Source organism: Echeneis naucrates, chromosome 1 (assembly GCF_900963305.1).
Source record: "Echeneis naucrates chromosome 1, fEcheNa1.1, whole genome shotgun sequence".
Taxonomy (NCBI): Eukaryota; Metazoa; Chordata; class Actinopteri; order Carangiformes; family Echeneidae; genus Echeneis; species Echeneis naucrates.
The window spans coordinates 9056664-9200842 of NC_042511.1; the positions used below are offsets into that span (position 1 = coordinate 9056664).

A 144179-nucleotide genomic window follows, 5' to 3' on the forward strand; every position below is an offset into this window, starting at 1 on the left:
AGGAGGAGGAGGTGGATGAAGCGTCTGGCTTCAATGGCAGTAGAATGTGTGGAGTTGGTTAATTTGGACATGGCAGCGGTACAGCAGAGAACAGTATGCCGAGGCTCTGCCAGATGATATTGGTGCCAGATGTTGCGAAGAGAGAAAAATCCTGCCACATAAAACATGTTCCAATGGAAAGACTCCCTCGGCCTCTCTGTCTCACTCTCTGAAACAAAGTGATGACTTTGAACTATTTGTGAGTGAAAATGTAGCATTTTGGGGAGAGAAAAAAAAATCCAACCAGTCAAATTGAGAAGGTTAATGGATTTATGCAACTTTTTTTGCAGAAGATAAAAAGGTTAAATCTTCAACAATAAAGCATAGATAACAGTTTACTGAAGTTTACTGAAACACCACATCACTGAGCAAAGTCAACACTCCTGTGTCACATCCCTGCACACTTGAGTGGAGTCTCGCAGTTATGGTAGCATAGCCTCCTCCATCTTTTGTGTGTAATTATAATCAACAAGGAAAATAAAACAGTGTGTGTACATTTTTGTTTGCCCTGCCTTTGTTTGAATGGCTCTAAGACGAGCAATAAAACAGAGCTTTTTTTCTCCTCTTTTGTATTCTGAAAGCAGGCACACATGGGCAAAATGAGGCATTTTTCCATTACAAAGCTTATCATTAAATCCCCTCCCGCTGATCTTTTGCTGGGTTTAAAGTAGAGAAGAGAAATCATTAGGAGCTCCGGGAGATTTCATAGTCACTGGGTCCAAGCTAGCCCTGGCAGTTGTCTCTGCTTGAGAAAAGAAGAAGAGTGGACTAGCTTGGTGACCTGTGACCTCCAGGAGACTGTCTTTGCGGTCTCAACCCCCCACGCCTCGCTAGGTAAAGCCCCTCAGGCTCGGCCTGCGTCCCACCTATCATACCCAATCACTGAGCCAGAGAAGGCCTCCACTTTGCATCCGCTTTCTTCTCTTCCTGCTCTTTCTCCCCCATCTCTGTTCTCAGCTGGTGACTGGAAAGCTGCCCAAAGTGTGTGTGTGTGTGTGTGTCTGAGTGATGCAATGAGTGTGTGTATGCAAGAAATGCATGTTGTGTGTGTGTTTGTGCACGGGAAGCGGAGTGTGGTCTTGCAGTCACAGGCAGACTCTCAGGCACCTGAAATGTCAACCTTTGTGACAGAAAGGCCCTTCATTTGACAGCCAGCCCAATTAGAAGCCATGGAGGCACAGGAGCAGGCAGGGGGGGGGCACTATTCAAAAGAGAGAGAGAGAGAGAGAGAGAGAGAGAGCATGGGGCGGGGGCTTAAGACAGCCTCTAATTAACCCCTTCAACTTTAATAAGACCTTGCAGGACAGATAGGCATCTGTAGAATGGCCAGCAGTCAAGATGAACAAGTGGATGAGGAGACAAGCATACATGGATGAACACACATGCACACTCACACACACACACAGCCTGTTTCTAGCAGCTTGAATTATCACAGGGAGTGTTTAAACGGAGGGTTCAGCTCTGTTTGTGCAGCGGTGTGATGTGGAGTCAGGCTCTGCCTTTGAAGTGTGCAGGGATGGCATTGAAGGCTATGACTAAGTTGTTTTGAGCAGGATCCATTTCTGGCTCTCAGAGTGTGTGTGTTTGTGTTTGATTTGGACTAAAGGGAGTTGTGCACAAGCATGTATATGGAAGTAGTTGTGTAGGTGCCTCAAAGCGGTATAAAACACGATGAAATATATCAGATGTGCTCCTGCTGCCACTCTGTCAGATTTCGTTTGAGGTCTTTTTTGTTGTTGTTATTTTATTTCTTTCCCACACACACCTACGCTGAACATTTTCTAATCACAGACATTTCTCTTTGTTTTTCCTCCTCAGGTACTACTTCAAGAAAGCAAGTGATGAGTTTGAGTGTGGTGCTGTGTTCGAGGAGGTGTGGGAGGATGCCACCATCTTGCCCATGTATGAGGGCAAGGTCCTGGGCAAGGTGGAAAGGATGGACTAAAAGCTACTTTGTTGCCAGGCAATCAATGCCCTTCCCTGCCCAACCAAAAGCTAAACCCCCCTTAAAAACTTGAGCAAGTGACTCTCTGTAATTAACAAAAAACACTCTGGACTCCTTTGTTGTTGTTGTTTGTTTTGTTTTTGTTTTTTATAATAATATTAAGCTAAACAGAGTTAATATATCCAGCACAAGAGGAGTGATTGAAGGAAGACGAGCCAATGAAGTATACCGAACCCAGAGGAGGTGCCGCCCTCCCTGACATTCTCAACCAATCAGCCTTAGAAACACAAGGGAATGACACGACAGACTTTTTGAGGCCAATGCAAGGCTTGATGAGGATCATGATGACGAAGAGGACCGCGCCTCTGCGTGAATATAACCACTGAAAATGACTGTTTTGTAGTGATGTGATGAGAGACTGATGGTGGACTAGCAGGCGCTGAAGATCCAGCGCCACCAAACTGCTCTTAATGTTACACTCCGACTTGTTACAAAAACGTCTGTACGTGTGCATATACATACATGCATATATGTATATATACATGAATTATATATATAGATGCATTTTGTCACGAGTTGAAAGTTTTTATTAAGTATTTATTGAAAAGAACACAACCCACTCCTTTCCCTGATACCCCTTCCCAAGTCTTCTTAAACCTGTGTTCCTCCCTCTCCCTATTTCCAGCCAATGGGCAAGCTGCTTTGAATGTTGGGAGAATACTGTGGTGATTTTGTTTAATGTTTGCTCTTTTTTTTTTTTTTTTTTTTTTTTTTTTACATATAAGGATGTGATTCTAGCCTAGCACCTCCCATAGCCTTGTAGCCCCGTCTGACCCAGAACAACAACCTCAGCAGTGGTCTTGTCCGAGGCACAATCCCTCCACTATCCTTATGGGCAATCCCAGTCTTAAATGCTGCTGATAGATTGTAACGTTAAGTTTGTCACACTCGCGTTTCCACTTCCCGGCCCCCTCGCTCACCCCCATTCACATCTCCCTTTTTCTCTTCCTCTCAGTCCAGCGACAGAGCTCAATCTTTTTGTTGTGCCTTTGTTTGTAAACCAGGCATTGCACAGGGGGGTGGGGGTGGGGTGGGAGGGGGTGAAAATTGTTGCAAATACACACAAGAGGAGACCTAGAGCACAAGTTGTACGATCTAATAATGGCATTGTTTACAGCCTGCACACCAAAATAACTTGTGCTAACAAGAACCTGTTTGGGTCGCTGAGACGACTTCTCAAAGAGTCGGCTCGTGTGACAAAAAAACATTAAAAAGGAAAAAAAAAAAGTGAAGAATTATGGCTCCGATATCCTTTTGAATGTTGTTACAGTAACATCGTATATAGCAGAGTTCCTGTATACATTGTAATTATGCATTCTGAAGTATGGATACTGAAACATGTGACGCACACACACACACACACACACACACACATCTAACTATCGCTGGTGTTTTAAGAGTACAGCACCTGTGCCTACATGGACGCCATACCATGTGCTACCCTGTTTCAGGGTTTTAATATATATCCCTTGATTCTCAGAAGGGTTTTATGTTGAACAGATATTTTTATGCTTTTAATAATATCCTGTAATCATGTTTTTGTTTGTTTGTTTTTACCCCACAGCCTTTTTTGTTTTGTTTCATCCTATCTAAACTGTAAATTATACATTATATAAAGAGTTTCATTTAAAGATTTACATGGACCTATAATTATTGTAATTATTGAGAGATGTAGCCTTTATTAAAGTTTTATATTTTTCAAATGAAAACTCTTGTGTCTGTCGTGATAAATATTCAAATATTTTTTTCTGATGATTTTCCCGTCATAAAGTTGGACTGGCATGTGAGTTGTCTAAATACATGATGCGGGAGACGGACTGTATGACTGTCAGTGAGAATTGTACAAATATAGAAATGCAAAGCCAGTCAAGTATGTAACATCAAGCCTCACAGAATCCTGGTGACATTTAAAGATATTTGCTCAAAGTCCTCCTGTAATACAAGACAAACAACAGGGCCGTATAAAAGCCTATTAATTTGGTCACAAGACATCATTGGATTAGCTGCTGGGCACTTAAATAAATCATGAGAAATAGAGAAAACTATATCACACTATATCAAACCACAATCAGATGATTTGTAGTGAAAATGACAGAGCATGTGTATGGACCTGTTGTTAAATACTCACTGGAATGAATCTTGACAGTTGCCTGCCTTCTCTGTGACCTTCATGTCTTCATCAGTAATGAAGAGTGTAAAATGTTCTTGTCACTGAAGTACAGTAGTGTCACACTGTGATCGCACCACGATACAGACTGATGACAGAGAGGTGACCAAAAACATTAATACCATTAATGCAATAATCCTTCATTGCCGGGAGTTTGAGAAACAGCTGGAATAAAATAAAATAGAAAAAAAGAGGAAGAAACAAATCCCTGTTTAAATTCAATGCAGGCTGTTAATTCGCAGTGTAAACAGAAATCACTTAAAGCTATCAACCTTTCATGCATTACAGCTCCTCAGTGGTTAAACGTGCAGGTTCAGTTAAATGGGAGACATTAAGCATGGAAATGGGGGCATGGGCTAATTGGTCCTATTAAAGAGCAATGAGGACCAGCGCTCTACTCTGACTGTCGACACAAACATTAATGAAGCAGCCTGTATTCCCCATCAGAGGGCCCTGCCATGTTTGCCTCAATTATCTGGCTTTATTTCAGCAGTAGGGGGAGAGAATTTCTTTTAGTACCAGGAAATCATTTGGTGGTGTAGCTGGTCATGATGTGTGAGGGAGGGGGGGCTTGGAAGAGGGTGGTTCTGTCTGCTGTATGCGGGTGCACTCACTTATACAGCTCAGTTCAAACTGTTGACATAAAAAAAAAGACTTGCAATTGGCAAAAAGTGGAGGTAGCCACGTAACAAAGATAACAACAGTCATTACTGACAAGCTTTCACTTCCCACAAAATGACTTTCTCATTTCTTTCTCCCCTGATAGCTGTTCCTTGCAATATGGCAGAAAAAGGGAAGCAAAGCAGACAGCTTGCCAATGCTTGTCACATCTATGAGATACAGTAGATTTTTCTATTTCTTGAAGCACACAGACACACAGACACTATATATATACATATATACATACATATATTTGTATATACATTCAGGCAAATATTTATCTCCAATTAGCAGATGATTTTCTGCTACATTCTTTTTTCATCAAAGGCACAAAGCAGTGAAACTTCAACATGTAATCAAAGTACTCTGTGCTCCAAAAACCCTACAAACAACTCCTTCATGGTCTTAACTTTACAATGAGGAGGCATTAATCAGGCTGAACTAGGTAGTTTTCTGCAGACCTCTTTTGCAATGGGGCAGGTGTAACCCTCCACCTTTCTACTGCTCCCCCCCCAACTCTATTTTTACAGCCTCTTGGGGCTCTGGCTTTGAAGGGAAACCTATCCAGGAAAATTGCTTGCATTTTTCCCCAGCAAAGTGTTGATAGATGGACATTGACTGTCGCATTCCCTCTCCTGCACATCAGGAGCCCCCCCCCTCCTCCCCCTTTACTTTCCTTCAGCCTTTCTGTGGCATTCCAGTCCTAGTAGGTGCTTTGTTGAAGCACATTGCAGGTTACATGATGTAGGTTGTGAAGTTCCTGTATTCAGGGAAACTTAACTTCCCATTTGATGCTTTTGGCTCCCTAAATTTCGATTTTAATTTAAAGCACATAATTCTTTCACAGCGCCTTTTCATCAATGGAGAACATTTCTTTGGTGGAACTTTGATTTTGTCGGCAGCTTACGCCTTTCTTTCTCACCAATGCACATCCCTTATATGTCCTATATCCCACTACCTTCATCCCTGTTTTTCCTCCAAACGGTGGAATTCATTTCTCCTTGCATTGTGGTAATTGGTATAGCATGGTTGAGGCTATTGTAAACATGGCTGTGTGAGACTGGTATAAAGAGGCACCAGTCACTCCCCAGGCTAAGCTAGTGTGCGAGGCAGGCAGGGGCTGCTGCCTATTGTGCTGGTGAAGCCTTTGTAGATTTGCAGCGGGCCCCTTTTAATCGCCTTCTGATACACTGCCTGCCGACTCGCTTTGCATATTTAATTGCCAGGTAAAATCATTTTGTCGACAATCCGTTTAATTATTTGATTGTACAGTAACCGTAAAGAGTGAGCGAAGGGAAGAGGAAGGGATAAAGGGGAATAGAGAGAAGGAGGGAGACAGAGAGAGAGAGCAGCAGGCAGCAGAGAAAGAAAGAGGTCTGCTGCCAGAATAGACATCAAAGCTGTGCCTTGATGTTGATGTTGAATGGGCATTAATGGTTTCTGAAGGCAAGAGATTGCACAGGAAAAAAAGAAAAAGAGAAAGGAAAAAAAAAAATAAACCCTCATTTTTCTCTGACAATCCCGCCAGCAATCTCAGTAAATGCATAAACATTGGAACCCAGTGCCAGATAGAGGGGTTGAGCAGAAACAAGGAAAGTGAGAATGAAAAAAGCTGGTTGGACTGTTCACTTTCATTTCCTGTAATGACCGAGGGGTGAGTAATGGGGAAGATGGGTCAAACAGACTGACTGGAAGTCGGCAGTCATCAGGAGGCCACTGCCATGTTAATCCTTAAGGGTAAAAGACCAGAAGATTTAGATCAGCATCATTCTGAGTCACAATCATTTCAAAGTAAAACACATTTGAACCGTGTCTCATCCTCACATGTAAGACTGTTGGCTTTCTGGGAAGGTGCTGTTGTGCAGAAATGGGACTTTTTTTTTTATCCAAATGTTGGATGGATGCTAGTTGAGGTTTCAATAAATCCTAAACACAGTAATTCAAAGCATGCTGCGAACCCCGTGCTTGATTTCGTATCGCATCCCATAAAGCTAGTGAAACGATACAAACCAGAGGCAGCACTAGACTTATTGCATTGATCCAGGTCACATTCAAAAAAGTTGTAAACACAACAGTGACACATCATCACTTTCTAATGCTAATATGCCACACCTTAATGTCTATTACTAACTGCAGATTCAAGTGGGTAGAGGAAGGTGCCGCAGAGCCCTCATCCTTCTTTCTGTGGTTTTGGCCTATATAACAATTTCAAGTGCATGTTGTCCCTGCTTAGCCATATACCTCCTCCAAGACACACTTTCATCCTCAGCCACTTCTGTCCCTCCCTCGGTTACACTTGAGGATAGCAGGCATCATCACATCGCACACATGACATTAACAGGCCACAGTGGCTCAAGACTTCATGAAGAAAACAGGTGTGGGCGTTCTGACACACATCATGCACTGTTGGCTGCACTGGATTAAGAAGAAAGCTGCTCATTTCCCTGAGAAAATGGTTAGCAAATCGACCACAGATCACTTTTAATTGTTCTCTGCTGTTGCTGGGGCAGACAAAGTTGCTGCTGTAGTTTAAAACATGTTATGTTTTATAAATTCCAATCCCCACCTGGATATTTCTTCAATTCTTCCGTTCTTATTTGCTATTTTTGACATGCACACAAATCAGTAGATTTTAATATTAAGGAGATGGTAAACACGCAAAGTGCAACATAAGAATGTTTTCTCCACACGCTGGTGGAATACTGGATATGATACTGCATTTTCATTCTTGAAGCAAACCCCAAACAGTGGATGCTGTCCTCTTTCCTGTCACCAAACACCTGAATGTTGTCTCAGTTTTCATGATGTGTGCGGTGGGGCTTGGCATTTGCGTGTGAACAGTCCAAGCTTTGGGTTTTAACTACAGCTTACCTCTGAAACTCATCCAAAACCACCTTGATCCTCTTTTCGGCTGGCACTGCTGGAGATCCCTCCTTCTCTCTCTCTCTCTCTCTCTCTCTCCTCCAGTCTGGCTGTCTGTCTCCCTCACCCACTCTCCCCTTTTCTTGTGTTGTCAAGTTTACTTATCTTCCCAGCTTCCCTGAACTATCTTGTTTCTCTGCCATTCTACTGTGAGGGTGATGTGTATGTGGGTGTGAGGGTGTTGGGGGGTATCTGCTATCGAGAGGGAATATCTAGATTCAACATAACCTTGACTAGCATGATGTTTGTTTGTACATAACTCTGCACTTTCTATTCACTTTACCTTTTTAGATTTAGATAAATAGATACGTATCTATATAGATATAGTGCTTAGCGATGTAGCCTCTCAACAAGAAGGTTGCAGGTTTGGTTCTTGGCCTGGGGCCTTTCTGTGCGGAGTTTGCGTGAGCTTACTCCAGGTACTCCGGTTTCCTCCCACCATCCAAAGACATGTTCGGGTTAATTAGTGACTCTAAACTGTCCATAGGTCTGAGTGTGAGTGGTTGTTGGTCTCTGTCTGTCTCCACGTGTTGGCCCTGTGATGGACTGGTGACCTGTCCAGAGTGACCCCACCCTCGCCCACTGTGAGCACTGATTGGCTCCAGCAGCCTCCGTGACCCAGAAATTGCTAAGCGGTAGAAGATGAATGCATGAAAGATAGATAGACAGATAGATCTATATTGAAGCACGCTGTTAATATTCATTGTTGCTGTGGTTGTGATGATGTAGATTAAATAGAAAGCTTTCAGGTTTACGTAGGGGGTTGGTTCTCCAGACCAGAGCGTTTCCACAGACAGATTGGTTGCCACTGAACTGCTTCAGATCTAATTTCCATAAACACACACACACAGATCGAAGCTGACCTCAGACATTATTGTCACTCACAGTCCGAACGTACAGAGAATGATAATCTATTACGGATGTTCAGTTGTCATCACGTCCTCTAAACCTGGAACTTCAGGGACGGCTCGAGTCCCCTGTCTCTATTTAAAGATGGTCTTTAGTACCTTGAGGAAGCCCTGAAAAGAGTGAGCCAGTACATTTTGATTTGATTTGATTTTTAGTCCAGCTTTTAGGCTCAAATTATGAGCAGATTTCTTTAGATATGGCAGGTAACACTGATTATCACACAACTAACAGTCCTGTGCTACAGTGATCAGATGCTGCCCAGAAGAACTCTGGGAAAAAAATCCTATCGTAGCTTTCTGGGCCTCATTGCTCTGATTTAAGAGCACTCTTTCTGGACAACTTTTGTTCATTTATTTTGGGCGCATCCATCCGTCTCTTTTCCTTTCTCTCTTCCTGTGCCAACTCTGTGTCAGCGGTGGATAAGCATTGTCTATTTTGTCTAACTACCCCCTGTCGGGTCTCAAACCACCCCCAAGGGAAGCCTGTGTTCTTTGGGCAAGATAGAGCTCTGGGCCCAAACCACTGTCAACAAGGGGAACAATTTGGCTGGCAAAGGCCATATTTACGGATCGGTGAACCACAGCTCCATTTAGCAGCCTTCTTTCGTCAGTAAACACCACATGACGGTATCTGTCTCAGATCTCCAGAGGAGAAACAGAGATAGAATTATGCCATGCAGCCCAAAGTTGGTCTACGCTGACCACCACTCGGACCGCCATTGTTTAGAACCCCAGAAAGGCCAAATGATCCGATAACACAAGTTTATCATGGCACGCAATTTTGTCCACATTCCTTAGTGACCCATTGGAATGCAGACCCTCGAAAGCCTTCGCCTGTGGCCTCAGTTTGGAGGGTGTGTGGTGTATTTTGAATCCATCAGACTCCTGTCTTTTCTTGTACCATCCTGAATATTGGGAGCGGCATATCTAAAAATACAGCGATTAAGGCGTTGTCTTATTGTCACATGGTGCTCCAACCAAAGTCCCTTGGGGCCATTATGCATACACAAAGTATGTTAATATGTCAAGATATGGCAACCTTGAATCTTGTTAACAAGTCAGCCCACATTACATTGCGGGCAGCCTGGTATGCAAACACAGAGTTGGTTTGGAGTTTGGGGTCAGAATAGGCTTTGAAGCTAAACATACTCCTGCCATAAAGTTATATCTGGGACAGATAAGCCCATTAAACCAGCACCACACTGAAGCCCTGCAAGTCCAGTCATGAGTGGGTGGCATGGACAGGAGGGAAAACTTAAACCTGTTACAAATAACGACTGCTTCTGTGATTCTGGTTGTCTTTTTGGTTGCAAGTTGGTCAATCAACCCCTTTACTTTCCCACAGCAAAGTGTACAGGTAATTCATTTAGTTAATCATAATAAGCCAATGTTGTTTTTTTTTTTTCTTGTTCATTTCAGTGTAACTTGACTCAGCTTGTGGTGCTCAATGAAACTGTTTCAGTTTTTCTTTTGTGGTGCACATGTAAGTGCACATACAAGTCCTGATGCTGCTGTATTTGATACTATGTTGTTGTGTTAAAATGCAAGATATGTCAAAGTCATGCTCAATGAGAGACCCAAACATGAACTACAGAGAACCTGCAGGAGCGAGCAGACATTGTCATCCACACATGTCTTGCTTGGGTGTGGCTGCGCTGACAATATTGAACTGAGCTCCTATTTAGAAACTGGGGAATTTCTCCGTGCTTTTATCCTAAGACAGCCATAGTGCTTCAGTATTGTGCCTCACACATACCTTCAGGTCCGCAGTCCATTCCCCAGACGGCTGTGGGAACAGTGGTGAGGCCACTCTGGGTTTGGAGGCCTCCCAGGAACCACGGGGGATAAAAACTGGCTTCTGTCATGTGATGTGGTCACGTGATTCTTGCAGAACTGGAGCTGTACAAAGAGGAGAGGCAAATAGGGAGCTGGGGATTTTCATCCCCGATATAATGATGTATGGCCAGTATACACATATACGCTATATCTTATTTCATAGCATTCTCTTCTTTTACCTCTGTGGCTAAGATAGAAACCAGATCACTATTTATCCTCTAAAATGATCTAAACCTTCCTTTTATATTTATTCTCAGAGATTTTCACCCTCCAAAGCAAAGCAAAGCAAACCACACCAAAAGTTTACACATGTGTAAATGAACCTCTGAAAACCACCTGGATTGTGGGCGCATGAGCCGTCAAGCACGACTGTTTCCCATCGCAGCAGCTCTGCCTGGCAAAGCTCAGGTCTTACCCGTCATTGTTTACTCTTAACCCACAGAGCCCAGCACCTGTTAGAGATTGAGCTGTACACAACCCAGCTGGAAACCATTTTCATCCAACACCCAAGAAGATAACCATCCTACAGCACAAGCGATTAGGCTAATCGGCCATGAGGGTGGGAAGGGACTAAGTTGGATGAGAAGTTAGAAAGTTGCGGGTTCAAAATGGCAGCCTCCGAGGGACCGTACTTGCCTCCAACAAGCGAATGTGACTCAGTCATCTCTTAATGAGGACTGTAATGGCACTGTCTTTCCTTGTTTGTGTTCATCTCACATGCCATTTACTGACGGGCTGACACAGGACCCCTGGCACGACAAGAGGCCACCATTGTGAGGAAATGGCTTTGCAGTCTGCAGGAGCCCACAGCAGTTCTGGCTGGGGTTTTTTCTGCTGCCTCCCTGTCGCCAGCTTGTCCATCTTCTCCTTTACTTTTCACACAGGCAATTAAGTCTGTTTCCCAACATTGTGATCCTCTCTAACATTCTTTGTTCTTGTTTTTTGTTGTTTTCCTCTTCCTTAGGTTTTTCTCCCTCTGTCTTGCGGGTTTGTATCTTGGGTGAGGAGGTTGAGGCTGGGGGCGGAACAGAGAGAAGAAGAAAAATGAGGGCGTGGGGGGGGGGGTTACATTTGCAGCTTTATGACTAACCACATGTGTTTCTGGGTCTTTGTATTTACATGTTTCTCATGGAAAAGAGGGTGGTGGAAGAGGATGACGGGAGAAGAAAGACAAGCATATGGTTCTTGTTTGTTGAGTTAAATTCAGAGCTGGACTGTTTGTTTCCTGTGACGAGCAGAGGGAAATACGTTCTTGTAATCATCTTCAAATTTGACTCCTCCCCAGGCGAGGGTGAGGCTTCTCCTCGAAATCAGATATTCACATTAATAACTTCTCTCCACATACTATACGTAAGAGTACGGGCTCTGTTTTCTCATGTTTAATACAGAGAGGCTGTAGCTTTTTTTTTCTCGGGGGAACATTTACTTTATGTGATTAAGTTTGATTGTAAAGTGAATATTGCCCTCTCCCAGTATCTCTCTGTGGTCGAGGCTTAAAGGTGCACACTCCCCTGCTGTAACTGTTTCACTCTGTTCGCCTTAGGCGCCTCAACTTCTGGCACTGGTTTCTCCATTATAAATCTCCATGGGAAGCAAAAACCAGGTACTTTGCTCCCCCTTTGCCATCTTCTGTCCCTGAGGGTGTGCCAGCACCTACCCACATCAGTGGGTGGCTGTCCAATTGCCTTGTAGGGGTGGCAGTTGGAGTTGGGGAAAAGGGGATTTCATTTTGCTTTGCACACATTTGGCTTGTAATCTGCTCGAAACCAGACTTCACATACACTAAGGGAAGCATTATCTCCAGAGATCCTAGTAATTTCAACAGATTGTGGGAGGTAAAAGTCGTCTGTGAATTTCTTAAACCTGTAGGTCTATTTTCATCATGGAGGAAAACAGGAGTCTAAGATACTCTTACACTGTAGAATGTCATCACTCAGCATTTCCAGGTGTTATTATTCACAATAGCATTGGTATTATTAAGTTGTTTTATTTATTTAATTACTTATTTTTGTGTGGTGCAATCTTTATTTACTGTTTTTATTTTCTTTTCTTCTCCTGCGGTACTTTGATTAATGCTTTAAGCTTCAATAATATAAACTCTTGAATTGTTGTTTCAATTTTTTTCCCATGTCTGTCAATTTCTCTCTGCATGATTAATAAACATCAAAATGCATATCACCAGGTCAAAAAGCTTTTTAGGGCCTTCAATCATCATCCGCTTACTTCAGATGATTTTGATGCCTGAAAAACTTTACGTTATGCCAGCTTGCAAATGAAATACAAAAGTGTACAAAAGTGTGTTTTCATGGATTAGGACCATGAAAAAAAAAAGTCCATCAGTATGGTGGAGGATTTAAAAAGATAATGTGGTGGTTCATTCACTTTATTTGGACGCTCCCAGTTGTTCTTACGATAATTACTGACGGTCTTGTCCTGACATGCCAGGCTGCACCTGTCCTTGTTGACAGTGTCACTAAAGACTTATCAAAAGAGACAGAGTACCGATGTGAACTGAAACATGAGCCCAAACTTTACTTCCTGCTAGAAGTTTTGCATTGCACTGAAATCAGTATCAACTGTCCTCACACTTGCAGTGCTTCTGTCACCATGACTCACTCAGTCTTCTTGTCTTTACTGTCGCTTGGCTCCTTTGTTCAGCCACATTACATTTTTGCTATTAGGTCTGTCAGGAATGATGGTTCCTTCGTCCTTTCCAGGGTCCTGTGTTAAACTTACACTGGCCATGAGTGTCTGTATCTGGGTCCTCCATCCTGTGCTCTTTATTTCAATGGGAAAATGATTCAGGGAAATTCAGGGAAAATGAACAGTGATCATTAGGCCCTTTCTACAATCATTCGTTTTATACAACAACTTTAACAAACTCTGAATTGCAAATAGTTTACTTCTCTATAGAATTCCAGTGAAATACAGAAGATGTGGAATGAATGTTGTTCACCGAGCTGTGGACATGAGATTATTTCCTCTTTCTTATTTTCACTCCGCACACTTCAGAATAAACACCATACCATGCCTGTAATCCTGAGTTCATGCATGGATCTGCAAATTGCATTCAGCAGCCAGTTCTGAAACATGATGCCGCCAAAGATTTGGAGAATTTATATCATTATTTGCTTACAGGCATGTAGCCAGGCTAAATACATAGTCTGCAGACTAAGGCAAAGGCAAAGAAGCACAAAAAAACAATGATAGTCTGGTGGTAAAGAAATGCAGAGCTTGCTCCCAATGGTAACATACGGCCTCACCAGCACAACTCTAATACATCATTTTTTCCTTAGAGTATTACAATTGTTCAAATTTAGGCCAAACTGCAATTTCGAAGCTGACATTTTGTGGCTAATTAACTGATGTACAAAACATTTATTACAAATAAACGCAACCAGTGCAGTTACATTAACTTGGTATTTTTGGTCATTTTCAGGCAGCTGCTCCTAAAAGATCCAGGTCTCATGAATGTGTTGTGCAGAGTTGAGGTGTAAACTAAGTATTTTTTTACAATACACACTGTGTGGGTGGGTTGTGTTTAATACTATAATCTGTGTTATTACTCTTTGGTTCTCTTGAAGTTGTGCTGTGCGTTATTTTGGCACACAATGGCCTTCCAAATCATTGTGCAATTGCATTTTCCATTCCACCTCTGCCAACTTCACTGTGGACTGTACCACTGTTGATGACAATTATGTGAAAAAAGGTCCATATTTCATCTACGACACACAAAGTAATTATTGTAATATGTAATAGGCAGTATGTTTGTTTAAAATGTCTGCTCAAATGGTGTTTGGTATTCATTGTTTAAGGCACTCAAATTAGGGGGAAATTATGAAACAACAGAACTATAACGACATGTCGAAACTCAGCCAAACATCAAAGAGACATGTTCCATCAAAACAGTTCAGAACTAAATGAGTCACAGACGTCTTGCAAGAAGGATGGCCCGTGGTTTGTCAAAATGGGACACTCAAAAGGCAAACAGATTATTTATTCATGTGTTGATATGGTGGTTGTTTTTGTCCCTCTTGTCACACTTTCATTTTGAATATCAAAGGACCTCATTTAGGTTGTGTCAAACCACAGCAAGTGGAGACAGAAGAAGCTGTCACTGTCTTCTGGAGAGAGACGACACTTTCAGAGGATCCAACTAGGTTCGACTTGGTTGGTGAACTCTCTGGAACCACTTCATCATGAACGCGGACCGAGCTGAGGAAAGAAAAGTGATCATCTTCCTGATCCTGCTCTCCATCTGGGAGTGTTGGAAGTGAATCAGAGCTTGTACCGTGTACAGTGAGCGGAGGTGGCAGGTCATATGTGATGCCGGACGAGTGTGAGCTGAAGAAGAGAAAGATTGTCAATATTACTTTATTTTCCTGGGTGTAGGCTGATGTAAACAAACGCAGAGCTTATGCAAGCTTTTGATCTTGTGAACCGTGAAATCTTCTTGGTAAAAACAGGAAAATTAGGCCTCACTGCAGGGAGGGAGGAGGGGCAGAGCAGGCAAGGGCTCATGGGGAAAGATATTTAGTCTGAGATCGGGAGTTCCAAGCTATTAAATGAACTTCCCCTTTCTGACTTAATTTGATACAGCTTAACACTGTTTCCCCCAAATGTTTAACCCTGAGGAACTCATAAGGGTTGGTATTGGTGGAATTATTGTTCCCTCATCAAAGTGGCAGAGTTGTAATCGAGCCCTTTGTAGTTTAATTGTCTTTATTCTTTAGCAGGTCCTTGTGGCAAAACACCATTCATCTTCGGCCTAACTGTGGATAAGAAGGCACCAATAACTCCACGATTAGTTCATTTTGACTATAAATGGATCTCACAGTGATAGATACAGAAAGCTGTGCTGAGGCGCTGCTCTTTTTGTGCGATGATCCAATTGAGCAAGCCGATTCTCACCAGACGACCACATTCCCAGCCCCAATTTTGTTGACATTGCAATAGCAGCTTGCAGGGATTGGGGGCAGCACGGCACAGGACGGCTGGGTGATAAGGAGATGGGGGTCTACTTCAGAGGAAGAAAAGAAGGAGTCAGTTGGTTTGCCCATGAGCTTCACTTTTAATTTTTTTCCCGTCACGTAGCTGCCTGGTAGGATGTGTGAGTTTGGTACAGAGGTGAGCAAGCTTCCCTCCCTCCCCCCTGGAAAGCTTGTGCCCAAGAGCTATCCATTTGAACTTCAATGAGAGGCAGCCTTCTTGTGAGGACTTGAAACAGGCATCTTTGGGAGGCTGTTAGAAGTGCCCGGGCATGCCTTCTTTACCTGATGTGATGTGAAGCTCACTTTTGTTTGATGATTCCATACATAGATACAAACTGGTATCCTTGGCTGAAAAAAGGAGAAAAGAGAAAGAGAAGATGGAAAAGGAGCATGACTAACATTATAGCTGCACTACACCTGTTACAGAGGGTATTGTCGAGGTTGGAGCCAAGGGAAGAAGACAAATAGGGGTCAGGGTTGAAAAATATCACAGACAACACAGTGGTATGTTTGTATGGGGGTTGTTGGTGGTAATTAGTGATTAGTCCTTCTTCCCATATTACCCCTAGTGATTCTCTTCTAAAGTGGCAGTCAACAGAATTATGAAGTTCAGTCGAAGTTGCCATGTGGCTTCTGGAGTGTGACTCATGACCTTTCTCCTTTTACCAAAACAGCCTGAAAAATGCCAGCTGATCCATTTCCACTGCCAGTCCAGGTGGCCTTTCTGTGCCAACTGCGAAAACTAGCATGTTGAACCTGGTGATGTGATGCGTTAATAATGTTGATTGAAGCCAGAACCAAGACATACCAATGCCAAGATCATCATGCATTCACCTGGTCAACTGGTGTATTACTCCATTACAGACATCCCTTGACTTACTGATGTATGTAGCTGGACAATCGTAACACACCACACCTTTAAAGGCCCATAATTCCTGGTGGGCTGCTCTACAATTAGGCCAATAAGTAACACTGCACAAAAAAACTTCAAATAATTTGTGGGTGGGGGCTGCTTCAATACGATTGGCCATGGTTGGCCAAATAGTTTCCCACAGCCATATCCAGTAGCCTGCTAACTCAACAACATGGGTTTGTTCCGTCTCCTTTCCCATCCTGTTATCAATCAAGCAGAAGCACAGCACGCAGACCTAACCTCTCGCCCTTACATCAGCGTGCAAAAATATAACACAAACACAGGGATGGTGCATAAAAGTTGATAGAAAATCCGTTTGATGCTGCTGCTAGCTCCACCACCAGCGGTGACATGGGTGAAAATGAGGCCAATGAGACAGACAGCAGAGAACAGCGAAGCGGCACAATTCGAGTCACATGGCCCTCAGAGTGAGATTCAGCCTCAGTGGAGGTGTATCATGGTTTTAAGCCAGATCAATCTTTATATAATGTCTTCTGATTAAATAAAGCAGAACCAATAAAAAGATTTTGGCTCTGTATTTCTCAACCTGTTGTAGTTATTAACTGGTTTAAACTGTTATTAGAGTGACTGGTGATAAAAACAAGTACAGAGTGGAGAGTTAGTGATCTGGTGGTCTAAAGCAAATCCTGTCTTGGTCTGAAGGGAAAAAAATCCTCCCCTTTAAGCATATACTCTTCATATTATAATTGGATTGAATGATTTTGCGATGAATGCTAATGTTATTTTCTTTCTTTCAACATTCACTCCTCTCTCCTGCTCCCTTGTCAATAATCATTTGTAAATCCAAATGTCTTCAGTTTGACCCAGCAGATACTAACATGATTTCACAACCAGATGTTTGGCAGATGCCTTAACACTCAACACTGAAAACCCAAATTTCACAACACATTTCAGTTTTTTTGGCCTCAGCCTGCTTTGGTTGCTGTACAACTAATATATCAAAGGTTTCCCAATCTGAGTTGTTTGCCTTGAAACACAGTCTTTGTCTGAGAGCTTTGTAAAAAAAAAAAAAAAAAAAAAAAAAACTTTTTTGAGAGCAGGAGAAGTAGCCCCAGGATGACAGGCACCGTGTTAAAATGGCCAAGTAGCAAAAATGTCACCAAAAAGCACATTCTGCATTACTTTTGATGGAGATCTGCCTTTTAACAAGTTCTCCTTTTAGGATTTTTTCATATAAAGAGAGAGAAAAGGCAGACGACAACAGACAAAAGAGCCCAAATGCAGAGGCTTCACTTCTCCCTTGAAGATGTTAAAATTAGTGTCTTAAAAAAAATCAAATACTCAACATTAAACACTGAAAGATGCTTGAAATGTCGACACTGCAGTGTTTTAGAAAAAAGGCCATAAGATGAGAGATACTTGCAACAGACTTTGGTGTCACTTCAAAGCCTTGACTTTAAGAAAGTGGGCTAATATAATACTGATAGGAGAATCTTTACCTGGCTCTGTTGACCCCATCTGAGATTTCTGACAGTCTGAGCACAGATCTTGGGACCAGGTCTTCACATCATGCGGTAAGGGGGCTGTGAGGGTCTGCAGGTCGAGGGGGTTAGGTTTGACGTGTAACCCTGGAGGTCGTCTTTGGTCTCCTGCTCTGTGATGGCCTCTTTCTTCCTTTGTTATGCTCGGAAAAGGATGGCTGCCTTTGAACTCCACAGCTATAGGAACGCCTGGAGTTCCTCCACTTCAGCGCTCGGCTGTCGGTGTCTGACTGGGCCATCATGATGGGCCAACATCATTAGAAGACTGTGCAAACAGGGCACACATTGACACATTTGCTGACACAGGGTGTATAAACAAGGCCCGGTGGAAGTGTGTATGTGTGAAGGTGTTTGTTTATAGGGAGGTACGGGGGTCATTTTAATTGGCTTGGCCTACGAACTTATGAGCCACGGAGAACCTGCGAGCACCAGAGGCCTGATGTGTTCAGACCACTGAGATCTCGCTTTTTCATGTCACAAATTTAAGACTGTGCTAACAAAACAAAACTTTCACATCTCTTGTTAGATTCACATATTGAATCAGGGACAAAAGTCATGGTAGTCAAGTTAGGTTCCTCCTGGTTCACCAGGGGGTCACTGGCATGATAGGCCTGATATGACAGGTTACCATCTGCGGTTTGGCTCGATTTGACAAACAAAATTAATAAATGCATTAAACATAACTGCAAGAGCTTGACAACTTCGGCCTTGTGTTCCCTCACGACCCCACTGAATCATAAAACCTTTCTTCTTCTCTAATTTTTTGTAAAGAGTTTAATTTTCCAGTCTCTGGAACTTCAAAGAACTGACGATTTGCAAGTCCACATTCCTCCGAGCACTCCATTCTTTCATTTCGACGGCCCCTTCAGTAAATATGTGCATTCGCCCCGCTTTTCAAACAGATTCGTTTCCCATGTATTTATTTTAAATGAATATTATTAGCTGGCCTGGCAAGAAAAGGTTCTTATGCTAATCCACAGAAATCGCAGGCATTTCCATTTAATGCCTACTTATAGGCCATTCTTTAACGACTATTTGCCTCACAGTCTTAGCAAATGAGCTCTGCACCCCAGACTCCTCTGCACTCATAATTTCATTGGAAAGAAGAAGGAACACCCCCCCAACCCAATTTTTTTTTTTTTTTTACTTTGATCCCAGAATTTGTTTTTGAATCTGCTGGTTGTGTATTCGAACATCAATGGAGACGCGCTTGCAAGTGCTTGCTTTCATTATTTTTCACAGAGATAAAACGAAAGAACAGAGGGATGGGAGGGGACAGGAGGGGGGAGTGGGAGGGGAGGAGAAAAGGGAGAAGGCATGATGAGAGGAAATGAGGGAGGGTAGGTGACTGTCCGGGACAAACCTCACATTGCCGGAGAAACAATGTGTGTCAAAGTGGAGTCGCATCCTTATCAGATTGTGTGTCCTCCTTATTAAAACCGCTGACCTCACTGCCAACCCTGCCATAACTCCCACTCTCCTCACTGTAGCTCTCTGTCTTCCCATACAGCCTTATCTTTGGGCCTTCTGAGTGAAGAGACAGAGATATCCGTGTCTGAATTCTTTCGTACGAAGCCTCACTGCAGCTTGCAGTCTTAGCTGTGTTGTCTATTGACCAATTTTTATAATCCTACTTTTGCCATTTCCTTTGCAGTGCGGCTTGAATTCTTGCCATTTTTAACCCGGAAACACAAACTATTTGAGATGCCTTCACTTTGTGTTTGACCACTGTCAGTCTAAAAAAGGACGGTGAAAAGTTTTGACCTTCACCTGGAATCCTTTTTCTCTCATGTGGCATCCTGCACCATGACTATGGGGAATGGGGATTGAGGCATCCCACCAAGGTATAATGAGTGATGGGGCTTCTTTGATTCCTAGTAAGCTTTCATCTTCAGTCAAGACCTTCTCTAGTAGACTGCACTTTCTCCCTTTCTGTTCTTCTTTGTCTTTTGCCTTGATGTTTGATGGTGAAGACAGAAGCAAAGATCTTAATATGGTCTCCGTTCGATTACCACTCTCCTCACTGTGATGCTCATATCATGCATCCCTTCTCTGTGTGTTCATGGTTTCGTAATTGGGATACCATCACTGAACCACAGGAACCAATTTTGCCTGTCGTCAGTGCGTGCTAGAAAGTCAGCGAGGCAACCTTTTGCATATACAACAGCTCAAAATCATTATTGCTCGAGCTCATAACAACCCTCAGAGAGAGGCTTTTTGGGGGGCTTTAAGAGCACAGCAAGAAACTCGGAGGCGAAAAAAAGACTGCAAGATTTGTGGCGAGAAAGAACAAAACTTGAAAGGGAAACAACAAAGAAAGCATTTGTTCTTTTTCTGCGCTTGCGCCCTCAGTCTAGGGTTCTAATCTCTTATTGTTTCAGACCCAAACAGAGACAAAGGAGTCGCAGATCAAAACAAATGACTATCAAGCTATCAAACAAGCACCACCCTGCTATGATTCCAAACGCTGACTGCGGGAGAGCGAGAAGAGAGTCAGAGTCAGGCGGGTCGCGTATTGTTTCCAGTCACTTTGATGCAGAACTTTAAACGCTGGCAAAAATAAAAAATAAAAAGAAATCAAACGTCTACTATGAAAGAAGGAGAGAGGAAAAGGAGAAGAGAGGGAAAGGAGAACGAAGAGAAAGAGGGGGTGATGGGAAACATGTTAACACTGTTTGCATGCGTGCACTCGCTTTGTTTCATTAGTGGTCCAGCTGATAACCTTTATTAAGCCTGATCTGGAATTAAACTCATGGACCAGCAGCACTTTGAAGCTACAACTGGCTCTTTTCCTGTTTGTGCTGTAAATGCAGGTTGTGGTGCAAAGATAAAGCACTTCTGAAGGATATTAAGAGTTGAAAGTCCTTCGGCGATTCACTGGTACATATTTGATCTTGTTCTTTTGCTCCTTGGCTAAATTAGCATATCTTTTTCAAAGCCCCCCCCACCCCAACCTACTAACACCGCCACCACACACACACTGACAAATGTAAATATAATCCTCTGCCATCATGTGTTCACTAAAAGTGATAAATGATAGAAGTACATTGTGTACGCCACTGACACATCAAAGTGTGATAACACGATTAGCTGTGATGACTCGAATTTGTTTTCTCCCCTCCCATCATCCCTCTCTCTTCCTCATCATTGTAATCAGCACCCATTTGGTCCCTCCTGTATTTTTGTCTCTTTCATTTCCTCTGACACGATGAGCACAATTTCATAGCTGTCTTACCCGTTGCGGTGCAGTGAGACAACCTTTACCTCAGTTTGCTCACTTTCATTCAGTCTCTCTGCAGAAAATGTTATCACTGTCTAATTTTAGTAGCGATCATATCGTCTCTCAGTGTGACAGCTCTCTCTTATCCCACTCCTTTCTCTTCCCGAATCGAGTCATGTGCGGTGGGTGACAGGGCAAATGTGCCACACTACTGTAGATGAGCAGTGGTGTGTAAGTTAAACTGCAAGGCACATTCTCTGCCTCATCACAGTGCACACATCAAAACAAAAGGCAGTGACAGCCTCATTGTGATCTATTATTTAGCCCCCTCCGTATTTGATCACTAGCGTGTGCCATAGTGATGATCATGCAGATTAGGCCTGTTTCTTCCAGCAGCCCCTTTAAACTCCTTTGCTTTTATTGTTTTGGGATCTACTTTTTTGCCTCTCACACAAGTGCTGTTATGAGCCAAAGCGAAGATTTTTCAAGTGTGACATGTTTCCAAAAGAAAGTTGACACCTTCGGTCATTAGGTACTGATACATCAATAAATAAAGCAATATGTGCAGTCAAGTAACATATGAGTAATCATGCATCTGTGAGCATATGTGCTGATAGAAGTATTAGCTGGCTGGTTACCTTTTATGTTAGATACCCCCCCGACAGCAATTAGGTTTCTGTGACAGTACAACGCATTGACATTTGTGCCTTTATTGACAGAAGTAACCAATCACACTTCACCGATTATAATGATAATTTTTTTTCATTCAAGATTATCTAAACCAATATTCTTTGACATCCCATGGGTCTATTTAGAATTTATCACAGTCCCTTTTAATACGACACACCATGGGAATAGTCAGCAAGATAAACTTCATTTAGAATGCTGCCTTCGGATTACATTCAAAAAAATTTTCATGAATGAATATAATTGTTTCTCACAGCCATCTCTGTCAGGTCCTGTTTTATTGTACTAAATAGCCATACTTGAAATTTAAAGTATATGTCCCAGAGTTTATTATACAAAAGAGGTTCTGTATTCCCATCAAATGTCCTGTTAAGTAAATCTTTGTTAACATTTGTTCAGTTTTTTCTTTGTTTGTTTTTTCTTGTTTTATTTGCTCGCCGGTACTATGTTTTTATTTGAAAAATATTCCAGCTCCAATTTTGCCTCTTGTCACTCTTAGATGTCGCAGTTACCTTCAATGTAGCAACAAGAGTTTCAAAATAATGCATTTGCAGGCATGTTATAACCAAGCAGCAACCTATGAGACTGAAAATGAAGCCCACATGGACGTGCCAGCAACTGCAGTTTTTCACACGCATTAAACCCTCATAGACTCATGTTGATACATTAAACTTTACAGCAGAAATGGAGACATGCACAGCTTCTTTGTGACAACTGCACAGAGGATGAATTTTATTTGTTTACATTTGATTGTACCTTAAATTCTGCAGCCGTTGAGGGTGTACCACTTGAAGTGACAGGAACGTATGCCCACTGAAGTCTTTGCTCTACCGCCTCTCCCCGTCTTGTTGATGCCATATTGGCATCAGCAAGCCCCTCACTCTCAGCTCTTCAGAAGCCAATGGGTGACGCCGTTGAGGTTACATCCATCATTATATGCAAACAGTTGCACACGTCATATGACTTCTCTTAGATAATTTTTACATTTCTGCAAAATGAATTCATGGATGCTTTCTCATCAGTATGCTGTGAACTGAAGGGTGGTACCTTGTAACACAATACACAACATTTAGTGTGAATGGGTTGAACATATGAAAGCAAAGTTTAAAAAGAGAAAGGTTTGAAAATGCTGATCTCACCTGCTTCTCTGTCTCCACTCCCCCCCTGTGCTCTGTGTTCATCTTTGTTTATCTGTTAAGTCAAGCAATAGGGTTTAACAATTTTTGCGCTTTCAAAACCAAAGGGATAGTTCAGGTACTTAATGAGGTAAATTATTGAAGGGACACGCCAATCAGAGCTAATCTCGTTTGATTCCAAACATGAACACTGCTCCCTTTAACCTTAACCACTCAGCTGTGCAATTGTTCACTAAGTAGAGAGCAACTCTGTGTGTAATTAGCGGAAGGCCCCTTTAAGAATGGCATTAGCATCATCTTTGTCCTCTCACCAGGAGTATAGCCCTAATTATCCATCTGCATGTTCCAAGTGAGGCCATATACAAGGCAGAGGAGGACAATTGCATTCTGGCCCTTCTGATGGCCCTCGTTCACTGAGCTGAAAAAAAAAACAAAAAAACGATTTAGAAAAAGTCCAGCAAAATGAGGGCAAACTCTCAAGTGCTAATTGAAGTCTGACTGCAGATGGGTCTCGTTAATTTTCCACCACCGGGTCACACTGTAACCTCCGGCATGGTCCTTCACATGAGTGAATATGTGTGTTTGTCTAAATGTGTGTTGTTGTGGTCTATATGTGTGTGTGCACACAGGCTTTGGGTTGAGATCATTTTAGGGGCAGGAGTGGGGGCACACAGAGATTAAAGTGAAAATCCAGCACTGGGTGCATGCACAATGCCCAGCCTCGCCTCTGATTAAAAATGCTAATGTGCTTTCTATGTGCTTTGATGTCGGACGAACAATGGTGGCGGCGTTGGCAGGGGGGCGTTACTGTGAGAAGATGTAATCCTTTTTTTGTCCCCATGCAATGATGTCCAGCTGAGCACTGTGACAGTCCAAATCAATCATGTCACAGGGAGCCACCATGAGTCCGCCAGCTAACTATCCCCCCTACTCCTCAACTTCCAAGGCTGCGCAACTCTAATTAGCTTCCCCCTCACAACATGGTTCAGAAGGAAGGAACCGAGAAAGATATGAGGAGAAAAAAATGTCTTCAGCAACAGCATGAAGTGAAGACACTAAATACACTCTCAGCTGCCAGATACATGAAACGCACTAACAAGTAACACATCACACTTCCAGAGGAAAAAGGAGCCTCAAAATCAAACTCTTTTGTCCAGTGTGATTGACATGTCAGATTGGTAGAAACAACCAGCCTGTGTGAAGGCAGAAGTGATCCTATTGGCTAATTATCTTTTTCTACCTGTTGTGTCCTCTTAGGTTGTGATAAGACTACCTTCACAAATCATCTGGGTTTTTGTTCTGTGTGCGTGTGTGTGTGTGTGTGTGCAAGCTTCACAGCGCCACTGTGAGCAAGAAAATATCTCTGATCTGCAGTTTGGTTTACTTTATTTAGCAGGATATTCCACTTACTTTCATTGGAAGCACTCGGTACACACCGTACATTAATAAACAAACCATAAAGCTTATTAAGCAGTTAATAAGCTGCTGATCAAGCGCACAGTTCTTATCCATCTCCAAAATGTTTCAATGTGTTCCACCTAGACACACCTTGAGTTGGGTCATGTGGATGTGGCGGCTCCTCTGGTTAGTGAAAGTTTTGTGACTAAATACAAATTATCACAAAAATAAATTATTGAAGCAATATCTGTAGAATATGGGATGTGGCATTGCCATTTCAAGTATTTTGCTCAACACCGGTAAGAACTGTGCTGTACGTGAGGTGGGAAAGACTAAGTTATAATAAATCCAATGTAATGTCTTTACAGTACTGCAGATTCAAGGATAAACTGATACTAAATGAAATCTGGTTCTTTTCATGATGTCATTAAAAGTTCTCGCTCAAACTCAGTTCATTCATTTGGCTGTCGTAGAAATTTAAGGCAATCAACGGGATGCCAGTGAACAGTTGTGCTCTTGTCCTAAAAAGAATCCCAAAAACATACCAACAGTAAAAGAGGTGGGGAATTAAATCTAGTTACCACGGACACCTGTCATGGTCAGGAGGGACTCCAGAGTCCCACTCTTGTTTTCATCATGTGACCAACACATGGTGTACAATAGTAATTGTCTTGATTTTCTTTTTAAATTAACCCAGGTTGAAATTATAGACAATAAAAATTTTCATATTTGAGCAGAGAACAGTCAATTTTTAACCCTACAAGTGAGTTACGGAAGTTTCTTTTGTTTGCTTCACTGCACGTTACAAGAGGACCACACCTGTTTGCCGACTGCGCCTCCAAAGACGGCGCAGTCAGCGCCCACTGTCAGCCCAAGTGTCCTCCCATTGTATTGCTCACTTTCTGAGTTTTCACCAAAATTTCCTGGCATGTTTACCATGTTTACTCTTCTTTCATCACACCACGCTCAGGATGTGACACTGCCGTGACTCTGTTTCAAGGCGCTTCCTCAGCTTGAAACCATCACCGTTGTCACACCCTGGCGATCTGTCGCTCAGCTGCACGCGCACAAAGCTTGAAGATATTCTCTTCAGAGAGCTACTTGTATGTGTATGTGTGTTTGTGTGTGTGTGTGTGTGTGTGTGTGAGAGACAGAAGAGGGGGTGCTGGGATATGAAGTAGAAGAGCTTTTATCAGTCTCTGAGTTGGAAGTCTTTGAGAGCCTCCTCAGAAGCTCAGCATTTCTTCCATTGTTCTATTTCCATCCCTCGCTTCGCTCCTGTCACATGTAAAATTATAAAAGGCCTTCTATACCCCCTACCCCGCCACCTATACCCCTCCTCCTCACTCATATCCCATCCCTTTTCCCCATGTTCCAACGTCAGAGAGGCATATAACCCACTTAGATTATTCTCAAAATACCTCACAACTTTACAGTGCTCCCACTGCAAATTGGAGTTCAGGTAAACAACTGGCTATGGAAAGCTTTTAAAAGCAGTTTCTTCATAAACTAAAGGGTTAAAGAACACTCCTGCGTACTCTCGTTACACTCTGCATTGTACCGTGTACACACAGTAGCTTGTTATGCGATCTTTTGGTGCCCTGTCTTGAATTCCTCCTCTTCAAAGATGCTATGCCTAATATGTGAACATGGGTGCAGCTATAATTTGAGGAATACACTTCACACAGTCGCCCGCTAACCTAAGGGATGGGTGGAGAAATGCTGCTTGGTGACAGCGTATCGCCCACCGGCAAAATGGTGTGTTTACTGTACACGGTGACATGAAACTCTATCACAACGAGGACAGACTTCGCCTCACTCTCACACACATACACACAGTGATATCTGAGACCTTAAAAAGCCAGCCTGCAGGCCTGCACCCGCTAACAGGTGATGCCGTTGTGACATCTCAGAGATGAGACAGACAGAGCCCCTTCCTTTGCTCTCCTTTCTCTTCTTCTATTACCCCTTATCCTCCCCTTTATCCTGTCTTCTCCCCTTGTCCTTCTCTCTTTTTTGGCTCTTCCTCCCATTTCTGTTCCCTCTTTTCTTTCCCTTCTATCCCTCTGTCACTGGCAACATCCTCCCTTCCCCCACTTTCTACCCCAAGGCACAGAGGGACTTCAGGTTTCAGTGGCAGACACAGGAAAATGAAGATTAGTTGGCCATTTCCCTAAACATAAACTGCAGCAGGTGTATTGGAAATTCCCTAGTCTTGCTTTTGTGCAGCAAAGATCACCTTTGATTTTTGAGACGCATCGCCTGAGAGCAGGCAAAACCAAAACAGGAGCCAGGGAATGCAAATAGAGTGATGTGTTTGTTACAGATATGTGTGTAGTCAACATGAAATGCACATTGCCAGCGGTGTCACAGCTGGACCGCTGCCCCATCCTCACTCCTCCTTCACGCACCGGCTCAGCTGATCCTCTGTCCACTTTAATCAAATATGACACCAACTTGTTCAAACAACAACTTGGCCATGTTATCATGGCTGTTTTCCTTCCTTTCTCTTTCTCCCTCACCCGGCTACTTTTTCTTTCCATTCGTCCACCACAGATAATGAGAGGCGCTTACAAACTCTCTGTATTCAGTTGCGGAGTTCTTCTCTGCGTGTGTTGTGTTAGAGTTCAGTTGTGTGCATGTGTGTGTGCGTGTGTGTGTGTGTGTGTAAGGTGAATAAAGGTATCATTGTTGTTTGCAGGTGTGTGCTTGTGCCAGGCAGACTTCAGCGGAGGATCCGGAGAACAATGGCTCTCTGTTGGAGGACACACCTGAGTCAGAGAAGGGAGGTGAGAGGGCCTGATCGCAGGAAGATTACACAAGAGCAGACTTCATTAAACCTGAGGAGAGGAGGGGAGGCAAGGGGAGTGAGGGAGGGGGCAGGTAGGAGAAGGGGAGATAAAAAGGTGCAGGAAGATGGAGGGAGGGATATGAGCAGAGAACCTGGACCAGCAGGAGTGGGGGACTGCAGAAAGTGGAAAAGGAGGGTGGAGGGTTAGAGTCTCTTAGCTTTGTGAATGTTGAATGGATAAAGTAATGTACAGAGTCATGCACAGAGGACAGACTCAAGGTTACTGTGGACACACAGCAGGTGCCACTGAGCCAGGCATGTAGCTCTGTGTGCATGGCATGATGGGATAGGTGGCAATATAAGCTACAGTCTCAGCATGAAGTTTGGAGGTTCTTAAAATGACGCCCACTGTTTTTGTGAAACTGGATTAATAGCTTTATATTTTCACCTTTTGTACAAAACGTTTCGAAGTAATTGACGTATCTGCATTTTCTAAAGTTGAATCAAAAAAACATGTTAGCAACTGTGGTGTCTTCGGCATCCTAAGCTCCTGACGTTTAGACCACGTTCCAGTACGGTAACCGACCTTGTTGGTCTGCTCGTTGATCCTCAGCTATACCGTCTATAAAAGTGGATGAGATTCCAGGGCTGGAAAATGAAACCTGCGCTGAAGATCTTTCAATCTAATGACCTCAAGGGGGCGACTCCACTAGTTGTGAAAAGAAACCAGCTGTTTCAAGTCTTCTTCAACACGATGTTTATTTTTTTAAAATGATGGTCCCATCCAGAGGAAAATACAACGTACAGCAGGGGATGTACTAAATACAGAGCAGGTCAGATCCACCTTCTCTTCTAAACATGGGTTCTTCATGTTTCAAAACACCAACATGGTCGACTGCCAAATGACAAAGTGACGCTTCAAACCAATGGGTGGAGTCACAGCACGTTGTGTTTGGTAGGCTTTAGTGCAATTGTAATCACACATCATACGTTATTAGAGGTGTAACAGGTAAATACGTTTCTATTATCAAGGGATTTAATTACCGCTAAACCTTTTGGGTGTATCAGCTGTCAACGTGTTATAATCTGTGCAGAATTCCATTGAATGGAGGGAACAGTGCAGGCCATACGTGTGATACAGATCACAAGTCCAGATCCAGATCATGTACAGACATTAAACCAAAGTGTTATCATTCAGCCTCGATCACTGTCTGCATGACAGCCTTACATTCATCTGCGGCACATTCCCATGCATCAAATCTGTGGGCACCTGCTCAGCGTCCTCCTTTCTTCAAACTCACTAGTCAAATATGTTTGGTGGTAGAGATGTCGGGATCGGACGTGCACTGACTCAGGGTTCAGACAAAGAAGGCGGAAAAGTAATCGGACACAAGAAAAGCTCAGTTAATAAATTTGTTAAGTCAGTGGTGTACACCAATGCAGTGATGAGCGAGGTTCTGTGCAAATTTCAGTTAGACATTCATTTCAGATAGCTTATCCATACTAGTCTTTATTTCCTTATTTCTCAATGTGACTGCTGTCGAAGCATCAGATTGAGTTGGATCTTGAGGAATGCGAGACCTGAGAACAGCTGTTGAACACTGATCAGTCTGTGTATCACGCCTGTAATAAAATAACACTTGGCAAATGCTGAATGACTTGAGTCACATCTCACAATAAAATTATTAAGGAAATTACTTAGGTTTTCTTCCAGCTGGGGATTAGCTATTTCAAGTTTCCCATGCTTTGAGGAGTATCACCACGCAATAACATACCTTTGACTAAATTCAGCCGAGCATGCTGTAACATGTGATGGATTAGAATGGCAGCGCTACAAATGAAGCACACAAACAGTTTTCCTTTAGGCTTCATTGGTGTAGTTCATATGACTACAATCCTTAATTGTCTAATGAAAGCTGCAAGGCAATTGTTAGTATTCACTAGATTGTGATCTATGTAACATCTTTCTCTCTTTCTTGTATATATTTGTGTAGAGAACACAGCAGAGTGCATGAAAATCGGTGGCAATTATTTAACGCAGTTTGTCACGCCTGAGCACAAAAGATGGGTGGAGAATTACTTCTTTCAGATCACGCTACTGACTCAGGTTCAGAGACCCAAATGTTAGGATGAGCAACAAATCGTAATTCTAATCAAAAGCAGAAAGCAAGATATTGGAAATTGTCTTTTGAAAACTGAAAAGACATTTGAGTGAGCAAATATGTTCATCTCTGTTACTGAAGGGTAACTCATAAGAGTTACTGTGCTACTATGTCTTTGAAGTCGTCTGCTTCTCTGAAGATGCATTCCTGTCTGATCTCTCATTTAAATCATATGAAACACCGTCAAGTCATCTGTCAAATGTATCTAAGTTTAAAGGAAAGACATCTTGGCGCCACCTATTCAAACATGTCACCCTGTAAAGTAAATGCAGAACTGAAGGGTCGTCCATCCACAAACAGCTGAAGGGCTGTAAGTGTAACAGCGTGCTCCGTATGGCGTATGGAGAGCACCAACTCATACATGACAGCCTTTAAAATAACACTCAGGCCAGTGGGGAGCCACGTGGGGCGGGTCCTGATTGTATCACAGAAGATGAATGATGATGTGTGAGGAGATGTGGATGTCTTCTGCTGTATGAGGCAGAAACGTGTTTGATGATATGATGTCCTAGAAATTCCTTCATGAGCACTGACTCCCTGTAATGGGGTTAATGATAACTGCTAATGACAACCAACATGTCTTACACAGAGATAGATGTATAACAGTCACAGTTTACTCAAAGGCAGAAACTAAAAGTGATAAACTTGACATGTTGATGTTATTTTCTGCGATTTAAGATCATCTCATCCATTAGTCAGGCAAAGATAACTGCTAATGTGCGTTGACAAGTATACGATGAAACACTCCAGATATAAACAATGTTGCTGTGCTGCTGGATTACAGGCAATGATTACAGGGGGAAAAAAGAGGGAATCTCATTCAAAGGCTTTTGTCACTAATATATGACATGCTCAGTGTAAAGTTGGATGAGGAGGAGGAGAAGTGGTGACAAGACGACAAAGGAAAATTGCAATGAAAAACTTTCAGAGCAATATTCACTTCCTTTCTCTCCCTCCCTTCTGTCTTTGTGTAAAAGTTCAGAAAGTCAAAGCATCCCTACTTTTGCACCAGATGAACGTTGTTTCTGTCTCAACTCCTCAAACATGAAACACAAATGGTATGTAAATGTACTCTTTGATTCTGTTTAATGTATCCGGGGTACAAGGTGCGAAGAAGAAAAGAGTCTTCACTTCTCTGCCTGTAAAGCGTTACGTTACACCTTTGCAGGACATTGGACCCCCTGCTGTGAGGATAATAGGAAGAAATTGTTTTGCTGTGAGATGAAGTGATAAAGGGAAAAGCATGATTTTTCAAAGGCTTTACAGCATCTCAACACCCTCCATGAATTCCTTCTGGAATGCATGAGCAAAATTTTCAAGTGCTAATTGAGTCATAGCTGATTGTGGAAGCATCAATCTTGGATTTAGTTTTTCTTTTTTGCCCTTTTTTCTGTGCATGAAAACATCAAAAATGTACTGGATATTTAGCAAGGATGAGTTTGGAATTTGAAGAAGGCCCATGAGTTAAGTTTTCTCTGCCACTGTATGTTGTTTCCTGCCAAAAGTGGGTTTTTTTGATTGTCACCAAAATGCACCTATCTCATCATAGCAAGGGCTTCAACCATTAGTACAGTTCAAGGACAAAAAGTGATAATACGCAGCGCTACTCTATTAAAGGTTAAAGTTTTACATGCTGATCCTAATCTTATTTTGTTAGCTCTATTATACCTCTATTATAGTTCAAGCCATAACAATTGCTTATTGTTATGGCAATTTAAACAATTTTAACTTTATGATTTGATGAAGGTTGTTATTGTCAAAATGGAGCTGGACTCCCTGCAGTTTTATCAATCAGGATCCAGGAAGCAGCGTGTCTGCCGATACTGTAATACAGTTCAAGTCAAAGGTTAACAGTTGTTAGTGGGAAAGGGACACACGTAAACAGTAATTATGTTGGAATGATAAGCTTTAACACAAAGATTAGGACAATAATGTTGTTTTTGGGTGAACTTTTCTAACCATGTAATATCAAGGAATCGCTTCAGCCTGTCAGTCAAGACGTCCTCAGACATCGATGGACTCCATAAATTCACCTTCAGCACTCCTGTTGATCATCTTTTCTCCAGCTCAAAAGTCTTCCAAGACAGGTGTGATCTGAAAGCATCAGATGGGCCACGGCTAACTGGTTAGTGTGTTCACTTTTGTGCTTTCCACCACCAGAAAAGTTTGATGCTGAAACCAAAATATTTCTTCCGAACTCCTACGTGCAGCTGTTAATGCTAACGTTGGCTGCACAGCAATGGCAACACTTAAAGCTAAGTCCTTTAATTAGAGTAAAGTGTTATTTGTAGTTAAAATTATTGGTTAAATAACACTATAAATATAGCTCTAAGCAGCAGAATTCACAGAAAACCATTTGGCACGTCATAATCAGATAAGCTAAGACAGAACTCTGACAGATTCACATTAGGTTTTGCTTTTTATATTAGTAACATGCCTCTGGTAACTAAAGACATGAACACCAAATGTATAATCAACCTGTAATTTCCAGGGAGAGCAGCATTCAATAACAACACAGATCCCATGTATCATGACAGTTTAGGTGCACAAAAATATATCTGTACTGTAATGACAAAAAAATACAACCACCGATGTTAGTACGCACTTCGTTGTTTTTGTCTTCTATAGAATCTGTATGTCAGGCAGAAGACGCAAGTTTTGCAAGTTTACCATCAGTGGTTTATCACAGCCTGTTTCCACACCAACAAAGAATGCATGTGACGAGACTGGCAGGCCTGATCCAGCTGGGCTTGACAGCAGAGCACACATGAAAGAAAGGGATGGAGGGATGGAGTGGTGGGAGTAGGGAGAAAAGCGAGGGATGAACAGAAACACACACTGGGATCCTGCTGTTCACAGCAGCAGGTGCAGGGGAGTTGGTCGGGGCGGCAGAGGGTAATTGAAGGGGGGAGTTATGAGCGGTTTTGTGTACAGGAGAAAAAAAGACATGTGAAGGTGGTGTCGGTGATGGTGGGGGCAGGGGGTAGGGGCAACATATGGGTAGTATTCACTGAATCAAACTCAGGGCCGAGAAGCGAATGAGATGGAGTCCCTGCATGGGTTCCAATAAATGGAGACCCTGCTTGATTTTACTCTACCATGAGGCTTTTCATTACGACCCATTGAACTTAAGCACCGCGATGATGCTCTGGACTCCAAGAGGCAGTAAGCCAGCACTGACAACATCAGGAAAGCCCACACTTAACACTCTGCTGCCTGCTGAGTGAAGGTAAACAGCAGAAAAAGCAGCAAGCGGCTGCTGATTGCTGAGACACGTTCAGAAATACCTTTTGACTAGGTTGAAGATTTGGCAGAATTTTCAAATAGCACACTCCACCTCTCACTTCCAACTTTCTTACAGTCCCATTTTTGTCCGCTTTCACCTCTCTGCCATCAGAACTGGCTGTCACACCCATTTGCTGACAGCATAGAATTTGGACCCCTTTAAATTCTATGCATTTCACCTTTAAAAAGTGAAATGGTCTTGGTGTTCCACAAAATGGATGGAGTCAGTGTATTTTCATATGAATAGGCTGCAGCTTCAGTAACCAGGAGCAACCTTTTTCATTGGTTATTGTGTTTAATAGACAGGATAATTAACTGAACCAGTACAAACATCGTCCCCTGCACTCCTCTGAGTTAGTTTGAGCCCTAACAAAGATTAAAAAAAAAAAAAAGTGAGAGTGAGGGAGATGGAATGGGGGATATATCAAATTACAGTACATCAGGCTTGAGGAGAAGCATCTTTCTTGAAGACTGGGCGTTGACAGACAGCAAGAGAAGAGGCAAGGGAGGATAGCTGAAGATCTGTGCCTTTGATGAGACATAACAATATCCAAATCCCCGACCGCCTCTTATTTAAGTTACTGAGCACTCTAAAAAAGGGAAGTTCTTCCAAAGTCGCTCAGAAGCTTGTACGCTTTAGGTGAGGGGAGGGAATGTAGGGAGCAAGAAGTAGAAGGGTGGGGGAAAGAAGATAATGTTTATGCATTAGATTTTCAAAGCACTTTTTTCTGCAAGGAAATTCAGATTCAAAGGTGTACTTCTTGCAGGAAGATCTAAAGGATTCTTTCTCCCTCTCCCTGTTATTGCTTGAGTGACAAAGTCTCTCTGTAGCTTAGCCAGGACTTTGTATGCACATGGTAACTAGGTGTGAGTAGGCCCTGCATAGCTACAATATATCCACCGAGGGGACCGAGTGATGTATAACTGTATATTTTATATATAATATTTTCTACGCTCAAACTACATATTTGACATCAAAGAGAACAGTAACACTAAAGAAATACCTCGGCTAGGCAATCAAATGCTACTGTTAACTCCAGTCAAGCACCCTGCTGCTCACAAGCAAAGCCACTGTGCTCACAGTGGGGCGTGAACTGTGCGCCCGCCACTCATCACTCCACATTCAAACTCATTGGAGTAATATTAACTGAGACCTTTTTCTAAGTGGAAGTTTGAACTCCAAAACTTCAGAAGCCGAGCACTTTGAAAGAGCTGAAGGAGCGGAGATTAGAGGGTGTGTATGTGCACGCTCGCGTCTGATACTTGCTGAGCACAGCACTCGTACATACGTGTGATTAAAAATTCAAATGAGCGCCTTTAGAATCGATGGAAGGCTTTGAGGCTCCATAATGAGGCTGATATATGAAGTTTAAACATTCAGAGCTGCTGGAAGTGCCACCGTGGAAAAAGAGACAGAGAGAGGGGAGGGAGGCAAAGAAAAAGGGGCAGATTTGTGGCTTTGATGCAGGAATATCACCGTGGGGCACGGCTGGTTGGCTGGTGCCGGCTGGTACTGGGATCCGGAGCACTTTCCGAGTGTGTGCAACCACGTTCCCCAAGACACCATTTCGAGCAATCCCCCACCGAACAGTCCAGGACAAACCGGGAAGGAAGGAGGGAATGAAAGAGGCGAGAAACACGAGCAGAGACATCACAGAGAGAACTAAAGAGGGGACAGGATGGGAGAAAGCAGCACCTAGTGGAAAAGGAGGGGTTCAAAGAAGAGCTGCACAGTACAGAGGTAGAGAAAGGGAAAACTGAGGCTGACAAAGAAATGTCTGCTATCACCTTTACATATAAACCCTTCAAGTAGATACATTTACACACTCGCACACTTGCACAAACACACACAATAGGACAAGTGGCGAGAAAAGAGGAGGAGGGTGGCGTTGGTTTGGAGTAAGGACCTGGGACAAGAGGAAAGATGCATTAGTTCACATGCTAGAGTGTGTGACCACATGCGGGGACACACAAGTGCGCATGCACACACACACACGCACACACCATTGTACTTCTATCTGTGGAAGCAGTGGGAGTCTAGTGCCACTTTGAACTTGCCTACCATTAAAAGCCTGACAGAGTTTTGAAGAGGCCCATTGAAAGGGAACCTGTGCATTTATGATGTAAATGTATTTTTTCCAACCCTTTCTTCTTCCCCCTCCCCACCTCCCCTTTTTTTTTATATTATTTTGACAGCCTTTGAAATTTGTCATATGCACATCCAATTTAACAGCCAGAAAAGACTTCTTTGGCCCCCTTCTTTCTTTTTTGAAACAATCCATTTTCATATCAACTTGAAAGGAATTGGCTGAATATTTTGGCTTGATTCTCTTTAATGTGATCATCTCTGTTTCAAACGCTCAGTGCGGTGGAGTTACATTCTTTTAGTCAAGTAATTTTCTGTCAGGTTTAGTCTCATAACTGATTCTTCAAAGAGAAAAACAAGTGATTTTTCAAAAAGACAACAACAGCTTCAGTCCTTGTGCAACACTTTTTCTTTTCACTTTAATCTGGTTGGCATGACCTTTTCTGTATTTTGTGGCACATGTCCCCCTTAACAGCATCAAACTATCAGGTCAAACAGCACCTGAAAATTATTTCTGGTGTTTATTTAACACACTGGATAGATATTTTATTATGTCAGACAGCGTAGGGGGCGTCCATTAAACTGTCAGTCACTGACAAGGTATGTTAAAGTTGTGAAGATCACTTTAATATCAGTGTCAAGGTTATCCTGCATGCTATATTCAGCGCCAGTGGACAAAATTTGAACTCAAAATGTTTACCTGTATTTAATGAGCAGCAAAGAGGTGTCTCAAGAAATTATTGTATTCAACAGTGTATAAACACATCAGAGCACAGCACACGTTTTCCATCTTAATCCAATTTAATTCTGCAGAAAAATCCTTTTGCTTCCAGGACACACACAGACTGCCCTACTTGTGTTTTTGTGACGCTTAAACAATGTGTGCTTGAGAGGCAATATGGTAGAAAAACAAAGAATATCACATCAAACCAAAACTAAAAGTATTCTGTCTTTGATTGGTGACAATTTTTGTCCAAACTGTAATGTTTCTTGAATTTGAAATGAGCAATTTGTCACTTTTTGCTATTTCCACATAATATTAGCTAACAGGAGCATTACCAGCTGTCTCCTTTCCAAATTCAGTGAGACTTTGCATTTCAGCGTCTAACTTCACCTCTGTACTCGATGTAAGATGTCTCCAGTATGGAGTCTACTAAGGTTATTCATTTTATTAAATTCACATCAGTTAGGAAGAACAATCACTAAGGGACACATTGTGTTCACAAAAATCTGGTCGAAAAAAGTCAGAGTCTCTCTCGGTCTGTCCCTGCTGTCATCCCAGCACTGCTGAAGGTTTGGTGGATTTACATCGAACCTTTCACCACCTCACCTGTGGATGGCTGCCAATGTCCAGCAAGAGGAAACCCTCCATAAAGCCGGCGATTGTTTTGTAACCTGCCATCTTGGTTTTTTGAAACCAGAGGAAGCTATATTTGGAAAGGAAGGCGGAGTTGAAGTGGATCTCACCTGCTCTGTATTATGTCATGATTATTAGGAGGTATCCATTTTTTAATGCAGACTCTGCTTTAAGGTTTATTAACCCATATGGAGCCATCATTGAAAAAAATTGAACATCATGTTGTATTAAAGACGATTCAAAGCCAGACGGACAAAGAGCACATCATTAATATGCTTACTGACTTAATACCGAAGATTTTTGCAGCCAGTGCAGTCACCCCGAAATGGTCTTGGAATAGATTTCAGATTTAAAACATTTCAACCTTTGCTTCACTTTAAAACCCTGTAACAGTCTCTGAACTCCGGTCCATACCTCCAGTCAGAGGCTTCCCTTTGATAACGACGTTCCCATCCCTAAGCTCCTTTTCCTCATCACCACCCCCACCACCAGCCTCTTGTCTCCACTGGAAGCTTGCAGTTACTGGAAGTATCGTATACCTGTGGTGATCACCATCCTGTTGTTAGTCTCTCCTGACTGAAATCATTTTATCCGCCTGTTTTGATGTGAATGATATTTTGTGCCCTGAAGTTGTCTGTTTTATATCTCAGGAAAGAAAATCTGATCAAATCTTTTAATTCTCTTCTGTTGAAAGATTGGAAGAAATGTGGCTATTATTCCACCATGTCAGTTTGACTGACGCCACTCTGCCCAGCGTCCAGACATCACCAGCCCATAGCCTATTTGTGCAATCACCGCCATTGATATAATGGTACAGTGTGTTGTACCTGTTCGAGCTGATGTGTATCATACTTCACTGGGGGACCACCTGATGGTTGAGAAAGATACTTTGTGCCATATCCTTCACTTATTCACCCACACACACCCGCACGCTGTGTTGTTGTGCTCATCCATGGTTGCTGAGTCTTAATAAAGCGCAATCCCTGCCGTGCATACTCTCTCTGTTCTCCAACTCCTGCTGATCGTCTGTCTCAAGAGTGGCGTAATTTACTGTCACAGAACTTCTCAAACCGGCCACCACACAGTGCACTGAGGGGGGACGGGAAACTTGGTAACACAGATCGTCGTCAAAAAGAAGGGGAAAAAAAAAAAAAAAAAAAAAAAAATCCTACTTCTCAAAAAAAAAAAAAAAGAAAAACAAGAATAAACTCTTAAAAAAATAATGTAGGAGGGGGGCAGAAACAGTTTTTCACAGACTCAAACACACCCAGCAGTTCGTCCAGCTTTGTTTAGGTTTCTTTATTTTATTTTTTTTTTTAGGAGAGAAAGGGGGGTGGGGGGTGGGATTGCTAGGTGCTTGTCAACGGTTGAAGCTGCAGACGCACCTGGCATAGTGCAACTGGTCTTTGATCACTTGTCGAGTGAAATTCCGCCACTGGATTAAAGTGAAAGAGGGGGCAACCAAATGTGGGAGGACTGAAAGAGTGATAAAGAAGGAAACAGAGAGAGGACGACTTGTCTGAAATGCAGCCTGTGTGTTTTGTGCCTTTAATGCTGCATGCACTGCCCCGTTGGCTGTAAATTAAAATCAGCATGAATTGTTGAATTTGTCTAAAGCCAACCTACTCTATTCTGTCAGGTTTTGAGTTTTAGTGTTCTGTCCTGTTTTATTTTGTAGTCCTGGTTCCTTCGTGTTCCCCGTTACTTTACTTCCTGGTTGTGTCCCATGTTGATTGCCTTCCCTGCCCTAATGTGGATCACCTGTGTCTTGTCTAGCACTGTATATTTAAATCCTATTTTCAGTCTCGTCCTTGTTGCGTGTTCGTTTTCCACGTGCTGCCTTGTCGTTTTGTCCGTGCTCTGTCCATGTTTTCTTGGGTTAGGGTTCTTTTTTTTTTCGTCACCTACCTGGTTTCTGGCTCCTGCAATTGGGTCCTCACCCTGCAACGCACTTCACCACGTTTTTCGACGTGACATATTCAGACCCATCGTACCGCACAAGCTGCATGTTTGGACTCACGTGCAGAGAGTCACTTTTTGCGAAAACAGAACCGCACCATTTAAATAGCTTTACTTATGATTCTGAAAAATTATCTGCTCACTCCGAATCTGTTAGTTAGCTAGTAGCTGATGCACAAGTAAAGAAAAAAAAGTTTGTAAAGAGCAAGGGGATCAAATCCAGATGAGAACCTCCCCTGGAAAAGAATTTAAGAGGCCCAAGACGGTAACGCTTCATATTGTGTGCTCATGCATGTGGAAGTATGAATATGGGAGTGCATGTGAAGTTCCAGATTTTGTTCATTTAAATCTTAACCATATGACCCCATTCACTCTTCAGTAAAGTAAAAACTACAGAACTGCTTTCACTGCTGGATGTCTTACATATCATTTTACAGTCATTTGTTCCTGCTGAATATGTAATTCATTAGAGCACATATTTAGTTTTTTAAAAGGGGCAGAATAATTTCTGAAGCACTTCAAAGATCATTCAGCATTTGCTGTTTCTGTACCTGCTGCAGGATGGTGTATGCAGGAATCAATCACGAGGATGCTTTATTAACCTCATGTCATAAACTATCAGGAATCAGTTTATTGTATTGATTTAATGAAACCAGGAGGGTGGTGACACCCTGGACAGGTCACAAGTCCATCACAGAGCCAACACACAGAGACAGACAGGGACCAACAACCACTCACACTCACAATTTAGAGTCATCGGTTAACCTAAACATTATGTCTTTGGACTGTGGGAGGAAACCCACACAGGCACTGGGAGAACATGCAGACTGCACAGAAAGGCCCCAGGCTGGGAATCGAACCCCTGATCTTCTTATTGTGGGGCAACAGCACTAACCACCACTCCGCCGTGTACCTGGAAGACATCTGTTTTTAAAATTCTGTTCTGAGCCATGTTCATCTTAAACAGCAGTTTCTGAGAAATTATGTTATTCTTCTCTCCCAGTGGCTCCTTCACTGTGACCTCCTCATAAAACACAGCATTGTGCGGCAGGTGACGATCACGCACTGCTGTGTGAAAGTAAAGCACCAGTTAAGACCCTTTTTCAAACATGCCAGGGCATCCAAGCTAAACTATTAGCAATACCAAGTTAACACCTAGCGTGGGAGCCATGACAGAGCACCATTGCTTTGAATGGTGGGAGCGACCTTGAGTGAAGCACCAGGAATTCCCTCCTCTTGACAGCTGGCTCTGACGTATGCCCTTGACTTAGCATGCGTTAATGCTGTCAAAGATGTTTGGGGAGAGAACTGCTGGCATGATAATCTGCTCTATGTTTGCCACAAGGCTAAGCTGAGCCGTCCGTGGTATGCACAGGGAGGTGTTGACAGTAATGCTACCAGTTGTTCGATCCTCCACTGGGGTGGTACTGGAGGATAAAAGGGACCAGAAATTTCCCAGGTTGCAGTGGACAGCCACAGCAACTGGGTGAGCAGATTCACAGCAGCTGCTTCAATGGCAATATCACCAGGGGGGTCCACCAGTATAGGATATACATGTGTATAATGATATACCCACATAAACATGCACACAGAAGACCTCAGAAAATGAGGGATTGTGTAGCAGAAATCTCGTCTTTTTCTTCTCAGAAATTCTGAGAAGGCTTCCCTCACACTTTAGCTGCCACTATAAAGGCCTTAGTAAAGAATTGGCAGAATGCAGAATAAAGCCAAGCCTCATAAAACATGTCTGGTATGTCTGAAGATTTTTGGTCACACACATCAGCAGGTTTTTGGAGGCCAATAATAGTGTTCCTGATGAATTATTTCAGTTTGTTAACTGGTGTGTTAGATACTGTTTGATGCAAAAACACACATACACAATGATACAGAAATATACAAAATTAAAGTGCAACATTGTTCATTTTCTATATTACACAGAGTTTAGTTTTTGCTATTGACCAAATGGACATATGTTTTATCTTCAGGTCCCATTTGCACCATTTTTTTTTTTCTGAAACCTTCCACACTAATCAGCCACATCAGTGCATTTCATAACTTTGGATTACCTCACTGACAGTATCTCCACTGCCCCAAGTGGTGGCCGGTGAAAAAATGTTAAATATTTATCATGATCCAAAAAAGATCGACAATGCTACGGTTAAAAAGTTTCACTTTTTAACAAATATGCCCCAAAGCATTAAAAATCAGTAACTGTGACTGTTAAAGTCTGTGAAAACGGACTGTGTCAATCAAGTTGTAAAGAAGAAAAATAATACAGCATTATTTAGAAAACGTTTGTGTTATTTTTATGTTTAATTTTTTTTTTTTAGTTTTGTTTCAGCTTGTAGATTTTGTCTTTACAATTGGTGAATGGTAAAACGAGAGAAGTTTGTGCTGTATAAACTGATGCTGATCCTCAAACTCTCTCTAAAGCGCAGTATTAAGATCGGTCCAGCAGATGGAGACATCTATAGCTCAGAAATTATTAGCGTCCCCTCACCTCCTTTGACTGTTCAATCTGAGAGGATTTTAAACAGATATCAACAAAAATCTTTAATATCAAGATAGCTACTATGTCATATTGTACTCTGGAAATGTGTGATGATAATTGCAATAATTATGGTGTTACAGAGAGCAAGTTTGGTCCAAATCCAAAGCAGGAAACAAAGTTAACCAAACATGGAGGTGAAGATGACTGCGTCAAGCAAAGCCCCTGAACCTGAGGCTTTTATGAACTGTTTGTTTGTATGTGCACTGATATCAAAACACAATCTGTTAAAAAAGCTAATGTTACCGCTGAGATGTAAAACTGGAAGCAAAAAAAAAAACAAAACAATGTTATCCTCCCTGATCAAGATGAATCTCTAACCCTGATTAACAGTTTGTTTGTGGAGCCAGCAACAACAGTCCTCACAGGGTGGAAAAAAAAAAAAAAACGCCAAAACCTTTTTTTTAGCCCACCATTAGATGGAGAAGTTGGCAAATTTGTCATGATGACATGAAACACATTCTATCATCATCATTATAAAGTTTTTTGGGTGTTTTTTTTTCGCATCATAGCGGTTGCATATTGTTGCAGCAGAAGCATTTGTCAAGTAAAATACTTAATTAGCACATATGCTAGAGCATATGCTGCTAGAGCCAATATTGTCTTAGCATGTTTGCAGCCATGAGAATATACTGCATGCTCTTGTTTGTGCATGTTGATGTTTGTGGGTACAGTTTAGATATTTTTGTGTGTGTGTGTTTACATGCACGTACATGTAGTCGTGCTGGGGTGTGGAAACCTCTAAAAGCCCTCTTCACCTCGCCTCGGTTTCATGGGAACCTGTGTGCAGCTAATCCTCCTTTTGGCTTCTGCAAACAAATCATCCAGCTCTAAGACCCACAGCTCCTCAAGTGGGCTTCTAGCTCTCTTTGCCAAGCCTCACCAAAAAAAAAAAAAAAAAAAAAGAAACCCTCTCTCCTTTCTTCTCTCTTTTCTCATATGCTTCACATAAAACAGCTACCTACCGTGAGGCAAATCCCCTTGTCTCTGTCTCTTTTCTTCTAGGAGTATGGAAAGGAGAAAGGAATGGGGTGTGGATAAGCTGGACCAGCAGGAGATTGTCAAGTTGAAAAACTAAGATGACCTGTTTTGGAAAAGGGGGTGAGTCTGAATAACAGGTGCTGGTAAAGGGTCAATATTTGATAGTAGGCTAGAGGAAAGCGAAGATAAAGGGATGGATCTCAATACTTTGATGTAGCATACTGTACAGTATATGTGTGGGTATCTATCTATTGGGAACAGCATTTCTTTTGCTATGTCCATTATTTTTTTCACACCAGCACGCCAATGAGTGTATCAGTATTAACCTGTGAGCATAACACACATAATGAATAGCGATCACTCATCTCCATGATTTCTTGCCAGCTACATGGTTGAGTCAATTTACATATATATGAAGAATGTATACATGTAAACAAACAATAATCAATTTCAATACAGTACTATGCAAAAGCTGTATAAAGTAAGAATGCTTCCAAAAAAAAAAAAAAAGAATTGTTAATAGTTTATTTTTATCAATTAGCAGAACGTAAAGTGAATGAACAGAAGTGACATCTAAATCAAATGAATGTTTGGTTTCAATATATTCTCGTATTTTTGAAGACATTCTTACTTCACAGCATTTTTTTCCCTCTTTCCTAAAACGTTTGCGCTGTACAGTTTATACAAAGAATGTCAGGAACTTTCAGCATGGTTTTCTGTAGTTCACCGTGAACTATTCTCTCTTCGTGACATCACGTCATTTGTACCAATGATTTCATTGTTAAAACTGAGGTTGACACTCAGAGATCTTTAACCTCTGTAATGTGACTTTATTTTCCAATTATTATGGGATGAGTGAAGTGTATTCATGAACCTTTTTTCCCAGTGCTGCACCAAACAGGATACATCATTTTCACTTTACACACATTATTCATTTGGTAAGTGGTTATTTGCAGAGTTACTCACTTGGTAAAATTTATTTACATAGCACCTTTCATACAAAAATGTCTGTCACAGTTCCAAATGAGCACCCATCAATCCAATCACTGTTCCAGTAGGTGTCCTCGTTTTAAACAATGAATATCAGTTTGTTTTCTTCGTCAATTTTAATGTATCCAAATTCAAAGAGCACTGACCATTTAGGATTGTCATTTTCATAAATGATGGCAGTGCAGCTTCTCTGAGAACCATATTATCTGACCTCAACTGAACCATCTGTCTGAGTTCACCTGTCCACATACAGATCCTGTGTATAAAGACACAATCATCCCGTGCACTGGTAGCGCCTTCAGTCCAGCCTTGGCAGGATGACCAGCCGGCAGTATGGTGTGCAGGGGCATCGGGTTTGCTTTTCAGTGAGTTAAGCGGGTTATTATGAACCAAAGGGTCTGATTGCCCTTGAAAGAGGATATCAGCCCCGTTAATGCTTCCCCCAATGACTTCTGTGTTACGCTCCAGAAATGCAATACTTAAACTGAGGATAGAGAACTCCTTCTTCTTTGCTTCGCAGTGTTGCATCATCAATTTAATACTGGCAGGAGAAGCAAAGCCAGCTGAAGCCTCAAATGACAGTCATTGACTTCTGTTGCTGACAGGCCGTTCATGGTTGCCTTGCAGGTCTTGATTGCAGTGACTGCTTCCATTTCCCCTGCCAGAAACACTTGTGTGCTGTAATGAGTACAATAAGTATCTAGCAGATTTGTTATATAACGATTCGGTTTTATGTGAATAGGAAGGAAGAGAATTCACAACTGAATCAAATTAATGATTCATTCGGGGTGTTGTCACCAGTCTGTAGCTGTGAAAACAGGGACATATACTTAAATTAAGGTCCATTTCAATTCATTATCATTGATAGCAAAATTGCCATCCTCTTTATTTGTTCTATTAACAGATGATTAGTGGTGGGAGCTCAAACGTAAAGGACCAATTTAGTGGCATCTAGGGTAAGAGAGAGTTCCATCACCACTCCCATAGAAGAACCCACGGTGGACTACAGGGACGTAAAAACATTTGTCTGATTAGTCCATTTTGGGCACCTGTAGAAATGTAACACTGATGCATGGTGGGTTTCTGACGACTGACTATATTTTTACTTTCAGTTTCAGGTTACAGTGGACAGAATGGTGACAGAAGGTGTAGTGGTCTTGTTATGACTTTTGGATGGCAAAAATAGGAGAATCCATAAAATCCATAGGACAATCCATAAATTGGTACAAATACTGCTCTGGGGTCTGAAGTTAAATTGAGGCCAGTCTTCCAACCATTTGATACTGAGACTACACTGGATACCTTTAAACTGGACGTGGGGAGGGGTCTCCAGTCCACCACAGCAACTTGGACCTTCTACTTCTCTTTATTCATATAGCTGTTTGTGTAAAGCCTATCAGTCAAATTTTCCATTTTCCATCTTCCATGTTTTAGTGTCCATAATGTAGGCTTCTTTCCGCTCCATTGTGATGATGTCGAAGCCTAATAAATGATGAAATGATCCTCAACACAAACCGTTGATAAAAAGGAAATAAAGACTCAGATGGATCCCCTGATCTTGTCTGCTGACCGTCCAAAGACACCATGTTTAGTTTAACTGGTGACTCTAAATTGTCTGTAGGTCTGAGTGTGAGTGGTTGTTGGTCTCTGTCTATCTCTGTGTGTTGGCCCTGTGATGGACTGGTGACCTGTCCAGGGTGACCCCACCCTCACCAAGACTGAGCTGGGATTGGCTCCAGCACCGGAAACAGATAAGCTGTCGATGACGCAGGCTCCAGCGTTTTTCTACAGTAAATACAGAAAATAGATGGGTGCATTAACTATGTCCAGACCTCTTGAGAGGCTGCAGATATGTGATAAGCTTTTGAGAATGAAAGCTTGCAGACAGTATACACTGTAAACATTAAATTGGTCTATGGAAAAACAAACTGCCGTGTTTATCACAGGATGTCGTTCTTATTCTGACGATTATATATTGGCACCAAATGTAAATCTAAAAAAACATTTAAAAAAAAAAGAAATACAGCGTCACAGGGAAAAGAAATTTTCCTAATTAATAATAAAACAAAACAGATAAATTGCAAAATTATTGTTGCATGCTAGCCAGGTAGCCTCAGACTGGATGACCTGTCTTGTTATTACTGCTACAGTCACTCTATAAGTACTGAATGCTAAAGGGTAAGTAATTACCTGTTAATGCTTACAGTACGTTGGCCATGTAACAATGGCAAAAATCACAAATACCTCATTAAAGTTAACATTTTGTCAAGGCAACTTTTGCCACAGTCACAGCCAGAATACTCGCACTGTCACCTTTCTATCAAACTTCAGTGTGGGGGTCATTGCTTTGCTGAAAAATAAAATATTGCATCAGCAGTTTTCTCTCTGTTGAATGCATTCAGATGAGCGTTTCTTTTTCCTTGTTTTTGCCACAATTTCGATTTTCTGTAATCTTCCTCCTGCTCTTTTCAATGATTTTTCTCCATAATAATAAGTTTGTTTGGATTGCCCCTTCCCTTTTAACACTTCATTCATATCCGTTCACCCTCATCAGCTAAATGGTAATACTTCACAAAATCTTCAATCAATAATTGTTGTTGTGTGGGTTGCTGTTGGGCTGTCACCTGTCATACAAATTATTATGTGACTTTTGTGCTTTATGTTTGTCCTTGGTAGGTTGTTTTTACATTTTGCTGTGACAATAAAGTATGTTTGAACATTCAAAAGAAAATCTATGATAATTACATCCACTGGGATTCAGCGTATAAGCATAAAGCATGACAAAGTCTAAAGGGCTGAATACTTATAACTGATACTTCACAGCAAATACCCAAAGGTAAAACAGCTGTCACACTTAATGATAGTGCTTGGAAATACAGTAAAATGGCAATTGTGAATAAAAGATAATTAAAGTGGCTTCAGCGTTATACACTGAATTCTACCTGTGTCCTGTACATTGATCAGCCATAACATTATGACCAGCTGCCTAATATTGTGTAGGTGCCACTTTTGCCACCAAGACAGTCCTGACCCATTGAGGCCTGGACTCCTCTAGACCTCTGAAGGGGTGAGCTGTTGTATCTGGACCAAGTTGGTAGTTGGAGTGATAGAGTGATAAGGAGTTATAAGTTATGGGAACAAAAAAAGCAGAATGGTTTCCAGTGCTGGACAATGTGTCAATGAGTAAAGGAAGTTCAATGACCTGGCACTTCCTATTGTTACCACAGGGGGCAGTAGTAACATAAAAATATGATTAGAAATGTCAGACAGTAGCACTACATTGCAAAAATGAGAACAGCCTATGCAATATAGATAGATATATTTAAAGATCATATCCAAGTTATAATAAACCATGTTCAGAGAACACGGTTTAACATTTATTCATCCAGTACCAAATGAATACAAGAATCACACCCATGAGTGTCTGGTGCAAAGTTGCCACTGCTAATCAGTTGTGTCCTCAACCTTCTGTCAAAAACAAGTTTTTGAACTTGAGCTGTATGACTCGAGGGAATTGATGAATAGTCTGCCTATTTATAACACAGAACAGGTGAGCTGATACACAAAGGTAAAGTGATTGGCTGGGATCCTCAGAGGACAATATGTGCCTGTGTAAATATATACACACACAGGGAAAATACTTGTATTTGCACAGTGACAACACATATGCACACACATGCACTGATCTACTGTAAATATATCAAATCTTATGAGAGTGTATTCAGGCCGGTATACATAAACACAAAGGATGTACATGAAAGACTGTACATGTACAGTCACTGTGAAAGATTTACAGCTTGTTGCTGGCAACCAATAAAACCCTCATTTCCATCCAAACAACTCAAATATATTTTTGAGCAAGTGAAAAATGAAACAATATGCTCTTCATAATATTAGCTTCAACTCTCATGAAGGCAATTAGATCGGCTGAGCAACCCTTTGCTACAGAATGAATATAAATTTACTATTGGGTGTTGCGTTAGGGGTGGTTTCAAGGAGCAATTCATGGGTACACCCAGGAACACCCAGAAGACTAATATGGTCATTGATTTCAAGAGGAATAGACACAGACCAAAGTCAGTCTCACTACAGGGAACAGTGGTAGAGCTGGTCACAGCCTTTAAATTCTTGCGATTGCAGCTGGCCGACACTCTGAACAAAAGCTGGACTAGTCTCACCACACGAAGGCAGTATTTAGACTGTTTTAAGCAGGCTGCGTTTTCTTAGAAGGCTACGCTGTCAAGAAGTTGGAGTAATTAGCTGGTAGCTTGAGCGTCTTACTCTACAGTATCCCTAATGTGAAATACAAGCATGGGTTACAATATTATACTGCTATTTTGCCACTCCTACTGTAAATGTTGCAAATTTAAATTGGAACATATAATCCCTAAAAATTTCTATTATAGAAATGGATCAAACAAGAGATGGCCCTCATTCATCTTCTGCCGCTTATCTGTTTCCGGTTACAGGGGTGCTGGAGCCAATCCCAGCTCACATTGGGTGAGGGCGTGTCATCATTATCATTGTCCCTGTAGCTGTCCTCCTCATAAACACTGAATATTAGTTCGTCAAGCATGTTGATTTTGATGGGTCCAAATTCATTAATTTTCCTTCCATTTAGGAATGCTGGCAGTGTGCTTTATATGATCACCATATTTGACCTCAACTGAACCATCTGTCTGAGCCGGTCTGTCCCCTCACCCAGTGTGAGTTGGTGTCACAACTCGCCCTGCCTTCTGTGTGTGTGTACTATAGTGCGCCACTTCCCATTTTATTTTGTCTCATTTCAGGTCACCTTACTTCCTGGTCCTTTCAGTTTCCTGCCCCTGGGATTGCCCTAATGTGCCTCACCTGCATCTGTCCAATCACCTCCCCCGTCAATATACACCTCACTTCACCCTTTTGTTCTTTGCTGGATCGTTGTAGCCTGTCACACGTTCCAGCACTCCTTGCTGTCTCTTGTGTTTCTGGCTTTTGACCCAGTTTGGATTATTTGGACTTGTCTTTTGCCACTTCCCTTTCTGCATCTGCCTGTGGACCGACTACTCGTGTACCAAACCTGGATGAAGGCCTATTAAACTGATCCCTGTGCCTGAAAGTCAGTCAGTCAGATCCTTTCCCTGTGGCTGCACATTAAAGCTGGGACTGGCTCCAGAAACCCCCCATGACCCGGGTTTGTAAAATTATTTCTTTTAGCTGAGACAGCTACTACAGTGCAGTACTTATTAGACCACTGCCGTTTGACTACAATGAAATAGGAGATCCTGATAAGAAAATTTACCATAACCAGTCTAGTTAGTTTGTGTGTCCCACAAAAAAACTAGATGTATTCTAAGAAGCTGCTGACTTCTTACTGAGTTACAGAGTCCTACTGCCATAAAATTAATCCTGTGTTTTATCTGTTTGGTCAGAAGTCAAAAAACTGCTGACAAGGAAAAATGCCCTTTATCTAAGAATGACACAACAAGCAGCTGAAAGTGACAACAGTCGCATAAGAATGTCTTTTACTGTGAGGTTCCACTTTGTCCAGTAGATGGTGTTGTTGACATGACTATAGCAATTGAATTTGTGCTCTTGCATCCCCTCGACTGACTGTGAAAACAATTTTCCCTGTAGGACAATAAAGGTTATCTGTCTATAGATGACCTCCACCTGAGCCATGTTACTGACTGTGACTGCAGACAAAAGTAGAAGGATCTTCTTTGCTGGATCTCTGCCTAATCTTACACGTTTCCCAATATTTTCCATTTTCTCCACGTTTTGCTTGCAGGCTAATTACATGTACTTGACAGGATGGTGTGCAGGGGCTTTATGTTGTATCAGACCAAGTGTGTCAGCACAAACCTTGGGCTTTTAGACAGCAAAAGCAAACTACCTTCTCTGCTGCTGTTGTCTTTCTCATTATTATTAGTGGGGCTGATAAGCTAATACTCATTTGTTTAACGCTGCACACTTTTTGTTCCGGGTGACTGTAGATAGCGTCACACCTTCTACTCCTGCAAAGAGCTATGATAACTCTGCTTATACATATTTTCTGTCCTCCACAACTTCCCCAAACTGTGCCCTAACCAAAAAGGTGAGCACCAAGGGGAAGGTGTTTCCTTCTGAGGCTATGTCAGCACAGCTAAGTTTTCATTTTAAGTCGCATCTTTTTTGTAAAATTTTGTTTGATTGGTGTCAGGAATGGGCAAACAGAAATTTGAGAAAAATGGCATGGTCAACCACAAATACTTCCCTGATTGGGTTTATCAGTGTTGACCAACATCAGTAAAAAGCAGTACAAGTCTTATGTGTCACTGAACTTCTTTTCTTGATGAGTTCAATGACAGGAGACAATGTCTTTCCTCTCCACGCTGACTTACGCATGAAAAATGTACATGAATTGCCATGCATGTGTCTGACGTGGAGCTGAAGCAGTCATCTGCGTGGATGTCATGTTCATTGATTTATTTATCGATTAATTTTGCCTGAAAGCCAAAGAAAGGCCACTGGTCTGATCCTCAGTCAGTCTGCTCTATGTGTCTGTGTAAAAGATAGCACTGCATTTAATTCAGTCTGTTCATCTGTCAAAGCCACTGACAAGAGCTTTTTCTGCAGGGGCATTACCATTCCTTTGTAGAAGGGAATGTAATTTGCTTTAAGTGGTAGGCCTGTGATAGGCAGCCTGCTCAAACACTGTTAACCCCTCTCATCCAGGACAAGCTGGGATGAGATCCAGCTGCCTTAGATCAGTGGTTCTCAGCCTTGTTTCAGTGAAGTACCAACAACGGATAGGGGGGTACACATACCCCCCTTTGAGAACCATTGCCTTAGACCACAATCAGTACAAACTTGATACAGAAAGAGATTAGATGTGTTTTCACCTATTTGGGTTGTAAGAATCGATGCGGTTTGTGTTACCAGAATTGATAGGGCAGCAAATTTATCATATCTATATATGTAAACCTTATTTTTATTGTCGTCATTTCTGAGAAGCACAAAGTCATAGTTCACACTTAGAGTTCACAATTCTGCCACATAAATTCACCAATAATCAATTCCTGATCACAGAGCTGGCCTCTGAAAGATTAAGCAGAGATATAATACTCTGGCTGTTTGTGGCTTGAAAAACCTTGCATGACATTGTAGCTTCTGCATCCGATACATTACTGTGCAATGGTGCCCTGCTGGCTCCTGTACAGATAAGCTAAGTTAACTGCAGGGAAGTTTTTACAGATGGCCGCCTTAATTATGACTTTAAAAATATTTCCCCCTTTAGAAGTTTGGATGATGAGTAATGTGAAAAATAAAACTTTTTCTTTGTAATATCTCCAAAGCTGCCATATTTCAGGTTATCACAAGACAAACAAAGTGCATTGATTCCTTAATTGTATTTCCTACAGAAGTTAGTTCCTCAGTCTTCCAAAGTTGCTCTTGAAATAAAATGTCTTCACCAGCTTCTTTTGTCTCATTTAATCCATCTACTATCACCCCCCCACCCTTGACCAGTGACCTGAACATGACATCAACACAATTAGCATATGGACACACTTTCCCATTCAAATAAATAGGAAAGTGTATCCAAACTTTTGACTGGCAGTGTATATATAACAACTCAAACACTAAATCAAAACCAAGACAGACACAAAAACAAAACAAAACAGCAGCACAAAACCAAGAACCATATATTCATGACTTGATTTTGAAAACTAACTGCTATATTTTATCTCACATCTTGCATCAAAATGCTTAATAATGTTTCTACTGAAGACTAAGTAATTTTTTCTGTAAAAATGCAGGTGGTTTCTTTTGTTGTTTTTATCTTGGGACAATGGTATAAAAGCCCATGATTATAAACATGAAGTAAACTCCAAAAACAAGGATGCATTATAATTCTAATAAATGGTAAAATAATAAATATACTTAGATGATGACATTGTATTAGTAATTGTTTGTGTGCCTATCTATGTTTATGTATTTATATTTAAAGTTAACATTCATGCATCATACCTTTAAACAAAAACTATTCCAACTGTAAGTACAACCACCTACAGAGAACCAACAAATCCACTTCCTATCAAATTAAAAACACAAAAAATTCAAGATCTGGTCGATTACAAAACCATCCAAATCATCCAGTAGTTAGGGTTAGAGTTATGGTTAGCAACTACCGGCCAGTATCCAAGGGTTGTTTCAACAAAGACACAAACACAACTGGACAGGAACCTGTGTATTTAAAAACCACCTGTAAGAACAGATAGAATATAGCAGTGGGTTACAACAAGGGAGTCAGTTTATGGAACAACTAAATAGGTGAATTGAAAACGTGGTAACTTCACTAAACTAAGAAGACTATTGAGAAACAGAATAGTGAAAGGATACGAGACAGACCAGGGATTTGTTTTGTCTACTCTTAGGCAGCTTGAAAGCTTTATTGTACTCATTTGGATTATTTTGTTCATGTTCTTTTTAAATAGTCTGATTTGTTTGAAGTTAACAGACATAAAAGTTATGGACACTGATGACTGTAAATTAATTTATTATTATTATTATTATTATTATTTTCTATTATCACACATATAGGGGGTCAAACTAGAAAAGCTTCTAAGTTATAAAGACGTTCTAAATTTCTTCTGACCCCTTTTGAACATGGCTTGTAATTATTATTTGAGCAGCTTATATGTTTATATTCTCCTGATGACTTGTTCTTTTTTTCATTGCTATTTATTCTATTATGTAATTTTTTAAAAACATGTTCAATAAGTTAATCTAATAAAAATTATGAGTAAAAATAAAAATAATAATAATCTAAATCTAATTAAAACTTAGGGTTAGTTGGGTTTTGTGTGTGTTTCTCTTCCTTTATTTAAGGTTTCAGTTCTTCCCGCTTTCGCACACTTCCGTGATTCGACTGGTTATGTGCATTTCCTTAAAATAAAGTTGGGTCACCCTTATAGTATGCGGAAGCTTGTTATATAATATAAAACCTGTTTTTATTCATTCATTACATTTTCCTAAATTTGTCATTGATTTTGGGACAAAAACACTGTCAGTTCAAAACACAATAATAATATCTAATTCAAAAGACAGTATACATTTTCATTAAAATCACTCAGAATATTCGAAATACATAAAATCATGCTGACATCCATGTTGTCTTTATGATGCTTTATTGACAGGTTTTGTAACTAAAAAGGAAAAGTTAATATATTCATTCATATTCAAACATCACATTTGATGAATTGAAGAAATTGGGAAACAGATTTTTCCATACAAAAGTCAAAGAAAGACATATGAGTAACATTGTAAAGGGTATGATTTAGCACAAACAAGATGACATAACATCAAATTGCTTAACTATTGTGACATCTGCAGCTTATCTCCAGCTAACTATTTGATTGGATTTAAAGCATTTACCCCTGATTCTCCAGCCAGTATCCCGTTTCTGGTGTAGAAGACTTTTGCCAGAGAGGGACTCATTGCAGAAGGAACATAATTCTGACACTTCTCTCCACCAAGATTTGGTGCACATTCTACTTTGTAGGTGAAGAAGAAAGTTCCATGATTTAACGCGCAGACTTTCTCCACTTTTCCTCTCCTGAGCTCAAATGAGCATTCACCCAGCTTATCACTGTTCCAATAGGTGTCCTCATCATAAATATTGAATGTAAGTCTGTCTTTCATATTGAGTGTAATGGATCCGAATTCAAATTTTTCTTTCCATTTAGGATTGTCATTGTTAGGAATGATCGCAGTGCGCTGTATCTGATAACCATATCTGACCTCAACTGAACCATCTGTCTGAGTCCACCTGTCCCCATGGAGATTCCGTGCATAGAGGCCAAATACCTTTAATGTAGCCAGACCTTTCTCAGCAGGACAGCAGTTTGCCTTGATATTCTCATTACTGTTGCACACACATTCACAAGGATCCCTTGCACTGGATCGGTGGCCAATCTTGCAGGTTTCTGAACATTTCTTCAGCACTGCGTTTCTCATGATGTACTTCTCCACCCCTCTCTTCAGTCCAGCCCTTGCAGGGTGATCTGATGGCAGTATGGTGTGCAGGGGCTTTAGCTTGTATAGGACCACATCAGGATTGTCTTTCAATGACTTAAGCCAGTAAGAATAGACAGTAGGGTCTGATTGCCCTTGAAAGAGGAAATCAGTCTGGTCAGTGTGTCCCCCGATGACTTCTGTGTTACGCTCATTGAATTCACTGCTAAAATCGTTGCCATTTAGTAGTGACTTCTTTTTATTCTTACAGTTTTTGTACCTGGCATTGAAACTGGCTGAATTTACAAAGCTAGCTGAGGCTTCAACTGACAAACAATCACTCACTTCTGTCACAGACAGTCCCTTCAATGTTGCCTTGCAGGAACCAACAGCAGTGATTGCTTTTATATCCCCTCCCAGAACAACATTAACCATGTAATGTGTACCATAGGTTTCAATTACACTGATGTACAATTTCTCAGTTTTACGCGAATAGGAAGGAAGGGACTTGACGGCTGCTTCAAATTCAGGACTCAGTGGAGGTTTTGTTGCCAGTCTGTAGCTGTGAAGCACATGCAGTACATAAAGAAAGAAAAATTTATAATAGAACATACAGTCATTCTTTTTCAACGATTTTCAACGCATTTCAACATTAACTAGTACCGAACAAATGTTTTAATTTGGACAAATATTTGTAGAGAGACTTACCGGTAGTAATTACACTGCACAGAATGGCTCATGAAGTTGTAACGGTCCTGTTTGGACTTTTGCATGCCGAAAGTTGCATCTTTGGAATGGGAACCTCCAAAGCTAACACCGATAGTCACACCAGCATTGATATTGAGGCCAGTCATCCAGTCATTTGACACTGATGATGTGGAGTCATTGACGAGAGTTTCAACAGAATCATATACTTTACCAGAGACCTTTAATTTGCACATGGAGAGGGGTCTCCAGTCCACCACAGCAACTGGGACCTTCTGCTTTTCCTTATTCTTGTAGGTGTTTATGTAAAGCCTACAAGTGCCATTTTTCATCTTCCATGTTTCAGTGTCGATAACGTAGGCCCCTTTCCGCTCCATTGTGACAATGTCGAAGCCTTCTCCTCCCAGATTGTAACCAGGAACAAAGGGAGCCTTTTCACACTCTGCTGGAGTACCAGTTAAGCTTAACCCTGCTGACCAACACAGAGGACCCCATGTCCAGAGCAAGAGCAGAAGTTTCCACAGCAGAGCCATCTGGATGAAAAAGTAACAAAATGAGATCAAGTTAAGTTATAAAAGAAAAAAGGGGAGGAATAAAAAAAAAAAAAGTCAAAAAAATACAAACTAACTGGATCATTTCAATCTGCAATCAGTTAAAAATTTCAGATTTTTGATAGATTATTGAAGAATTAAATGTGAAAGATTGCTCAACTGAAACTATTGGTTGGTTGAGTTAGGGGAGAGCTGAGAGGTCTTATCTTCCCATGACTCTTGACAGAAGACTCTGCCCAGTAAAACTCTCACACCTTTTATATTGAACTAATTCTGTCTGCTGTCAGGGTGGTGGTTGGTTGGAGTGTGCTCACAATTTACATGTTGTATTCACAAGTCTCTACTTACTGTAGTTCTACTAACAGTAAATCCAAAACACATTGTATTTATGTGTAATTCTAAATTCTGTATCAACGAAATTGCCTGAAAGCCTAACTAAGAGCTCAAAACACCTGGTCTGCTCATCTATGTATATCATCGTCAAGAAAATGCAACATTATTAAAGGGCATACTGCAGGTTAAAATACATTTTTTTATTTATTTTGAGATGTATATATAATCTTGTCTAAAAGACAGACAAAAGATAAAAAGGAAAAGACGTGGAAAGGTTAACGGAGGTTTGAAATTGTTTTTCAAGACATAAGGGTGCAAATTTAGCCCAAAAAGTGAGTTTTGAGCTAAGCCTCTAAAAACGCTCTTTTTATTCAACACCGCGTCATATGACGTAGGCAGAGGGCGCTATATGCCGGGCTCTGCCGGCACTCAGTGTGGGAGTCAGAGCAGCCGTGTTGTCGAGGGTCAGTGTGTTTTCAGTACTGTTGTATTGTATTGCACAAACTGTCAGGACATCGAGTCCACAGGTTTCCAAACAGGAAAAAAACAAAACAAAAACAAAAAAACGCCTCCTCCTTGTGCAGCTGAAGAGCTCAGACGACCCTTTATACCGGAGTCTAGAAGCCTAATTGATGTATTTACCAATATATTTTGAAGAAAACATTGATTCAAAGTGGTCTTTAACCTGCAATATGCCCTTTAAAGCTAAAGTCACGCATTACTGAATCATATAAAAGCAACCTGTGTAATATTCAGTGTTAAAAATTAACTTAATATATAATCATATTTCTAAACTTTTTCAAGTTCAATTGACTCATCGTTGCACATTGTAACAGAGAGAAATAAGTCATAAGCCTTACTGACAGTAAGGAACAATTTTGCCAAATAACATGTATTTTATACGATTGCCAGTTCGATTTGGGACAATTTGTAATTCTGTTATGGCGGAATGGTTGTTATCACTGTTGCCTCATAGCAAGAAGGTCCTGGGTTTATATTCCTGGGGGCCTTTCTGTGTGTAGTTTGCATTCTCTCAAGTCACAAATTTAGGTTGATTGATGGCTCTACATTGCCCAAAAGGAATAAATGTAAATATGAAAAGTTGTTTGTCTCTGTATGTCTCCATCTGTTTCCAGGTGATAGACTGGCAACTCGTCCATGGTGAACCCTGCCCTCGGCAAATTTGAGCTAGGATTAGCTCCAGCAACCCCACGACCCTGAGTGACAAGCAGTATACGCTGCCAGTCAAAGGTTTGGACACACTTTCCTATTCATTTGAAATTAGAAAGTGTCCAAACCTTTGACTGGTAGTGGGTGTGCTTCGGAAAAATCTCTCAGAAAGTGTAGGCAAATGAAACTAAATTGTCATGTGATCTGTATTTGAACTGTGCCATCTGAGCACTGGAGTTTGTATTCACAACTGGCATTTATAGTCATTGCTTATTTTGACTTTGCTCACATTGGGATTCAATATCAGTTTACAAATGAGATGTTGCAGAGTTGGTGAAACTGCAGCACCATAGTTAGGAGAACTGATCGTGCTGTACATTTTCTAGTATTTACTCTTAGTAACTTCTACCTGATAACCAGTGGAAAAATGGAAAGCTTTCAACCATATAAACAACAGATTTTAGGCAATGTGATAACTGTCTAATCGGTTAGTTTGCCAGTTTGATCAATGGTGAATGATCTTGTATGGATTATCACACAATGTTGTACTGACATTAATGGTGTTCAGAAAATGTATGACCTTAATGGTCCAGCGACATGTGATACCATCAGGAGTTGATTGGATCTTGATTTTCATTTCAGGATCATTATTTGATTTGATCATTTCAAGTGAAATATTCACATGACCACTGCGATGAATGAACTCTATGGTACCTTGTGATGTCGTAACATTCTGCATACTCTCCTTGTCTCTGGGTCAAAAATGACCCACCTTCACTTCTAAAATAAAGAAAGTCAAGTGATTTTTAAACACCAAATGCAGAGGTATTCAGAGGGACTGCAGAGGTGAACAATTAGCTGAGTTCCTTAAGAGTCCCACTGAACTATGGCACTGGTGCAGCACACATAATTTGCTTGCTTTTGATGTTAATGCAATGCTAGTATGACAAACCGAAATGGTGTATTTATGTGTGTTGTACTGGTTTTTGTTTTTTTTGTATACAATTTGTATTGCAGGTGCATTTTCAGTAAGTTCTTGATGACTGCACATCATCATGTGGATTTATAGGCCTTAAAGTACACAGACAAGCAATAGAAACGGTGCCTGTGTCTACACTGCCATGAACTTCCTGTCTCACACGCTGTGCTCTCTGTTACTGCTGCAAGTTTGCAGAGGCACGCTACCTTAAAATACTACAAAGCCACCTCCAAATTTTTATGCACATATTAAAAAGCAAACGGGATTGTTAATATGTAATGGATTAATCATAGTTTGACATTTCCACAGAATAAAAACATACAGTGCACTTTTAAATTTTTTAGACAATGCGCAACTGTGTGAACTGTCAGACCTTAAGTGACCAAAATATCATGCATGGTCTTTATTCTGTTTTGTTTATTTGATAAGAGTTCACAGCCTTCTGGTAAATTTCCATTCCTTGAACGAGGAAGCTTCATTACGCAGATTTAATTTAACTGAAAGTCTCTGAAGAGACAATAATTGAGCCATGTCTCATTATTTGCCTCTTTCAGTTTAAAACAAAGTCAGTCTGCAAGATGGGAAATGTATGTGGTTTATGTGCAGATTCATATAGAAAGTCTCTGTTCAAAAAAAGCAATAACAGGATATGACCTCCTCACTTTATCTGTCAATCCTCAACAGAGAAATACAACAACAATTTTATTTTAAAGTGTGAAACAATCAAACGTTAAAACGTATAAGTAGGGTGAATGTTTCTATATCCCACTAGACTGTAGTGACAGTTAACAAATTTAACATCTCAGGGACTGCATCCAAGACCTTCTGTGTCACACGAGACTATTCGCTGATTTGCCTCAAAAGAACAAAAAAAAAAAACCAAAAAAAACAAAAAACCCCAACATTCAAATATTACTAAGGATACTAATTAGTCCTTCTCTGAAGGAATAGAATCAGTTTTGCAAAGAGGGTCATGTTTAAATTTGCTTGATGTTAGTCATAACACCCAGCCACCCAGTTTCACGGTATGAACCGAAATGTCACACATTTGGCCTTTGCTCAGTTTCTCTCATCTGACATGTTTCACACTTTGTCTCAGGTGGTCAAATGGGACTTTTATTGTAATGAGGAAGCACCGTCTTAAGTCGATTAATAGATTTTATTTATTTATTTATTTTTTAGATTAACATTTAAACACCATTCAGAATTTCTTTAAAAGATATTATTGTAATTGAGATGAAAACCTTAATTTGTCTGGTTTGTTCTCAGTGGATAGTCAATAATTAATTTGAAGGCATTTTAGTTATATATTTGTTGGAACAAGTATAGTTGCACATCCTCGTTCCAACTGCATGTCAATTCCCTTATTAAAGGCCTCTGTTTGTTTGGGATTTTTCTTTTTACCAGAGGAGGGAGCTAGAACATGTAGAAATTACTTAAAATGTGATGTCAATAACAAATACTTTAACTGTAGTATATCACTAAGATGAGCAGTCTGATACATCTTGAGCAGATATTTCAAATTATTATCCTTATTTGTATGATATATAACATGATATTAATGAGTTTAAAGAACAACTGAGGAAACAAGTGACACGACTGATGTCAGATAGATAGCAATTGAATCAACTTTCAGCATTGTGATTTTGGGTATTTACAGTAAAGTAAATTAAGCACCTTTTCAAAAGAAAAAAAATACATTCTTTCAGTGATGTTTTTTTACACAAATGTTTCCTACAACACACAAGCTTTGGTGATGAAAAAATTATCTGCCAGACGAAAAGGTATAAATGCAGAATCTGTTAAGACAGCTAAACCTAACCAGGTTTTAACTTTCCTAAGCAGGAAATAGAAGAACACAAAACCCTGAGACACACACATCACATCCATGAGTGTATCATGGCAAGCTGCCACTGTTTATCAGCTATCTTACTGAAGTGTGTCTTCTCCCTTCTGTCAAAATATATGTTTTTGAACTTGATTTGCATTAGTCGAGGGAATTGTATCCACTGTCTATTTATAACACGGAGAGCAGATGTGATGATACAGAGAGGCAAAGTGAGTGGTTGAGATTCTCAGGGGAACACAGTATATGTGCTTGTGGAAAAACATACACACGCAGAGAGCCTGTGAAAAGATGTATGCGCACAAGCAGATATTAATTATTATTTGCTTCAAATTTTTTTTACAGTGTAGGTGTTTACATGCACCATATAGGTGTTTATATGCATACTAGTACATATGATAAACAAGAGCTTTTACGTAGAAGCACACCTCTGGTGATAGATTTAGTGCTTTCCGCTGGAACCCACAGAAACAACCAATCTCCCATTTCCATTCAAGCTACTCAAATATATTACCAATGTACTAGTATCCTTTGAGCAAAATTTCACTAAAATGATTTACAACACTTAACAAATCAGCAGATGTTATCCTTTGACAAATGTACCACAGTCAGCTCAGAGACAATGTAAACAAATCTTCAGAGAACAACCTGTGATCATATTTTATACCTTCAACAGTGAGGGGCATGCATGTGGCAAGAAAGTATCACCTGGAGGGTTGGAAGGACTTGTGGATTCTGTAGTTTATTACCTCAGAAAAAGGAACAACATTTCATGAGAATTGAGAGTAGGAGGAAGATAGCTGTGTTTGCATTTGCTTTTTAATGTGGTAACGTGCACCTACCTTTAGTGAGCCTGAAAGCCCCGCTGCAATTTCAAAAAGGAAGTAGGCGCGGCAGCAGCAACAGGAGCAGTGATCCAACAAACATATATTAAGACTTACTATTTTCATTGTGAAAAGGATTAGGCACTGCTAAACAGAATTTTGCAAAGAATTTTGTGAGGTGTCTGTTTCCATGGACTCTACTGGACTGTTCTTCAGAGCTCAACATCAGGTGGATAAATTGGGATCGAAAACAGCTGACTGAGCTTTTGAATAATATTAGTCTTTCAAAAGAACCAGAGAATCTGAGCCTGTGGTATTATTTGACACAGCTGTTTCTTGCCCTTTGGATACTGGATCACGCAGATTCAACCTTGGGACAATGCCTGTGATTGTACTGGAGACCAAGGACTTCACAAGTCCCCTTTTTGTTGTTCGAACATGGGAAGTCTTATCAAGTTGTGCCACCTTCAGCCTCGTGGCTTCGCTGGACTCTTCAGAGTTGAGCAAAAATTCAAATAACGTCAACTCATTCAGGATCTTCTGCATGTTTATCTGGTGCTTTTTTTTCACGCTTACCCTCCTCATCCACATTCTCAGTGTCATCCAGTTTCACAGCCTCATCCCAATATCCTGGAAGAACCTGACAATGACAGTTGCAGTATTGGGTGCACTGATGTGTCTCACCACTTCTATAGTTTTCCCTTGGATTATCATGGATCACCAAATATTATCGCCGTGCTCTGTGGCAGCTGCAGTTATCTCCTCTCTGACCTTCCTGGCTTATACCTCAGAGTCCTACATTCTTTGCAACCAAGCCCATGAACAAAGAGGCTACATGGGTAGCATGCCTGGTCTCCTAAAGTTACTCCAACTGTGGGGAGGCCTGCAGATGATACCCCTGGTTGTGGAGATGCTGCTAAATGGAGTACCAAGCTGGCAGCAATGGGTTTCCTGCCTGTCATACAGTGTCTGTATCTTTATGTCTCTGATCACACTAGTAGTAATATTAGGGGACCTAGCTGGACGGTGTCTGCTCCCATTTGACAGATTTTTGGCTGTCTTCAGTCTGATTGGGGTGTTGCTCTACATGGTGGCCACGGTGATTTGCTTTACAAAGATTCTGCAGCAAAGCAAAAACAATGATGTAGAGCTGGTTATCATGGAAACAGTAGTTGTCAGTATTACACTGTTAGCTTATACAGTGGATCTTGCCTTCTCCATTAAACTGTTGTGTGACAGGAGTCATGCGTGAAATAATGTATCACATTTATTGTAATGATCATGAAGTTTATTCCAATATTTTTCGGGAAAATCATGTGTTCACAAATCGCAAGTATGTAAACTCAAACTGAGTGAATGTTTTTGCTGTTAGTCATGGCTGTGTAATCAAACTCTCCTGTACATGTTTTTTTTTTTTTTTTTTTTTTACATATTAAACTAAAGCAAAGAAAAAAAATATGAAGCTGATCACTTTGATTACACCATATTGCACAGAGCATCCTTTATGGAGCTAATAATGTGGTGTGTGAACTGTAGTAGGAGCCAAACAGAAGTCATTGTTCATAAAAATTTAAATACAAACTGAGCAAATGATTTATGGACTCTACCAAAGTGAACACATTTTGCATCAGCTATGCAAGGTGGTGATAAAACGTTTGTGTCGTCACTGAAACATCATGAATATGTCAAGTGTAATGTCACAGAGTGCCTATAAGCAGCTTACCATTTTTGCCACAGGTTGAAGGGAGTTGTCTTTTACTAACACTAGATGGCAGCTCTAACATTAACATCCCTGTTTAAATGGGAGGGTTCATTTTTTGTACAGAACATGCTGAATTTTTTCCAACTGCAGAAAGCCACACAGTGTGATGCTAATTTTTATACCAACCCAGATCAGCACATCATGATTCATTCAATGTTAAGTATTCTCCTCCACTATGACACTAATTAACATTTCTACGAGAAAGACGATAGAAAATGCTGTTTCTTCGTTTTGCGATGCACCTACCTTGAATTTTAAAATCTAAATTTCGACGTTTGAGCCTTGTTTTTATCGCTGTTGTTCTTTAATAACTGGCGACAACATTGTTGGAACTTATTTGCATTTTACAGTTTACTTTCTCACCTTTGCCTCATCTGCGCCAGGCCTGCTCAGTTGCTGCACGGAACAATCGATCGCCGACCCTCGTCCTCCCAAAGAGCTGGGCGTGCGCCCTGCCGTTCGGTTTCGATTGGTTTGGCTTTGGTTCGGAGTCCAACGGTTTTTTTCTTTGAGGAACTGAGTGCAGTCAGTCGGTTGTCAACAGGCTGAGCGACCGACGGGGGGAAACAACTCGGTACGTCGAGCTGATAAGACGAGCAAAGCCTCCCAGGGAGTCCAGCTTTGTTCGGAGGGGTCACGGCGAATATGAAAGTGTCGGTCACACGGTAAGCTACGGTTGACCTGCTTCTTTTTTGAGAAAGTCTACGAGTTTGGTGAGACAAACCCCGTCCACCACAATGTTACACATTTATTCTGTTGCCAGCTAATCACTCTGCTTTTACGGGACGTTTAATGGAAGTAAATATTACGTGACGTTGTCAGCGAATAAAGGCCGAAAAGTGCTTCAGCCAATGCTGTCAGCTTGTTGTGTTACCTCCATCATAAAACAGACTGGTTTCAGCGCCCGTTGACATTAGAACTTGTCAAGTCTCTGTTCAAACCGTGCTAGCATGTGTATTAGCCAATACAACTCTACAACAACACTCATGTGTTAACGTCCACTGGAAAAGCTTTTTGTTGTTTGCCAATTTTTAAGTTTCATCCACAGCCCATGGGCTCAGTGCGCTCATTTTGTATGAGAAGAAATGATTGTGACTGTACATGTGTAATGATGTAACATTTCTCTTTGTGATGATATTTCTCAGAAGCCCCCTGAGCATCACGGACATGTGAAACTTGACTCTTCAGAAGGCAAATGTAAGTCCCAGGCTGGATTGAATGGCACAGAGGATACAAGGTAAGCACTCTGCCAGTAAATTTGAACTCATTATTGATCCGTCTCCCGAGCTGCAAATGACCTGAGTGGAGGCAAAGTCCAGAGAGAGGGAAGGGAGAGGGATGGGCAAGTACAGTTCAGAAGAATATGGATCAGTGTGGAAAGATTCAAAAACATGAAGACAACCTTTGCAGACTTTCCTGTCCTTATTCCCAAATTGGATATATGCGAAGGGGCAGAGGGGACGCAGCAAAATACTGTAATTGAAAGGTCTGACATTTTTACTGATAATCTATGGTGATGTTGGTCCATGAAATTGAAGTTGTTATAGGCTGATCGGCAGTCAAGTAACCTGGCATCCCCTGACTGTCGAGCTTGTACAAACACCACACACATGACAGCCTTGAGAAAGTTCATAGGCTTGTTTTGTCTTTAAACATCTTCAATTTTTTTCCACCTGGAGCGTGGGCCCACACATGCCCTAAGCAATCGAGTGAAGGCGAGTGTGTATGGTTAAAGTCAATAGCAGGAAGGAGTTTTATGGGTTTCTGTGCACACAATCACCTCAAGGTATATTTTAAATGTTAAAACACTTGCTAATCAATATTGATAAGCATGTTGGCCACCTATTTTACCATGCTTACCTCTGCCAATGGTCTCTGTAGTTTTCTTTTTTCCTGTCATGTAACTTTTGCTCTCAGAGTGTTTCGATTCCTTAATTTTTATGTTTTGTAGCCTTGCCCAGAAAAATTTGCAGATAGCCATCACTGCAGAACTGCCAATGATTTATTCTGGGGTTTACACACAAGCCTGGGATAAAAAGTGATTGAGGAATTTTATAAAACTAAGGTGAAACAGTTTGGCCTAATGTTTGGAATCTTTGAAAACATTTTCAAGAACTATTATTATTGTGATTTATATAAAGATATAGATTATTTTGCTGCATGAGTCAAAGTATTCAGAGAAGGAAATACAACAACAGCAAGTTTAGAGAGTATGGCGAATTGTCCTAAATGTGTTACTCAGATATCACGACTTGGTTTAATTTTTGTGTACAAAGACATAAAAAACCTGTTCTGGAAGTCACTGTCATGTTAAAACAGAAACTACTTGTTAGTAGCATCATTTTGTTGTTAAATGATAGAGGATAAATGTCAGGTTCACCTGACATCTGTCACAGATAAGACCCAGCAGTGGCATTCTCAGTGTGCTTGGGTGCCATGTTAGAGAGGCTGTGTGAGTCAGGAAGCTGTCATTTTGTTTGAGAAAGGAAAAAAAAAAAGTGCCTCGCACCTGTGTCAGAATCATACTTTTGTGCACTTTGCCCTGTGCTGGATGTCAGCTTAAAGAATATGACTGAAATTTACATTAGGCACATTGCTGAATGTGCCTAATTCATCACCACTGAAAGACTCATTAGTGTGAGGGTGAGTTGAGGGTGTTGTAGTTGTCATTGCTTTGAGACCAATCATTTTTGTCTGTCATTGTGCAAGGTAGAAAGCCAGGTAGTATCAAAGCTTTTTATCATTCCACATATGTTACTGTAACACAATAAGTCATATTCAGCTCACACTATGAGACAAGGAACCTGTGCTGCTTATCATTCTCTGTAGGAATTGGCCGACACCCTGTTGACTGTGCACCTGTTCATAGCTTTGACTCATTTTGTGGCCTCCAAGTTCTCACCAGGTCTAATCTATTTTAATACAACCAAAATTTTCCTTTTTTTGGTTCAGGCGGGGTTGTGGCTCAGACCATCTGCAATGCTGACAGTTCAACAGGTCTTTAACCAATAAAGATATAAAACAAAGTGATCATATTGATTATTGATGATTATACAACATTCATACTTCATGTATGACTAGTTAAGCTTCAATTTCTGCTTGTGGGAGCTTAGTATGTGCAATATTAGCATGCGTGCATTGTTTACAATTGTAAACAATTAAATAGTATTAAAAATAATTACGATATAAAAATTTAGAGAAAAGTTGCAGCTTACAGACAGCATTCAAACTGAAAGTGAGTTTTGCATTACTCTGTGGAGAGGGGAGTAATTGTTGCTGCCGCTCTGGGTTAGAAACTAGTTCTCAGTCTGTTGGTTCTGGTTTTTATTGTTCTGAACCTTTTGCCTGATGGCAGAGGTGTGTATGCCATGAACTTTTTTTTTAAATCCTATTGTCATAAATTGAGTCCAGTCTTGGGTGCTCTATTCCCACAGTACGCTGCTCCAACTTTACCACCCGCTTCAGGTCGTCCTTTTCCACAACAGTGAAGCTGGCATAATAGATAGAGGCACAATTAGTCAGGATGGAGTCAATTGTACTCCTATAAAAGCTCACCAGCAGCTTCTGGGGGAGTTTGGCCTGCTTCAGGTTCATAGGAATAAGAGTCTTTGTCGGGCTTTCTTCACAAGCTGAGAAGTGTTGGCAGCCTATATCAGGTGTTTGGACATGGTGACCCCAAGAAATTTCAGGGTTTCCACCACCTCAGCAGTTTCTCCCTGAATGTGGAGTGGAGATTGTTCCCTGACCTTTGACCATTTGAAGTCAATGACTAGTTCCTTCATCTTTGACTTATTGAGGACCAGGTCATTGTCCTTGCACCACACAATCATGTGGTCCACTTCCTGTGTGTACTCAGTCTTGTCCGTGTTCAATGTTTGGACAACAACTGTGGTGTCATCCGCAAATTTTATTGTGTGGTTTTACAGACAGATTGGGGAGCAGTCATATGGGAAGAGTATTGGCCCAGTGAGGACGTCTTCAGTCCATGCACACTTGTGAGGAGCTGATGCCCAAGGTGTTAAATTTGCAGGCCAGCTTGTGAGGAATGGCTGTTTTAAAGGCTGAATGAAGTCCGCAAAAAGCATCCTCACATAGCTTTTCATGCATTTCATGACTATTTGTGTCAGTGCTACAAGCTGGTAGTCTTTCAGACACTTAGCAGCCATTTTTTTGGTTACAGGGATGATGGTAGATGATTTGAAAAGAGTAGGAATGGCAGTGCATTGTAGAGACAGGTTGAACAGGTCAGTCAGTACCTCAGTAACCTGATCAGCACGCACTTTTAATACCTGACCAGGTATGCCACTTGGGCCAACTGCTTTGTGGATGTTGTGGTGATGGTGTTGTTGGAGGATGGGTGTGGAGTTGTCAGCTGCTTGACATATTTTGCAATCTTTACAACAATGCTTAGACAAACCTATTTTCTCATGAGCATGTCCACTTGTGAAGGTAACATAAGGCACTTTCGCACCACCAGTTCTAGGGTCTCATTTGATAGGAACTACAAACGTTCTAGGGTCTTTCATCTGTGCATATGCATTTGTGAGTCCGAAATACAACCACAAAACAGTGAAGTATAACTATGAAACAAAGCATGTGCATTCGTGAAAAGCCCTGCAAGAGTTCATTCATGGGCAGCATGGCGGTGTAGTGGTTAGTGCTGTCGCTCCACAATAAGAAGGTTGCAGGTTGAGATCCTGGTCTGGGTCTATAATGAAATAATGAAATCTGCCATTCAGTGTTTCCACCTTGCCTCCCCCCTGAACTCACTCTGTATCCATGCAGATGCCAGAATAAAGCCATCAGTGTTGTTGCCGACAGACAGCTCCCTTGACTGTCCCCACCAAAGAATTAATGACCATTATTGAGACATCAGAAGAATGTATCTGCCTGCCAACCAGCAGCAGTTAGAAGGCTGTTTCAGGTGCTGTCTCCACAGTGCACTGACAGCACCATTCATTTCATTGCCGTCATAATAATCCATTGTTACTAGAGGAGAGAGACAGGGATGAGGTGGGAGGTGGGAAAATGCATAAATATAGCTTGTCTATAAATATCTGGCTCCTTCCTTGACATTCACAAAGTTACAGTGTGTTGGCAAGCAGTATTACATGTGGGAGCAAAAAATGCCATAGGAGAGGGAAAAAAGATATCTGAGCATCTGCGCATTCATTTTCAGTTTTAAATTGAACCCTGAGGAATAGTGCAGCTGTCTTTTACAAGATTAAAGCCACTTTTTTTTCCATCCACCATGATCTGCAGATTAGTCAAAAGCACAATGATATAAGACCATTTCAATCTTTCTTGAGCTGCCCTCACTCTTGGTAACAATGTAGTCTTTGTCATTACAGTTTGGCTGTGACATACAGTACAGGCCAAAAGTTTGGACACACTTTCCTATTCATTTGAATGAGAAGGTGTGTCCAAACTTTTGGCCTGTACTGTACTTTCTCTGGTTCTTCTGACTCTGTCCAACTATGATAATATTACATGCATAAACACTGCAAAGTTGGCTAGGAAGGCTAAATTATAACAACTGATTATTTTCAAGCATAGATCTGAGGAATTTTCACGGTAAAAGGAACAAATTATTTTCATTAACACTGGGATTTCAACACTGAGATTTTTTTTAATGGCATGTTCCCTGTCATCGGTGTTTCCCTTGTGTGCGTCTGTTGTTCCGGTACAATGTTGACTGGTATGAAAAATGAACTTGTTCCAGATGTGACAGATTGCTGATGTAGAGATGACTGTCATTTGAAAAGGCAAAACCCATAGCTTCAGTCGCACAGATGAAAAACTCCTCCTTAATTCTGCTCTGAGACAATCAAATAAACCATAGTGCTGTATAACATTGTTTGTTTTTCATTTTGTGTTTGTGGGCATGAATTTATATAGAATGATGATATTAGGCATGGACTGAAAATATTTGGGGAAAATAGAGGAGTATTTGTGGAAGCAGAGGAGGATGTTGCAATTTTGATTGCTGTGCCATTGGCATTAAATGGCCATTAAAAACATGTAAACATGCATAAGAAAGATCCAGGGGAGCTGCTGTCTTTCTTAGAAATCAACCATAACTAAACCAAGCAGTGGGTCAAGGCCTTATGAAAGGAACTCTGGTTTGTCTTGATAGACCGTCTGCAAAACATGATTCCATGGATGACGATCTTAACTCATCTTTCATTGTCCCTTGTTTTGCACATGTGATGAGCTGCTACAAGGTTTTCTTAAGAGTAACTGAAGGGGTAACTAGCTATACAACAAAAGCTGTTTATAGTGCTATTCAAAAGAAAAATCTAAATTTCTAAATTCTAAAATGATTAGAACACACATTTTGAGGTTGACTAACTTATTGTTGTCTGTAAAGAGTGAAAGAGTTCCTCCCAAAATAATGGGGGCTTGCTGATGAGGTTAAGCAGTTAAGCGAGGAGTTCATTTTTTTATCACACAAGATACCTGGGTCCCTGAAGCAACATGGTTTGAGATGGGCTGAACTGAGTATGAGCTGTATTCAGAAACACAAGACTTCTTTATCTTCCTTATAAGTGAAAGCAAGTGGTAGTGTACCGTGTTATTTGTGTCACAATGGCATGGGTTTGGGTTAGGGCCAACTGTTACACTTTGCCTTACTGTCTTTCTCCCTCTCTGTCTGTTTCCTAATACAGGATTCTGTTTTCTCTCATTGTCTTGCTGTGACTCTTGTCACATGCTCTTGCACAAGCTAATGTGTTCTTCATCCACAACTGCTGAGCCACTGCAGGCAATAAGGAAGGAAGCCTTTCTGATGATAATTTGAAAACAAATGTTAAGTATTCCAAATCTGTTACAACTGTGTCAGTATATTAAGGCCAGGGAAAGTGAAAAGTATTTAATTATGCAGTTAGGAGAACAATAGTAATACTCTGGGGGCAATAAACTCAAACTCCAATACTAAAGTTGAAAATTCATGAAAAAGTTGTGCATGATCTAATTCTAATATGCTTTACCTTAGAATCACAGAATTACAATACAATACAGTCATTAGAAGTGTATGCCATATCTTTTTTTATTCTATCTATTCTATTCTTAGGAAACTGGGTGTATAGATTTGTTTGATTTAAAATATTACACAGATGGTTTTATTAGTGGTGTTTGGAAGGATCACAAGATTTCAGCAAATCTAAACACACATTTAAACAAGGTCTAAATGTGTGTTTAGAATAAATGTAAACATTCATTCAGACAGTGTCTCTCATTCTCACACTACATTACTTAATTCAAATCTTATCTTGACCGAACCTTGTATTGCCTAAGAAATTTTAGAGATGTTGTATTTTTGTCATTCACTGCACATTCATTTAGTAGTTTCAATGAGCCCAAGTATGATGAGATTTATTCATACTTTTGCAACTATAAAATTTCTAAGAAAGCAGCAATAGAAGAGCCCTGAGATTGTTTGATTCTGGGTATAAGATACCACCACTTTGTATTTTAACTCTGTGTCTCCTAAATAAAAGTGGTACCTATTGGTGACTTTCAAAGTCAATAACATGATCATATTTTGTCTGTACACTGTGTTGTTTATCCTATTTCAGTGGCAAAGTGTCCTCTACTTTGCTGTGAACGAGTAGATACCCACAAAGATCTCACTACCTAACATTTCAGTCTCTACCTGTTTTACAAGTTCGTCAGCATAGTTCTTGCATAGTTTCAGGTCTCTTGAGTCACTGTTGTTTATTTGTCCCAGAACCTGAAATCAGAAAGGATGCTCTGTAAGACATTCATCTGTTTACCACAGCCTCTTAGTCAAACACAAATGGGCTCTCATGCACCTCAGTCTCAGCTAATTCAGTTAGCTATATTGACCACTGCTGTAATACTCTGCCTACTCATCTTCTCTGTATATATTTCTACAGTAACAATGACTGAGGGCGTGTGAGTGTATAAATAACTTGACAGTATTTTGAAAAGGAATGTTGTGCTTAATCATCCAGTTAAACAGATGAAGTAGCAGTGTTACCAAAATGAGAGAACAGGTTGCATGCAGGTTGTTCTCCAGAAATATGCTTAGTCATGTTTCTTTGTTATTTCTCCCACTCTGACTGTTACTCTGTAATAACAACCCCAAACAACAGGGCAGGTGATTTTTGTGACGTTATCTGTAAATTGCCTCTGGGGCTGTTAACAAGATCGGCTGGGGGTATTGATGAGAGTGCTCAGTTGTGTGACACTTTGTAAGTCATTAGGTAAATTGTCAGTGTAAACAGACAGAAAGCCATTACTGCTCCAAACAGGAATAACAGGCAGGAAGGTAGGACTTCTAATCCCTTCCTAGGCAACCTGGCTAATGTATAGTGGTCTGGGATTTGATCAGGCCTTTTGCTGAGAATGTATTTTTTTACAGTCTTTCTTCTGTTTAGTGTAGTTTCTGTCCCTTTGTGAGTATCTTATTAATGCCACTTGCCATCTCAAATGGCAGTGTATGACATTTGAGACATTCTGGAGCGCTAGGATGGTGGTGGTGTATTGGCAGAAAGCATGACTAGGATGATTTGCAAAAATGCTGTGCTGGAATAGGTCTGGTTATTTGCAAATTGTTAACAATAGTTGTTAATAATCATTGAATTATTAATGGGTCATCTTTTGGTGTCAGGGAGCAATAACTCTCAAATAGCAAATAGAGTTTTGCATGTCAATGAATCTGAGCAGTGACTGAATTGTGACCACAAAGAGTTGCAGTATAAGTCATAATTTCAGTTAAAATGTTTGAGCTAGGTGAAATCTGAGAGTGTGGGATTTTGGCTTTCTTTTAAGTGCCATATGTTTGTGCTGGTAATGTACTTTTTGAAAATAATGCATAAAAAATGTAAATTGAAATCCACAAAAGCAGGTCACAAGGCCTTGTGTCATACATACACTACCAGTCAAAGGTTGGGACACACTTTCTCATTCAAATGAATAGGAAAGTGTGTCCAAACTTTTGACTGGTAGTGTATGTTGCACGGTTTTGGACATCTCTTCCTCACAAGTCTTCATGGAGTTGTGCTTGACAGTAAACAAGTGATAGAAGTTCTTCTCTGAGGATATAAAACAAAAGCTTTAGAAAGAAGATGGAATCCTGCATAGCAACCTTTTCCCTTCTCTTCACAGATTTACTGCTTTTAGGTCCTGTTCAATTCTACCATTGGAACAGTGTGGGCAAAGCCCACAAATACACTGGTGAACACTCTGATATAACAAAATCATAAGCTCTAAAGCTGCAGTGGTTAAGCTCAAATCACCCTTGTAGATCTCAACCATTGGTTTGTGGAATGCTGTTTTGAAGCCTACAGTGTGTAATTTAGCTGTTGTCATCTAAGTTTTGGAAAAAAAAAAAAAAAAAGATATATATATATATATATATATATATGGAGGTGAGGAGTGAGGGTGGGTCTGACCTGCTCTTTGTTCTGTCCTAATCAGGCAGGTTGACGTGTGGTGCAGTCTGTCAATCACTCAGTAGCAATGCCCCCAATACATACTTTGCATTGTGGTCTATCTTCATTTAAATGGATCTATGGTTTAAAAAAGTAACATCGTGTTGACTTGAACAAGACTTTAAAATAACTCATAAACCAATCAGAACAGCACAATAAATCAAATGAGAAATAAGGTAATTTTCACATAGAATTCAATAAAAATAGACATCTTTTTGCCACCTGTGGAGTTGTCTCTATCTATGTCTACGATACAGCCTTGCCTTTGACTCAGTCAGTTTTTTGAATGTTATTGTTTTAGATTTGTGTTTAGTAAATATAGCAGTCTTTGCTGGACATTTTTGACAATAAAACAGATGTAGGGCACTGACACAAGACCAGCTGTCTGAGAAGCACAAAGCTACACTGGCCCAAATGCGTCACAAGGAAAAGGTTAAGTGTTTGAGGGACACAGGACACAATTCAATGAGTGACACAGTAGGCAGAACAACTCCTTGACAGTCATGTCCATGGTTTCACTTGGCTGACAGCTGGAACAGCTATGATTAAGTGGGAGCATGAGGTCCTGGAGGAGGGGGTCCTACTGTGGAACAATAAGTCATGCTATTTGGAGAACTCAAAGTTTCTTGGTTGCCATGATAATATTTGTTCTCTCTTCGTAAATGTTGTAAATTCATGTTTCTTCTTTTGTTGGAGTCAGTTTTGCTTATCTTCAAGGGATTTAGCTACTTTTGCTCTAGTTTGGAATCTCCCTCATGTCCTATTGTGACACTGGGAAATCTTAAATTGGATGTGGACTGGTCAATGAGGGAGAAAAGAGAATGGGGTCATGTAGTTAAGAAAAAAGTAGCACAAGGCACATGTCTTGTTGTGACACTGATTGTGGCTGAAGTTCAACAAACAAATTATCTGCATTCTTGTTGAACCTTCAGTAGTTTGTAAAATAAGTAATAGGCATTAAATAGCTAGAGATGGGGGGATATTTAATATTGAGCATATTTTCATTTTCTCCTTTTCTATGACTAATGTCATTTTTTTGCTGTGTATTAATCGTGACTTGATTTCTGCTTGGTACTTCTCAAGGTTCCATGTGGAGTTAGTAGTACTTTGGAACTGTAACATACTATGTGCAGAGATGATACTCGCAGTGTCTGTTCATGCATATTTTTTAAAATGCCTTGCACATGCAAATGATTCAGGCCTATATGAAAGATTAAATAAAAAAAATAAAATAAAATAAAAAAAAGTGCAACCATTGTCTTCTCCTATGGCCAGCAAGTTCTTTTCAGTTAAATTGATCAAAGCATTAAATAGCTAAATATAGCCACTCTGTGTGAATACTCTGTTCACTGGTGTCTTCAGTATATGTAATAGCTCTCTAAGTCTTCTCATTACCAATGTGTGCTGCTTGATACATAAGAGGGACCTGTGAATGTCCCTAATGAGTGCAAGACATGAGGGTTAATGAGGCTGGCTCATTTCTGTAATTAGCTTCATTAGCATTAATAGAAGGGAATCATTTTGCACTGTCCTCTGTCCATGTCCATGGCTATTAGACACAGAGGAAAAAATTTTTTTAGGGTTGTGGGTGTCGCAATCCTTTCAACAAGTAACAGTCTGCTTCCTTTGTGGTGTTTACCATCCTGTATCCAAATATAATGAATCAAAATTTTATAAATAATACAGACGCGAATGAGGCTCAGTGAAATAAACCAGACAACATTCTACATCCAATGAACACAGGTTTTTTTTTTTTTTTGTCACTGTTTATATAAACACACTTTTGGACAGCCATGTAGATGCACACACCTAGTGTCCAGCACTACTTGTTTATTTCATTGCCATAGAGTTGAACTCGGAGACAGAATGAGCTTTCACAGCACTTACACAAACGCATACATACCTCACCATATTATCACTAATCCTAATGTGCTATTGCCAAATCCTACTGGGTACTATGAGTTTGTATGTTTTGCAAGTATTGAATTATTGTCCAACTGGTGAGCCAGTAGAATAGCCCCATTGTGCTGCTGCTGAGCAAGGACTGGCTAGCTGGGGACAGAGGTGGCTGGCAGACGGCCTGGCTGGGCTTTGGTCACTTGTGACCCATGTGACAATGAGTAGCCAAATTGAATCTGTATTTGAGTGAGCCAGCATGACCTCAAGTCACTTTCCAGACAAGGCACGAGGACATCAGTGCCAAATATCAACAAAACATCACCATAATCGGTTTTCGGTCACTAACATTATGATCACACAAATTCTTTCTTTTGCCCAGATTAAAAAAAGTTATGTATCTACTTTTTTATTTTTATTTACAACATCAACTTTGGTTACTTGGCAACAAAAGTTTTATTTTTATGGTGCTTTTCTGCAGCTCAAAGTATTAATCTATCCATTTTTGGGTGTCCCATCATATAGTTGGATCCTTTTCTTTGTCACTTACAAAATATGCCCGACATTGTAGTCAGTTGATCACACAGAATGCTTCAGGTATTATTAGCATGATTACACAATATCACACATTTATCTTGACTTTGGCTGATCTGTGTTGTCTCTGGACAATTGTTTTCTGCACCTGTTTTTCAGTGCAATTTTAAATATATGCATAACTATGTAATGAAGTTATAATTGTCTGACTTTGGGAATACTGCTGCAGGGGTTTGAATGCTTGTCAGCAAAGGTTTAAAGCAGGACTCACAGCCACAAGACAACTTCGTTTCACCTGATAAATTTTTTCTCAGCCCAATATGCAAGAGGTAGTGCTACTACATGTGCAGTGTTCTCATTACCCATGTAAAGTCCTGTCCAGATGTCACTAATGTCCAGTCCAGGGTTTGTTTTCACAAGGCAGCTGCATATTTCATTCACCCAGCTACCTTATTAGTCTTGGTTCTGGCTATCTTTGTTTATGAATGTTCCACAGTGGGATTTTGCTTTATATTTGAGTGCAGTTTGTAGTCGGTATTTGCAGTTTAACCTATAATCTTTCCAGTCGGCAAGTGGGATTGGGGTGTTGTCTGTGTTTTTTTTTTCAGTTGGACTTATGATGCCTGATAACTGCTGAAGTCTGATGTAACCTGGTTGAGCAATAGATCACTGCTTTTCAAAACAACCACATGGTCACACGTGCACATACATAGTCAATCATTTTCTCTATAAATAGTAATGTATTGTCATCAAAGCTTTTCTATCTCCATGTTTGTAATTTGAACATTTTCATTCTTTTGAAATAAAAAATTCTCATTTTGGGGGCAGTACAGGTGATGAACTTCATCCATGGATCATGGTGTTGAATGTCAATAAAGCAAGAGCCTTTACTGGGAAGGCTAAGGTTAACACAGCCTCCTAGATCAGAGCCTCTCCCTCAACCACTGGGATTTGCTGTTGCAGTGAAAGGGGTGTGCTCCATACTGGCTTCTCACTGGGGAACGCAACTGCCTCTGTGTAACTTTGCCCCCCCCCCCCCCCCCCCCCCCCCCCCCCCTTCCCTTCTTTTTTTTTTCTTCCACTTCATGATGGAGTAGGATGTTGATTTTGACACACTGTGAGTAGTAATAGTTGCTGTACTTTGCTGCTTAACAGAGGACAGATACTGTGATACCACAGCCATTCTCAGTTCTGCTCTGTATATAAATGACTGATCAGATGACTTCTTTAACCATCAGCTGACAGGGTTTCATCATTTCTGTGGATTACTGGCAATAATTGTCTTTCCTGCAATACACTGACAGTCTTTTGATAGAAAGAGAGAGAGAGAGAGAGAGAGAGAGGGAGGGAGGGAGGGAGGGCTGAGATTTAAAACTGACAGTAGGACAAAGCCTTTGTGGTATGAGACACTGGCTGCCCCTTAACAGTTTTTTCCCTGAAAGATAGGTTTGTGATTTAAAAAAAAAAAAAAAAAAAAAAAGTAGTAATCAAAATTGAGAGCTTTTTGTAGATTTTCATAACCTAAAATTGTAACCAAAACTGGTTAGTTGCCAATTGTACACCTGACTATTACATATAAAATAAAAAGTCTATCAGGTCAAATAAATAATCTAATTTTGGCCTTCAAAGGTGTTTATTGATTATTCTCTGGTCTCTCAAAGCTATAACTTTTTTTTTTTTTTCATTAAAATATCACATCATACATCAACAGTGTTTGTAGTTTAAACAAAGCATGTTTTTTACATATCGGAAGAACATTAAGTTGTGGGAGAGTACAGTCAATGTTGCACTCATAAAAACTGGAGTAATATTTGATGAATAGCTTTATCTGTAAAATGTCGATAGCCAGAATTATATTTTGGGACAAAGGACATCCTAAATTGCCCTGTTTTACCCAACCAACCGAGAAATAGTTATTGTCATATTTGGTCACATTTCTCGTATTTGCGTTGCACCAGGTTTTAGCTTCAAACAATGTTTTACCTATGTTCCAATCAACAACTCAACTTTAGTCAGTGATCCCATATTGCAGGTGGCAAGTGACTGGAGATCAACCACTATGGGTTTTCTATAACCAATGCTGATGCCGATGTTTAGAGGTCATTGTCAGCCGATGGCTGATATGTGCCCGATGTTGCCTGATTTTTAGGGCCGATATCTAGAAATTTTCCACTTTATTTGCATGCTAAAATGTCACACTAATGAGTGGATGCACAACATTTCTGAACTCAGCATCATCATTTATTTAACACTGACTTGAACAATAAAGTTAAACAAGCAAATAAATAAACTATGAATTAGTATTAGTAAAAGTATTAAATATATAAAAACAGGTAATATAAAAAAAAAAACTGTCAATCATTTACATAAAAGTTTTAGCGCATTTACCAAGCAGAATTTTTCAAGTTTGTTGGACTTAAATATACACTTAAATAAAATAAATACAACTTTATAAATAAAAATCTATTAAACAAGAAAATATGAACTATATAAAAAATAAATAATTTTAGTGCTGCAAACACACAAGCAACCAGCAGCACTTCTGTTTGGTTTAATGAAAATGTATATGACACTTGACACAGAACATCTAAAGTGCATTCTAACTTTTCTGCATTCTGCACCACACCAATAACACGGGGCTGCCCATGGATGTGCCTGACTTTAAATTGCCGTCACTAAACATGGATATTGGAAGATGCAGATTTTTTAAAAATGGCAAATATGACCTCTACAAGTGACCTAGACCTAGCACATTCATTCACTATGTTCTGCACATGTGCCATATTGTGATGGTCAAAAGTCCACTCTGTGGACACTATTTAAAAAAAAAAAAATCTCTACAATAAACAGCAGCAAATCCTTAAGAAGCACGGACCATTTGTCTTCTCACTTGAAATGTTATTTTTCTGTTGATTACTTAATCACCTGTCCCTCTCTTGTCCTCACAGACTGTGACTGAGTGGGAGTGCTGCAATGACCAGCCACCATCCTCGCCATGCAGAGAGCGCTCACACCACAGACAAACAACCGCCTTCCGTGGCCCCCAAGCTTCATGTGCAGCGATCACTTTCAAAGGAGACAGTCACCATTCACTTCTCAGCATTTGGGAAAGATGAAGAGGAGGAGGAAGAAGAGTTGTATGATCCAACAATTTCCACTATCTCACACATTCAGACTGAATCAAATATTGCAACAGCCTTAGAGGCAAGTGAGGAAATGTTCGAAGGGATGCCATTGCACCCTGCAGCCAAGGTTACTGTCATTCCAGAATCATCTGCACTTTCTCCCGTTTCTAGAGATCACACTAACAGTCCTCTCACACAAACACTGTCATCACGTATTGCTGAGCAGAAGGGTTCAGCTTCCAGTTCCTCTCCTACTAAATCTTGGAGCTTTCCCTCAACTGACAAACCTTTTTTAAGTTTGGTGAAGCCCCTTTCCTCTGACGCCGAGTCTCGTGATGGGGTCTCTTCTGTTCCTGCTCCGACAGTGAGGCACAGGCATCTCATGAAGAGTCTTGTCAAATCCCTCTCTTCAGACACATCCCAAGACTCATCTTCCTCTTCCTCCACACCCTACCGTCTTCCAGAATCCCGCCTGAACCTGCAACTCTTCAAACAACTAAAACAGGGCCGGACATCATCTGCTAATATCTCATCAACTGTTGACTCTAAAACAGCCCCATCCTCTCCATTAACATCACTGGACAACCGCAGCTTCTTCAAAGTCTCAGATGTTGAGGCAAGAATTGAGGACACCAAGCGCCGTTTTTCTGAAGTCATCTCCGAACCATTCCAGCTGCTGAGTAAAATCATGGATGAAAAGGGCAGTAGCTTAGTTAGCAGCAGCATTTATCGACCAAAGGTCCTCTCTGTCAGTGCCTCTGAGCTCACAAACATTACCTCTGTCAATGGTCAACTGGAGAGCAATAACAACTACTGTATCAAGGAGGAAGAAGGAGGTGACTTGGAGGCTGACAGCCCCAACAGTAGGGCCTCTGGTCCGTCCCAATCACCGCTTCCCTCCACTTTTGATACCGAGGGCCCTAACAGATCATCTTCACTGCCCATGTCATTGGACAAGTGCTCCATGTCTGCTCTTGCCAAACAGGAGGATGAAGACTTCTGCATCCTGTACAGTGATGAATTTATAACTTGTACTGACACAGAACGTGGTGTTAATAGAACAGATGACACTGGAACTGGAAGTCAAACCAAAGTGCCACTAAGTTGTAGTACTGAACCATGCAGTGAAGATGAGTCTGAAAGTATTAAGCAGGTATCTAGTGTTCCATACTATACTCTCACCATCCTCACTGTACTGGTCTATGGGTATTTTGTATTGCCTCTGCCCAGTTACATTGGAGGAATGCTGCTTGGGATTGGGCTTGGATTCCTTTTAGCCACTGGTGCTGTGTGGCTGACAGGGCCGAAACCATCAGGTGGTTTCAGGCATTCCAGACATAGCAGGAAGATGATGAATCTGACCAAGTTGGACATTAAGGAACCTGAACTCTATAAGGTCAGCAACTCCTTTGTTATCATTTGTTTTTTTTCTGTGATTTATTATCTCTTTGAAATCGTTCTGGCTGATTACTTACTGGACTTCTACAAGTTGATAGCATAAAGCTTAATCACCAATTTGAAGTGTTTTAAATATTAACCATTTCCCTATTGCTCTGTCTCACACAGTGGTTACATTTTAGATTTATAAAAAAGAACCCCCTGCATATTTTTAAACACAGTTAATGCTGTGAGGGTTACATCTTCATTTTTATTAAACAGGATAAATAAATACATACAAAACAAATTAAATCAAATAATATTGAATCAATATATTTTGTGTAGTATATACGTGGGGTACAAGTCACTGGGCTGGTACATGCAGACAAATACCTATTTATACTCACAGTTGACCCAATCAGCGCAATAGATATTAACATAGAGAATATTTTGAATCTGTGTGTGTATGTATATGTATATGTGTGTGTGTGTGTGTATATATATATATATATATATATATATATATATATATACACCTCACCCTTTACCTATATATATATATATATATATATAAATATATAATTATTATTTTTTATTTTTTTTTATTTGATAAATATCATTCCTGCACTGTGTATAGCTGGATCTGTGTTTCGAAGAAAGCCATGAAAGTTCAAAAGTGTACTTCCTTGTCAGTTTTCACTTTTAAGTGACAAAGCAGCAGAAAAGTGAGAAGTTGATCATCAATATAGTCATGTGCACTTGAAATCTCACAGCAAAAAACAAAAGACAAGAAACTGTTTATGGCTTCACTTAATGAAAGACAGTGAGTACAAGATGCTTTGTTATCAATGTGAAGTTCATAGAAAGAGGTAAATAACCTTTTCTGTCACCGTAGAAGCATGTTAACATGGGTGACAACACAACGTGAGCGATTACAGTTACTGTTTACAGTGTCCTCATTTTCCAGGCATCAAGTCAGATCTCTGTTTTCAAGTGATCAAAAGTGTTTCTCTCTTCAAACACTCAAAAGTCGACACAGTACATAAAAACTGAGTGTTCAAAGACAGAATTGTCTATTTTTGAATATTGCAGACATCAAATCTTGAAATGTTATCAGCATTATGTAAAACAGTTATGTATTCTTTCCAGGGCTGGATGAATGAGATATCAAACTATGACCCAGAGACATACCATGCCACATTAACACACTCCGTGTATGTCCGGTTGGAGGGTGCCATCATCCGTCTGTCTAAGCCCAACCACAACATTGCCCGCCGTGCTGCACACAATGAACCAAAACCCGATGTCAACTACATCAGTCAGAAAATCTATGACCTCACCAACTGTAGAGTATGTAATTACATTCATTTTCTGCCCTTGACCTGTTAATATACAACTATTTACATCAGTGCAGCTCTGAGGTTTTTATAGAAATGTGTCCCTTACCTGTCTGTAACTTTAGTGTTCAATGTTAGCACAATAATTCCGAATATTTGAGTCCGCGTACAATTCAATATTTAATGAATGAACTGTATGCTTTGCACCAAATAGTGACATTTTAACATGGATGTTAATGGAAAAAGCATATAAAGCATATAAAGCATATAAAACTCACCCATTATTTTTGATTTGTTTGTAAAAATTAATTTGGAATTTGGTGGAGACTTATGAAAACCAACTATCATTCAAATCTTCCCTCAGGTATATCTAATCCCTCAGAACCTGGCCAGAAAGCGTGTATGGAACAAAAAATATCCTATCTGTATCGAGCTTGGCCAACAGGATGATTTTATGTCAAAGGCCGAGAGTGACAGGTATGAAAGCTGCGAGGCCAAGGAGAGGGGAGAGGCAAGTGGAGGAGCGCAGGAGCGAGTGGTTTCATCCAGCAGAGACCTCACCCTTTACCTATTTGGAAGGACTGGGAGGGAGAAGGAGGAGTGGTTCCAGCGGTTTCTTTCAGCTTCCAGGCTCAAGGCAGATTTAAAGAAAACTTTCAGTGCTGTTGGAAGTAAGAGTGGTGAGGAAAACCAATGTTTGTGTCCTTAAGATATTCTTTTTCTGCATTTGTCGTGAGCTTTGTGCAGAGATATTGTGTAGAATCAAGATAGAAAAGTAGGAACTTTCAAACCTAAGTTTGGTAATTGTGGAAACAATGAAAATTGTGAGTGTAGCACCTAATTCCTCACCCTTTTTGCTGTTAATTTCACTGTGCCCCACAGCTCTGAGCTCTCACAGTCGAAGCAGCAGCCGAGGCAGTCTGGACGAGGCACTAGTATCTCCGCCCAGATCAAAGGACTTTACATTCCCCTTGACAGCAGCAGGCAGTGCCAAAACCAAAGCTTTGCTAGACTACAGTGTCTACATGGCCACTTTGCTGCCTGAGCAGGTGACAGTCAGTCCTGCAGCTGCCAGCCCTGTTCTCCAGAGTCCTCAAAGCAGCCCTGGAGTTGACAAGAAGGTAGCAAAAATTCTTGCATCTCTTCTATTTTACAAAATGGCTAACTTGTCTCATTTGCAATTTTAAGTCAATGTGTTATTATGAAAAAAAGGTAGCTAGTGTTTTTGCACATCCTTGTAAAGATACAGTCAGAGAGGTGGGATAAGTTGTTTTGTTTGAAAACTATACAGAATTTGATTCATATTGTTGTTGTTTTTTTTTTTTTTTAATGTTTTGTGACCTGTGCTATGTCTTTAGCTCCAGAATGCATCTGCAGCTCAAGTGCAGCCCAGAGGGGAGGAGGAGGCTGTTGCCTGGTTGAATGCTGCTGTTGGGCGGGTCTTTTGGGACTTTCTGGGTGAGCCTTACTGGGCTGAACTAGTCTCCAAGAAGATTCAGATGAAGCTCAGTAAGATACGGGTAAGTTGAACCAGACCCATGGGAACCTCTTCCTTTAGTTTAAATGTTTGTAAGGAGTAAAATTTGAGTTACACTCAGTTTCATGTTATAAGATGTACACACATACCATTCAGACAGAGAAAATAAGCTTTTTAAATGTTAGTGTGTATCTATCTGCAGTTCGTAAGGCCAAGCAAAGGAAGAGAGACAGACCAACTCATCCTTAATTTTTGTCTTTATCCCTCTGTTTCTGCCTGATCCTGCCTCTTAGGCAAGAATACTTTTGCTTTGTCCAGTAATGTGTTTTGGTTGCTGTAATCGTTCACCCTGGTATATAGTCTTAAAGGTACAGTGGTGAAAAAGCACTGCACAGTATACGAGGGACCAAGATAAAGAGAGCTTATAGTATGTCATGATTAAGGGCGTGTCATCCATGCTTAAGTGTGTACAGCAGGCTTCTATTATTATTGCTTTTTCACTTTGGTTCTATCATATTCATATTCTGCAGATTAATTATTCATGTATAGTGAGCTCAGCTTAGTTGTATGCTTGTCTCTTTTTTTTTCTCCAGTTGCCTTACTTCATGAATGAGCTAACCCTGACAGAACTGGACATGGGCTCAGCCACTCCCAAAATCCTTGGGGCGTCCAAACCTTCAATTGACTACCGAGGTGAGATAGAAATCAATTTTAAACAGCAATGCTTGTTCATCTTCTACTGCTTATCCATTTCCGGATCGCGATGGGTGCTGGAGCCAATCCCAGCTCGCTCTGGGTGAGGGCGGGGTAAACCCTGGACAGGTCACCAGTTCATCACAGGGCCAAAACACAGAAACACACAGAGACCAACAACCATTCACACTCAGACCTGCAGACAATTTAGAGTCACCAGTTAACACAAATGTGATGTCTTTGGACGGTGGGAGGAAACCCACGCAGGCACAGGGAGAACATGTAAACTCCAAACAGAAAGGCCCCAGACTGGGAACTGAACCCATGACATTGATGTTGTGGGTCAACAGTGCTAACCACTACGCAGCAACATACGCACAGTAAAATACACCCACATAAGCCTCAATTTTTTATGCAAGATTTGCTGAGCATGGAAATGTTCCTCATTATGATTGATAGGACTTCTCCTCTTCCTTTCACCAGTCAGTTAGTCATATCCACAGAGACAGAAATAAACAGTGTGACACAGTTATCTACCAGAATACATTTTCCCATGGAGCTTCCTCATTTTAAGTCGTTACTGTGTCAGCTTTCCCCAATAAATTAGTTGCAGGTCATTAAGTACATATGCGCGTATGCTATCAGATACACATTCATACTACAAAAAGAACGAGCTATAAAACAGGCTTGAAAATTCATATAATAAAAAAAAATTAAAAAAAAGCTAAGCTAAAGCTATGATATGAATCAGTAGTATAAAATGCAGCCCACTGAATTTAACGACATGTTGTCTCACAACTGCACACTACTCCAGTCGTTCTCTAGCAGCGCTCTAACTATTAAGGTCCCAATACTGAGGCTCAGTCTGTGTGGCTTTGACACTACCAGTCAAAAATTTGGACACACTTTCCCATTCATTTGAATTAGAAAGTGTGTCCAATCTTTTGACTGGTAGTGTACATCTAAAGACAAGCAGCAATGGTGAGCTGTCCTAGCTCCTCTCAGAAAACAGCACTGCCAAGACTCACATGAGATACTGCCAACAACCAAACAAAATGCTCGATGATAATGTACAATCAATGCAGCAGTAGAAATGGCTGCAAACATAACATATGTCCCCAATAATTGGGTAATAGTTTGGAACCTATATCCAATAAGAACAACATTATTGATCAAAAAGAGCACTAGACATCATTTTTAAAGCGATCCCTGTATGTCCATTCAGACATATATCAGCACTGAGCTCTCTATCTCCTTGTACCTTGTTGCTTTTCTTATCCTCTTCTCTAGTCCTGTGACAGATGCGTCTCCTCATCTGTTTCAAATGTACATTTTCCTACTCTCTTCCTAGTTTTCTCTTCCTTTCACATTCTGTCATATCATCTTCCTTTTTGTGACCTTTCGTTGGAGTACCTCTCTTCTTGCCTACTCTCCTATGACTCACTGCCTCATTTTTATCACTGCAGCCTCACATAACCCTGTAACGAGAGAAGGAATTGATTGCATCTTCAACTGAGATGCCCATAACATTTCTCTTGGATCAGTTCCAGGCCAAAGTCATCCCAGTAGCCACTTTGAACACAATCAGTGTGCATGGAACACAGTTTTGTTGAAATGTCATGGCTTTAATTGAGCTTGCATTTAATATGAATTTTTTCATGGTTCAGACAATTTGCCAACTGTGAGTCTCAAACAATGAGTGCCTCAGTTTAAAATCTATTTCTTGGAAGTGAGAGGCAGTGGGAAGAGGGCGAGGGTGCATACTCCAAACAAAAGCCCAGGCTGAAGATAACTGATTATGCATCTGTTTTCCACAGCTTAGAAGGGGAATATTCCCATCCTCTTTTCTTTCTGTTTCCATGATCAATATTCTTCTTATTCGTAATTAGAAAACTTCCAGTGGAAGTGGTCAGTTTAGTTACCCCTTCTGACCTCTCCCGTGGCTTTATCTTCCATGCATTTCAAGTTCTCACCATGCTCCTTGCTGAAACAAACATGCTCTGTACAGAGGATCAATGAACCTCTATGACTGTGTGTGCACACTTCACACACAGTCGTAGTTGGACTGCCCATGTCTGTCTCTACCAGCCAACTCTGTGATGCATGTCCTGGACACAAGGTCACCAACCAATTATTTTCCAAATGCAAATCTTCCCCCATCATATACAGAATGTTATTACACTGTAATGTCACTTGTAGGAAGCATACAAACCATCACCCTGCATATGTGAAATAGTTTCTTAGCTAGATGTGTGACACACTCTTTACTCTTTGCCATTTAGCTTCACCCCAATTAAGGAAGCACTGCCCCAATCCCACAGTTTGTACTGAGGCGCTTCACTTCTCTCCCCAAACTTAAAAAGCACAGTCTCCTGCATAAATCCCTGACCCCACCAGACAATGTCCTATTATTCAGTACGTCTCTCAGGACAGACTGGTGAAACAAGGCCCACTGGGCTAAGCAGACCCAGCGTGTGCACTCTGCCCCGTCTCTCTGATTGCCTGTCTATTTTTACTTTGTGCTTCCTCAAACCTCCTCCGACTTTCTAACCTTCTGTACTTTCTTACTATATCTTTTTTTCCCTCCATCTGAATGCTATTCTCTATGATGCACTAAACTCATTGCATTACTACGACATTTAGCACTCTCAACAGGTGTTAAGGCAACACACTTCAAATGTCACACATTTCATGGACTCATGAACTGTATACATGTAGTGTGGGTTTTTTTTTTTTTTTGGAAGCGCTTAATGGCTGTAACTCTCTCCCATGTCTGTCCTCCAGCATTTGGCAGTCCTGACTGCCTCCCAGTGGTGTACAGAGAGACCACACTCTTTATGTGTTTATGTTGATTTGTTACTCTTTGTGTACGCTAACACACAAGATTAGTGTTGTAAAGAGGGAAAAATAAAAGCAAATCAGAAAACATAGCCAAGCTTCCGACTGAGCTTTTTGGTAGTTTGTCTAATCCAGATTAGAGCAGGTATATCACAGCAGAGGTAAAGGGAGTAGAGGGAGAGCCCTGTTTATACATGTATTCCCTCCTGCTGATACCACACAAGGGCTGGAAGAGGAAGATTGTACCCTCTCCAACTGTTTTTCCTATGTTCAAAAAGACATTGAGGCCTTTTCTCTTTTTTTTTTTTTTTTCTCATCCCTTCGTCTGCTTTTTTGTCGTGTCTTTCACATCTAAGCAGGAATTTAAAAAATGTGTTTGGGTCCCAGTTTTTGTGACATGCCAGGGGAAGAAGGTGAGATGAGGGAAATCAAAGGAAAATGAAGAGCGTATGCAGTGAGGGTGACTGTGGCCTGAAGTGCCTCTGTGTGTCATCTTAATTCACATCACTATCCCCTCAGGTATAAATGGACAATAAAATGATTCTCTCAAGTGGTCAAATACACAACCCTTCCCTTCCCGCCTCTGCTGAAAACTGAGGGGCAATATCTAATGATTACAATAATAAGAATTTTCTTCTCATCTCTTAGCACTATAATATCTCACAACATTATTTACTGTTCTTAAAACAATAACATTGCTATCTATTTAAGATGAGATAATAAAGATTTGCATCAAGTAGCTTTTGAGTTGTGTTGCCTCTGAAGAATTTATATCATACCCCAAGCAGAAACTGAACATTTCCACTTTTCTAATTTTCATCTCAAATGAGCATTTTAACCCACTGTTTTGCTTCCCTCAGGTCTCTGGTTTGACCTGGAGATTTCCTACAGTGGCTCCTTCCTGATGACCCTGGAGACTAAGATGAACCTGATTCGCCTGGGCAAAGAGGGAGAAAGCCTCCGCTTAGGGGAATTTGGCAAAGATGGGTGAGGCAGTGAAGCTCCATCATAGTAATGCCTCATGCATGATACATGTCTGTCAGAAGAGTCACTTTTTTCCCTTCTACTTGACTTTAAAAAATATAGTTGTCTTAGTTGTCTGTCTGCCACCTCACTTGTCTCACTCCATGTTTTATAGCTTCTGTCAGTTATATGTCTTTTGTATCTGCTCCTTTCTTTTCATTGCTCCCTCTCTGCCTTCTGGATTCTGCCTTAATGCTGGATATTACCTGGTGAGTCCTGCTTGATTTTCACCAACTCACTTTTCTTCAACTCCAATTTTCATCAGAGCTTCATGTAATTATTTATTTATTTCTTCTTGAGGTTTTCTTCTTCTTCTTCTTTTTGGCTCTTTTCATCTACTAAATCCATTCCCAGCAATGAAGACAATGAACATGATGTTATTATGTGCAAAGGTAAATACAGTGGAAATGAAGCAGAGCCAGTATCTCTCCTGATACTAATGCCATTGAATCAGTATTCGCAGATACCGACTTAGTATAGTTATTTAATTTTCAGAACTTATACTGAATATTGAATCAATGTATCCATTAAATACAGTGTGTGTACAGCATCTACCCCTGAGGCCTAGAGTGCTGTTAGGTGATTAGGAAGTTTAGTTCCAGTTTCACAGCAAACATCTGAGAGTTGAAAGGCTGAGACCTTCATGTTTTTAAAGTCTTACATATGCTCTGTTGATTAAGTACAGTCGAATTCAATTCATTTAAGAGCAATGAAACAGTCTCACCATTATGCGCTTGTATTCGTGCATGCTTGTTGACTTGTGAATGCATGTATGTATGTATGTCTGTTAGCTTGCACTAAAGCCATACGGTTCTTTCATGTGTTTCCAGATACAGGCCACGGACTTATTGCCTGGCTGATAGTGATGAAGAGTCATCCAGTGCAGGCTCTTCAGATGAGGAAGACTCTTCAGACGTCTCAAATGACTCTGCTGGAGCAGAAGGGTGAGAATCAGTTTCTATATATTCTTCGTGTCACCAGCCATCTAGTCCATAATCACAGTCTTTGATTATATGTTTTTCATGTAAAAGGGTAGCATGAAGTGCAGACAAATGGAGTAAATCGTTTCTTAAGCATCATATTATCATAATATGATTTGTATGCAATTTTAATGCTAACCATCTGAATGCAGTTTTGTTGGAGGCCACAAACCAAGCAAGATCATGCGCTTTGTGGATAAAATCACCAAGTCCAAATACTTCCAGAAGGCCACAGAGACGGAGTTCATCAAAAAGAAGATGGAGGAAGTGTCCAACACCCCGCTCCTGCTCACTGTAGAGTTGCAAGAACTCCAGGGAACACTTGCCGTCAACATTCCCCCTCCACCCACTGACAGGATATGGTACTTGTACTTCTAATGATAGGAAAGGTCTTCAGTTGACCCTTAATTGGCCAATTTCCTCTCTCATGTTAACAGTAACAAAGTTAGAAGACACTTTAATACATGATGTATAACTCGTGTGAAACACACACACACACACACACACACACACACACTGGGGATTTCTCTGCTCACAGCAATTAAAACACATTCTGCATTGAAACCAATGTTTCACTGAGCCACAATGGATTTAACACTCAACATAGCTTTGTTCAGTGCATCACTGCCATCTGCTGGTATCTAGATGTACACTGCACTGCTTTTGCCGGTTCAATTGTCCTGCTGTTAAAAGAGAAACACACTTGATGATGTTGATTATCTTCTGTTGCAGGTATGGTTTTAGGACACCACCTCATCTGGAACTGAAGGCAAGACCAAAACTGGGAGAAAGAGAAGTCACTCTGGCTCATGTTACAGATTGGATCGAGAAAAAACTGGACCAGGAATTCCAGGTGCTGAGAGACAATACATTTGACTTGTGCTCACAAGATGCAGAGTTTCTAGGCTACATTCACACTACATGTTTTAGTTTAATTAGTTTGAGTTTTTATCATTGATTTATTCATGTTTGGCTTATATACTGAGTGTTCAAGCTGGCCAAACAGCTTGAACACTCAGTAGTAACACAACAGGCAGAAACTGAAATTTCTGAATCAATGACATAGTCAACCATCCCACACTCTGTGATTGGTTCTTATCAGCTTTAACCCCCCTTAGTGGAGATATACAATGAATTAAATGAAAATGAATAAATTAGTGATCTCATCTGTCCAGTCACAGTTTTTATTTTAGTAAAAATCTGAATGTGAGCGTAGCTTTGTGGGGATGTAAGTTACATTCCAGTCAGGATAAACTAATATTGTAAACACATTCTTTGCACAGATTTATAACACTTTTTAACCTCAACTTCGCTGTTAGAGGATCTCTTTTAGGGCTTTAAATTTGTTTTGCATTTGTCAAAAACAGTAAATATTTTTTGACAACTCACCCCCCCTCCTCCCCACATGTCTTTTTTTTTTCCCGCAATAGAAAGTTCTCGTAATGCCAAACATGGACGACGTGTGGCTGACTATCATGCATTCTGCCATGGACCCACGCACAGCCAGTGGGCCATTCGCTGCTCCTGCAGTGGACCCAGAACCTTCCCCTTCAGAGAAGGACAGCTCCAGCCAGCCATGAAGGATGTTTACAGTATTTCCTCGAGCTTGTGAAGCCTTAGAGTGAGAACAGGAGCCAAAGTTAATGGGTCACACACTAATGTAATACAAACACATTCCTGGAGCGAGTGGGCCTCGCTTAACATAGAAGAGGATTTTTAAGAAGTAAGGTAGAGTTGACCAAACAGTAAATGCAAACTGTTGCTTGCTGCTCTTTTCAGTAGTATTCATGGTGCCAGAGGAAAAAGAGATTTGTCTTTGAAGGATTTATAATATGTGAAGAGAGTCATGTTTGGCTCATTTTTGGGTTTGGTTTAAGCTAATAAATGGGGATACATGTGTATATGTGTGTGTGTATGTGTATATATGTATATATATGTGTGTGTGTATATATGTATATATGTGTATGTATATATATATATATATATATATATATATATATATATATATATATATATATATATAATATACACACACACACATACACATACATGTATGAACATTGATTTGGAGCATTCACCAGATACCTTAAAGCCTGCAGAGGGCAAGTCTCTGCTAAGGCTTCAGAGTGACAAAGCACATTAACCCCCCTTATTGTAGAACTACAGCAAGTGCCGTTTTGAAGTATAATAGTGTGTAGAACTTAAAGTTGTCTCAGAGTGATGATCAGTCGGACGAGTTGCTGTTTCATTGTTAAGAATTAAGAAGAAGTGAATTTGAAAAAGTCAGATATTTGATGTTATTTTGATTTACCATAAAACCTTTAAATGGTTTCTTGAGGTGTTAACTAACAGTATTTATTTGTGCTGTGACCACACTCTCAATGCCGTATTCATTTGCCAAAACTCTCTCTATGCCAATGCTGCAGTCATCCATGTCTCTGTGGAAATATTGCTTCACAGCAAAATGCATTGTGTAGGAAAAAAAAAATCATTCACTGTGTAAATTCCATATTAATGAAAAATACACAAACACAATAAGTACGGTAATAAAAACACTACACAGGCTTTAGTATGATTTTTGTATAGTTGTTGTTTTAGAATACACGTCTGAGAAGTATGAGGCCACTAAAACGTCTGTTGAATGTATCTATGGATCATTTTGGTTTCTTTGTCAGTGTATGCAAGTGGCTGATACCAGTCAGGTTTTTACTGCTTTATGCAAATGATTGCACATATAAAAGAGGAATTTGTCTCTCTACTTTGTTTTCCTTCATGCTACACATTTTCATTTTGTATTTGCATGTTGTTCAATCATGTTTATGGAGCATCAGGTGGTTTACCATCCATTTATACTTTACTGATAATAATGTTGAAATTGAGTTTAAATGAAAAATGTCAACATGCTTTAAAAAGACTCTCTTCCATACTGTGTAGGGAAAGGTGTGAAGATAAGGTACATGCTAACATATAAAGCATCTATTGCCAAGAATGCATAGTCTCATTTACAGATTCCCGTTTCATAAAATACCTTTTTTAACCATCTTTATAATCTTAACCAAAGCCCTTCGATTAGGCCTATAGTGCCAGATCCCTCTCTGCTCATGGTACACATGTATTAATATAGCATTGTTAGGTAATATTTGCAAATGTGCTACAATCTCTGAATTAACGTGTTTACATGAATTCCTATCTTTTTTGCTTTCGTAGCACTGTGACACCCCCCCCCCCCCCCCCCCCCCCCCCACACACACACACCACCCACCCGGTGTGATTGTTTTAGCCGTTATGCATTGGTTACTTTGTGTTAAATATATGTTTTGAATACATTTGACTACATGAGGTGTGTCAGTTGTATTCTTTTTTTTTTCTATGTCTCTGGAATAAACAGAATGAAATGAGGTTTTTGAAGATATATGAAGATTATGCTATGATTTGTATCTGTGAATTATTGATTTTTTTTTTTTTATATAAATAATTTTAAGACCAAATTCAAGGATTATATGTATCTGCCTTATTTATAAAGCAAAATAAATCTTGTCAATTCAAGAATTAGTTTTCTGTTGCTTAAACTTTTGTATTCTTGACTGTTGAAATATCTCTGTGCTCTTGTTTTTCTAGATCTTTCCAGTGGTGCCTGCAGGAAAATTCCATGTTAGCAATTTTGTAAAACAAATATATTAGACCTATTTATAGTGGTGGATGAATTAATCATTCATTGAGTAAAAGGACCATAAGTGAAATCCTACTGCGAAAAGCCTAATATCTATACCTTTTACTTAAGCTAAGGCACTTCAGTATTCACAACAAAAAAAAAACATTAAAAACAAAACAATTCTATAGACAAAAAAGTTACACCTTAAGTTTGAAAATTATCACATTTTAATGTGTTGGCTCAGGATGAAGCCTTTGACTTTTGACTAACTCATGAGTGAAATATGTATGGAATAATGTGCTCAGTTAGACTCTTGCAACAAATTTTATACATATACATGTGTATATATATATATGTATAGATATAGATATAGATAGATAGACAGACAGACAGACAGACAGACAGACATATATAGACATCTATAGTTGGATGCTGCATTGGCTGTTGGCCTGCAGTTGCCAAGCAGCAGGTCTGCCATAATAAATACAAATATCCATGGAAAGGGGAGGTTGTCTGAATACCTGGTTTTGATTATTATTTTTTTGATTTTATAATGGATTTTCATGTAAGTACAAATAATAACATTCATTGAGACAAAACAATGTAAAAATATAATATGGTTTTCATCGTACTGCAATGGAACTGGCAGTGAGTCTTCTCTTTTCTTTCAGTATTGAAAGGATTATGTCCATGACAGAAAATAATAGACAATTATTTTATTCATTTAAAACACTTCTACATTTGGCAGGATCATCTTCTTGTCTTCTTTTTAACATGTCCAACATCACCACATTGAGCCCAGGCATGGTATCGAAAGAGGTCATCCACCTTGTTAAAATGAAAAAGTACTTATTCAATAGAAATGAAGATATTCTTTTTCCTTTTCACATATTAACTACGCTCTTACCTTGTTATTGAGTCTTGTTACCCATAAAGCTGTAAAATTTGCAGCATTGTTTTGGCCTGTACTGTAAATGTATATGAAGTTTAAATGGTATTATTTTTTGCACCAATTTTTAATCACAAGAAGCAGTGTGAATGAACACCATTTGGATGGTAATGTTAGCAATGGTAAGTGTAACTATGTCATCCTGTCACCCTGTTCATGTCATGATAGCAGGATATAATAATATATAGGTTAGATAGAAAAACTACTTCAAATAACATTAAAGATACCTTTGCAAAGTATGTGGATGTGGGAGATTAAAATGGAGAGACTCTCTCAGATAGTTGTATGCTTCTGGGCCATGTAGGTGCAGCGTGAGGGCAAACTCCCTCTGGTCTTTTGTGTATTCTTGGCCCTGTTTTGAAAGCAGGTGCACTGGTATATCTGAAATTCAGTTAGGACGAGCTAATAAATAACTGCCCTTGAAATAACAGATAGATAACTACTAAGATGGGAAATTGTTTTACAGTTAAGTTTGTCACATTTTCTCCAAATCCAATTTGAATTTTACCAGAGTATGAATCAAGCCTTTCCTTCAACTCTTCATTTATGAGGTTCTTCGTCCTTAGATCCTCCAGAAGACCACACACCGAGTTCTTAGCCCTCCGTTCCCGATCTCTTGCATTCCTCTTTTCTTTTTCCAGACTCTCCACTCTAGCCAAGGCTTCGCTGAGTCTGGCCCTTAAATCATCAAGAGATGAAGGAAGTGCATAGCAGTGGTCCTGTTTGGAACACAGATGAAAAAATGTTGACTCATCCTTACATCACATCAGTAAGAGTTAAAGGCGATCGATTCATAGCAAGTACAATGTGTTTGTGTTTGTGTGTGTCAAGGATGGACATTCAACACTAGTGTGTTTCATTGTATGCACATATGGATGGATATGCAAGCCTGAAAAGCGGGACACACAGTTGGAGTTCACAAGACGTTTTGATACAAGCAGGGTCATGATGCTCACAGCTGTCTCAGGTATAAATGGACTCACAACACTGGGCACAGGCCAAGGTTCTGGCTCTTGGACAGGCTGGGAAGAGTCCACTGACAGGCTCTCTTGCGCCTTCTTCGAGTTCAGGGATGTCCTGGTCGTTACTGGCTAAGGTGGAAAAAAATAATATGGATTGGAGCATCTCACAGTGTAATACAAAATAAATGATTCCCTAACATTCAGAGAGGAAAATTAATTTCAGCATAGTGGAACATTGTTTTCTCCATCTCCTTATAGCCTAGTAATACACCTACCCTTTGGAGATGAGCAGGGAAATTGAAAAGAGATGGAACAACTCCAGCTCTGATCCTGACGGTCTGACCTGTCCTGTCAAAGTCTTCCTGTCTGAAGTGCTCACTGCAGAGACGGGTAGATTTACCTGCAGTGAAACCTTCCCTTCTAAGCGCTTCTTCCCACTGCATCCGCAACTCTTTATCTATGGGAAAACTTCAGAGTGTAAGAAAAGTCAGTTAAACAACTTAAGGCCATCCACGCATTTTGTTCGTATTTACTTGAATATCAATCATTTATCAAAACTTTTCACATTTCACACAATTGGCTGCAGCCAAGCCAGCCTCAACTTTTAAAAACAGATAATGCAGGTTTAGCCAGAACGTTGTTAGGAGGCTCGCTTGACCGACAGCATTCATAGCATTATTCATGTTAGGTAATTCAGCTCGAAACACGGTGTTCTTCCTTACCTGTGAAAGGTAATTCCCCGGGATCTGGTTTGAACAGTGCAGCGGTTTGTACAACCCCAAGCAGCACAAGAGTGAGGCATTTTGAAAGAGCTTTACAGAACGCCACTACCAATATGGCGGCGACGGTGATTTACGATCCGGGAGTCGATGCCACGTCTACGTCACGATCAATGCTCCGCCTCTAACGGAAGTTTGTGGTTGCCAAGCGACGTCAGTGCTGTGGTTTACCAGCCCCAGTGGTGAGTAATGTGCAGCTTTAAATTTTGTCAAAATTAAGGTTAAATACGAATTTATTTCTCTTACTTCCGAATCAGCAGCGATTGGCGCTTCGCCACCGTAACTTCATGCTAGCTCAAACGTTGTGTCTTTGTCCCATTGACCGTTAACTGCTCACCTGCTTCGTGAATCGCCGGGGTCGGGAAATGTTTGTTTTATCCATCTCGGGAAATGAAATCCATTCCCACTACACTGTCAGGGAGCGGAAAAGGCACACATGTCAACGAAATGATCTCCAGACCACTTGTCCTTCACGACAGGTCACACAGTATGCAGAGCCCTGAAGGTGAGACGGGAGAGGGGGGAGGAAGGAGAGGCTGGGAGGAGGACAGGCCCAGCCGAGATGGGGAAGACATCAAGCTACAGAGAGAACCAGAAGAAGCAGCTGAGGACTGGAGAGGGACTGTCCCACTGCAGGTATTATACATATACATATATCGATTTATACATTTTATATATATATATCAAGGGGAGATAAGCAACTTTATTTATCTGCTGGCATAATTACATTTTTTAATTCCTTATTCTGTCTGAGGATATTGGGATAATGTATACAATGTGTAAACCATAGTTAACATCAAGGAGCTGGGTACATGATTTCTGTCCACGTCTCAGTGTGGTCTACAGGATCAAATAGGACCAGAGCCTGATGACTTTGCCCCTCAGCCTCATCCTGACCTTGGTGATCCAGATGAAGACTCTTGTGTGGTAGCAAATTCAGGTCCGTCACAGACTTACCCTACTGAACTGAATTAAATTGAAACATTTAGTTAATCTTGAGAAGGCAAGCTTCAAATAGAAAATATATTTTGATAGTCTCGTCTCTGTGTTTACTTCCTGCTCCCTGTGTGATTACCTATATATATATAGGTATAAGAGATTTTTTAACTGATAGATAGATAGATAGATAGATAGATAGATAGATAGATACTTTATTTATCCCAGACTGGGAAATTGCAGTTGTTTAACTGCATGTCTATGTTTAATAAGCAGAAGAAATGTAAAAGCCATATACAGTATATGGTTTAAAAATAATATTTTAACAACAAAAATACAGCAGAATCCAGGATATGTGACATATTTATTTACTTCTACCACTCAATACCAACACATTATTATCATCACCAGTCCTTATTTCTGCTGCATTGAGTTATAGATTACTGTTTATGTTGTTAGGTAGGAGTTAGCTGAAGTTTTTTCTTGCTAGGAAATGCTACAGGTGGTCAGTCAACATTGTACCTTAGGCAGGGTTGTTTCTCTTTTATTATTTTGTTTATTATTAGTATTATTATTTTGGAGATTTCAAGTACTTTTTTCTTTTATTGAGAAGTTGATTTTTATTTATGTATTTTTATTATACAATACAGACAAGAAGGAAAAAGGCAGAGGCAAACATTAAAAAAGTCAATTTCTGTTAATGTGTTTTACATGTTGTGGATTGCATTTCAAATAAAAGTCCAAAAATAAGAGTAAGGTCCATTTTTGGTACTCACTATAGGGGGCTGTTTTACTCCAGAATCAAATCAAATCAAATCAGATTTATTTGTATAGCGCCAAATCATAACAAAGTTACATCAAGGCACTTTACATATAGAGCAGGGCTAGACCAAATTCTTTATAAAATTAAAACATTAAAATGAAAACATACATATATATTGTGTATATGTTGAGGAGCTGCTGTATCAAAATGAGTTGTCTTCCTCCAGAACTTAGTAAATTTGTCCATACATAGGTTCAGGGATAAAGTCTGCTTTTTTCTATGTTATATATTTCTTTTATGATTCCAATCCATTCCTCATTTGCTGTAGCTTAGCAAAAATAACTTTTCTTAGATTTGTTGGTTAAGTTACAGTGTTTCCTTTACCCAAAAATTTGTTATGCTTTTCTCTCACAAATGTGGGAATAATGGTCCAAAATTGCGTTAAAATGCACAAAACTGTGAAATTTATCTTGCCTGGCCAGGCAGCACCCCTAAAGCTCTGATCCTAGAATCACCCCTGCTAATCACAAACTAATTTGTCAGTTGTTTAAAGATTATTTTTTTCTTGTGTGCCAGCACTACATGATGACACTCAGGAGCAAGTAATTCGTGACCTCTCAAACCTTCCCACATCAGAAAACTTGGAGGCTCAGGGGCCACTGCCAAACAATGAGGAAGAGGAGGAGTTCAATATTCTTGATCCTGAACATGTTTGTAGCTTTGTTTGTTTCTTTTTGTATATGGTATTTATATAATCAATATTGATTACAAAAATACATTTTAGAGAATAATGCATATCAGTGTGTCAGCTGTGTAACTATTGCATTAAGTGCATTGGCAACACTTCAAAGTTATCTTGTGTTATACAATAAGCATGCAATGTTTTCACATATTAGCACAGTTCAAAAAGCTAAGGTGCTCAATTGTAGCAGAGCTACCGTAATTTCTGGATTATAAGATGCTGCTTTTTTCACACGCTTTGAACCCTGTGGCTTAAACAACGATGTGGCTAATTTATGGATTTTTACAGGGAATGAGCTTCATGCCGCCAAAACATTTAGCATCAGATCAGACCGATGAAATTACCCAACAGGTCACAGTGGACCAGTGAAATAGTTCGAATTAAATTTAACACACCCACACTAAATTCTTCAGATCAGTCAATTATTTTGTGCTTCATGCACACACCCTTATCATGGAAAACACACAAAGCAATGCATATGATGCAGCTTTCAAGTTCAAGTCGATCGATCTGGCGAAAAGGCAAAATCTTTCTGTCTAACATAATTCCTGCCAGATGCCATTTCCTCCCATATTACCGACACCTTAGGCTTATAAACAAGTGCAGCCTATATATGTACAACACTGTTTTTCTCTTTAAATTTAGGTGCTGCTTATATTCAGGTGCGCTCTATAGTCCGGAAACTACGGTAGTTTATAAATTTTTATAAACTTTTTTTTTTTTTTTTTTTATTATTATATTTATTAGTAGTAGTATTGCTGTTGTTATCTTTGCGAGTCAATTTCATACAACTCATGCTACCTTGGCTCTGTTTGCAGCCCCTTGTCAGGAGGCAACAAGCTGCTCTGGAGAAACAGCTGAGAAATCAGCTAGAGAGGCTCAACCTGGGACTGAAGGAAAAGGTTATCAATTTAACTGCCAAACAAATATTGTGTTAATTTTCATCTTTCCTCCATTAGTTCTGACAAATGGATATAAATATACACTTGCAGAAGCAATCAACATGATACATATGTACAAAGAGTACAAAGAGGAAATTTTTCCAGACACAACATATGGGGTTTTTGTATGTCCACAACATGGTGCTGTTAACATGTATAGAGATTATATTTGTGCGTCTTTAATTTTCCTCATTTCCCTCATGGAGCAAGGGGCTCAGCTAAGGCCCAGTATAAAAATGCTGATAATGTTGATAAATAAGGTGTGCAAGTCAACCAAAAACCAGAGACTACTTGAGACTGTTTGAACAGCATGTGTGTCTGATTACTGTCTGCATTCTCCTGTCCCCACTGTTACAGCTGGCAGCAGCGAAGGCAGATGCCAGTCACTTACAAGATTTATCTATGGAGATGTATGACATTCAGAAAAACCTGGCCAAACTCCAAATCAAGCAGGACACCTGTAATCAGACCAAGATGCAGGCTCAAGTCGAACATCAACATGCTCAGAATCAACTGGAGGCTACAAAGACCTACCATTCCAGAACTACCAGCCAGTATGGCAAATCCAAAGCAAACCGTGAGTTTTTTATGTATTTGCCACATCTTGTCCCGTAACTTATTACCATTTCCATGTTAATAAGGGCTTAAATATCATCATCCATGATGATTCTTATGTTTGGAAATAGCAAACCAAGCAAACTAGAACGCAGAAAGTTTGCGTTAGCCTATATATATATATTTATTACCTTATTATCCTTTTGAATAATGAGCAGCAGCAAATGTGGAATGAAACACATGGGTTGAGATGTTATATCAGTTAAAAATGAAGTTAAATGTTTAATTTAACCTTATTAAATTAAAATATTTAATGAAATCAGATTTTTGACTTTTATTTTTTGTACAGAAGATTCAGAAGTTAAATCTAAATTTAGACTGATTTGAAACGTCATAGACTGTGTATTAAAAGCAGCCTGTGGTCAGGTTCATTGGACAAACAGAAGGGTGGAAATAATAGTAAGATAATATTAAGAAGTACTGTGTTAATGTTGATTCCTGTGTTTAAACAGTTTCCCAGCTGCAGGCCGAGTTTGACAATCTGATGCTGCACCTCATCTTCATACAAGGATTCAGTGAAGATCTGAGTGCTAATGTAAAAGCAATGAATAATGCCAGACATAAAGCGGCAGCTGAGAAGGAACAGGCCGAAGAACAAAAACTGAAGCAGGTGGACACGATGAATTCAGGCACATTAAAAATGAAATCTTAACTGCATTAGACATATTCATTTATTGACTGAAAATACTTTTGTCTTCAGGATTTGTATGTAGAACGTCTAACAAAGGACATGGAGAGGCTGGCACAGCAGATTGCCATGTATGATGCCCAGACTAGTGCTCAATCAGAGGAGACACAAGCAGCTAAAGAGGCCCTCTCTGAGGTATCTACATGATTTTAACCTGTACTTCAAATATTCTTTCAATCATCCGCCAAGTTCTACAAATGTCTAATGTCAGTCATCTCATGAATGCATAAAAATTATACATTATTTATATGTTACTGATTACCTTCAGGGCCCAATAATTTGTTTACTCATGTAATCTGGCACAGTATATTCTCATGGACTGTTATTGAAGTACTATTATAATACCGGTCAGGATACATATTCAGTCATGTTTGTGTCTGTGTGCAGGCTGCGATGGAAATGGAATCGCTCATGATGATGCGTAAACAGCTGCTACAGCAGTGGAACAGCAGCCTAGCAGGCATGAGGAAACAAGATGAGGCCTTTAGTGCGATGCAGGATGCTGTGCGGTGAGAGCTGGGGTGAGGGAAGGCTGACTAATAATATGCAACTGATCCACTTGAAATGAGATAATAGATTTCAAACGTACATGAGAGAGATGATGAGCAATTTCCCTACTGGAGGGGAGCAATTTCCCTGATGCAACTGCATAATCTAAAAGTTAAGACAAATGTCAATGTAAAGTCTTGTACTCACATTCTGCTTTGTGTGTGTCCTTCAGTGCGGGGGAGCACCAGGTGATCTTACTAGACAGAGAAATTGAAGGGTACAAGAAATCTACCACTGAAGAGCAGGAGCAAAACGAGACACTGACTATGCAGCTGAACTGGTCCCAAATGGATGTAACCACCTCCAAAAAGCTGATCAATCAGAAGCAGGCCCAGCAGGAAGCTCTGCAGGCCCGCTACAGCACCACCCTACGTACTCTAAGGGAGACAGAGCGCACAGTCGCCAGGCTCATGAAAGTAACAGAGGCTTCTGTATTGGTCCAGCGAGGGTTTCCATACCCTCTCTTTCCCCCTGTAACTATTTCATACATTTCACACATCGCTTGTCTTTACTTTTTCTCACCATTCTAGGAAACCAGCGCCCACCAGGCTGAAGTAAATGATCAGAGGAGGCAGTTGGAAAAGGAGAGCAATGTACGTCTGGAAATGGAGGACAAGATCATGACCCACATGCAGCAGAAGCTCACTCACAACAAGGCTGTCAAGTACTCCCAACGGCTCACCAGCAAGATAGCTTCACTCAACAAAGAAAAGGTGAAGAATGGATTTACAGAAATTGAAAAAGCATAAAGTCATCATGGTGTCATCATTCAGTAATTTAGGGTTCCACTTGGGTTGAGAAACTTGCCAAGACTTACATACTACGTTGAGGATTTAGATGCAAAAAGATACCACATTTTTATTTCACTCATTGTATCTACACTTTAGCTGTGTCAGTTGTGGCAACTGGAGAACGAAGTAGCAACATTGGAACAGCAGAGCAGTGAAGTCAGTCAACACCTGGACAGCCTGGCCATCACTGAGGAGACCCTGGATGAGGAGATTGCAAAGCTAAACAAGTTGGTCACATCGAACCAAGACAAGATAGCTTCCTTCATTGTGCTCATTGGGCAGAAGCAGTCCACCATTGCAGGCTACGACAGAAAGATCTCTCAAATCACAGCCAGTACTGGGGTGAGAGATTCTGAGGAAGAGATGATCCCTGGTTGTCTGTTCTTCATTGCTACAATCAAATATGTACTAAACTTTAAATCCCGCCTTTCGTCATCCCTGCACTTCCATTGCAGCATGAAGACTTGAGTCCTTTGCAGATCAAGGTCGAGGCATTGAAGGCTCAAATTGAGGAGCTGGCAGTGAATATCGAGAGTAACAAACAGCTCTGGATGAAACGTCAGGGGATTCTAGTGGGAATGACTCAGGATATAGAGGTCAACAGCAAGAACATGCTGAAACTGCAAACAGAGTACACTTGCATTCAGCAGAAGAAAGTACGCCTGGAGAGTAAGTAACGTTGATTCAAGGAGCACATTTATGTAAACAGTAAACAGTAAATATGCTAGTGTTTGTAAGACAATATTAACCATGTCTGAGAAGCTGACCATTTCTGAAGTTTAAAAGTTTAGTCAAGGTTAGTCAGTGATTCATAAAAATTGCTTTTACAGAAAAACCATTTACACAAACTACAGTCAGTCAACCTGAATCCTATCTGTACTCCTACTGGAATATATTTGGCACCAACTTTGATCCCTACCAGGTCAGATTCAAGCAGAGCACCGGGAGGAGACAGAGATTGATAAAAAAGTGAAGACACTGAGGGGAGACTTATTGAAGCTCAACACCCTTCTCAGTAAGAATGGACAGCTTAGCCAGGCGCTGGAGGAGGAGAATGCAGTGACAGAGACAGAGTTCCTCCACAAGCTAAAGGTATAACATGTCTTTGAACAAATTTTTCATTTTCTTGGAACCTGCAGTTTTAATGGTGAAAGATTATTAAAACAGTATATGCGTTCAGGAAGCAGAGCGGGAGTCAGTGCAGATGCAGATGAAACATGAGAAGACCAAGGAAGAAAAAGAGCGACTCATCAACAGTCTGGTGGAAGCTGAGTCGGTCACATATTCAGTTTTTTCCCATTCGGCATCAGTTCATACTATATTATTCATAATTATGTAGATATTCTTTCAAATAATGAATATGTACATACTGGATTAAAATCATTGAATTATTTGCAACTCATATCAGGCTCTGTCATTTCTCCCCTCTACATTAATATTGTTTGTGTTTGTCCTGCAGGCAGCAGATCATGCTGTGGGAGAAGAAGATCCAGCTTGCAAAAGAGACTCGATCGGCTGTGGACTCTGAGGTGGGCCAGGGAGACATCCAGGTGATGAAGGCTGAGATACACCGAATGGAGGTGAACACAGTGCACACAAGATGGCACAATAAACATTACTACTGAGTTGTGATCCAGCTTTTTGCCTATGTACACTGAGGTAGTATTTTAAGTACACTTTATAAATGCACAAATATAACTTTGACACCTCTCTGAGCACTAGATGCTAGGATCATTGGTTAATCTGTTACCTCTCCTGCAAATGTAAGTCAACAATTTAAACATGGTTTTTGAATAACACAGATTGCATTGGGTTTAAAACTTTTTTGTGCTGATTTGTGCCACAAGGAAATATATTTGCGTTAATATTTGCTCCTCTATGATTACCTTACATACTTTGTGTAAATTATGTAAATTAGATTGATATTTTTGATGAAAAATTATAGTAGTTTTCTAATTATTATTCAACTTTTATTCACATCATTGTTTTCTACAGCACATATTTAAAATATGCAAGAATACATGCAAGATATTTCATGCTGCTTGCTAATTTTCTGGTTATTTAGTTACTGCTTTACCTCAACAAGTAAATAAAGATGCTATTGATCTCATCTTAGGTCACCTCAGGTGTAATTTGATTTGTGCTGTGTTCATGTTTGTGTAATCTCACTCAGCGCGTGTGTGTGCAGGTGAGACTCAACCAGCTGATGAAGCAGCAGGAAGTGTTGCTGAGGGAGAGTGAAGCAACAGTGGCAAGGAGGGAGACTATTGTTCTCCGCCGGGAGGCCATGGCCCACAGCTCCCGAAAACAATCTACAAAGGGTGAGCTGGATCGCGTTATACAGGGCCTGCAACGCCAGATTCAGGACATACATCAAGTAAGAGACATGAATTTCTCACATGTGCACATGTAGATGAGACAGAGTCATCTTAAATGCTTTATAAATGTCTTCAGCGTGTGACAGAGTGTGAGCAGGTTATCAAGGAGCTAGAGCAGAGCCAGGTGAGTCTGAGTGACGGGCTTGCACAGCAGAAGCAGCATCTGATAGAACTGTGCAGCACCAACTACACCCTTGACCCTGCCATCATAAATCTACATGATACCAAAGATAAGGTGAGGAGCACATTCTGTACAATTTTCTGCTTTACGCACATATACACACATAACACTGTGACCTGACACAGCATTATACAAGTGCAATTGATACGTGGATGTAATTGACTCTTCATTACATAATACAGAGACGGCTTCATTGTTTGATGCAGCTCTGTCCTTTGCCATTAACATTTGAGTAATTACCCAAATAAGGTGTGGTGACTGTTTATTAAAGTATTTTTCTGGCTCACATACTTTACATTTACATAATATTTTCCACTAATGGAAAACACACCCACTTACTGAGAAAACCAGTTATAGCCATTCATTGTCTTTCTTCTTTCATCTTCCTTTGGACATTTACTAAGAAGTGGTGAACAAGTGTAGTAAGTATATGCTGGAGCCAAAATAATTTCTACCATATCCACCCCATCCAACCACTCCTCCCCACTCTCCTATAGAACCTTTCCCAGCTGGTGAATCTACAAAGTCGGAACAAGAAGTTGCATGCTGTGTGTGAGGGCAGCTACCAGGCCTCATCCACCAATAAGTCAGTAGAAGCCGCTCTGCAAAGCCAGATGGAGCGCGTGCACTCTACCAGCACAATCCTGCACCGCATGTGTGAGGAGTTTCCCCAGCACCAGGGGGCACTCCGCAAGCTGTCTTTAGCATTGGCAACACGCACACAAGCAGCAGATCAGCAGGCATCCTGAGAGTGAGGGGAGAATATAGGCATGAGAGTGAATACAAGACTGCAGAGGATGGAAAGTGAGTAAGAATGAGATTAAGGAAAGATAAATATTATGAAAGAGATGATGAATGGGGGTCATTTATTTTAATATTTGCATTTGTCTGATATGCTTTGAATAAAAAGCTGATTACAAAACGGTGTAGTAAAATAAAAAGTCATGCAACAGAAACATCTTCATAATGTTTGGGTTTTTACAATCTGACTACCAGTTTGGAAAGATCTGTGATTCAGTGGCCAGTAATACTCAAATGATGCTGGGTTGTGAGTGACAACTGTTATTGTTTTAGGAACAAAAATAATTCTAATTCTCAGTCATTAACCTAAACTTTTCAGTCCAAACATACCTTAGTAGTTAGTTTTCTTTTGTCCAGTTACTTAAAAAAAGCCAGACAGCAGCATATTCATAGGTAGTTAATTTCTTTATTCATTGCCTCATTTCCATTTGACTTACACACAATTCAAAGTGTAGGTCACTGCAGGCAGCACATGGAGGCTGCTTATTTGTGAAGGAAAAGCTACCTTCTTCTAATACAGTATTGTGTATTTGCAAACTTTCCCCTATTTAGGTCATTCTAAGAGGGTAATTTCTGTCCTATAAACACACATCCAAACTATTAAAACGCCCTGTAAGGACTGAAAAGCCATTAGGGCTGAAACCTGGAATAGGTTGTATTTACTTTAGCATTAGTTATCTGTGCTGTCTCTTAATAATCTCCTTTTGAAATAATGATGCCTGCCTGTCCTGGCTAAGAGTGACAGTTAAGTCTGTTCACAATAAACCAGAATGGTGTATTTAAGCATTCAAGTGAACAATATGTGGAAAAAACAACAACATGTACTTCTTATATGATAGTGTACCTAGACTATGTTGTGGAACCAGCTCAACAGATAGTATGCTTCCCATGAACACGAGCTTCTAGCATGACTGGAGTTTCCACAGCATGTGAATGCAGCTTATATGTAGATTGCTAGAAAGGGCAGCCTGCAAGTTTGCACATACAAGAATGGAAAATATACAGACCTCAATCTGAACCTAAATCTGACTCACATACACCCATGTAAAGAGGCAATGACTAATATCTGACCTATAGGACCTGGAGAGAAAACTTTGCACTTGCAGGTTGACAATGTTTCAAGAATGAGTTTTCATCATGAATAACTAAACATAAGTAGCATTTTATTGTAGTTGGATTCCTATAGAGAAAATAAAAATATTATTTTTACATTAACATGATGATATCATACTCTTTTGTAAATAATATTGTTTATTTCGGGTGTGTTTGCCTATTTGCTATCCTGCATTCAAATCCTAAAGTGATAGTGGCCTGTAATCTTTTTAGATTACAACACACATTCATTTAAAGCCTTTCTTGGCTTGACACCTGCTGTAACCAAGCACAGGCTTCAGGTGTGAGATTAAGAGCACCATTAGAAGGTTGTTACTTGGAGCAGTGCCCAGATGCTCTTAGTCTCACTTACAAAACTGATGTTAAAGTGAGACTATATTAAAGTAAGAAATATTCCATATCTCCTCTCAGAAGGGAAGGTTTGAGTCTTTCAGCAAAATGTTTTTCGTTAGTTTTTTAATATATATTAAGTATAATCAGGATTGCTTTCTGCTACAGCTGTATGTATGTATGTATGTAAAGCAGATCTGTCAAATTTCTACTAGGTTACCAAACTACCAAAGTCAGTTCACAGAATTCACTCGTGTTACATAACACTGCTTTTAACGTTATTTTAGTTATTTATTTATAATTGTTGCATCTTTCATAGACTTACTCCTAAAATATGACAATACCTCAGTATATGGAGAAAATCTTTTAACTGTAAACACCAACAACCTGTCAAGCTTTTATTGCTGTTGTGATGTTGTCCTTTTGAAATGACACAAAATGTCTTTACTTATTGATTACTGCTCTATTTTCCATGTATATTTCCGTCCACATTCTTTGGGGAATTCCTAATAGTGTTGAACTGATATGAGGATGATAAGAAAGCCCTGTGCTGCTGATGTATTTTGCTCAGGTTACAGAGTTTCATATATTCAATGGGAGGAGATGACAGGATAATGCTTTCTTTTTGTTGCTGTTAATTAATAATTTTTAGTAGAGTTTGGACCTTTGTGTTGAGCTAGTGCTTTCCAATTTGCCTTTTTTATGTGCTGAGGGTATCACGTTCTTTCATCCTCAAGGTTAAAAGTTATTTTAAAATTTCCTTTAAATTTCCTGCAGTTTTCCCTGTAACTTCTAAATTCCTCTTTTTGACAATATATAATTTATAGTAGTTTATGTTAATAGCTTCTGTTTGCATAAACTGTTTACAGTACAGTGAACAGTAAGTTCACAAATGATGGAAAGAAGTTAAACAGTATGAGATGCCCGTTGACCTTGAACAGACAACCCCCTCCAGCTATCTACCAACCTTCCAATATAATTTCCTTCTTAAATGGAGGACTTTGAACTTCACCATTTGCTGTTTCCGTCACTGGTGTAGGCTGTGTGTTTGCTTTACTGGGGCTATCAAGGCAAGCTGGTCTAATGTCTGTCTTTCACAAGGCTTTGTACATTTATAGTATTGGCTGCAGCAGCACCGATCAACTATGTAACAAATCTGGCCTCATTCATTTATAAAGTCCACCAGAGTTTTATAGTGTGATTAGATATTGAATTAGCCATTTAAAACAAACATTACAAAAGCCCTAAAAGTGTGAATGGATGAAATTTGTTGCTCACTTGACTGTTGGTGTGTGTAAGTTAGCTATGATTGTGTGCGAGAGCCTGTTTGTCAACTGTTTATATGAGTGTGTGTTTATGCACTCAGAGGCAGTCTTCTGCTGCATCAGAGTTCCTGCCTTACAGGTTTTCCCACATGCGCATACATAAAAACATATTATGACCTTGACGAAAACACCCACAGGGCGTGGAAAGTGGCGGGCCCTTTCATACTATTTTTCTGCTTTATCCAGTAATGTTTGCTGTTCTGTTTGCTTCCAGGAATGAGTCTGTGACCTCTGTCTGTGCAGCTCAGTGTGTGTGTGTGTGTGTGTGTGTGTGTGTGTGTTCTTTCTGCCTACCCCGTCCATTGTTTCAGCAACAGCAGGCAAGCATTATTCAGTCAGGATGGCAGGGGAGTGTGTTCCCTGCAATGGTCCAGACCTGAAGAACATGGGCGAGGAGGATCTCTGGGAACTGATTAATGACAACCGCCACCGGATCTCCTTAGGAGTGCGCCCATGCATTGTGATTCCTTATCTGAGGCAAGCCAGGGTGCTCACGGAGATGGATGAAGATGAGATCGTCACCTGCCACAACCTCACCAACCGCTGCATGAGGACCAGTGAGAATTATAACTTGACTCGTTGCTCTTTGGGTTTTAAAGAAAGATAAAAAAAAACTCTCCATGGGTTTATGGGATACTGTAATCCACCTCAGTTTTGACATGACTGGTGGATTCTGTTCAATGGACCTCATTTGTTTACATTTGACTTAACTTGAGAGAGCATTGCTTGGAGACATTCCAGCAACACCTGCAGTAGTAACTACATAAAGTAAAATGGGTTTGACCTGCTTTACAAGTCATGAGATTTTCTAATGTGAATATTTTAAAGAACTTAATTTCTCTCAGAGGATAAATGATCATACAGTTCTGTCATTTTTAAAATAAGTTTTATCAATAACTTCACAGCCTTCACTGTTTTAGGTCAAAGATAAGATAAATCATTTTCTCTTCCGCTATCTACAGGCTACATGCTGGATCTACTGCGGACTCAGGGGAGAAATGGTGCTGTGGCTTTGCTGGAGAGCTTGATGATCCACTATCCCACCCTGTACACCCAAGTCACTGGACGCAAACCCAGCACGGAGCCTTCAAGGTTCAGTGGTCAGTGATTTAAAGTCTTCACATACTTATAGCAGTATTTGTCAGTTTGTTTTATTTTCAACATGATTAACTTGCAATGCCTTCCTTGTAGGCTTGATAAAGTACTCAGAGCTGACAGAGTATCTGGTCAGAGCAGTGACAGGGATGCAAAGGGAGCTCCAGGAGGCACATCATGAGGCTAGAAGAATGACTGCACGCTGCACTTCACTGGAGTCAGAGATTGGCCAGATAATGGAGCAGGAGGAGAAGTCCAGATGCCTTCAGGCTGACAATGAACGCATACGGAGACATTTGTGTTCTTTGCAACGTGAAGTCACCAAGCTAAAGGACGAGAAGTGTGACTTGTATGTGTGCTACACAGCAGCCATTGAGGAGAAATCTGTCATGAACAAGCGCCTCCATGAGCTCAACTTGCAGGTCAGTGATGCTCAATGTGTGATTCTTAGCTAGGTAGAAAAACCTAGAAATAAAAAACCTGAGTTTTTGTACTGTGAACACAAAGCAGTGATCTCAGGGGAAAGTCCTCCAAAGGTCAGCGTTAAAGAACTGAAATCTGAGTGTTGTAATTTGGTGTAAACGTAGAAGATGGTGCGACACATAGGGAGGCACCCTTGACATAGCTGTCGTATGTCTTTTGTGACAGAGAAGACACTTTGTTTAAGCCATCACTTATTCTATTTTGGAGACAATATTTTTCACACACTTGGGCTATGGAGTTTAAAGGAGCAGACAGATGGGGTATATGGGCGGATCAAGGGAAATTATGCTGTGTCCAGTATTCTGACACTCAGAAGGGATGATGCAGCAGAAATGAGTTTAAACCAAACATTATTGTTCCTTGTCATAACATGCTAATTATATTAACAACAATGCATCTGGACGGTCAATAATTGATGGCAAAAACAGCATGCTATGCCATGCTAATGTAGCCTTTAGCTGCAGTTTGAGCAAGCTCCAGATGTCTAGTAAACTCTTGGTCCATTTCTATTTTAAGACTTTTAGTCCTTAGACACAGCTTATGCTGACTCAAGTGATACTGCATTTCAACATTCAACTAATTTTTTGCAGTCACCTGGCCAACAAAAGCTTTATTCAGCTTTTTAGTACTCCCCAAGACTCCCCAAGGTTTAACAGACTATTTTTTATTTTTCACATGTCGGTGTCGTTATACTGACTTTATACTGTTACTATATCTATATCTAATTTATTTCCTCTACCCATCAAGCACTGCATCTAGGGTGCAAGCATCATCTCCATCCTGTTATTATTGTACTAAAATAACGTGCTAATCAGCCAGCAACCATGTATTATAACCTCTTCCTTTTAAAGGAAATGATGGCTGAAGCTCTTGTGTAGTGACAACCAACCCCCACCCACTGCTGACGACAAACCAGTTTGGGTGACACACAGTACTTCGTAAAAGAAACTTTTGAGAGTATTTGTCTGGAAAAGTAAATGCTGATGAGGGGGGTATCATTGGACCTTTAAATAATTATTTCATAATAAAATGTAAGTAGCAACCTCAAAGATGTCAAAAATCAAAGAGTTATCTGTGGGGATATTAATTTTTGGTTTATGTTTGAACCATACTTGTGTGTTGTATGACCCACGAGTTCTGGCAGATCTTATTTGTCTGACATTGTGTTAGTGTCTTGTCTTTCTTGTGTTGTTACAAGTGAGTCATATCAGACACCCATTTCATAAAATTGTTTCTCTTGGCCTCTCATTTTGTAATTACACAACAAAAATATGAATGTATTAATTAATAAATAATTGTCCTGTGTGGTGGCAGGTGTACCAGCTTCAAAGTGAGCTGAAGAAAGCCCAAATGGAGAATGAACTCCAGAGAAAGCACTCACTCACTTATACCTCTCTTGCCGAGACAGCACAGCTGCAGGAGGAAATCAGAAGACTGCGTTGTGAGCTGGAGAAAGCAAAAAAACTGGACCCGGTGAGATAAACCACCTAATAACTCTACGCTGTTGCCTAATCTCTGAAGAAAATTTATTTACTTTACGCTGTCGTTAGACCATGGGCAAGTCAATAGCTTCTTGTGCTTTTGTCTGTTTCATCTATTGTGTTATGTCAGGCTCATCATGACATCCTGGCCCAAGACCTGGCTGAGGCCATAGATAGCCAGGTTCAGCTTGCAGAGCAGCTCAAGTGTTACAGGGAGGAGAATGAACAGCTGCTCAGAGAGAAACAAGGGGTAGGTGTGTCCTGAATCAGGAAGTGTCACAGAAATTCAAAAAAATGGAAAGAACCCAACTAACTGTTCCTTTACACAGTCATGTTGATTTGGGATGACACCTTTTTTTTTTTTTTTTTTTTCCAGTATGTAGTTTAAAAAAAAAAAACGCTGACAACATTGGTATTATATGATTATTTGTTTTCAGCTCATTGACCAGAAGGAGTGCCTCAGCCTCCAGGTGAAGCAGCTAACCCTGGACTGCAACATGCACGAACAAAAGCTCACCTTGATCCACAATCAGATGAAGGAGCTACAGGCAGAGAGAGACCAGGTACTGGAAGAAACTACTGACAGCACTCTGATCACTCAAACTTCTTTTCTTTGGTTAATAGAATTTCTACCATTGAATAATAAATGTATATTCTGTTTTTATAAGCACTGTGGAAGTGGTCTTTCTCAGCATGGGATTTGTTTTGCCTGATGAAATTTCAAGCAGTCAGGTGTCAGCAGCGCTGGTGCACAGTTTCACCCCTGTATACCTACATGCCCAATAATGCAGCATAGTTAAGCCCTTTTAACTGACAGCTTAGTAAATAAACATACTGAATCTCAGAAACCTTCATAAAGTCTCTGTAAGCATGGAGGCACCAATACTTGACCATAGAGTTTTTTTGGCAGTAGTAATAGAATGCAATTTGTTCCTTATGGTGTCTGATAATTCCACATAACATTAATGGGTGTATGTATAATTTATGTCTCACGCCTCATGTACTACCAGTCAAAAAATTTGAGCACAGTACACTTTCCCATTTAAGTGAACAGGAAAGTGTGTCCAAACTTTTGACTGATAGTGTATGCCATTACGTTTATTAGGAGATGAAAAATATTAAAACTTGTACATGATTATTTGATACTGAAAGAAATGTAGCTGAGTTCCTGCAGGGTGTGTTTCAGACCAGAGGAGGCAGAGCTTAGTGTTTCTCTTTGACAGTGAACATTTTCTGAAAATATTTTTGTGTCATAGAGAAGTATGCTTGTCTTGCAATTTTTCATCATCAGATCATTGAGGCTTTTCCTCAAGAATGAACAGAATGAGTCAGGTAACCACAAGCAAGTCACTTAGCTGCCAGCTGCTCCACCAGAGCTGTGCAGTAAGTGAAAACACAGCACTGTGATCTTACTTGACAGCTCCTCTGTATAATTTGTGGTTAATGCTTGCTGTATGATGGATGACGCACTAGATTAGCACAACTGCTGTGATGGCATGCCTTGTGTCTCCTTCTCTTTCATCAACAAGATTAGAAATAAACCTCATTTGCCCTTTAATTCTGACAAGAGAAGCTCACACTGAGCAAAAGCAGGTTTGTTACTGGACTTAATAAGAAATGGAGTTAAAGGAAAATGCAGAATTTACACTGTACACACTGTGTTTACACTCAGTAAGTCTTAAACATTCATGAATGTTGCACTGTACCACTGTGCTGGTCCAGCCACAGCGTGGCAGAAGATTCCAAACTTGAATATCTAACATTTATCATCCTTGCATCGAAGTCTAATCACTGCTTTAAATCTGTGGTGTCACGCATGACGTTTATTGTCTTGATTTATAAACAATATGTGACTCAAATGTTTCTGTTTCAATTTTCTGTTGATTGTGATTGAGTTCACGAGAATCTCTTAAGAGATAAAAATTCTTCTCTGACAATTTCCTGCTTTCCACACACCTCAGCAGCAGCAAAGACAATCTGTGCATTGAAACAATCCCTCACTAAAACATTGTGACAACTACATTTGCAATTACAGATGGTGTGCCATAAGTATTGTTGGCATCATAGTTTCTACACGAGGCATCACTTGATATAACTGTGTTTGTCTGGCACATATGTATGGTGTCAATTAAACATGAAAGTCCCTATGCTTCCAGGCATATCTGTCCAGAGACGAGGCCCAGGCCATGATTGCACACACTCTTGGGGAGAAGGATACTTTGAGATGCCAGTTAATGGAGCTCCAGGAGAGGGTGTTTAGCCTGCATGCCAAATGCAGCCCCAGAGTGCAACAGCGGAGCTCTGATGTAATCCCTCCCACAAACACATATCAGAACACATATGCAGGAATAATGATGTTAATATAAGGCCCTTTGTTTGTGTCAAAGGACACAGAGGCAGACTGGGGGAGCCTGAGATCCAGCTGTGAAGAATCCCTTGTCCCAAACAGACGGAGACTTCAGCGCATGGATGCAATTAACCCAATGTCACTGAGCTCCTGCCATTCAGAGGTATGTGAATGTGTACAATCAGCTGATCAGATGGTTTAATGAGGGCTGGTTATCTGCCCTCACTAGTTTGAGAGTGCCAGTGTCAAGTACCACATGTTTGTCAAGTAGAGGTCAAATCCTTTTTCACTTTTCAGTTATAAATAACTGCTTATGTGTGTGTATGTATAGAGTGAAGATGTTGCTGGAAGTAGTGTCCGGTCCCGAAATGCAGAGCCACCCAGTTCAGACTCACTTCGCAGACGCGAAGATGCTCTGCATGCAGATAGCAGGTGCGTGTGAGTATGTATGCGTATGTGTGAAATATATTATTGATTCAATTTAACAAGGATGTTGGCACCATTTCATAGATGACCACCAGGAAGGTTGTTCCCATGTCATTGAGCTCTACATTCCTTCTTGCTGTTGTAACATGACATGATAACCAGGTAGATTAACAATTTACAGGAATAACAGGCTCTAAGCTATATGACACATGACTCCAAGAAAAACAGAACATAGTGTGATCAAGAGTTCACTGAAAGACAGTAAAATATGAAGGCAGAATGTGGTGGGCTAAACTAACAGTTTCACGTTCCTATGCTCTTGTATTACTGCCCAAGGAGCCTTTGTGCTTTGATAGACATACTGTAGTGCCGAAGTGACACTATCATAAGTCCCACCTGGTACTTCCAGGTACCAGCATGGAATCATTTAGCACACACTCAGCATGTAGTTCTTTAAAGAACTAAAGGCAGTTAATGCACTAATCTCTGCTCTATTTTTTGCATGTAAATTTTCTTTTGTGCATGACTGACAGACAGAGAGATCCTTGCCACTGGTCTTCATGTAGCTATTTTATTTTTTCTCTTGCAGTTTGGAAGCAGCAGAAACTGATGCTTTACTGGATGATTTTGTGTTACTCCCCAGTGGTATGTATGGAAAATACACCACTTTTTTAAAGTGAATGTTTGTGTTTCTGTGTGGAGAGGGTGACAATGTCTTGCTGTGTGGCAAGAGTTACATTAGCTATTGTTTAGACTTGGACATTTGCCATGGCTGTGAAGTAACACATTAACTCCAGCACATTATGTACAAGGTAACATCCCTGTCAAATCATTCATCAAGCTCTCTTTTGTTTAGTGTGGTGTGAAGACAAACAGAAACCCAGACTATGCTTGTCAAATGACTCCATCTCAGACGGGTGAGGCAGCCCACTTGACCAACATTCCTACAAATGAACAAATTTATATTTTTTTAGTAGAACAGATGGCTGTGCATTTCCATGTAGTAATGAAAGTAAGGCAAAACAAAAGCAGGATAATAATTAGGTAAGGTTAGAGAAAATAGACATACAATTCAGTATACTTCACTGCCTTCACATTTCACATGAAAGTTTGCAACCTTAAATTTAACTTGAGCCTCAGCACTTCCATCTCTTTAGAACTCTATCTCTGTTCTACCACTTACGGACAGCATTGGGAGTGGCTCTATTGTGTCATAATTTTCTGAAGTATTTTTCCTGTGTTCTGATCCTTATATTAGTCATACATGCATTTTCTTTCTTCATCTTCTCTCATCTATCGACAGCCTTTCAAGAACCTCAGTCCCTCCCTTCCTGATGCGTTCTCGTCCCAAAGCTTTTCGCATCAATGGCCGCGTTCTCAGCATCTCCTTCGAAGGGGGGGCACTGCTCAGCCAGCTGGCAGTGGTGGGGGGAAATAAGACAGGAGTGTTTGTACACTGGGTGGCAGAAGGGAGTGCCGCCCACACCGTTGGCATCAGCCCAGGGGCCCAGATAGTGGAGGTATGTGTGTGTGTGTGTGTGTGTAGAAGCAGTAAATTCTCTGCCTGTGATGAAGGGGTTTTTCATTGCACTGCTTCTTTGCAGATAAAGTATGAGCTTAACCAGAAAGCCCTGAAGATGGTGCTTGAGGATTCTACTTTGGAGGAAGCTATCTGGGCTCTCGGACAGGTTACAGGCCTCTGCCACCTCTCCCTACGCCCCAAACAAGATGGTATGTCCTACAGCATGTACATAACTGTCTTTGTGCCTTGCAGCCAATGTTTTAGTGAAAATGTAACGTGCCTCTCAGAAACAATCATCCATTCTTTTAGCTAAAATGGCATATGTAAATTTAAAACAATGTATATTATATCACATTTTGTGTGATAAAGATGTTCTTCACCTTAAAAACAAATTCCACTTCATGATTTATGATTTACCTGATGTTAGAACTTCCTATGTGCATGACCCATTGAACCAAGTGTGCCGGCAGCAATGTGCAACAAGACAATTAAATTAATTATTTATTGGACGGTTCCAATTTCTAACTTACTACTCATTAACTGGGTTGAGCGCATATGTTAATACAACGGCACTCATACACTACATCAGTTTCAGTTATGATTTATTTCAATGAATGAACAGTTATTTGATGCTCAAAATAAATCTCATATTTTATAATACCCGCTGCCCTGAGAGATTAATCAGCCAAGGGTCTCCTGGTGATTAATATGAAAAACATTCAGACTTAACAGGTGATGGATGTTCAAATTGCTTCAAATCCAATAATTGTATTCACATGTGAACAGATTGATGCCAAGCGTATTGAGTAAAAATACTAAGAGACAAACATTAGATGATCATGATGGATGGTGAACTAATGCAGTTCTTTATACATTCAAATAACCAGCTTTCTATTTAAATTATTAACTTCATCATATACAGTGTCTTAAAACTAACAATGGAAATAATGTTAGTGCTTGGAAAGCACTGATAGCATCCCTAACTCACAAAAGCATGATATTAACAAAACAACGTTACTCCGTAATATTACTGTAGTGATTTTAATAAAGTGTGCTCTGCCTGTTGTTCAGATTATGAGGCACTGCTGCAGCAGCTACAGAACAGTCAAATATCATCTGGAGATTCCTTCTATGTACGTGTCAACATGTCTCTTCCCACCGGCTCCAACGGGAGCTTGGCCGTTTCCTGCAACGACATCCTCCATGTGACCAACACACGACCCACTGGTGTTGAGGACTCATGGCACGCCAGCCAAGTTCACCCGTGTCAGCTACTGGACCTTCAGAGTGGAATCGTACCCAACTATTACAGGTCAGCAAACTGATGAGGAATATACCATAGACATGGGACAAGGAAAAAATTGGTTCATGTTAGTCATCTGAAGAGAGGAGTCAGAATCCTTCGACTAATTAAAAGTAAAATATAGTACTAGTTCCCATTGTTTAAAGCCGGTTTTCTGATCACAGGGCTCAGCGGCTTCTAATCCGAGCAATTGAGGACATGAGCTTTCAAACAAAGAAGTGTAAAAAGGTAAAAATAATATTACTTTAAAAAAGTGATTTTGTCCAAAATATCACAATTCTAACTTAATCGTTGACCGTTTCTGCCTCCCTAGGCTGGAGACACAGCAGCCCAGAATCAGCTGAAGGCAGTGAGGATTGTGACCACTGGGCGTCAGGGAAGGAACCCACTGTGGGTCAGTGTGGAGGATGAGACGAGCAAGAGCACAGAATCAGGTATGAGATCCTGTAGCAGCACAAAGTACATTATGTGTGTGACACACACTTAGAGAAGAATATTTGTGACAAATGCTTGAGTGATTTACTCTTTACATTAGTGTTTTGTTTTTTTCTGGGGGGGCAGATGATACAACTGCACCCAAAAGTTGTGTAACGCTCATGCCCTACACTCTGGTCACACCCCACTACCCACCGATCTGTAGACCCATCCTACTGCTGCCCACCGTCCTAGGACGCATTCTGGACAAGAAGCTTGCTGGGTGGCAGGGCTTCCAGCTCTGTGAACCTGGTAAGAGACTCTGGTGTTGTATGTACACAGTTTATTATGCCAACAGATGAGTCTGTGTGACTGATCAATGTACATTTCCTCCTCTACCTCCATACTGCAATGGAAGTTTGTCCAGTGGTAAATATTTTATAGGTTTGACTGTTGCTGGAAGGAAGTGAAGTCTGTAAATAAACAGTAATAAAAAGCTATAAAGACAGTAAATGCTTCCCATTTTTCCCTGTTATAATCAAGTGGAAAAAAAAAAATAGTCATGACAACATTTATGGGAAATTGAACAAACAGATCATATATATTGTGGGTCATAAATCATAACATTTATTTTCATGTAGGGCTCATATGCAAATCTTGTCAATTTTATCATTGACCCATGATCTCCTGTCATTCTATACCTGTCCGTCTCAATCTCTGCACCTTCTCTTGCAGAAGCACTGAGCTCCTGTGAGCACACAACTCGACTACAGAGGTCTGAGATATTGGAGGAGTGTGAGCAAGGAACAAACCTCTGCTACACCCTGCAAAGTGTTGAGAAAGTCATGAAAAAGGTCAGAACATGAGCACAAAGGCAGAGTTTATATCTGGATGAACTCAAGGTCCTCAGTATAACGCCTGCAGGCTGACTGTGTGTCTTGGGCAGGACCCAAGAGCAGTACAACAGCAGGATTGTAGATATAAAGTCTTTATTCAAATCCTCACAGCAACTGAGTAACAATTCACAAGAATTTTCTGATTTTTCATGTTCAGAATTCAGTTAGTGTCCCCGCCAGGATGTGAACCCCATTCTCTGGAGTGACAGGCACTCAGCCACATGGAAAGCTGGCAATGCCTCCCTGTGGAACAGGAGACACACAGGCAGAGCTCACAGTCAAGGGCAGAAGGCAGGTCAGATTAGATTACCAGGGCAGAGACGACGAGACGTGGGCAGACAGTGACCATCAGTCGGGAACCATGTTCTAGAGAGTAGTGCATGACACAACAGCAACCTGGCAGTGTCTGGGAGGAGCTGGGCTGTTAAAATACTGGCTGGCTGATGCATGGAGAGGAGCTTCAGCTGGGGAGATCAGGTGCAGGAGATTGTGACTGATGAGGTGGTGAGGCAGGAGGTGAGTGGGTGTGGGCTGAGTGTGACACTGGGGCTTTCAGGACGGCGTTGTCAGATTGGTTCACCACTTTGGTCTGTTTGGAATATCATGGCAAGGACTGGAGGGCGTGACATGACATTTTGTATCGACACTCAGCATTGTGACTCCAGCTTTACCCTAAGGTGCTTTGTGAAGTTAAAATTACAATGTAGTTTGCTAAAGATATGAATGACTGTCATCTAGGTGGATTCATTTTGTGTCACCTTTCACTCAAACCTCATTCAATAACTTAATCTCTGCCACCATCATGTTAAAGTCTAATTCTTCCAGTACCTTTTTATGACCAAATACTTGAAAGACATTCACATCAGCCTCAGTTCCGCTTTGTGTTTAGTGCTAACTAGCAACTGTTTGCATGCAAACGTGTGAGTTGAACATTGGAAATATTACTGGGGTGAGAACATTTTAATTTACTTTCTTATCATGAATACTATGTCGCAGAAGTTGGATTTAAGTACAGATGTTTTTTAGCTCAATCTAAAACAAACCAGCTGAAAGTACTTGCAGCTTAATTTTGTAGGTTTTGCTGCTGTTCCAGAGGTATACTATACTTCTCTACTATATAAAGTAGTATAAAATTATACAAGTCCAAAAGTGAAATGGTACAGCATCTTTTCAGATTTTGCCTTAAAATATATTAAGTTCTGCTTATTTGACCCTTCCCACCCATCCTACAGGGGATTCACTGCGTGCTGCCACTGGGCCTTGACTGTGTGCGTCGGCTGCACCGGGCAAAGATCTTCCCCATCATCATCTTTATCAGCCAGACTGCGCGGAGTGCACGAAAGCTGAGGTAAGCTCTTCCTATTGCTTCATAAACACTGACAGGTAGCTGCAGACGTCTGATGTCACATTCAGATCAACATTGCATCACTTACATACATAAATCACCACTGACCTGGCATGAACATTTTAAGTCAATAATTTAGATATGTCAAATGATTGTATCATTTATTTCCTACATTCCTCCATCACCACCAGGTCAAAGCTGCAGCGCCACACCCAGTCTGAAGAGCAGCTGCTGGCATGTTCAAAGAGCGAGGAGCCACTGCTGGACAAGCTGCCATGTCTTTATCACAGTGTTGCTCCAGACTCCTGGTGCGACCAGAGCTCCCTCCTCACCAGCTTGCGAACTATCATCTATGAGGAGCAGAAGAAAATAGTCTGGGTGGAGCCTGACCTTTGGTGAAAGACAGAAAGAGAAAGCAATAACATGGAAATTACTTCTCAATGGGCTTTTTTGATAGGACGAGAATATATTTACAAACTAGACTAAACTCTACAAGAGAATGTTTGTAAATATGAGTATGTATCTATGATACTTATGGGTAACTTCATGGAAGAAGATCTCATAATATGAAATACACTCAAAGTGTATTACTTTAAGATGTATCGTTATTCACTACATGTAAAACATTTTCCATGTAATTATTTGCTTTCTATTTAGTTTTTTTTTTTTTTTTATTATACGATGTATATCAATCATGGATGTAACTTTAATGATCTGTGTATTTTATAAAAGCGGGCAGGCTTTCCTATATCGTATTGGGGTTTTTTTTGTCTTTTTTAGTAATTAGAAACAGATTCATATGGGATTCCAGGACAGATTCTTTTATGTTATGATTAGAAAACATCAGTCACCACTTCTGTTCTTCCACGTTGTGTTTATAAAATTTAGAGTATGTTCAAGTGCAGAACGTGTCATTGAGAGTGCAACATGAGGAATCTCTTTCTTGTAGACTTTGTTTCAATCTTGACAGACATTGTTCTCTCACAATCCTTGTTCACTCTTTTCGTCACTTTTAACAAAACATGACAGAACCCTATTCCCTGAATTTCAATGACTCCTGTTGTCAGATTCTGATGTGTTTCACTGTCTCTATAATAAACAGTATAAATATTCAATGGGTTATTCTCATTCATGTTTGAAAATTATCATTTTCATGCAGTAAAATGTATTTGTATTTACTCCATTTCTGTTTTCCAGTTATACATGTTTGTGTTGACATTTAAATTAGCCATGAAACATACAAAAGCTTGGAGGAATCAACTCTATGAGCTAATGCAATGTGAAGTATCTTTTTTCCTTTGAAGAGTTTCAGAATGTTTTGAAATATGACTAATACATGATTGCATGTGTCAAGCCATGATGAAGTTAGTATGTAATCTTATAATTTCATGCTTTTATTTCTCAGATTTTAGATGCATATAATGTATGACTATATTATTATTTAATTATCATTGAGGGCTCCAGTTTTAGTCCAAACTACACTAGATATGTCATCCCTCATCAACAGGGGAAACCAAAAGAGACAACCAGAGGTGACTTGTGTCTTCCCTGCTGAGAAACATAAATATAAAAATAAAGATAATGTATTACAGAAATTGTTGACAGAACTGGTACATTTTGTGATGATGTGCATTTCTGTGTAATTTTTTATTGTATAAATCAGAAGTTTTGTGGAAAAAATGTAATAATACTTTTTTCCAGGGAAGAATGCAGTCTCTGAAGCTCCAAGTGTGTCATGATAACTGGGTGCTGCTGGATGTCTGGAAGGCAGAGCGGGAGGAGACCACCAATGCTTTTTCCACAGGAATATGAAGAAGAGACTGGAGAGGAGCCACGGCACTCCTATGCTGAGTGATGAGCACAAACACACAAGAGAATCAGAAAGAGGTCACAGAAAAACCTCAAGAGGTTCTACAGAAAGTGCAACTGCTGTAATAACAGCCTGGGTGGAAAGAGGCCTAAGTGATCCGGGCTGCTAGCAGAAGTCCTTCTCTGTAGCTGAAAACTGGAGCTTCAGGCTCTAACCAGTGTCTCACCACAGCAGTGATACAGTGATAAAATGTGGGCAAACTTGTGACTGCCAGTGTATCTTTTATACTGATGGGTTGATTTCAAAGAGGCCTATTACCTATGTAGATATAAACGTAAACTTTGTATGAGTTATGTAAATTAATTTGATAAATTTGAAAAAGTGGCATCTGTTGCCATCAGGAATCTTAACAGCTAATCTGAGCTCACAATATTCCCTCAGATGAAAAACAGTTCATCTCTTTTTATTTGTATCTATTCAATTAAGATATCAATGGAGAATTGGTTAAGGGTCAGGCGTTACACATCAAATGGACAACCAGAGGGAGCGGGAAAACTGTCCTAAGAAGGCTCATATCATTTTCATTTGGTATCATAAATAATAAAAAATTATTGAATGATAAGAGCAGATGCACAGGGGTAGCTCAATTGATGTAAAGTATCCAGAACATCCACACAGCCAAATCACTGTTGTGTTAGGCCATTTTAGAGTCAAGTGTTTGATTCTGAACTCCGTGCTAGTGAGAGAACATCCATGTGGACGTAACTTCGCAGAGTTACGGTATCCAACACTTCCGGGTGTGGTTTTCACATCCGGGCACTTCGGAATCTGAACGACAGCCATTTTCTTTCCACAACGCCGGCGTCGGCCCTCATCAGCGAACAGCTGCAGGTTAGCCCGGTTAAACCGGAAAAATAGCCCTGATTCTAATTTCTACAGTTTCTGTGATTATTCATATGTTTTAACTGAAATCGTAAGATAACACTGCCGCACACGGTACTCTTTTGCTGATGCAACTGGCGCTGTCTGTTTTGATTTGTAGCGGAGAGCCCCAACAGTCCTCAGCCTCCAGGTGAGAGTTCCTGTGAGGCCGGAGGTTGTTGTTATTCTGTTATTCGTGGTTTTTAAATGAAAGAAACATGATGTTAAAATTAAACTACACACCAGTTGTTGTTTTGGGACAGTGACGTGGCATCTCTCTTGTTACTCCTACTTCTCCTGCCTCTACAAACAATCAGTAGTTCTCCTTGTTGGAAAACACGTTTTTGATTCAGTCATTTTTGAAGTGATTATTTCATGTACATTGTAACTGGTGGTCCATATATGCTCCATCAACAGCACAGTAAAGTTTCCATTTTACATCAACGTTACTGGTCATAACATCATAGTGTTGATTTAAAAATAAGCCGGTGTTAATATTTTACACTTGGTTTGTGAAGTGAACAGACAAAATGTATCTACATTGGTGTCAAAATGTTAGTTACTTTAAAATAACACAATTGTAGTTTTAATAAATCCAAAATATTCATATTAGTGTCAATATTTTACACTGAGTGTTTGAAGCAACACTGCTCTTGTACTAATTAATTTAAATGTATCCATTTGGGTGTTATTTTACACCATCAGAGTAAGTAACACTGTGAAAGTGTTGACAAGTTCAACACGATTGAAAATGTTAATTTTAACTCTGAGGGAGTTAAATTAGCAGTTTCAGATTTGCTGTACATATCCCAATATACAAATCACAGGAGCAACAAAAACCACAGGACCTACCACAGACCCGACAGACACCACATCATCATACAAAAAATCTCTGAAAATAAAATGTAAAAGCCATCATTACTTTAATCATATATGGAAGGTACAGTATCTTCCCAGTGTAATAAAACTATATTTGCATAATGTGAAACACTGTCCAATTCTCATGCTCTTTCTTATAGGACAGTTTTATGACTTGAAGTAAACATAAACATTCATATGCTTAAACCTAAATTTAGACTGTGCAGCATCAAGATATAAAAAAATCTTGAGAACCACTTAACAATATAACATGGCTATATATTTGCAAAAATCTTATCTTTGAAAATAAAACAGTTTGCTTTACTTACACAAATGGACCCAAGATGAAAGTTATGATTTCATTAAATGATGTGACTTGGAGGAAATATTTGGTCCTTTGGATGTTAAAGACAATGACTGCTCCTGCAGTGGTTAATGCTCAAGACCTTTATCTGCCACAAGGGGGAGGCAGAGAGAAATGAATGTGCTTTGGAAGGAGGGAGTGGTTTGGAGAAGAAAACATGGTTCCTACTGAGAGAGGGCAGAGCTGGCAGGAATGAGAGGGGACACTTTGATTTCTGAATGCTCGCCCCGAGCCCCACTGTCTTTCATCAGGCTGTCGTGCTGTTTCCTTGGCTCTTTCCCAGCTCTTGGATTTTCCAGTCTGTGTGTACCGGGCAGTGAAAAACAAGCGTAATCAATGCCCCCAGCTCCTTAATCCACACTCCCCCTTTTTATCTACTGCTGATTATTGACTGGATCTTAAGGATTTTTTTAAAGACACCACTGAATCAATTTCCTCTCCTGGAAGACATTTTTGGCTCCATCAGAGTCCAAAACCCCAGTCCTCTGGGGGGAACCCAGAGGGCTGGGAAACCACTCAAGTGATTTGCGTGTTGTCAGAGTGCATTATAGACAGTGATGTGGAGACAGAGAAATGGAGGGAGAGAAACCTCAGGTGAAGAAAGGAGAAAGGTGGTGTTTCACAAAGGAAGAATTTTAAATGCACATGTACTATTCTTATCTCCCTCTTTCTCCCACAGCTCCTATCCTAAACACACAGACACGCACTGCATACTGCACTGTAGGGCTTGATTTACATGCTTTGATTCTCTCTCTCTCGCTCTCTCTGTCCCTCCCTCTCTGTTGGCATTTTAACTGGGATGAATTTTAGCTTTTGGGATTAAAGGGCTGAAGAATGTTTGGCAGAAAAAACTGTGCAGAGAATATTTGATGTTTAATTGATAGAGTTTGGATGGCAGAGCAGGGCTTGTTATTTGCAATTACTATAAGTGTGTGTGTGTGTGTCAGGTCTTACTGTGGTCCCAACCACCTTTCGTTGCCTATTTAGAATGTCAGATATTTGATAGGAGTGATTTGGTTTGCCATGCTTATAAAATGAACTGCAAATAACATAAAAATAACAATGTATAATTTACTGTAAAACTACAGCTGTTGCTAGAAGAATTGTATTTGACTCAAAATTGAGTGTGTTTTCTATATATAAATGGAGTAGGTTAGTTTTTTTTAAATAATATCTACATTACTACTTTCTGACTTCTAAACAAAGTTACATTTGAGTGTAATGCATGTTGTAATAAAAAAGAAAGTAACAAATCAAAAAAACAAATCGGGTCAAACCATTTGCTTAGTGTGATTAAACCCCTATTTAATGGTTTCACATTTGTATCATCCACAGAATGAGCAGCTGCCTGATGAGCTTCTCACATTAGAGGTGAAACAGGTCACATAGGAGTGGCTGGAAACTCCTGTGAGTCGCTCCAGACAGTCATCTGAGCTCACCTCAGGGTGAGAGCCTACCCTTCCTCACTGTGTACCAGCATGGAGTAAACCCTCTTGGGAGTTCTAGTCAGTCAACAGTTTGCCAGTACAGCTGCAGTACCAACAGCTAATCCAGTAGCTGTCATCAGCGGTTTCTTCTTGAGCCCTGAACAACATGTACTCAGCCTCAGAGCACAGCAACGTTTCATTTTATAACATGTGAGAACAGGTTCATGTCAAATATGAAGCTGGAGGAGCCAGTAATGAATAGCAAATGTACAATTGTACAAATAAGGATTTGAAATGTCGATATGAACAGAGCACAACGTTTTCAATCTGAATGTACTATAATGGATGTTAATTAAGCGTTAACTGCCTTTTAGAATAATGAGCCACAAAATGTATGAACATTACGTATAGTGGTCCTTATACATGCAATGAAAATCTGTTTGCTGCTTCCTGTTTAAACTAGCAATGCAACAGATACCAACTCATAAACATAGAAAAGTAAAAGTAGACGAACCAATAAAAGTTTCTGGTGTGAGTCTGATGAAATGTACTCTATACCCTCTGGAATGTGAGCTTCATTAAAAGGCCTCCAGCGTGCACAATTCATCAACTAGAAATATGGAAAGTAGACTCGCTTTGATATGTTGGCCAAAACATTGTTTACAATTGTTGACCTAACTAATTTCTAAAAAATATTAGCATTCAGATGTTATGTCATAACATTGTGTCTTAGATTAAAAGTGAAAGGTAAAACTTTATTTCCACCAACAGAACTGTGTGACACAGGAAATCAGTTTCAAAGCTGCAAAATAAATAAGTTAATAAATAAATAAATGTAGCCTCTAGTGCCCTGCATTGTTTGAATGAATTTTATGAGTCTTCACCCTGGGCCTGCTGTAACAAGCCCCTCAGCCCCTTTTCTCAGTAATAAAACCGAATAAAGATCCTGATTTGTTTGCTGTATAATTCTCCAAGACACCAATGAATAATGATTATTAATTAAGAAACAATAAGTATGCCAGTTTTAAAGCTCCCTGCACACAATGCTCATGAATTGTGTAGTTCATATAAAGGAAAGAAACAAATGAGAGCAGGCAGAAACAGGATGCTTGTTGTCTTTTCCTCATCACCACACATCATTTGCTACAAACTTGTCAGCACATGTTTTTGTTCGAACCCACGGAGCATTATTTTAAATTCATGATCCCTGCCTTTAAAGAAAACGCTCAGCACATATATCACACCCAATTCTATCTGATGTATAGCGACATCCAGAGTGTTGTGTTGGTGATTTATAATGTGCGAAGCAGAGAGTAGATCTCAAAGGCGGTACATGGAATATTTGGTATCGTCAAAATATGAGGAATGGATTTTCTGTAACATTTGGAGCATCAGAGATCATGTGACGTGTATTTTACAAGAGAAGCAGAAGGGCTGCTTTCACCATACGTTACCGACTCATTTTGCATGTGCGTGCACGCACACACACTTTAACCTCCCCCTTCCTTGACTGGCCACTGGAGAGGTTTGAGGCTGGGAGGCTGTGAGTGGAGCTATTGTGCTTTGAGGTCAGAAGCCTCTTTTAAACAGAGATCCCACTATATTGCCCTTAAGAACACCCATCATTATTCCAGCTTTGCTTGTTTACACTAGACCAAACAAAGCAGGGGTAACAGAAGTCAGTGTGTGATTTTTAGATATCGTTCTGGTGTTCCACAATCAGAGGCATGACATGCAACGCCAGGGTGCGGCATCTGTCCTGCTGTGTCTGGGCTCCCTTTTGCACCACTGACAGATTACTGCAAGATCAAAAATGCTACATGTTCATACCGCTCCTACAGAACAACAAGGTGGAATAAGGAGCAGCATTCCTGCCCTGAACAGGCGGCGGAAAAGGAGACCCACAGCGCAATGGTCAGCGTCACTGTGGTGACCACATAAATCACAGCGTGGAAAAGAAAGAGGTGTGGGAGAGCAAAGGAGAGTGTAACCCAACAGAATAATAACCAAAAATCCAATTTCAGTAGACCTTATTTTTACACAGGGAGCAGTGAGACTACAATGAAAAAGAAAGAAGAAGGCTTTATAAAAAATTTAGTAGTTGCATCCTTATTGAAATGGAGAGATGGTGAGGAGGAAATATGTAAAAGAGACACTACAAGAGAAAGGCTGGTAGAGTCAATACTCCTGGAAATAACATGGAATCAAAAAAAGATCCTCATGTTAGCATACAAAACATTTTTTAAGGTCTCTTTTCAAGTTGTAAATTAGAAATACATTTCATGTTTACACAATTCTCATAAAATACCTGTACAGGAAGAACTACAGAGCTGTGGTGACTAAATGATTCGGGTTGTGTTGGGTCACTGAGCAGAGCTGAATTAGATGATGCAGGTAGACAGACAGACAGAAAGATAGACTAAAAATCCCAAAAGAAATTTATAAGAAAAAAAAAAAAAGAGGTGTCTGAATTCCTTCAAACGGTTTTTATTTTATTTTATATAAATCAGGGGTGTGAGGTCTGATGATCACGTCTTATTGCTTATCACCCCTCTCCACTGAATGCTAATGTGTTGGTATTAAGCTCTCTCCAGTCCATAAACGTAGCCTTGGCTGGAATAAGCACCATCTATTAGCTGACCTGCTGTCACCCAGCCAAAGGACAATCAATACTCTTTGATAATGATGTCATTTACTCACAGTAACCCACAGATAATGATGAGACTGGAGGGCTCCAGTTATTACCTCATTTCATGGGTTTTGTCTGATTGCAGGGGTCAAACATTACATGAACCTCACCGTAGCAGGAAGGCTCTTCACAGAAGCCCGTTCACTGAAGCTTTTGTACGTAGAAGCATGTAATTAATGAGTCTGTTGAATTTAATTAGCTCAACAGCAACTACAGGCCAACTGAGATCCACAGAGTAAATATGTGGATTTTATCCTGATGCTGATATGAAGTCAAAATGATGATAATATTGCAATACCAATAATATGTGTTAATGAACCCTAATAAGAGAATATTTGTATCTACAACAGTTAATATACGACTCTGTTTAATCTGCATGTAATTAACACGCTGTTGCTTTATAAATAATGGAGGTCTAGCTGCTTGAAACTAACCTCGAGCATTACCTTCAGCCTAGTGTTCAAATAAAATCAAGTGTGTTGTGGGTATGTTTTTTGTTTTTTTCCAGGTGTAATCAGTCTAATACACGATCAGTGTTTTTTAGCTAATATTTTACAATGTTGATTTGATTTGTTTTTCTTTTGATGGCTGATTGGAAAGGTAGTTTGAGTTTTTTCATGAACTCAACTAACAGATTTTCATTAATTGTTGTTGTTAGAAGAGCATAAGGTTTACAATTTTGGCTGTAGTCATGACACCAGTATTTCTTTAATCAATAAGTCCTGGGATGTGTGAGTGTATCTCCTCGGCTACCATTTAACCCATTTATCTAGAAATCATTGTAGTGATTATAAGGAAACAAAATTCTGCAACATTTGAAATCTGTGGCTAGTTTTTACTTTGAGGACTTGTTTGTAAGGCTGTCCAGACTGAATGGACAAGAGATGTAGTAGTGGTGTGTGTGTGTGTGTGTGTGTGTGTGTGTGTGTGTGTGTGTTTAGCAGCGGCGGTGTATGCAGTATGTGTGTGTGTGTGCTGTTGTGTTGTAAATTCATGCTGGGGTGAGGTCTGAGCCTCAGGTTGATCCATGGTCGATCTGACAAGAAGCACAGGGAGTCAGAGTCCGCCTCCAGCCAACTGCCCCCCCTCCCTTTCCATACACACACTCACACACATCCAAATACACATTTCCTCTTCTTCACGTACACACCTGTACCTCTGTTCCTTCATTTAGTACCTACACAACCTCCCTCCTGCTCCCCCCTCTCTCCCCTTTCCTCCCTCCAGGAAGCGGGTAAAGACAGCCAGACTGAAGTGGATGTCGGGGGGAATTAGATGCTAGCAGACAATTTGATTTCTTCGTCTTCAAGGCTTCCTTCTCCTCCACAGACAGGCAGGAAAGGGTTTGATACACACAGACAGCAGACAAGCCGATCTTGGAGCAGGAGAAGACAAAATAGAAACAGACGGAGAGAGGAGCAGATAAAGGAAGGTGCAACAAGAAGGTGGCATTAAAGAGGGCAGTTTAAAACATAAACGATAAAGAAAAAGAAATAGCGATGAAAAAACTAAGCAGGTGAAAGGCTGAGTGCGTTAGTGGGAGAGAAACAAAGAAAGACAATAGGAGAGGCCATCAAGACAGCTTAATAGTCTACCCACTCGCTGCTGTCCAGATTGACGCCTGTTAGCTCTTTTAATAGCTTCTATAATGGAGCACACTTTAGGTGGGCGGCAGGAAAAGGAGCCATCCTGTCCAAAGTAACTCAATTCCTTGATTCTGGTCTCCTGTTTCAGTCGTTACGCCCCCCGATATACTGCGCTCTTTCCTCGCTGTGATCATGCACGCAGATAGATTTACTAACCCGAAGAAAAATTACGACGAGAGTGGCCAACCTTGTTCATTTATTCATTTTCTACCGCTTATCTGTTTCCTGGTTGCAGGGGTGAGGGTGGGGTCACCCTGGACAGGTCAGCAGTCCAACACACAGAGACAGACAGAGACCAACAACCACTCACACACACACTCAGACCTAAGGACAGTTTACAGTCACCGGGAGAACATGCTCCTCACAGAAAGCCCCCAGGTCTGGGAGTTGAACCCACAACCTTCTTACTGGGGGGCAACAGCGCTAATCAGTCTGCCACTGTGCTGCCCTGCCTGATGTTGTGGTAACACAAAATCAGTCTGCTGCTCCTGAACATTTAGTGCTTCACGAACATTACAGATACTGGTGTGTGTGTGTGTGTGTGTGTGTGCGCCACACGTGTGTTCATATCTACCTTTGCATGTGTTGAACTTTGAGAGGGTCTCTGTGTGTCTGTGTGTCCTGTACACATTATGCTGTGGGTTAATGCAGAGCTGCAGTGTCACGTTGCATTAGGAAATCTTGAGAAATCTGATGTTTGCACCAAAAACACTAAAGCCTCACTGACCTGCTGGTGGGTCAGTTGTTACACAAACCACAGAACATCTTTTTAAATTCCCTTCAGCACCTATACTGTTCCACATTTCTGTGCATCATGCCAACAAGGTGTTCTCTGGAAGTGTGTGTGAGTCTTGTATTTTATGTAGTAGCTTTAATAGGTCACATTAGTTTAACTGAGAGTTTTAAGATTGTGATGAAGGATCAAAAGTACATTCCTACATCTTGGAATATTACTCTTTTATCAGAGTAAACACAATGACTCCACCTGTTTCCCACCGTTTATGACAGCCCAACATCCTCTCAGCCTCGGTCCACCTCGTGTTCACTGCAGCGCTGTGGTTACATGTCTCAGCCTCTGGTTTACAGTGCCTGTTGTTTGGAAAACATCCCCCTCAGCTGCAGCCGGCACATAACAGGGGGAGGAAACTGTATATCCGCGCCAGTTGTGAGCTGCCAGATCCTGGACACATCTAGAGTAACTTGTTAACTGTTCATTGTTGGTGTGCCCCCCTCTAGCCGGGAGCTATGCTTTGCATGTCTCATCCCCAGTTTCTCATCTCCCTACAAACTCAACCACCCCCAGCTGTAGGTTGCCAATTCACCCCCCCTCCCCCCAGATGCATATTGCCAGATCGTAGTAACCCCATGCAGGGTGGAGGAGGTCTGTGGTGCTGACTGTGGCATGGTGCCACGCTGGGCCTGGTTATTATCTCCAGATGACATCAGCATGAGCAGCAGATGCCTTTTTGGCCACAGGGGCTGAACGGAGAGGGAGAGGGAGAGTGTGGGTGGGTGGATGTCTCCCTGCATGCTGTTCACGAGGGGATCAGGCTATTTATTACCTCCCCACTTATCCAGCCATCTCCTTCACTCAGCTTGGCCGGAGTGTCAGTGTCGTTCCAAGGCCAACGGTTTTCCTCGCCGTGATAATCTAACCATGCGAAGACGTACGCACGCACTCGGAGAGGAGCCATTTAATAATAGTAATCCTTATCTGTTTTGCTGTGACAGTGATGCTAACATACACATGTGAAAAAAGACATGATAATTAGGCTCATGAATAATTATGATGATACTAAACGGTAGCAACAGTCACATTAACGTCAACGAAAGGAAACTGCTTGATGTCAAAAAAGAAATAATTTCATAACGCAGTGACAGTCTGAATCCGTGAATGATACTGGAGTTAATGGTGCTGTTTACATGTGTAATGTAGGTCAGCTGATGCACATGTGTGGTCACCTGTGTGTGTCTGTGTGTGTTGTACTGCTGGGAGCTGCTGTCTTATTTATGCCTGTGTTTTCTTTGTGGGATAGATTACACTCATGGAAGAAAATCAGAGCACAGCCAGACAATTTAGATAAAAGTAGCTGCACCTCTCCAGGTTTTGCAAGTATATAACAGCATGTGTGTGTCTGTGCCTGAGTGTGTGTGTGTGTGCGTGTGTGAGTGTGACTATTAACCTGCAAGAGGCAGCAGGCAGTGCAGCCGTTCCTGTCTATCACCTCGGTTATTTTACCGTCCTCCTTCCCTGCAGATTATTATATACAGTCGATCCCTTCTCAGTTCCGACTGATTTAATGGCGGGAAAAAGACGGGCGTGAGGAAATGATATTTTTAATCAGACCACGGCAAAGGGCCCTTTTATTAAAGCGGTTGGGTGTCGGGGGGGGGGGGCTTTCTGTCTCCCTGTCTATGTTCAGGGCCGACCACAGGGCTGATAATGACCTCGACCAGCCTTGTGTCATCATATTAAAGTGCTGAACGAATCCTTCACACACACACAAATATATCCTACTCCCACTGGTCTCCTCCCTCTCTGTCCAATCCCCCCATATTCTTCCAGCTTCACTCTTTTCTATTGAAATTAGACACTTTTGTTGTTATTCCTTATATTGCCACATACTGATGTGTATGATGGCACTGAAAAAACATTGAGTCCTCAGAGCCAGGCCAGCACACCTCATAAAAGCACCATGGACTTGTAGAGCGATAATGTGCTGGTGATCTAACGCACCGTGGCAGGTGGACAGTGTGGCAGAGCAAACAGTGTGCGCGTCTGCAGAAAATACTGTAGTGTCATCATTGTGACAGAATTGGAACCCAATGAACATTTTTAGTATTTAACTTGATTAATAAAATTTTGTTGTGTAATTAAACACAGCAGCAGCTGTTTTTATACATTTAATAGAGAATGACTCAAAATAATCAAAGTGTTATATAGCTAGTGTATTTATATAACCTGGATTTAACTAAGCACACGGGTAAGAGACTCTCATTAGATAATTACTGTGTGGAGGATCATGCTTCAGCTGCCAACGAGTTATTTAACCCTAACTGATGCAGTGAGTAGCCTCTCATTTCTTAAGCAGCCATGTTGGAAGACACATCCTGTGGCCGTGGAAAAGATCTGTTTCTGAAGGGTCATATTATTGGCACGCATCAAGCAAAGAAAACATCTAAGGTGATTGCTGAAACTACTAAAATCGGATTAAGAACTGTCTAAAGCATTATTAAAAACTGGAAGGATAGTGAGGAAGCATCATCTTTAAGGAAGAAATGTGGTCGGAAAAAATCTTGAATGATCATGATCACTTAAACGTTTGGTGAAATCAAATCGTAAAAAAAACAACAGTAGAACTCACTGCTGTGTGCAACAGTGAAAGTAGGAACATTTCCACATGCTCAGTGCGAAGGGAACTCAAGGGATTGGGACTAAACAGCTGTGTAGCCTTAAAACCGCTAATCGGAAAAAAAGGATTCACTTTGCTAGGGAGCATAAAGATTGGACTCTGGAGCTACGGAAGAAGGTCATGTGGTCTGATGAGTCCAGATTTAGCCTGTTCCAGAGTGATGGGCGTATCAGGGGAAGAAGAGATGCACCCATCATAGGGCCTTCTGTCCAAGCCTGTGGGGGCAGTGCTATGATCTGAGGTTGCTGCAGTCGGTCAGGTCGAGGTTCAGCAACATGATTTGCAAGAGTGAGGTCAGCTGACTACCTGAATATACTGCATGACCAGATTATTCCAGCAATGGATTTTTTTATTCCCTGATGACTCGGGCATATTCCAAGACGACAATGGCACGATTCATCGGGCTCAAACTGTGAAAGAGTGGTCCAGAGAGCATGAGACATCGTTTTCACACCTGGACTGGCCACCACAGAGTTCAACTCTCCCACCATCAATACAAGATCCTGTTGAAAAAAATAATTTAACTCTAGATGGAAATAAATGTTGTGACATTGCAGGAGCTTATCGAAACGATGCCACAGCAAATGCGTGCTGTAATCAAAGCTAACTTAGGCAGTCCAACGAAATATTAGTGTGTGACTTTCTTTTTTTTTTTTTTGGACAGGCAGCGTATACACCTTACACGTATATTTCAGCTTGACTGAGCTGTCGGGGTGCGACGAGATCTCGCGAGATTAAACGGCGAGTCCTATCAGACCTGTGAGCTCTGGGGGGCAGTAATGAGTCTGCCACAAACTGAGAAGAAGAAGAAGAAGAAGAAGAAGAAGGAGGAGCTCAGCTCAGCAGCGGCCCATCGAGGCGGAGTCCGCAGATGTCCCCGCCACTTTTCAATCGTTTGTGTGGATCCAGAGGAAATAATAACCGGCGACCGACTGACAGGAAAGACACGGACAGTGTGTAAGCACCCTAACACAACAGGGCTAACACAGAGACACAAACACAACCACCGCAGCTCGCTACTAAAAAGCACTGCACACCTGTCTGCTCCAGGTGAGCTCTGTTTTTTCAGCTGCAGGAGACACAGTTAGCGAAAATGTGCTCTAGAAGAAGAGCATGACCATATCTTAGGCCAGGTTGTGTAGTTGTAGCATGTTGTCAGTATCACGCTTGGAAAAAAAAAAAAACATTTTATTTGTGGAAAGAAGTTCAACAGTTAAACGCTCATACGTGGATGCAAGTTGTAAATTATTTCAACATGCACCAGCGTTGTTTTTTGACTCTTAAAATAAGTCTGTTTGTCCAGTCATGCATTTAGTCATTTTGGTTTTTTAAAAGAAATGTGAAAATCTCGTCTCGTTGTCGTGAGCTGAGTATATCTCACACCCTATACTAGTCTGTTATTGTGTGTGGTTATATCTTTGTGTGTATAACCAAAAAAAAAGAAAAAAGGCTTCATTCATTTTGGCAGAGATTTCTGCCAAATATTCATGGACTGTGTGTTTGAAGTCAAAACGTTTGAATGTCAAATAAGTAAAGAAAAGTAGGTTTTTCAAATGGGAAATAATCCTTCTCAGGCCACTAAAGACACTCTAAACCTTTGTGCAAAACCTCCAGCTTAAGCTGTTACTGCTTTGGGGAAAAGGATTTAATCTAACAAGGACGTTGTAATTAGCCCGCTTAGACAAAATCTTGAAAATTTATTAAATGCAAACCAACTAACTTTCACCTTTTCCTGAAGGTGCATTAGACTTGCAGAAATCCTCTTTCTCATATAAGTCCAGACAGTTCTCCACAAAATTTAAAAGAAAACTCAAATTGGTCAGTTGTCACATCTGAGTGCAGAGGTTTGATTTTAAGTAAACTGGTAAACTGGGATTTCCATTGGCTCTATTTGTGCTTTGTGCTTGGGAAAGCAATGATGACACACAGGGCAAACTCCTCGGCAGCTGATGGACTGATGGTCTTACGCTGATGTTGTAATCACAAAGCAACACCCTGTAATAAGGAGACACTTACAGTCAAATACAGTCAGTTCCTTGTATTGTCTTTACTTTTACATAAATGATATGTGTGAGAGAACATGCTAGAAAGAAAACCAAATAGAATTTAAATTGGACTCACCTCCATCCTGTGTTGAAGTGGTGTATTTTAATAGTATTTGGCACCATTTACAGTGATTTTTCTACAGGCTGCCAAAAGATGGTTATCTCATGTTACTTACTGCGTTACCAGGTGTGTGTGTGTTTGTGTATTTGTGTGTTTGTATGCATGCAATAGCACACAGAGCCCCTGGTTTCAGCTGTAGCTATGAATGTAGATGTCTGAGGAGTGAGAGACTAAACAGTTGCTCTGGGTTGCATCAGTTGTGTTTTTCTAACTCTGCACCATATCATCACAATGGTGCTAAATCAAGCTAAAGCACTAATTACAGGCCACTGATGGATACGTGGGAGTCGTCCCAGTGATAGTCGGTGGTTAGTGTTAAAACATAGAGGAAACAAATGTCCATGCAGGTTAAGAGTCTGGTTGGACAGCTCCGTATTTTGTGAGCCTTCCTCACTTGCATAAGCTGCAATAAACAGCTCCTAATATTCCGTCTCTGTCCGCTTTCCCAGCCCTCCGGCGAGTGCTTTCACTGCCAGGCGCCCGCACTGTCCTGGAAGTTGACTGGTGACCACAGGTGACGACTCAGCTCTGGAAAACCACCGGTATGTTGTCACCCAAACTCAGACACCACCTCCAGGCTTTAGCTCAAGGTAAACACAGATGTCGCCAACACACACACACACACACGCACACGCAGACAGTCCACAGGCATACACAAACACACAGCGCATAGTCATGTACAGTTGGTCTGCTGAAATGTCTAGTGAGCCCATAAATTAAGGTTTCTGACATGGCTGTTCACGTGCACAGCCACACACACACAGAATTGTGTCACCAGGTGACACACACTCTCATCCCCACTGTGACCTTGTATACATACACAAACACACACAGATCAACATATTTACCAAAGTTTATAGTGCCTGTCTCATGGTGGTATCATCTTAATCCCTCTGGCATTTGCAGCATGTGAAAATTGGACACAGTGGCCAATCACGGAGCATTCACAGGGTGCGGCTTTTGCCTTTTTGTGTGAGTGTGTGTGTCTTTTTTGTCTTCTAAGCCAACAAACATCCCTTTCACATGCAGCTGTTCAACTTATTGGGCGAATAAGCATTTTTTTTTTAATAACAAATGGCAAAAGATGAATTTTTGGGGGTTTCTTTTCTTCCTTTATCTTAGTCTGTAATTGGCAGAAAAGAGAATTAATAGGTCCAGGGCCAGATGCAAACCAGGGATGTTGCAGTTACATGACACATGCATTAACCCACTCGACCACCAGCCCTACATAAATGCAGAAGAAAGCAACAGATTGACGCTTGGATTGCTGTGTAAAATATAATAGCCAAATCAATTTTACATGTAAAAAAAATCACAGTGAATAACAGAATCCAAAAAAATCTGCTTGTAAAACTGTACTTTTATGTACTGCAGTGGAGACTAATGCCAGGTTGTGATGTACTCCCTAGTTTTACATACATTCTCTGCTGTTTAACTTGCCTTGCCCTTCTAGCTATTCATCAGGTTTCATCACAGCATTAAACTGGTTCAAATGCCATGAAAGACAATGGCTTTGAGTCAATGGCCTTCCCCGAGCAGCCACAGCTGAGGCAGCCATTTTAATAGGTATTGACTCCGGGTTTTAGCCACATTTTCCCATCACGCTTAAAAGCCCATGTTCCACTGATTAGCTAATTAAAACCTAGAGCAAGGTTTATTGATTTCTGGGGAAAGCAATTGGGAGGCATCTGTCCCTCAGCTTGAGATGGCCCTGGCACTCTCCAACACACACATGCACACACACACCTCCACACCTAGGGCCTAAAAGCCTTACCAAGGCCTTTTACACTTCGCTAGATCAATATATTGGCTTTAAGTAGAAGTTATAACTTCTATTTTGTGATTTGTGATTACCAGTTTAGTGATGTGATATTTATACGTGTGAGAAGGAGAGAGAGATGAAGAAGCAGACAACAGCCCCAGTCCACATTCGATTTGTCCCCTGCCAGGGTCTCAGTAATGGTTGGTATTTATATCCAGGGCCATCAGACACCTGATGGCGGCAGATTACAGGCTTGTAGGTGGACAGGTAGCTATGAGGTGTTAGCCCTCTCTTTTACAGAATCAAGACTTTTTCCCCTTTCTGCCACCTCACATTAAAGCTAATACCATGATATCACCAGACAAGGGTGAGACAAGCTTATTTTTCTGGTAAAGGACTGACATAAATAAATACAGCACTACAGGCTGAGAGAGGCTGAAAATCACAGATGCGATTGGTGTCACACTCTGGGGGAATTTTACGGCAAGAATCATAGCAGCACAGACAAGAGTGGTGAATCGATAATAAAATTAAATGTCAAAATTAGCAGTAATGGACATTTAAATTAATTTAATTTAATTGAAACAAAGATAGAACAATACTGTTGTAAAATGTTTGTTAAGGTTCCATCAAGATTAAAATATAATGAGCTCCATCACAGACTGAACTTTGCAGATTCATGCATATCTTCAGACGTTTTTTTTTAACATGTATGTAATTTTTGCTGTGAGCTTTGTGTATGCTTCTCAATTTATTTAGCTTTGCTTGCCTTGCAAATTAATCCATGCCTGTCAAGCTTGTTTTCAAGAAGAGCCAGTTTGAAAGCCATTGTCTCATTGCTTGAAAAATGGGAGGATGAAAAATGGAAGTCTACATTCACAATGTTATGAAATTATTTTGGGGTTTATGAAATTTATGCGAGAAACCTAGTTAACACCATGCAAACAAAACACACAAAAAAAAAATTGCCCCTACCTGCATAACAGCATCATGTTACCTCAGGCTGGTGAACAGTGAATATTTCATTGGCTATGCAACTTGCACATATCCTCACCTGTGGATAGCAGGCTGCCGTAATTGCTTTGTTTCATTCCGGGCATTTCTCAAGAATAGCATTGAACATTCCTGCTTCTGCCTAACATGTATGCCGGTGCACACTGCTGTAAATGAGTGGATCTATTGATGCATTATGAATGCATTCAAACAACATGTGTATATGTCTATAAAGGCGTTATGTGTTTGAAGGTGTGGCACATGCAGCGCCTTGCAGACTCACATTTCCTCCTCTGTATTCATTAGCCTCCTGCTCGTCTCTCCTGGGATGGAGGATTAGACCGAAAAGGGAAATGAATGCTTTCTACGTAGAGAGCATTCTCTCTCTGCCTGCAGCAGGAGGTCCATTGTCTGGTTTGATATCCGCTCAGGACACGGGACATCTGATCTGGCAGCCCCGACACACATGACACAGCCGTTAGCACAGGGGAACCAAAGAGGAAGCTGAAACGTGTTGACAGGAAGTGCTGCTGATTCCATCTGGGGTCTAGCCTACTGTTTGGTCGTAGGAGTCAAATGCACTTTGACTTTGTGATGGACTGTGTTAAAAAAGTTGTTGACATAAATGAAAACTTGGCGTTGTTGACAGAGACGTGCATTCATGATGTGGAAGGATTGATGTTACTCAGTAAGTGGGAGAGGAGGTTATATTTAAGCTTTAATTATGTTTGTAAATAGGAGAACAAACAGAGAAATGACAGACTGATGTATGGAATAATTGGGAGAGTCAGCGATTAGTAATAAAAGCATGTATGAAAGACAAGGCAGCTCGAGGCTGAACCATTTGGACAGGAAAGGGAGTTCAAGTTTTGATGCAATCAATGGCAGTGGGCAAAAAGGTAAAGAGGTTTTAATGATGCATTAGCAGCTTCTTGCATTATTCTGCCTCATTACTGAATAATGTTATATCAGGAAATAGATTTTTTTTTTTTTTTCCCTATCTGAAAAAAACATTTAGGACAAAATAAGTTGCTGCAAATAGCAGAATTAAGCTTCAGAGGATAGAGCATGTCTTTCACCACACCACCCCCTTCCTCTTTCTCTTCTGTCCACAAAATCCATCAAGGGAATTTAAGTAGCTGTTAATTACTTCACAGTCCCTTTTGAAAAGAGGAAGAGACTGAGGAAGAAATCAGGAGAGAGAGAGGGACTTTAAAAGAGCTAAAGTGTCACTGTGGTGCAAATCCTCTCTGCCTAACAAAACCAAATCAATCTACACCCCTTTGCCATCCACGGGCAGCTCCACGTGCCACATACACACATGTGGGAAGATGATCCTGTAAATCTGCCATCTCGAGGGGCTATTTGAGTGCTACTCCAGGGGGTTTTGGGGAGGGGGTGACCACAGGGGTTTGGGGATTGAAGGAAAAGTGTAAATATCCCCAAATTGCAGATAAAATGTAACATTAGGATTTGTAAGCTCCACTCTCAACCATAATGTTCCACAGGACTAAACCACAGCACTAAATGGCCTCTATTACAGCGCCTGAACCCATTAAGTCAATACAGGAGAGATTACCTGTGAAATAGAGGCGACTAGCTGCCTTCTCTGACAGACACGGCCCCCAAAAAAAGCCTGGGGCAAAATTAGATTTGGGGCCAGGCATGGTGTGTGCCTGTGGGCTAGAATTAGAGGATGTAGTATCGACCTCCACTTGCTTGTTTGGGAGGAATGCGTGTACGGGGGCATAAGGGCTGATCACAGTGCAAATGTCAGAAATCTGAACCAGGGCAATGTGGTCTGATTTAAGGCCCAGTGAGATCCTGAAACCTGAACTAGAACAGCTGGGTGGCCAGGTAGTTAGCAAGGAAATCCTGTACTCGCTGAGTGTCACATGTGGTCCTGATGAAAGACAGTTTTTTTTTTAATAAAACTTGCTAAATGCCCCAATTATAGACATAGTAAACAGCTGTTTATCACCTCAGAACTCAAATCTGGCCTGCTCTTCGGGAGGTTTGTCATTTCTTTTAGTGGTCCACATCTTCTTAAAATCATGAATCTGGTCTACATGGACACAGAGCTTAAGACATGACAGACAGTTCAGTAATTTTAATTTATTTTGATTCTTACTGCTGATTCGCCCCCATAGTGTAGCACCATGTTGGAAGACTGGCTAATTATTAAACCCATGACAATGTCTTGTGTTTGAAAGTAGCTCTACCCCCATATTGACAAAATATATTTATATATAAGCATCTGTTCTTGTCATTTGTATTGGACTTTTTATTTAGAAAATCAGCTTCTCTGTGCGGTTCAGCCTTTAAATGTTACAATTTCAATATTTTTCACGGTGACATTGACATCTAAAATATAAATAGTCCTTATAAGCATTCGCACTGAATTCTTTGGATCCTCCAGACTAACAGGTGTGGTGTCTCTGGAAGGACGTGGTGATGTGATGTTGTTTTGAATGTCATTTTTCAGTGCTGTGTACACCACAAACAAAATGCCACATACATCCACTGTTTTGATGCATAAATCTTAGAGATGTCAAAACTTGGTGGCATGGTGACATAGTGGTTAGCGCTGTTGCCCCACTGTGAGTTTGCATGTTCTCCTGGTGACTCTAAATTGTCCGTAGGTCTGAGTGTGAGTGGTTGTTGGTCTGTCTGTCTCTGTGTGTTGGCCCTGTGATGGACTGGTGACCTGTCCAGGGTGTACCCACCCTCACCCAGTGAGCTGGGATTGGCTCCTGTGACCCAGAAACAGATAAATGGCTGAAGATGAATGAATGTCAAAACTTGGGTAGACTAAATACTCAGCTTTTTTAATGGTACATTCCACAACAGGTAAGATATATGTGCATTGGGTCAAAATATCTTCATAGTAATGTCAATGCCAGAATGCAACATGAGGGAAATGCAGAACTGCCTGTCTCATCTTTCTCTCCTTTTGTGTTGGCTGCCTCCTCTTAGTCCCTAGATCTTTTTCTCAGACTTCTGCCATTCTACGTCTGTCCTCCTCTCGATGCTACTTTTATTTTTTATTTTTTACAAACCCATAATCATTTCTCTGCATGACTCCACGTTTGCTATCATGTGCTGTAGTCAACACTGAGAATAATCTTTCTTTGTGTTTGTGTGTGTGTGCGTGCGTGCGTGTGTGTTAATGCCTGTTTTTCTGTCATTTGCTGTAAGAGCAGAACACAATGATTTGGTTACTGTGGTAATAGACAATGACACTGTTTTATGCATGATGCAGGTTTTAAATTCATGCATGTTAGGACTGAAGCGAGGAGTGTGCTATAGCAATTTGTGTGTGTGTGTTGGGAGGCGGTTGTTGCCATAGCAGACATCCCACAGGGAGTGGATACTGGCAGAGATGGAGGGAGGACGTTTTTAAGCACTTCAAAGTGGCCTCATTCCACACAGCTGAGCAAAGGTGTGTGTGTGTGTGTGTGTGTGTATTCTTCATGCAAACCTGTGTGCTCATATGTCTATCCTATATATTTGTTTTCATGCATACTCTTAACACTTATGTCTATACTCATTGATGTGTCTTTTATTTGTTATGAATGTGTGTGTGTGTGTGTCCGTGAGGGGTAAAGATGGACCGCTGTACTTTGTGTTTTTATGCTCTATCCCAGTCAAGACTCTGGGGAATGAACTACAAAGAGCACTGCAGTGCTCTGGGCCTCCTTTGAGGGGTGCGCGTGTATGTGTATGTGTGTGAGTGTGTGCGTGTGCACACACGGTTGTGTCTTAATTTATGTGTACTCTTCTTTCTTTTTTCTATTTTGAGCATGTCTACTTGTTCGCATTGACATCAAAAGTGTGGCCACATGCAGGGTACTGTAAGCACTCGGATGGTGCGACTCCAAACGTGTGAAAATAGAAACAGGGAGAAAGACACATCACAGCCGGTGGTAGTGTAATTTCTTAGTCACATGACGCGGGGAAGCTAAAAGTTTCCTTTTCAAGTTAAACGAGCAAAGCAGTCAGCAGATGTTTTTGTGGGCAACAATTGTTCACATCTCGCAAAAGCAATATTTGTGAGTGCACAAAAACAGTGTGATATAGGACGATGACATGTCTCCAAGTGTCCACTTGGACACAGCAAGTTTCCCATGCAGGGTGGATTAGGAAGTAGAAATGGTAGAAAAATAATAGCGTCACAGTGACTGATGTGTTGCTAGTATGAGCTTTGGCTGTGGTGAGAGTGAAATCTACATTCTGTTCCTCTGCCTTTTCTTTCACCGCAGGACAAAATGGAAAAAGCCAGCATTGAACCGCTGTAGTCAATACCACTCTCCAGAAAGGGCTGAGAGGGACACTCTCTGCTGGAGAGCAAGACTGATGCAGGGAGGAGTGGGTGCTGGCAGGGGTACGTCAGGTTTCATCTGATCTTTGTGACACACAGTGCTCTGACAGCTCTGCTGCACTCGATCCGGTCTTAATGCTGTCTGTGATACACTATCACATGCTCTTTCTCCTCACATGTTGTCTGCTGTTTCTCACATGTACACCTCCTCTCTCTTCCAAGTTCCCTCTCCATCAGTCTCTCACCCCCTCTGGGCTGCCATTTTGCAGCATATGGCTCTCCCACACAAGCACTTATACATGTGCTGCCATATGCATTTGCTCATACACCCTCTCATATCCTTTGTTTGTCTCTCTCGTTTTTTTGTGCTCTTCTTATATCTTTGTGTGTATTATCATGAAAAGAGAACATAGCAAGGCTAATGCATTTAAATCTTATGGTGACGAAATTATAATCTGGAAAAAGATGATTATCAATCTGTTTTATCCGAGCAAAGCTGTGCAGGAAAGTTTTCAACTGTCTTTTGTTGTTTCCACTGAAGTTTTGATTGGCTGAACTGGCTGTCAGTCACTGAGTCCTCAGCTGCCAGTCACCGTGAAGTGCCATGTCGCTATGCATTATTTGATTTGATTTGTCAGCCTCCATTCACTTTCTCTGCCAGTTACGTCTCAGAGTGGAACGTCCAGCTGCGGGTAAAGCTCAGTCATTTGGCCTGGAGCTGTTTGGGTTGTTTGATGAAATGCTTGCACTATGCAGGTGTGAAGCCATGCAAGTGTGAGATAGGGCAGGGCGGAAACATCCTCAAAGTAACATGTTTCATCTTGTGCAGAGGTGGCATCTGACAGGTTTGTTCATCAGGAGCTGATCCGCACATTCCCAGAATCTGAAACACAGGTAAAACGTATCACATAGAAAGCCAGACTGACCTTTTCTCCACAAAGAAGAACCCTGCCCCTGTTGGAGACGATTAAGGGTGGATGAGACCTGCCTTGAGGGAGAAATTTATGTGGTTCTCCATGGCCACTTGTTCTGGGGCAGACAGGGAGAACAGTTGGCCCTTGGGCATAGGGGCCTTGGCAGGAAGTCTATGCAGCAGTCGCCCGGCCTGTGAAGGGGTAGCGAACAGGCCTTGGCCTTGCTGAAAACCCCCCTAAGTTCATGGTAACATTACAGAATGTTCTGGAGGGCCAGCTCAGAGTCCGGGAGCTGGGGGGGGGGGGGGGGGGGGGGGTGATGGTCAAAGCCTGGAAAACAGTTTGGTCGGCAGGTGAGACCCCACTCCAGAACCTGACCAGTGAGCCAACCCACCTGTGGACTGTGCTGGGTCAGCCAAGGCCCCCTGAGAATGAGGAGCTGGGAACCAGAATAGAACAGGTGGAACTGTCTGGTCTCTGAGTTCCTCACAGCAGATCTAACGTCCTTCTCTGAAAATTCTCTGCCTTTCCGCTGGGGTAAGACGGCTTTGGCCGATCTACATTGTGTCTCCGACATCCCCAGGGGGTAAATTCTTGGAGGAGGAACAGGAGTTGAGATCACTCTTGAGGTGCTGGGAACCGGGATGACTTTCCCGGTGGTGAGAGCGGCACGGTCCCATTATCAGCCACAGAGTTGTTGGGTCACTCATGGCTTGAGCCATGAGCGCATTTGGACTTCCTGGTACGGAGTAAGACAGTCTTTGATGGAATCCGAGAGATCCTGACAAAAAGGCCTAATGCAGCCTAATTCAGACCACTGTCTGGTGCCAAGGTACAGAATAGTCCATGACCTGGCATCAACCCTAGTGGAGAGAAATGAGTGCCTTGGCTGCATCTATATGCTATATCTAGATGCTCAGTGGAAAACCAGCTTGAAGGCCTCCTCGAAATCAGTGAATGGGGAGCAGATGGGGATTCTCGGCTCCACTCTGTGGTCACCCAACCCTTTGCCCGACCCGTCAGTTAAGAGGTCAGGAAGGTGATCTTCACTCAGTCAGAAGGGAAATTCCCGAGGTGAAGACCACACTGGGTTAGGAATGGTCTACAGTGTCCCAAGTCTCCAGAGGTCCATTCAGGGTTGGCGGCGGAGATGGGGAGAGCATGCTGACTGTGGCGGTTACTCTGTCGGGATTGGCGGAGGGTGAGCGACAGCACTCCTCCCCTGGAGCTGGCTGATGAGGTGGTTCAGCTGAGCCGAAATTTTGGCACTCTGGGACTCTGCTCAGGCATTGGCATCTGCCACTTATTCATGGAGCTGAGCCAACTGCTGATCCTGCTGGTGTAACTTCAGGCTCAGTCTGATACTATGGGTGCGGAAGTAGAGTTGGTCACTCACTAATCAGAAGCTTGGCAGTTTGATAACCGGCTCAGATTGCCTGTGATGGCTGTTCTTTCATTTTGTCAGAGGGGGTGTTTCTGGTGGAAGCTACATGACTGCCAACAGGATTGCTTTGTGAATGGTTGTCTGTGGCTTCCATTGTCAGGAGCTTTCAGCAGCACAACCATTTCATCTTTGTGAGAAACTTGCCCTGTTCCTCAGATTAGTTGATACTTTTTAAGGTAATTTAAGTGATAAATTCTCCATCGATGCGTATCACTTCAATGTACAAATAATCTTATTCTACAGTATTGCTTTCTTTTTACAGAATGTAATACATTTGAACACATATAATATCCTTTGTTAACATGATAAAATAGATGTAGACAATGGGATGCAGGTAAGAGCTACGTCAGGACGTAAAAACCTCTTATGTCATTGCCTCCCTTCACTTCGATAAAGATGTTTTTTAACTTTGTGGCCCTTATTTAAATATTGAGTAGTAACCATATGCTCCACATAACACCTGGTGTCATTGTCCTGTTTGTTGAGATATATAAGCTCAGCTTGAGCTGCTGTGGGGAGACTGATATGATTTAAAATCCTTGACCGAATGAATCAGAATGAATGAATGAAAGAATTGAAGATTGAATGAAAGCTGAAGCTGAAGGGTTTTAGGTGTCAGATTCAAGAACATAAAAAGCTTTTAGTTGCCCGACTATAAAGAAAGGATAGACACAAAACTGATCCAAAGTATGTCTTCTCAATTTCCATTGGACACAAGTGAAGAGTGTTCATACTGCAGAGGATTTGTCACCTGTGTCTTTCCCACACAGACGCATGCAGCAGATACATAACCATCAGTTCTCCTCTACTCTAATCAGTGGAATCTCTGCCTCACTCTTTCCTTCGGTAATTACATCCCACGTACTGCATCAAGCAGCAGATTGAATCCTCATCACTGCGCCAAATGACTTTCATGAAGAAGGATTTAGAAAGAGTAAGACGAAATGGAGAACTCCCTCTGTGATGAATACTGACTGTCCCATCCCTGTCGTGTGTGTTGTATGATCCAACAGGCACACACACGCTGACACGTAACCTCACACCTTCCGCAGCAAGTGTACACAGACATTATATTTGATCACAGTGCCTCCCTGTCTGTGTTTTATTGCCTCTGACAAAAAACGGTGCAGATTTGAATATTTAGTTGTGACCTGAATGGATGCGAGCAACACTTTAATTAGCAGGTATTTGTGACTGATGAAATATGCTGACTAACTAGATGTTAATGAGCTCCAGGCAGGCACCGGTGCTGGCCGTGGAACAGAATAGTCCCCATTCATAATCAATTGTGCCGGGGCCGCGTTTCCATGTCTTTGTATTGATCTGCCAGTGCTGCTAAATTAACATGTGCGTCTCGTTTTTTTTTTTTTTTTTTTTTTTTTGGGGGGGGGGGGGGGTTCTTTGTTTGTTGTTGGGTTTTTTTGCTCTTCAGTACTCCCCCTTTCTCCTGTAAGTGTATGTGTGTGTTTTATGTGTGATCATGGGTTTGATGATTGCTGCATGTTGTGTGTATGTGTGTGTTTGGGGGGGTGGGCGTGTGTTTACTTGCATTTACATGTAAACTTGTGCACAGATGTGTTTTTGTGTGTATGTGTTCTCAGTATCAGTGCCAAGAGATGATGTATTTTTGTGTGTGTTTTCCTTTGTCTGAACATACACAGGTCATGTGTGGGTTAACTACAGTGATTAGTGCAACATTTTCCTTATGTGTGTGTGTGTGTGTGTGTGTGTGTGTGAGAGAGTTGGGGGTCTCAGGAGCTCCTGTGGTGAGATTGCATTGACCGCTGTGTTATTGCTCTTTAATTATCAATTATGGCAACCCCCCATCCTGAGCAGAGTTGGGGGGAGTGGAGGCGTATGTGGAGGTGATAATGAATACAGAGCTGCCATTAGGACAGTAACCAGGCTCTCCGTCTGAAGCTGGGGAGCCAGTGAGGAGGAGGAGGGGGAGGAGGGGAGCTAGCTGGTGTGCTAATGAAACAGGCTGCGGCTGTAGACAAAAGAAACACCACCATCCCTCCCTTTTCTTTTCTCTCCTCCCTTGTTGTCTCCATCCTCTCCATCCAGTCGTGATCCCCTCATCATCTTTTTTTCCTCTCGTCTCATCTTTTTTCTTGCTCACTTTACATCCAAAGCATCAAACATGCACATCAGCCACAACCCTATAGGCACAATCTGCATGCGCGCGCACACGCACACACACACACTGAAACACTCGCAGACACACAGTGGCTGTATTTACTGAGGGTCATCTTTGAAGCCACCGCATAATCCATTTGAAAGTGTCCCTGTTTTTTCACAGTGTTTCACTATTCTGAATATTTCACATCTTTTTTTTTTCTTGTGATTTTCCCATTGTGGTCGTGTTTCACTGCACTGTGTTATTATAACTGGCAACTCTCCCCAAAATAACAACAACAACAGCAAAAAAAGACCCTGAAGCAAATAAAATTTAGAAGGTAAGATTTCGGAATAAATTTGTGGACAGAAATCCATGAATCTGAGTGGAGTGTGTCGGCTCCATAGAGCCCACTCTGTGTGCCTGGCTGTAGGTGCTTCCAGCTGCAGTAGGTAGATGGGCGTCCTGTTGATTTCTGAGAGAAGTGAAGGTGGTTGTTAATGAGACTGGAGCTGTTAGCTCTCAGCAAGTGCTAACGGGTTCCTGCCCAGAAACACCAGATTTTTTTTTATTGCTGAAAGACAGAGTTCACAAAGTATTCTTCTTTCCTCATCAGTAACATCTTTATTAAAGATAAACTATATTTTAGAAAAATTAATTTGTATGTGAATGTGACAATAAATTAAAAACATTATTTTGTATTAATGGGAAATAAAAATTGTTCTGGCATTATCATCATGATATCATCATCATCATTCATATCAACATGAAATGAAGACAAATTTGCCATCTCTCAGGACCTATAAAAATTTGTCACATGACATTATGTTAGCAGAGCTCACATGTAAATAGCCTGGTTTATTTGGCTGACATGTAAATGCCATCAGAGAAAAGCACAACAGGACAGACCATGAGGGGCTTTCCTTTGTCCTCTCATCATGTGACAGATGAGAGCAGCTCCTGAAATATCGCCAGCAATGACATCTTATTTTCCCTTTTAGGAGACGAGACGCATTAAATGTCTCCTGTAGGGGAAATGTGAAAAACAAACAAACGCTCTGGCCTCGGCACCAGGATACAAGCAAATTACTAAATTAGGAAAAGGCTCTAAAAGCCATGGGGCAATACGATGGCACATTTTCACCATCCAACAAGTAACGAGCAGACACGGAGTAGCTCTGCAAATATTTTTACTAACTGCAAATTGAAACATGGTGTAAGAAACGTGACAGGAGCCAGTTGCACCCTGTTTGTCACATGTGCCTTCAACTTGACTGGGCGATTTGCCAGGCCAAAAGGAGCCACTCCACCTGCTGTAAATCTGCCATGTGCAGTGATACAGAGGAAGATAAAGAGGTGGCTGAACCCTGACCTGTAGAAAGCGTCACAGGCACTGAAGAACAAAACAGAAGATTTAGATGGCAACCTTTATATGTTAACATTCTCTGCACATGAAATGAAGTTTGGTGTTATTTCACACGTACAGCTGCCAAGTTGTAAAGCACTAAATGACCATGAATGAGCTCTGCTGCAAAGTTGGGTTGTGGTGGTTGTACCCTACAGTGTTTATCAATTGGATTACTTTCCCACAGGCTCGTATTCAGGCAGATTTTAGATCATGTCTGCTTAAATCTACAGTATAGAAGAGGCAAAACATTATTAAATTGTTGATTTGTGTTGCATGCTGTGTTGTGAGTTTGAACTGATGTAATTTTCACCTGAAAAAGGCCCAAATCATGTCTCACCGTATTAAAATAAAATAAAGTAAAATCAGAATCAAAATCAGAAAGTACTTAATTCATCCCCAATGGAAATGTGGTTTGATATAGAATAGAAATAGAAAGATAAAATTGAAGTGAATGGACCTATGAGTAAGTAAGATTAAGTGGAAATGTCAAGAATGACTAGTAATATATACAGAAAACAATTGTGTTGTGTAAGTTGCAGCAGTGATTGTTGTGATTATTGTAGAGTTTTTATTATTTTATAGTGTTGATCCGAGGGTAGACTTCTCGAGTCTGATAATGCCTGACGCTCACTGGTACATCTTGGTTGTCTGTTAAGATTGTCTTTTTTTTTTATAGGAGAATTTTAAGTTA

General features: G+C 40.7%; 6 protein-coding genes and 1 pseudogene across 8 annotated transcripts in view; 4 read left to right on the forward strand and 3 right to left on the reverse strand.

The window, feature by feature from the left end:
* The window catches only part of LOC115045592 (axin-2-like), a 15891-nt gene extending 12560 nt beyond the window's left edge, over positions 1–3331 (forward strand). Inside the window, exon 11 of the mRNA XM_029505359.1 lies at positions 1858–3331. Within this exon, the coding sequence (XP_029361219.1) occupies positions 1858–1984 (127 nt within the window). The 3' untranslated portion in view covers positions 1985–3331. The remainder of the gene's footprint in view (positions 1–1857) is intronic.
* Positions 3332–25339: 22008 nt separating this feature from the next.
* On the reverse strand, positions 25340–44129 carry LOC115050680 (perforin-1-like; annotated as a pseudogene).
* Positions 44130–51856: 7727 nt separating this feature from the next.
* Positions 51857–53985, reverse strand: LOC115048917 (perforin-1-like). Its single transcript, XM_029510785.1, has 3 exons — positions 53935–53985; positions 53227–53756; positions 51857–53080 (listed from the first exon to the last, which is right to left on the reverse strand). The coding sequence occupies exons 2-3, from the start codon at positions 53754–53756 to the stop codon at positions 51913–51915; spliced, it is 1698 nt and encodes a 565-aa protein (XP_029366645.1). The 5' UTR covers positions 53935–53985; the 3' UTR covers positions 51857–51912.
* A 6406-nt stretch (positions 53986–60391) lies between these two features.
* LOC115052570 (testis-expressed protein 2-like) lies at positions 60392–87969 on the forward strand. Its single transcript, XM_029516788.1, has 13 exons — positions 60392–61353; positions 61834–61925; positions 75525–77097; positions 78228–78428; positions 78780–79095; positions 79298–79536; positions 79774–79935; positions 80486–80585; positions 84284–84410; positions 85277–85390; positions 85579–85788; positions 86159–86279; positions 86857–87969. The coding sequence occupies exons 3-13, from the start codon at positions 75550–75552 to the stop codon at positions 87004–87006; spliced, it is 3288 nt and encodes a 1095-aa protein (XP_029372648.1). The 5' UTR covers positions 60392–61353; positions 61834–61925; positions 75525–75549; the 3' UTR covers positions 87007–87969.
* A 1318-nt stretch (positions 87970–89287) lies between these two features.
* LOC115047305 (THAP domain-containing protein 6-like) lies at positions 89288–91846 on the reverse strand. 3 transcript variants are annotated; one of them, XM_029508155.1, is made up of 7 exons: positions 91712–91846; positions 91265–91457; positions 91011–91118; positions 90536–90746; positions 90255–90408; positions 89986–90046; positions 89288–89906 (listed from the first exon to the last, which is right to left on the reverse strand). In XM_029508155.1, the coding sequence occupies exons 1-7, from the start codon at positions 91789–91791 to the stop codon at positions 89829–89831; spliced, it is 885 nt and encodes a 294-aa protein (XP_029364015.1). In that variant the 5' UTR covers positions 91792–91846; the 3' UTR covers positions 89288–89828. The 3 variants fall into 3 exon arrangements, with proteins under 3 accessions (XP_029364015.1, XP_029363996.1, XP_029364005.1); XM_029508136.1 differs by having other exon boundaries at positions 90984–91118; XM_029508145.1 differs by lacking the exon at positions 89986–90046 and having other exon boundaries at positions 90984–91118.
* A 411-nt stretch (positions 91847–92257) lies between these two features.
* Positions 92258–101281, forward strand: ccdc40 (coiled-coil domain 40 molecular ruler complex subunit). Its single transcript, XM_029510517.1, has 18 exons — positions 92258–92404; positions 92615–92708; positions 94044–94177; positions 95028–95111; positions 95508–95727; positions 96218–96375; positions 96466–96588; positions 96841–96962; positions 97175–97418; positions 97533–97715; positions 97890–98135; positions 98249–98462; positions 98716–98885; positions 98974–99065; positions 99253–99373; positions 99982–100170; positions 100248–100406; positions 100850–101281. Exons 1-18 carry the CDS (start codon positions 92258–92260, stop codon positions 101099–101101), a joined length of 2952 nt encoding a protein of 983 aa, XP_029366377.1. The 3' UTR covers positions 101102–101281.
* A 2843-nt stretch (positions 101282–104124) lies between these two features.
* On the forward strand, positions 104125–116408 carry card14 (caspase recruitment domain family, member 14). The gene is made up of 20 exons (XM_029501340.1): positions 104125–104478; positions 104884–105021; positions 105113–105438; positions 106814–106972; positions 107111–107230; positions 107418–107543; positions 109137–109286; positions 109368–109490; positions 109659–109759; positions 110343–110398; positions 110610–110670; positions 111057–111273; positions 111358–111484; positions 112347–112587; positions 112743–112806; positions 112892–113012; positions 113140–113304; positions 113728–113846; positions 115121–115236; positions 115425–116408. The coding sequence occupies exons 1-20, from the start codon at positions 104262–104264 to the stop codon at positions 115630–115632; spliced, it is 2955 nt and encodes a 984-aa protein (XP_029357200.1). The 5' UTR covers positions 104125–104261; the 3' UTR covers positions 115633–116408.
* Positions 116409–144179: the final 27771 nt, after the last annotated feature.

Excerpts from the sequence above, each read along its gene's own strand:
- LOC115048917 (XM_029510785.1), bottom strand. The coding sequence starts at position 53,756 with ATGGCTCTGCTGTGGAAACTTCTGCTCTTGCTCTGGACATGGGGTCCT. Across the intron at positions 53,081-53,226 it reads GTGCAGTGTAATTACTACCG|CTACAGACTGGCAACAAAAC; the intron begins GTAAGTCTCTCT and ends TGTGCTTCACAG.
- LOC115052570 (XM_029516788.1), top strand. The coding sequence starts at position 75,550 with ATGACCAGCCACCATCCTCGCCATGCAGAGAGCGCTCACACCACAGAC. Across the intron at positions 78,429-78,779 it reads ATGACCTCACCAACTGTAGA|GTATATCTAATCCCTCAGAA; the intron begins GTATGTAATTAC and ends ATCTTCCCTCAG. Across the intron at positions 84,411-85,276 it reads GGGGAATTTGGCAAAGATGG|ATACAGGCCACGGACTTATT; the intron begins GTGAGGCAGTGA and ends ATGTGTTTCCAG.
- LOC115047305 (XM_029508136.1), bottom strand. The coding sequence starts at position 91,791 with ATGCCTCACTCTTGTGCTGCTTGGGGTTGTACAAACCGCTGCACTGTT. Across the intron at positions 90,747-90,983 it reads CATTTATACCTGAGACAGCT|GACCACTGCTATGCACTTCC; the intron begins GTGAGCATCATG and ends TGTTCCAAACAG. Across the intron at positions 90,409-90,535 it reads AAGGCTTGATTCATACTCTG|ATATACCAGTGCACCTGCTT; the intron begins GTAAAATTCAAA and ends ACTGAATTTCAG.
- ccdc40 (XM_029510517.1), top strand. The coding sequence starts at position 92,258 with ATGCAGAGCCCTGAAGGTGAGACGGGAGAGGGGGGAGGAAGGAGAGGC. Across the intron at positions 94,178-95,027 it reads ATATTCTTGATCCTGAACAT|CCCCTTGTCAGGAGGCAACA; the intron begins GTTTGTAGCTTT and ends CTCTGTTTGCAG. Across the intron at positions 96,963-97,174 it reads GCGATGCAGGATGCTGTGCG|TGCGGGGGAGCACCAGGTGA; the intron begins GTGAGAGCTGGG and ends TGTGTCCTTCAG.
- card14 (XM_029501340.1), top strand. The coding sequence starts at position 104,262 with ATGGCAGGGGAGTGTGTTCCCTGCAATGGTCCAGACCTGAAGAACATG. Across the intron at positions 104,479-104,883 it reads CAACCGCTGCATGAGGACCA|GCTACATGCTGGATCTACTG; the intron begins GTGAGAATTATA and ends CGCTATCTACAG. Across the intron at positions 109,287-109,367 it reads TGCAACAGCGGAGCTCTGAT|GACACAGAGGCAGACTGGGG; the intron begins GTAATCCCTCCC and ends TTTGTGTCAAAG.